At 40.0% G+C, this 144,179-nt stretch overlaps 8 protein-coding genes and 1 long non-coding RNA gene across 10 annotated transcripts in view; all 9 read right to left on the bottom strand.

The window, feature by feature from the left end:
• The window catches only part of LOC120565283 (proline-rich extensin-like protein EPR1), a 12,373-nt gene extending 9,940 nt beyond the window's left edge, over positions 1-2,433 (bottom strand). Inside the window, exon 1 of the mRNA XM_039810942.1 lies at positions 2,323-2,433. Within this exon, the coding sequence (XP_039666876.1) occupies positions 2,323-2,433 (111 nt within the window). The remainder of the gene's footprint in view (positions 1-2,322) is intronic.
• A 2,401-nt stretch (positions 2,434-4,834) lies between these two features.
• Positions 4,835-12,183, bottom strand: LOC120562006 (proline-rich extensin-like protein EPR1). Its single transcript, XM_039805410.1, has 5 exons — positions 12,033-12,183; positions 8,874-9,674; positions 7,301-7,364; positions 6,690-6,734; positions 4,835-4,997 (listed from the first exon to the last, which is right to left on the bottom strand). The coding sequence occupies exons 1-5, from the start codon at positions 12,181-12,183 to the stop codon at positions 4,931-4,933; spliced, it is 1,128 nt and encodes a 375-aa protein (XP_039661344.1). The 3' UTR covers positions 4,835-4,930.
• Positions 12,184-44,927: 32,744 nt separating this feature from the next.
• Positions 44,928-50,846, bottom strand: LOC120565228 (protein starmaker-like). Its single transcript, XM_039810834.1, has 7 exons — positions 50,687-50,846; positions 49,572-50,510; positions 49,428-49,488; positions 48,020-48,081; positions 47,481-47,542; positions 47,206-47,384; positions 44,928-45,129 (listed from the first exon to the last, which is right to left on the bottom strand). The coding sequence occupies exons 1-7, from the start codon at positions 50,844-50,846 to the stop codon at positions 44,928-44,930; spliced, it is 1,665 nt and encodes a 554-aa protein (XP_039666768.1).
• A 10,313-nt stretch (positions 50,847-61,159) lies between these two features.
• On the bottom strand, positions 61,160-67,661 carry LOC120563316 (transcription initiation factor TFIID subunit 11-like). Its single transcript, XM_039807413.1, has 5 exons — positions 67,575-67,661; positions 64,963-65,133; positions 63,956-64,639; positions 62,990-63,050; positions 61,160-62,294 (listed from the first exon to the last, which is right to left on the bottom strand). The coding sequence occupies exons 2-5, from the start codon at positions 65,120-65,122 to the stop codon at positions 62,225-62,227; spliced, it is 975 nt and encodes a 324-aa protein (XP_039663347.1). The 5' UTR covers positions 65,123-65,133; positions 67,575-67,661; the 3' UTR covers positions 61,160-62,224.
• A 6,827-nt stretch (positions 67,662-74,488) lies between these two features.
• On the bottom strand, positions 74,489-77,258 carry LOC120565219 (mucin-2-like). Its single transcript, XM_039810774.1, has 3 exons — positions 77,094-77,258; positions 74,646-75,845; positions 74,489-74,553 (listed from the first exon to the last, which is right to left on the bottom strand). Exons 1-3 carry the CDS (start codon positions 77,251-77,253, stop codon positions 74,489-74,491), a joined length of 1,425 nt encoding a protein of 474 aa, XP_039666708.1. The 5' UTR covers positions 77,254-77,258.
• Positions 77,259-94,181: 16,923 nt separating this feature from the next.
• Positions 94,182-100,573, bottom strand: LOC120563312. The gene is made up of 5 exons (XM_039807399.1): positions 100,509-100,573; positions 98,999-99,169; positions 96,174-96,707; positions 96,022-96,082; positions 94,182-94,421 (listed from the first exon to the last, which is right to left on the bottom strand). The coding sequence occupies exons 2-5, from the start codon at positions 99,156-99,158 to the stop codon at positions 94,355-94,357; spliced, it is 822 nt and encodes a 273-aa protein (XP_039663333.1). The 5' UTR covers positions 99,159-99,169; positions 100,509-100,573; the 3' UTR covers positions 94,182-94,354.
• A 2,935-nt stretch (positions 100,574-103,508) lies between these two features.
• LOC120563307 lies at positions 103,509-107,722 on the bottom strand. Its single transcript, XR_005639929.1, has 4 exons — positions 107,191-107,722; positions 106,973-107,057; positions 104,287-104,799; positions 103,509-103,722 (listed from the first exon to the last, which is right to left on the bottom strand). It is a non-coding gene; the product is annotated as an uncharacterized LOC120563307 (long non-coding RNA).
• Positions 107,723-113,043: 5,321 nt separating this feature from the next.
• Positions 113,044-120,749, bottom strand: LOC120563293 (cell wall protein DAN4-like). Its single transcript, XM_039807384.1, has 6 exons — positions 120,636-120,749; positions 118,210-118,380; positions 114,953-115,442; positions 114,487-114,803; positions 114,333-114,393; positions 113,044-113,434 (listed from the first exon to the last, which is right to left on the bottom strand). Exons 2-6 carry the CDS (start codon positions 118,367-118,369, stop codon positions 113,368-113,370), a joined length of 1,095 nt encoding a protein of 364 aa, XP_039663318.1. The 5' UTR covers positions 118,370-118,380; positions 120,636-120,749; the 3' UTR covers positions 113,044-113,367.
• A 13,691-nt stretch (positions 120,750-134,440) lies between these two features.
• Positions 134,441-144,179, bottom strand: part of LOC120563246 (salivary glue protein Sgs-3-like) — a 25,039-nt gene continuing 15,300 nt past the window's right edge. Inside the window, exons 1-3 of one of the 2 annotated variants that reach the window (XM_039807383.1) lie at positions 137,249-138,044; positions 137,104-137,164; positions 134,441-134,834 (exon numbers count right to left, since the gene is read on the bottom strand). In XM_039807383.1, the coding sequence (XP_039663317.1) occupies positions 134,768-134,834; positions 137,104-137,164; positions 137,249-138,011 (891 nt within the window). In that variant the 5' untranslated portion in view covers positions 138,012-138,044 and the 3' untranslated portion in view covers positions 134,441-134,767. Of the gene's footprint in view, positions 134,835-137,103; positions 137,165-137,248; positions 138,045-144,179 lie in introns of those variants that run through there. The other variant, XM_039807381.1, reaches the window with a different exon arrangement.

The following is a 144,179-nucleotide window of genomic DNA, read 5'->3' as shown; positions in this document are numbered from 1 at the left end:
TTGCCCAGCCCTAATTTTTAAACAACTCTTTTTAGTGTTGGCCTGTCCAACGTACGGAGATCATGAATCCCCGGCTAATATTTTCTTCTGCTGGGACCAGGTTCTGAAATTAACAACCGACCACACGCCAAATGCGGTTTTGTTTGTTTGGTATAACTTTCTATCTTCCTGCCACATTGGTGGGTAGCCAATGAAAATTTAGTGATTCATTAGTGTTTTTTTACCACTGTTCTTTCACATTTCAACCAAGTTCGCCATTTCCTTGGATTTGAGCTCAAAAATGTTTACTGGGGTGAAGAGGCTGGCTGAAAAAAGCAACCAACAAAAAGATGAGTATAGGCGACTATCTGAAAACAACAATTTTAGCTGGCAAGAAGCTCAGTGAGGAAACTAGTATATGTTAATGACTCACAGATCCAATGACTGTGTTTTGTAGATTTATTTGCAGGAGAAAAGGAGGTTGTGTATATCTAAGACATTGCATGGTAGTAATGGATGATAGAAACGATATGCAATATAAATGATACAAAATTGGCCTACAATAGAGATTTTAATTATATTGCATTATCGCGATAATGCATGTTGATGACGTAATCTACCTGCAAATTTTAGAGCCATGAGCTGCACATGGGGTCCCGTCAGGTTCGGGCAAAGATCTTCAGCTCTAGTGTGTACAAGTGTGTACAATTGTGCTATGTCACTGTTTTGCACTTTTTAGTGTCTATGGCATGGCACTACTGTAAAGAAACTTTTATACTTGAAACATTTTCTTTAGTTGACATATGTGTGCCTTATACTGGGAGTATTTTCTTTATTCAAAAAAATCATTGTGCTTTCATTTTGTACTTTATTATGTTTTCATTTGAAGTATCTGTGCACTACACTTGGAAGAATTTTCTTTATTTAAAATAGCCATTCCTAATACTGGAAGTATTTCCCTAATTCACAGTATCCATTTCTTTATTAACAAGACACCAGTTTTCATTTCATTAAGAAAACAAAATGTTTAAAACCAAATGTGTTACATTAGGCTGCAGGTAAGAAACTTTGTTAGAAATATGTTTTTATTTAAAGTATCTGTGCATCTTAGTATAGTGTCTGTTCCTTAACTAAAAAGACACAATTTTTTTCTGTTCTCTGCATCTTGGGTGGGATTTAAGAACCAAGGACTTAATCTAACTAAGTGTAGGGCCTTTTAGAATGGTTTGCACTAATGGAAAGAAACCCAATACTTTACAGTAAGCTTATAATTTATATATCGTGATATATATCATTATCGCAGGCGGCTGCAATGTATATCGCATTATGGATTTTAGGCCATATTGCCCATCCCTATTCAATGGTGTACAAAAAGGTGTCCAAAATCATATGATAAACGGCGATAAACAGCGGCCAGCAAAAAAAAGACTTCCTCCATCACCCCTCTCTCTCTCATTCACAAAAATTATACAGGTAAACAGATGATATCCCTCTTGCTTCCTCTGCCAACACCCGGTGCCCTAAGTACCGTAGGTGACCAAAAAAAGGTGTTCAACAATAATAGACTATCCCTGGCTCTTACAATGAGGATGATTCAAAGAAAATTGAAAGTAAAAAGACGTTTTTAAACCAAGCGAACGGCAAGCAGCACTTAAATATGAATTTTTAACAAGTTCAAGAACGATGCTCGTGCTTTTCCTGTATTTCACCTTTATCAGGCAAATAATAATTGGCTGGTTAAAAGCCACTGTGGCTATTGAATTGTAAAATCCACCTGCCAGAGTGGCTGGTGGCCAAAAAAGTTAACTGACTGGGACACTTTGTTTTAGGTTAAGGTAAAGCCACTTAAAGAGAACTATTTAAAAAAAACATTGTTCAGTTATTGAAAAGGAATAAGTGTTTAAAAAGAAATTAAAAGACCCACTGAACAGGACGGACAGTGGGAGGTACATTACTTAAGTTCTCCCCCATAAACCTCAATCTCCCCTTTATTTATATATATAATATATATATATATATATATATATATATATATATATATATATATATATATATGTATATGTATGCATGTACAAAAATTACACATACCCAAAAGGTTAGTGAAACAAGTGCTTGGATAAAAGTGCTAAAAACAATATATAACAACATATAAATTAATTTAAACAATTCATGTGATAAAAACACTGTTAATCATGCATAAAAGGGGGGTGGGGGTCTATGTATTTATATATGCCTAGGCAAGCAATTCAATATATAAAATAATTTGTTTCTGGGTTATGTGAAAGTCACGACCGGTACTTAACTCTTAGCCACTAAGTCCATAGTCAGTCCTTGCTGCTTTACGTCCTCCGTCAGGTCCTGAAACGCCTTCATTAGGTCACATTTGGACACAAGCTGTCCTCCAGCGAGACCGCAGCCCAACGCTGACAAGAGAAACGCCACATGCAGACTCATCTTGACTGCAACTCTCTGAAAAACATACGTGGCATGATGTATATGTATAGTGTGCAGAGAACCTGAGTCTTTTGTTCTCCTCAGATTAAGGTTGCTCCCTTGGTGCTTAGAAACATGACATAGGAAATGCACAATGTTGTGCTAAATCTCATAGTTAGCTTTGGGTTTCTGAGCTCTAAAGATATCAGGGGAGGGAGGGACGGACAAACGTAAATAATACTTGTACCTGAAAACATCTTTTCTCATGTACAGGTTACGCCTTCGTCCTGTTGAATAGACCAGACCATGAGACGGTTTATCTTCTCACGTCACCATACGGTCATTTATAATTTCAAAGGATCAGGTATCATCCCCGGCAGTGAAACCACAGTGATATGAGCACATTGAGTCTCCTGAGAACAGATATTATGTTGAGCCCAACAAAGGAAACAACAATACCAAGAGCAGCAAAACAGGAACATGAAAGGTGACCAGGATAATACTCACATGTTTCATTATTACATTACATGTCATTTAGAAGACGCTTTTATCCAAAGCGACTTACAATTGCTATGTAAGAGGTCGCACGCCTCTGGAGCAACTAGGTGTTAAGTGTCTTGCTTAGGGACACATTGGTTGATGTATCGCAGTGGGAATCAAACCCAGTTCTCCCACACTAAAGGCATGTGTTATATCCACTGCGCCATCACCACCCCGTTTCAGGTTCAGTGAATAAGTTTGCCATAAAGGTTACTATTACTAAAACTGTGTTTTAAAATCCACACCCATCTAAAGTAGTGCTTCAGGCTGCTTGTAAAGGACAGAATGTATTGCATAGAAAGTAAAAGAAAGTGATGTCCAGGGAAACTCCTGCTGATATTCAATACACCTATAGTTATGAATAAGGGTGGGACAAAATAGCGATATGGCAATATATCATTGTTCTTCGTGCGATACGAGAATCGACGTGCTGGTGCCAAAAATCCATATTTTAATTAATAAAATACGGTGCTTTAAATAGATTTCCCTGCTCCCAGCATGGCTATTTTAGTTTTACACATAGACTGTTAACATTAATGGACAATGTATGCGGTTCGGCGAAGTGCTGCAAATGTGGAAGTGCCTTAAACCTGCATTCTATCTGAATTCCAGCAGAGGGCGACACATGCGGTTGCAAATGGAGTTCGGTTTCTGTAGAGGTCTATGAGAAAGTGACCCACTTCTCACTTGATTTATGACCTCAGTAAACATTTTCATAATGACTTTATGGTCTCAATCGCTAGTTTTAAGTCTTCTGCAACACAGAATGATGTTAATTTTTTGAATTATGGTCTCGTTGATTTTAAAATCGGCAATAAAGCAGGGGGTGTTTTAGGGCATGGCTATGATGTGATTGACAGTGAAAGTGTGTAACGTAACATTGTGTAATGTAACATGGCTTCCCTCTCGTCTAAAATCGTCACATCCGCTACCAGGATGGCTGCGCCTGTAACGGCAAACTCGACGACTCATAGCAGATCTCCACAAACCAATGGGTGACGTCACACAGTTGGCACCTGGTTTTACACTAAATCACTAGGATTTGCATTTTTATGTGCCTTTTAGAAAATGAAAATGAAATGTTTTTTTATAATCATATCAGTAGTTAGTTGTTCTATTGTGCTGTTTTCTAACAGTTTGGACTTGCAGTGAATAAAGAGAAAAAACCTGCACTTAAACTATTCACGGGCGTTTTGTATTCATAGTTAGACCAATATTGTGATGTGTCATTATGAGATTGTCTAGCAATATATTGATTATCGCAGAATTGCTGTATCGTGCTATTATCGGTATCGGACCCATGGATCGTGTATCGTCATGAAGGCGGGGTAATGACCAATAGAACTAAATCGTGGGTACAAACGTCAGAAATGGGTTTCCTCAGGAGGGTGGCTGTTGTCTCCCTTAGAGATAGGGTGAGAAGCTCAGTCATCCGTGAGGAGCTCAGAGTAGAGCCGCTGCTCCTTTGCGTTGAAAAGAGTCAGTTGAGGTGGTTTGGGCGTCTGGTAAGGATGCCCCCTGGGCGCCTCTGTACGTCAGGCAAAATAGTTTTAAGATATGGAGGGGAGAGGGTTGCAGTTTTGTTTTGCTTTAACTTAGAGGGGAAGATCCAAAGAGAATATAAATAATGCTGTTGTTTTTTTTTAGGAAAATTAAATATTCAGCCCCCTCCCCTTCCTGTTCATTTCCATTTCCGTCCCTTACATCTGTGAGTCTTCTTTACATGTATAGCAGGTAATAGTAAAAGTAGTCATTTCTTAAATTTAAAAGTATAGTTAATAGTAATTTAAAGTCTTTCAATTATCATTATCAACGTTTTCAAATTATTATCAAAATCATCAATTTTATTTTTAGGTCATAGACACAAAAACACAACAACAAGTGCAACATGCTTGACTTTATTTATGTCATAAATCACCACTCATAGATGGCCAATCACCACTCGTATAGGGTAATCCTTCCAGTGATAGTTACGGCACTACATGCATTCAGCGAAGTAGTCGGAGGCTTTATTGCTGCACTCCGGCTGGAAGATGAGCCTGACCCTGCAAAGAAACAGAAAACAGAAACAGATCAACAATTCATTCACATTTTTAATTGAATATTGATTTCATGATAAATAGTAAATTAATTAGAAGCAGGGTTGTGGCCGGGATGGCTCAGTTGGTAGAGCGGGTGCACATGTGTGGAGGTTTGCTCCGCAAAGCATATGCTGCAGGTTCGACTTCCCTTGGCTGCATGTTGTTCCCCCTCTCTCTCTCTCCCCTTTCATGTCTTCAAAAATAAAGGCCTCAAGATAATCTCAAAAATGTAAAGCAGGTTTGGCGTTATTTGATAGGAAAGCTTGACATGAAAGGGAACGACATGCAGCAAAGGGCCTCAGGTCAGAACCGAACCCGCTGCGGCGAGGACTGAGCCTCTTTAGCCTACATGGTGCCCCAAAAATAGTTTGAAATGATCTTTACACCCCGACAGCAATAAATAACTTAAGGGATCTGAAAAAGATGCAAAAAGATGTGTCATCTGTAGCTGCTGTAATCCTGTAAAAATGCCCACCAATCACTGCCTCGCGGCTGCCTGGAAATAGCCAATAACATGCCTGCTTGCCTCGCTGCGCCTACTCTACCCGTCCCGTAAACGAGCCTGAGATCAAAGCGCGTCGATGCCACCAGAGTTTTACTGCAAGTCTACCGGAGAATGGAGGATAAAACTCAGCAAAAGTTTCCACTGCCGCCATGGTTACCATCTTTCTGTTGAACGGGTACGGTTTTTGTTTTGTTTATTGTTTCCAAGAAATGTCTCGTGCATGTCTGTGTGTTGGTCGGTGCCTGTCAGTACCCGATCCGTTCCACCTGCACAATCCGTTCTGCGCATGTGCAAGATGACACGTATGCCATGACGTAGGCGCAGATGATAATGCTGCGTTCATGCCACCTCGAAATAACAGGCACCGCCCCACTGGTTACGTTGTTTCTGCAGCTAGATTCAGTCTAAAATAACGTTAAGTTAAACTTAATGGGAAAAGCAAGCTACAGCTAAATTAAGACATTACAGTAATAAAAATAAAGACAAGTATTGAGTGATTGTATTTTAAATGAGCACAAGTAAAGTAGAACTGACGTAACAGCTGTTATATATGTTAACGTTTATTTTCAAGTTTTATTTTGAGGGTCTTTTAAAGTTTACATGCTGTCTCAGCTAGCGGTTAGCCGAATTAGCTGTTAGCTAAACTAACGTTAGCTTAACTGTGGAGGCTAACGGCAGACCGCTGCAATCAGCTAGCGGTTAGCCAAATTAACCGTTAGCTAAACTAACGTTAGCTTCCCGGTGGAGGCTAACGGCAGACCGCTATAATCACCTAGCGGTCCGCCGAATTAGCTATTAGCTAACTAACGTTAGCTGGAGGCTAGCGTGTGAACATCTTGCGCATGCGCAGAACGGATCGTGCAGGTGGAAGCGGTGCAGTTATTCCAAGGTGGTGGTGGAATGAACGCAGCATTATCAACTGCGCCTACGTCATGGCATACGTGTCATCTTGCACATGCGCAGAACGGATTGTGCAGGTGGAACGGATCGGGTACTGACAGTGCCCTGAGAAGGAGATGCTACTTTCAAATCTTGCTAGCTTTTCAACATTACCAACTGTGCCTGCGTTTAATTCCTTGCATTTAGAAGGCAGATTACCAAAAGTTGTAATGTTACATGCAACACAGAGACTACATGAAGATATAACTTACATTCTTATTAACTCGTCACGGTTGGCCGCCCCAAAACCATTTTCACTGTGGAAATATTCACAATAGAAATAAATTCATATTAAGAAAGATAGGTAGGGAATGAACCAAGGCACTGCAAAACAGATTAAACAAAATACAGCAGAGTCTACAAAAAATAACGTACAATAGCCTACATTTTCAAAAATATGTTACTGTCCAAAGGGTTTCTGTAGGGTTGTAACTCTACCGTTTTAAGTTCACGATACGATTTTCTCAGGATTATTTTTTAACAGTATGAGCTGCAGACAAATGACTGACTTTTATGTCTATAAACTGTGCAAAACAACAGATGTGTCCTCTTATCAAAAGTGCAACTGAAATAAAATGTTATCCTAAAAAATAATAATAATAATAATAATAATAATTAGATTTTTAAAACACATCCCACATTAAAATAACTAAATGAATAGAAAACAAATCTCTTCAAATAAACAAACTAAGAAGACGTAGTGATGTCTGAAGTCAAACAAATGAAATCAAAAGTAGATTGTGCCCTAGGCTATTTAAAAATTGCATTTTTCTAGTTTTCGGACATTTGATGCACACTAAAGTTATTTAAAAAATGAACTTACATAAGTTGGCTGATGACCTCCAACACGCAGCTGATGTCGTTGTGTATGTCTCCATCAACAAGGTCTGAAAAGAAAACAAGTTCACTGGTTTAAGGCAAAGATGAAAAATGATTTGACTTGAGTAAAAATTGTTAGACTTGTCCTTAGTGAGCTGTTGTTAATTGTCTGAGCGGTCACATAAACGCATCTGACACACACACACACACACACACACACACACACACACACACACACACACACACACACACACACACACACACACACACACACACAATTTGTGAGTACAACACCTGTTTCTAGAGCAGTAAGTAATTAAGCACATTTGCTCAAGTACTTAAAGGGATACTTCACTGATTAGCATTAAGCTTTGTATCAGTAGAAACCCGGTAGTATTTTCGAATGAGCGTGCTTCCCTCCCTCATGTCCCCCTGACACTAGATTTATCTGTATTGTGGGTCTGGAAAAAAGCCTCTGATGACACAAAAATCGTCATTTAGCGTCATCGGAGGCATTTCAGCCATGTTTCCACAACAACAAAAACACAGTAGTCTCTGAACTCGCGTTGGGAGTTTCGTTGAAGTTGGATGTAGTCCAGTTTGTTGTCTAATGAGCGGACACTTGCAAGCAGGATTGATGGGACAGGTGGCCGGCTAGCGTTAGCTTTCCAACTAGCAAGCTATGTCACCTGCCCTCGTTCCGCGTGTCATCGCTGAGGATGTCCCCTCGCGTAGCTCGCGGAGTGTGTCGAGTATTCCATCTGTAATAAAGTTTCCTGCATATTCTTCGATCTGTACCAATGTATACCATGTGGTACACATGTGCGGTAGTTTGAATGCACATATTTGTTGTAAAAGTTTGCTGCTGAAAGGACAGAGCCTGTTTAGCGAAGCTTCAAGACGGCTGACACTCGGCTTACTTCGGCAAGCTTCGTGTAAAGACGACAGTCCAACCCCCTATGGGGCGGGTTGAAAACATGCAGAACTAGCTGGCTGTAGTCCACAGACTCTGGGCAAATAATGCCTCAGATGATGCTAAATGACAATTTTTTCGTCATCGGAGGCTTTTTTCCAGACCCACAATACAGAGAAAGCCAGTCTCAGGGGGACATGAGGGAGGGAAGCACGGTCATTCGAAAATACTACCGGGTTTCTACTGATACAAAGCTTAATGCTAATCGGTGAAGTATCCCTTTAAGTACAAATTTGAGATACTTGTACTTAACTGAGTCTTTTCTTTCCACACCAATTTCTACTTCTACTTATCTGACAGCTTTTGTTATTTTACAAACTAAATGTTTGCACACAAAACATACGCAGTTTATAAATTAGATATTTCTTTGCATATTCGTCGCCGCAATGACGCTCACTTTTTGTCAGCTAAAGTTAGCTGTAACGGCAGTCACCTTGCAGTGCTCTGTACCTGCCTCCCAGTCATCTTCTGTCGGCTAAATGTAACTGTAAAGTCCGCTAAACTTAACCATCATGTGACCAGCCTGGCGGTCGCCTAATTTATATCAAACGAACAGGTTCATGAGAATGTGTTAAGATACAAAACAAACAGAAAGTGAACTCACTGTTGCAGTCCATCTCACAGATGTTGGGTGACGGAGTCGTGCCGTCGCTGCAGACCAGGTAATTGCTGAGTTGGAAAAGGCCGTAGAGCGTCCAGACCGGCTCATCCTCAGTCTCGTTGCTTACCACGTGTGGAGGTCTGGAAGGCGATGGAGTGCGGGCAAGCCGCCGCACCCGGATGGGGTGTGTTGTAAGGTCATTGCTTACCACTTCTGGAAGCCTTGTGATCGGTGAAGGTTTGGTTGCTGGTGGAGGCTTGGTTGCCGGTGGAGCCTTGGTTGCCGGGGGAGCCTTAGTGGCCAGTGGAGGTTTGGTGGCTGGTGGAGCCTTGGTGGCTGGTGGAGGTTTGGTTGTCGGTGGAAGTTTGGTGGCCGGTGGAGGTTTGGTTGCCGGTGGAAGTTTGGTGGCCGGTGGAGGTTTGGTTGCCGGTGGAGACTTGGTGGCTGGTGGAGGTTTGGTGGCTGTTGGAGGATGCCCCTGGCCAGGGGATGTTATAAGATTTCCAAAATCAGGGCCGGCGAGCCGTCGCACCCGGCTGGGGCGTGTTGTATGGTCAATGCTTACCACGTGTGGAAGCCTTGTGTGCGGTGGATGTTCAGTGGCTGGTTGAGGCTTGGTTGCTGGTGGAGGTTTGGTGGCTGGTGGAGGATGCCCATGGCCAGGGGGTGTTGTAAGATCCCCAAACTTTGCCAGTTCGAACATGCCCGCATTCCTCTTCCCCCTACTGTGATGTCCGCCCCTGGGAGTCGACTCAGTCACTGCGCTGGTGTTAAAACCCGACGCAAGCTCCGCATGACACACAACTGAAAGCAGGGGAGAGAAGAGAGAGACAAAAACTTTCAAAAAACTCCTTTACAGACTATTACATTTTCTCTGAATATTCATGACCCCCAGAGGATGGTTCCTAAAGACTTCCTGACTCAACATCAGTCCAAAATGTCTACTCGTATACAAGAAATCAAAATGAGCTGTCAAAATGAACGCGGTAATAACAAGTCAACGCAAATTCCTTTTTACTCAAGTAATTACTTTCAGGCATGCGCGTTCTGAGATTTTGGCCTTGGGCCGCTCTGTAGTTTGGGCAATGAGGAAGCAATGCAGCAGTAATGATGTGGATTGCTAGCAGAAACAAACCTTCTTGAGTAGAAATCAATAAAGAAAAAGATCTTTTGAACAGCAAGTTAAGTTTCAAAGCCCTTCCAGATTCTACTTTCGACAAGATTAAAGTTATTTGCATTTACTGTCCATGTGAACTGAACGTCAAGTCTTAAATATCATTTTAACATTAAAATCTTGAAGAATATCTGCTAGATGCTCCACTTTCTTCACCAGTGTCTAACTTTGTCCGTCAGCTAATAGTACATTTAGAACACACAGAAAAGGTGTGATTAATTTGAGATTAATTACAAGTTTACTATGGACAATCATGCGATTAATCACGATTAAATATTTTAATCAATTAACAGCCCTCATTCAAAATCTAACAGGCAGATAACCACCCACAAAGTTTTACTGATGCATCATCCCCAGATGATTATTAATTTCATTTTTTATCAGGCAAATAATAATTGGCTGGTTAAAAGCCACTGTGGCTATTGAATTTTAAAATCCACCGGCCAGAGTGGCTGGTGGCCAAAAAAGTTAACTTCTGGGACACTTTGTTTTTGGTTTAGGTTAAGGTAAAGCCACTTAAAAAAACTCTTTAAAAACATTTTTCAGTTATTTAAAAGGAATAAAAGTGTTTAAAAAGAGATTAAAAGACCCAATGGACAGGATAGAGACAGTATACAGGGATGTATATTACTTAAGTTCTCCCCCATCTACCCCAATCTCCCCTTTATTTATATATATATATATATATATATATATATATATACAAAAAATACACATACCCAAAAGGTTAGTGAAACAAGTGCTTGGATAAAAGTGCTAAAAAACAATAAATAACAACATATAAATTAATTTAAAGAATTCATGTGATAAAACTCTGTTAATCATGCATAAAAGTGGGGTGGGGGTCTATGTATTCATATATGACTAAGAAAGCAATTCAATATATAATAATAATTTGTTTTTGATAGTGCTGTCAGTTAAACACATTATTAACGGCGTTAACGCAAACCTATTTTAACGGCATACATTTTTTTATCGCAAGATTAACGTTCTTTTTGGCCTAGCAAACTTTGTAGTTTTTTTCACATGCTGTTGCAACAACTAGTAACGTTAGAAAAACTACAACACCACACTGGATCTAGCTGGACCGGAAACACAACAACAGGCACGCAGACACACTTGTTTGGGCTTGCGAGCCGGCCAAGAGTACTGGTAAATACCTGCAAAGTAGTTGCTTTTCGGTGAAAATTGCCGTTTTGAATGGGCAAATGTCATCCACGTGAATCGTGTAGATCCGAAGAGTTTTTATTTTGGGGCGGGGGGGCCCGGAGCTAATACGGCACCAGTGCCTTAACGACCGTTATCTACCGTACCGAATAGCAACGTGGATTTCAGTGCCACTTAAATGCCTGCGCTTCTCTCTGATGCTCCGAAAGCGGATGTTACAGGGAACTGAAACATCGCCGCATGGGACGCTAGTCAACGCTACACTTAGCAGCAGGTCATGTTAGCCTACCGTTAGATAACAGCTGGAGTTAACAGTTAAAATGCTGACAGCTAAACGGTTTAAAAGTGTGACTGTATTTCACTGGAGAGGATTCTAACACCAGACTGTAGCTGCCATTGTCTGAAAAACACAGACAAAGCCTCGCCTTGCCAGCCTTGTGGTGCATTCAAAGTTATTATAAAATACCATTTCACCATCCAGTGGTTGTTTTGGCTGTTTTGTGCTCTGTTTTTTTTTAGATCAACATTTAATTTTTTTATATTTTTGAACATACAGAACAGACAAATACAATTGAACAAGGTACTCCTGTTATATATATATATATATATATATATATAATATAAATCTTTCTATTCATTAGCATTAAAATGAGAAAAAATAATGGGACAAAAAGAAATCAAGGGACATTTAGAATAGATAAAAATTTGCAATTAATTGCGAGGTTAACTATGATATTAATGCGATTAATCGCGATAAAACATTTTAATCATTTGACTGCACTAGTTTTTGTGTTATGTGAAAGTTGCAACCGGTACTTAACTCTTAGCCACTAAGTCCATAGTCAGTCCTTGCTGCTTTACGTCCTCCGTCAGGTCCTGAAACGCCTTCATTAGGTCACATTTGGACACAAGCTGTCCTCCAGCGAGACCGCAGCCCAACGCTGAGAAGAGAAATGCCACAAGTAGCCTCATCTTGACTGCAACTCTCTGAAAAACATACGTGGCATGATGCATATATATAGTCTGCAGATCCTCCAGTGGCGAATCACAGAGAACCTGAGTCTTTTGTTCTCCTCAGATAAATGTCACTCCCTTGGTGCTTAGAAACATGACTTAGGAAATGCACAATGTTGTGCCAAATCTCATAGTTAGCTTTGGGTTTCTGAGCTCTAAAGAGGTCAGGGGAAGGAGGGACGGACAAATGTAAATAATACTTGAAAACATCTTTTCTCCTTCGTCCTTTTGAATAGACCAGACCCTGAAACCAAAACCCAGACTCACGTCATCAAACGGTCATTTATAATTTCAAAGGATCGGGTGTCATCCCCGGCAGTGAAACCACAGTGATATGAGCACATTGAGTCTCCTGAGAACAGATATTATGTTGAGCCCAACAAAGGAAACAACAATACCAAGAGCAGCAAAACAGGAACATGAAAGGTGAGCGTGACAACACTCAGTTTCAGCGAATACAGAATGTATTGCATATAAGGCAGGGGCGGAGTGGGACCAAAAAAATCTACCGGGAAATTTCGTAGACCACTGGCCCTTGGGCAGGGGCATTTCCAGGACTTGAGGAGTTTCGGAGCTTAGCCCGGACCCATTTAAATAAACTTAATGCAATGTAAAACAGCGACTTTCCCAGCTTGTTAATAGTCAGTGTATGTTCATTTTAGCTTCCATTTTGTAGATGTTAGTTAGATGGTGCCAACATTTGGCCTAATCATTACTGGCATGGCAACCCAAAGGACAGGGTTTTGTTTCTAGATTTGTGTGGTGACTTATGATGCGGGGAGTCTGAGGGTCCATCCCCCAAACATTTTTAGCCTTAAACACTTCATTTCCTGCATTCTGGTGGTTCATGCACCTATTTCTATCTTTTTCTGAATCAGTTAATGCTTGACATATCTGTATGTTAAGGGAATCTTATGCTGCGTTCCAGACACAATTTTTAGTTACGACTTCAAGTCACGACTCACGACTTGGTAGCGTTCGAGGCAAAGTCACGACAAACCCTTCTAGCTAGCGTTAGGGTTAGCTAGCGGCTACCTACCGTTGACGTTAGCTCGCGCTAGCTGATACTAGTGATTTCTAGTTGGCAACATATTTTGGGCTTCATTTAATAAACATAACCTGTAGTAGTACACAATCGTATGTGTATTATTTTGATTACAATGTGTGGAATTACATTGCCTATTTATGTCTATTTATTTCTATTTCTCACTGTTAATCACCGGCGTATGTACAGCATTAACAAGGGTCGACATTGTTGTTTATGTGTGTGTGTGACGTCAAAACTGTAACTGGGAGTACAACGATCTAGTACAAGTTCACGAGTAGTAAGTTACGGGTTTGACCCCCGTTACGGGTTTGACTGCCGTTCCAGGACGCTTTCACGGCTAGAAGGTTGTGAAAACACGAGTTACGGGTTGCCTGGAACGCAGCAATAGATTACAATCCAAATATAAAAACATAATGGAATATATTACAATAAGGCTCTCAGGCATTCTGTATTGCTTTCAACTATTTAATTCTCCTTTGGATCGACTTTTCTAATTTCATCTGAGTCAGCACACATGTAGCCTATGCGCCCCAGAAAGTACAGCGGACTTATACCTCCACAGACAGTAAAGTAGGGAATGAACTTGCGCTCCCGGGGGCGGTTCAGCAAAAAGAGGAGGCGTGTTCTGGCACAAACATTCCCTGGTGCTAATTTGCAGTTTCAGATAACAATTCCGCCAAAGACCAGGAAAAACCTGGTCTAAAGTCAGTGGTGCGTTATTCAGATGCTATTTTAAGGGCGCATGCTTGGCCGTAATGTAGCGTGTGCACAACACGCATACACTTTTCTTCTCTCATCTCACGGACCCACCAGTTCCCATTTTTGCAAACCATACATACAAACAAAAAATATGACCTTGTTTTACACATTTCCATGAATCATGGATGTGTTGATGACATAAATGAGGAAATATTAGAGTAATTAAGGAGATGTGATGTTGAACTGCATGTGCCAATGCCACTTAACCCAAATGCCCCAGCAGCAGCACGGGAGAGGAGAGACAGAAGAGCTGCATCGTAATATCAATATATTGATTATTGTGATAGAATTGCTGTATCGTGATATTATCGGTATCGGACCCATGGATCCTGTATTGTGATGAAGGCGGAGTAATGACCAATAGAACTAAATCATGGGTACAAACGTCAGAAATGGGTTTCCTCAGGAGGGTGGCTGTCGTCTCCCTAAGAGATAGGGTGAGAAGCTCAGTCATCTGTGAGGAACTCGGAGTAGAGCCGCTGCTCCTTTACGTTGAAAGGAGCCAGTTGAGGTGGTACGGGCATCTGGTAAGGATGCCCCCTGGGCACCTCTGTACGTCAGGCACGTCCAGCTGGGAGGAGGCCACGGGGAAGACCCAGGACTAGATGGAGGGACTATATCTCCACCCTGGCCTTTGAGAAAGGCTCCGGATTGTCCAGTCAGAGTTGGTTAAAGCTTGATTTATGGTTCTGCATTGATTCTACTCCGTTGGTACGTACGTAGGTATGCTTGGATGTATGTCGTAGCCTGACGTGCACGCCCCAGAAATGTAACTACAACTGATCCAATTTGTCATGGAAACGTTCTCTTCGAAGCAATCAAACATTCTTGTCTGAACAGACTTACTGCAATAGAGGTTTACTAAAGAGGTTATATGAAAACCTGTGTAGCATTAGCTAGCATGTTAGCATTTTTGCCAAGCCAGTATGAAAAGTCTATTTATCTCACACTGAATATACCTGTATTCAGTCTCTGTCTGAGGCGCTCCAGTTTCCCCACCTGTCTCACTCCTGAAAAAGCCCAGTCTGCTGTGATTGGTCCGCCTTTCCATGTGTTCTGCATCTGCGCTCTCAGAGACACCGTCACTGCAGCTGGAGAATGACTGTAAAGGCACTGTAGCAACTATTTCTACCTATATATATATATATATATACAGTATATATATAGTATATTTGTGACATCACAACCGTACAGAAGTGCTGACGGCTCGATTAAAGGCACAGTTTCTGAATATGGCTGTGTGCATTTCTCTGTGGATTGAGCGTTTTCATACTTTTACAGTATTTATAAAGCACCCTCGACCTGCTTTTATAATTAAAAAAAAGACATTGAAATCTCACTTTTTACAATGTGGGACCTGTTGGAGTCATTTCATTGGTGTGACGCTGTGGGTAGCCAAAGTTTACTTAGGTGTGGACTAACTGCAACAGATACGTTGCGCACAAGGTCAACAGATTTTGGCCCGGGGAAATGTGAAAACATGAGATGGTGTTTGAGTTATTTTCTTGAGTTATTTTGTTTTGATTAGAGTTTTGTTATATTGTTAAAATAAACAGATTGACAAATCCAACTTAAAGTTACGAAGTTTGGACAATTATTTGGGCAAAAAAATAGGAGGATAGGCTACATTACCGGCCAAAACAAATGTGCATCAATCAGGACCTTTTAAAGAAATTAATTTAATAGAATTTGCAATTGCATGCAAGCATAAAGTGATCCTCAAGTTTAAGTAAGAGAGTGGTTAGTATGAAAGACGGCTCTAAATTAGCCATTTGTACGTTTAGCTTCTCACAGTAATATCTTTAAGCTACAGTGCGTGGTTTCTGCCTCCCCCATGAGGAATTCTAAGTAATGACAACAAAACTGTCGGAGTGTGAAAATGATATATTAAATAAATTACCTTGTTGCTGAAATGTGTCATTTGAATAAAGTTATTAGTCTGATCAGAAAAAGATTTAGTCAGGGTTATTATTCAAAAACATGTTCTCAAACACAAACCATGAGTTGCAAAATATGTTTATTGGAAAGTTACAGATAGCAGAAGATGCGAAAATCATTTTTAGATTTTCCCATTGAAATAATCACTTTAAAGTAGATTAAAGTGGTAAAACAATATCATCGAAACTATTCAAATTACTGAGATACATTTGTCAGTTCAACTTCAAGTTCTGGTGATTTTTTGGGGGCAAATTCGCCCACAAAGGAACTGAAACAAAATAACTTTATTATAGAAATCTCACAGGTTGATTAAAATGAAAAACTGTGACATGCTCCACAATGTTTGAGATCAAACCATGAGGATCAGAGGTCACATTGAAGGAAGAAGAAATGATTGTTGGTGTGAGCTTCAGCAGCAGGTGGAAAACGTGTCAGCTGCTCATTTACACTCGTCAAAGTAGTTCTTGGTGTGATAATGGTGGCACTCGCCAGAGGAGGACTTCAAAAACAACCTGTTGTGACGAAGAAAAAGTGAAACAGTTTGTTAAAACAGCAGTTATTAATTTGTCAGTAAGCAGCACATGGTTCCATAACTGTAATGTTTCTTTACTCTTCATTGTTTGAAGTTAAATTCCTGCACTTATATTTTGTTTGTTAGTATCTTTCCAGGCTGGTTAAAGTGATATCATGACTTGAGCGCCGTTTACGGGACGGGTTGGGTTTAGGAAAAGAAGAACGGGGTTGGGTTTAGGAAAAGACGAAAGTGACGGTTGAGTTTAGGAAACGAAACAAAAGACAACGTGACGTGCAGCACACGATCCCCGGTCTCCTGGGTGAAAGTCTTGTGTTTGACCCATCCACCAGCCCGACCAACCTCCATTTTCGGCCTTTCATACTACTCGCTGCAGCATAAATTCAAGGCAAGGCAATTTTATTTATATAGCACATTTCAGCACTAGGCAACTCAAAGTGCTTTACACAAATCATCAATCATTAAAGAACAAATAGCAAAATAGGGAGTAAAATAAGAATAAAAATAGTAATGAATACAAATTTAAAACCATTTAAGATACATAAATAAAAATATAGTTCACACACAATCGCAAGGTAATGTAAGTCAATGGAGGCCAAACGGCGTTGATAAACACGCTAAAAAGTCACTATGCGTCTTGATAACACGCCAATAATGGCATACAAATTGGCGTGTCATACATACGCCAGTTCTTGAGATCAGTCTGGAATTTCGGTACAATATAATCTTCATTGTGACTTCACTTGATCTGTATATAAATACTGTATTCAGCAATAAAGTTAACTCTGATTTCATGTATTTTTATTACCCATCTTAAATCCTTATTGTTAAGATAATGTTTCTATGTGAATTTAATTTGACAGGCTGAACACCACGTGTGCCACTCCACTTTGTTTAAGTTTTTACTGACCAACTATAACTTTGGTGGCAATTGTGCAAGTCATGGCTACTAAATGCTACCAGAGATGGCTGGTTTAATATCTGCATAGCAAAGAATTCAACTTTGACACATAAACACAAATGTTACATACCAAAGAAGGGTGTATATATACGTAAGTGTATGTATGTATATGCTGTAAATACACCTCCCATTGCTTATAAAATAACTTATTACACTATCCATCTATAGCAGTATCATTTTAACTTTGCTGTACAGAAACTTACCTCCACTGATCAGTCTTCACAAAGCAAGCGATGTCATCCATAATGTTGTCATCAGTGAAGGCTTCAGGAAGAAAAAGAACAGATTTTTTTAAATAAAAAAATATCTCATTTAAATAATCATCATGTCTGTATGTGTCGGGTTCAAAGACTCACCATCGCAGGTTGTGTTGCATTTGTTATTGGAGGAGCGATAACCAGAATTACAGAAGGTCTCGTCAGACAGCTGGAAGAGCCCGTAAAGGCCGAGAGACGACTGCTCGCTCTCTTCACTGGATTGGTCCTCGATGGATCGCGTGTTGCGTTCCCCACCTTCCTCCGCCTCGTCTTCATCCTTCTCATCACTGTCTTCATCCTCGTCTTCATCCTTCGCATCATTGTCTTCATCCTCATCAGATATGCTGCTCGCCGCCTTGCTGCTCTCCTCGCTGCTCTCCTCGCTGCTCTCCTCGCTGCTCTTCTTGCTGCTCTTCTTGCTGCTCTCCTCGCTGCTCTCCTCGCTGCTCTTCTTGCTGCTATCCCCGCTGCTCGCTGCCTTTCTGCTCTCCTCGCTGCTCTCCTTGCTACTCGCCGCCTTGCTGCTCTCCTCCCTGCTCTCCTCCCTGCTCTCTTTGCTGCTCTCCTCCCTGCTCTCCTTGCTGCTCTCCTCACCGACAGTCTCTTCAGACACCTTGAAGATCCCGTAAAGGCCGAGAGACAAACTACTGCTCTTCTTACTGGATCGCTCCTCACTGGGGTGCATCTCTGCCGCGTCAGACTCCTCGCTGATCACGTCACGCTTTCTTCTGTTCATGACTATGGTTGAATTTGTTGGGATTGGTTGGGTAGTTGTTGGCGTGGCTGTGGTTGTAGTTGTGCGTTTGCCGAACACCTTGACCAGGTTGCTGTTCAGAAGGGACCGGCGGTTCACCTCACAGATAACTGCAACAAACAAGCCATGCGCGCAGATGGAGGGAAGAAAAGAAGAAAAAGAAGAGAAGTTCACTAAAAAACCGATAGTCAATAAGTGGAATATGGTCTTTGTAGTTGTTTTGTGTCTCTTTGTGGTCGCTCTGTGTCTCTTTTTGGTAGTTTTGTGAATCTTTTATTCTCCTCACCTGTTGCCAGGTATTGCTCCTTGAACTTTTGAAGCTGTGGGGGCAGCGTGATCGCCTGCTCGAGCGCTGCTTTCAGCTCACATTTGGAGACGGTCCGGCCTTCGGACAGGCTGGGCACCAGAACGGCTACCGCCAATACCACCAGCAACCCAAACTTCATGTCAACGGTTTCTGAGGGGAAAAACATCATCAGGGTTAGAGGAGGATGGGGGTTAAGGTAGATGAGTCACCCTGTGTACAGTGTACCTCAACCAATGCAAGCAAGTGTTTTTTTGCAGGGGTGAAGCCAGACATTGTAAATATTTAGAGCTCAGCCAAAACCTAGCACTATTTTTCAAGGCATTTGATTACAGAATGCCTAAAAGTCTGTGCATTATTTGTGAAAAATACTATATTTGCCAAGAAATAAAATCATCCAGAGCCTACATCCTGTTTTGTATCTAACTGTTCTCCAACTGTCTTCATTATTCTCAAACCAGAACACAACTAATGTTGAGGATTTTCCCTCCTGCCACCTAAAAAGTGTAAACGTTATTTGTGTCTATTACAAAGTTTCCACTAATTGCAACGAATAGCTATCCAAATAATGTTAGATGCTTTAAAAATAACTATTAACAAGGTTATTATAATTATCAGTTGCAACTTTATAAAAGCTATCCAAATAATGCATAGTTTATTCAACGGTTTACAAATGTATTATAATAGATCAAATGTTATGATGTTTTCAACAACAAACTGTTAAAATATCAAATGATAACATTACTAATAATTAGTTTAGCCCATGTTACGACATGACATTTATTTGGAGTGAGAAAGCTATATTATCGCCTTGATAATATTGCTGTTGCTATGTTTCTTATTCCATAGCTGATAGATGTGCAGATTGTTTCATATCACTTGTGCATGTTCATATTCAGGTTGTGTTAGGGCAATTTGCCAGCAACATGCAATCGCCAAGAAAGAAAATCATCATCAAATAAAACTTTTCATAAAATATAACAAAAACAGCACTGACAGTATGGCAATTCTAACCAAAAAAAGATGTTTCTTACGGTTCGAACGTTGTTCCAAGTAGAGTATAAACTTTCTTTGTTGATGGAAGTTTGCAGCTCTGTGTCTTCAGACAGAAAAATCTGAGTTTATATATCATGACTTCAAGCGGCCGACCGCCCTGTTTTATGAGTTATAATGGCTTGTTTACTCAAAAGCTCAGAAAAAAGTCACTGTGTGTCTCTGTGTCTCTGACACAGTTTCTGTGTCCATTGTGAAAACATGGGAACGCATTTTTTTTTGATCCCGCAGTGCCATCAGAGACTGTTCACCTGAACCGTGACATTTACAACTTTTGTTGTCTTCATATCGATTTACACGATAACAGAGATATAAACTGATCGCAGGGTTTCATTTACAGCTTTTGTTGTCTTCGTGATGATTTTCAGCCACGATGACGCTTCACCATCACAACCACACAGAAATGTAAACTGATCACAGGGTTTCATGTGTCTCGTCTCGTAGTGTCTTATCTTTAAATCCTTACATCGGTTACTGTCTGTCACAGAATTAATTTCATAAATCACAGAATAGCTTTGCCCCGTCCTATCTGTCGGACATGGTTGAGACATCCGTGCCTGCTCCGTCCCTCAGATCCTTTTAACTCCAACCTCCTGATTGTTCCTGAGGTCAGAACTCAAAGGCACGGAGAGATGTAGCGGGGGTTCACTTCTCTTCTTGACTATATTGTTAATAATGTCCCCATTAACACTTTTTATTGCCCTTGATGGTAGTCGTTGTGTGGTGTGATAGAAGTAGACTAACGTATGACAGTTAGACCCCAAGTGAAGAAGCACAGACAGCTCCGATGTCGCTGATGATTATTTTTATAGAGTACAATTTCAACAATGTGTCTCAGTTTTCAACTGTAGCCTAAACTGGTCAGGATGCAACAGGAAATGAGTCTGATACCAGCGTTGAATATTATATTCAAGGTGAACACACCAAGCACACTGTCTTTACAGTATCTCTGTGGAGAACTGGTCAATTCTTTCTTTTGAAAACATGACACTGTGTCCACTTGTCTTTTTTCTTTTTTTTTACAAAGACATTTTGCACCTGCAGCTCCTGCGTGAACAGTAGCCTACGCTTGACAGTGACTACGTTTACAAGCTGTCAATTTTTAGGTTATGGTCGGGTTAAGGTCACTATTCGGGTTTCTGAAACATTCGGAATAACCCGTTTACATGCGTGAGCAGAGAGAGTTACTCCTCTATACATGGAATTTGTAATCAAATGGCAATATCCCGACGTAAACGGCGACGCACGGTTAGCGTCTGGACGTAGCCTCACGGACAACCTTAAGACGCATAACTTTTGGGTCACCTTCTTATAAATCTCACTATCTCGGTACTTTCTGCCATCAGCACAAGACATTATATTCATGGTTTTCACCACACTAATAAAGAAATTGGTTTCCTCCTCGCTCCAAAAGTGTGGTCGCTTGCGCCTCGCCATGTTTAACTCTACTTCCTGTTTACTCCCGGTATACTGCTATCCGTGCATTGACGTATATATAACTATATTATTATAGTATATAATTATTATTATAACTATGTTTTCTGGCGCATACAAGAAGTTCCTCTACTCAAAAGCACCAAGACTCTTTAATAGAACATGCGCAGAACACAAATCAATGTTCCTTGTGATGGGGATATGCCGATACGCGGTTTACATGACCAAACTTTCGGGTTAGAAAAGGGTAACCCAGGTAGCATATTCGGGTTTTTGCCGGTGTTTACATGGCCGTGCGCGACCGGGTTATTGCTAATATTCCGGTTTTGAACGGGTTATTGGCTGCATGTAAACGTAGTCAGTGTGTAGCCTTACTGCAGAGACTGTCTATCAGTCGTCTTTTTGTCTGGTCAATGTAAAAACAACCACAGGTAAAGTATAAATGGTACACAACAAACATAGTGTTACAGTCACTAAATTGCTTGGATTCCTTTATATTCGCAATATGGTTGCAAAGGGCCACATTTGTAAGTACCCTTGAATGGTTGATGAAGCCAAGTTTTCTTTCTATTGGCTGGAAGATGGCTTGGCACTAAGCTATCCCATAGTGTAGCGGCCATCTTGAAACTGATGTTAGCAGGAGCACGAAAAACCTCCCTAAGAATAGGGTCACTTTTGATAAGATTCCAGTTAATAGTAAACAATTGTATGGCCAGAGGATATTCAACTTGAAGGTATCGGAGTAGACGTATCCCTTTCATCTTCAATGTCATTTACCATAATATGTGTATATCGTAAACCATCAGCAAAGTTGATTTCTATGCACATTTAAAAAATTCTCAAATATTGTGATCTAAACAAAGAAACAATCATTATTGGTGATTTTAACATAAATTGGAATGAAAAGAAGGTTAGAAAACATCTTAAAGAAACTACAGACCGCTATAATTTTACACAATTAATTCAACAGCCCACTCTGGATAACTTCACGTTCCAAAACATTAATAGATTTACTCTTTGTCAATCGACCTGAAAAGAATTATTAAAACATTTAACTTTATGACTGGTTTATCAGACCACAATGCTTTTTTCAAGAAAGCTTACAAAAACACGATTCAAAGTCTCACACAACCATACTGTGTATAAAGCGATTCCAAAAACAAATGCCAAATTTTGTGGCGGCTTTGCAAGAAATCAATTGGATTGAATTAAATCAAAGTGAACATAGAGAGTTGTAGTAATCTGTTTCAGTGTAAACGATCAAGTAATGTTAAACTTTACCAAAAGGGAGTCATAATAAGAGAAAAGGAAAGTTGTTACCTTGGTTAAATGATGAGTGTAGAAATTAATGAAGGAGAGGGATGTGCAACTTAAAAATCAATACAATCAAGTCTGACTATAGATAGGAAAATCACACCTTAAGAAATAAAGCACTAATTATATCACGAAAGGCAAAATTCTTCATGGATATTATCACTGATGCCAAAGGAAATGGTAAAAGATCTGGCAAAATCTTAATAAATTACTTGGTAGACAAAAAAGAATCCATTGAAACTTTGAACTCCAAATTAACAACACTGTAGTAAAAATCCTACTTCTTTATCAAATGAATTTAACCAATACTTTTCTAAATCTGTTAGGAGATAACTGAACTGTTTGAGCCATCACAGAAAATACTTGACCCATTGATCCTTCCAAGCCTGTGTTCAATTTGTGTGAAATAACAGAGCTGGAGGTAGATAAGATCATTGGATCACTTAAGAGCTCACAAATCGAAAGACGCAGTATGGGCTAGATTCACATTCTCTAAAATTATGTAAAAACTCCTTAATCTCAACAACATATATGATCAATTTATCATTCAAGCAGAGACTTGTTCCATCCTTTTGGAAAATGGCCGTGATCCCCAATTTTAAATCTGGTGATAAATTAAATGTATAACAACTACCGACCAATCAGTATCCTTCCAGTGGTCTCCAAGGTCGCTGAGAAGTGGGTTGCAAAATTATAAATGAACATCTAAATAAAGGCTATTCTCCCTTGCATTCTATGCAATTTGGGTTCCACACCAATCACTTCGACTGAATTTGCCAACAGTCTGTTTATAGAAAAGTAAAAAGTAAATTGGATAATAACGCTGTGGCGGTGCTGTATTCTTAGATTTAAAAGAGCATTTGACACTGTTAATCATGATATTTTATTGTCTAAACTGACATATTTCAACTTTTCTTTAAATGCCGTTCAATGGATTAAATCTTATCTGGACTCAAAAAACAGTGTGTTAACATTAACGGTGTCAAATCGTCTTTCCTGGACGTCCCGTTGGTGTGCCTCAAGGGTCAATACTTGGTCCCTTATTTTCTCTTATATATAAATGACCTACCAAATACTTGTGTTGAGGTTGAATTTCAAATGTATGCTGATGATGCAGTCATCTACACAAGTGCAAAAAAAAAGTGTTCAAGAGGCTTCTACTATCCTGACCTCCGCTTGGTTCCTGTAAATGAATGGCTTTTAAACCTGTCTGTTACTTAATACTAAAAACTGTTTGCAATGTTCACTAAGCAGTCCAGAGACATAAAACAATCTGGTGTATTTTAAGAGAATAGAACTAGAAGTTTTTCAGAATTTAAGCACCTTGGTGTGACTCTGGATTCCACATTAAGTTTTAAAAACATGTAAAAGAATATCGAGTACAGTGAAATTTAATTCTGAGAATTTTAAACAAATCCGTCCGTTTATACCATTTGGGGCTGCCAAACTGTTTTACATTGTATGATTTTATCACATATTGAATACTGTTGTACAAGTTGGACATTGACTGGTATGAACACTCTTAAATTAATAGAATCACTCTATAAAATGCCTTAAAAGTCTTTGATAAAAGCCAATGTCCTTTCATATTTGTAATATTTTACAAAAACATAACCTATTAAGTTTGGAGAATTTTAAACATTTCAAATATGCTTGCTTTGTGTACAAAGTGTTAAATGGTTTAGCCCCTCCTTCTATGTCGGACTTCTTTAAAACAAAAACTCATAGTGGGGCCAGGACAAGGGCCTCCTCTAGAGGTGACTGTGAGGTGCCTTTCAGAAGAACAGCCTTTGGGCAAAATGCTTTGTCTGTGAAGGCTGGTAAGTTCCTGGAACAGTATCCCCATCAGTGTTAGGGAATGTCCGACATTAATAACTATTACAAAAAACTTAAAGTGTGGCTTAAAGCAAGCCAGTCTTGTAATCATTAAGTGACTATTTTACTTTTGCCTGTACTTATTCATTTTGGTATTGTTTTTTTTTTCTTGGATTTGTATGTTGTAATGTATGTATCTCTGTAATTTGTCTAGGGACTGCGGATGTAAATTAGCCCTGCTACTATCCAGCGTGTTTACGTCTGTTTTGTTGTTTCAATGCAGATGTTCATTAATGTGCATTGTCCCTATCAAATAAAGGATTACTGACTGACTGACAGTTTGAGTGTATTACCCTTTTTTATGGGATTTGCTAGAGATTCTGTGATGAAATAAATGAGCTCTTGTCCTAAAGGGTTTCTTTCCTTTTTCTTAAACAGATCAGGGCCTGTATTTATCAAGCCTCTGAGAATTACTCACAAGAACAAGAATTGACTTAAGAGTAAAAAAAAAATCTTGGCTCAAAGCTGCTGTTTGGAAGTTTTCAGCTCTGTCCTGAACTTGGAAAGCAGTTACAAAGCAGTTGCCACGCCCCCTTTTCTTTGCCACTGATGCTGCGTTCCAGGCAACGCGTAACTTGTGTTTTCACATCCTTCTACCCGTAACTTACGACTCGTGAACTCGTACCAGATGGTTGTACTCCCAGTTACAGTTTTTGACGTCACACACACATAAACAACAATGGCGACCCCTGTTGATGCCGTACAGACGCCGGTGATTAACAGTGAGAAATAGAAATAAATAGACATAAATACGCAACGTAAAGTAATTCCGCACATTGTAATCAAAACAAGTATACGATTGTGTACTACTATAGGTTTATGAAATGAAGCCCAAAATATGTCGCAGACTAGAAATTGCTAGTATGAGCTAGCGCTAGCTAATGTCAATGTTAGGTAGCCGCTAGCTAACACTAGCTAGAAGGGTTTGTGGTGACTTTGCCTGGAACGCTACCAAGTCGTGAGTCGTAACTTGAAGTCGTAACTTGAAGTCGTAACTTACGCGCTAAAAATTGTGTCTGGAACGCAGCATCAGTTCCCCATGTAGTTCACCACAGACTTTATTAGACAGCACCTGTGCACGCGACCCCTTCTCTTTGTACAAGCCACATGGAGGAATCCTTGTGCGTTCCTGCTGGAAATGCCGTGTCTCCTGCATTGCATTATTGAGCTAAGTAAGTTTCATATGTTTTTACTGTGATGGAATGTTGTTAATTTAATTATGATAAGGTGAGTGCTAATCTTGCATTCCTTTTTCAGTTTGTCTGCTGTTTAAAGGTGCGGTTATATTGAACAGTTGAACTTGGTTGACATTGCTCATTTGAATCACTGGTGTAAGAATATGTGCATTTTATTATTTATATGCATTGTAAGTTTATTAATTACAGGGCAGAGAAAATTATGTATTGACTTTGTAGTCTACCTAGCTTATTTCCTGCATTCTAAATTCTTGTGTAAATGTTTGATTGTCATTCAAATTAATTGTGGCCTTGTATTGTGGCATTATGGAACTAATTGTATCCCATATCCTTTTCCCTCCTTTTCCCCTTAGAAACCACACATGCCTACTCCAATAATCAAAAAAGAAAGATATTGTGGAATTAGAAGTTACTGGACTGAACTGTTCTCACCGACACCTCCACTGGACCAATGAGTAGATTTCCTCATTTAAGAATATTCTCAGATAAATTCACATTGAATGGTGAAATTCCTAAGAGGAGTTTACATTTAACACATATTTGATAATAAATCATGATGAAGAGAATACATTTTGGTATACACATTGGAAATGAAAGATTAACACCACGTCCTAATTACAAATTTTAAACCGGTCTGCTGTTCACAGACCTGCTTATATATAGCCTAGAACTTATGATATTTTATGCCTGCTCTGTCCAAATGATACTGTTTGATTAACTGCTCGTCGTCAAACATTTCAAAAACATTCTTCTCCTGAAAGATTGGTGCATGTCTCTGTCTCCTCAGTGTCATCACCAGCCTCTACTGGCAACTCCTAACCACTGGAGAGAGCTCTGGAGCTGTCTTAAATAACTGGGAGAGTAAAGCATGGCCTGAAGTTTATACTTGTGCGTTGGTGTGTGCGTTGAGCTGGTGTGTGTGTTTGTGTGTGTGTGTGTGGAGTGTGTGATAGAGCGAGGGAGAAGTGAGAGAGTGACGGTGATTATCTTCGGAGTGAGTGGTGACTCTAGAGTCATAGTGAGAGAAACAAAGTGTCTCCCCTGTTCTTTCTGACCACGGTGGGAGATCTGGAGCAGGAGAAGTTAACACTCTCCTTGATATCATGTTGTTCATGGAGAAGGAGAACCAGGAAATGAGTCGGGGGAAATGCAACGCTGCCAAGCCATGGCCGAGCGACGTGCGTCGCCGCAACGTGTATTTACATTTTTCGAGAGGTGCACGTAAGGCTACGCTGTAGGGTCCGGCTTAGGTGCGTGTCTCAACGTACCTACGTACATAGCTACAGTGTAGATTTTACGCAGAAGTATAAATCAAGTTTAAAAGATATTCTTAACTTTAAAGAGCTCATATTATGCTCATTTTCAGGTTCATAATTGTTTTTAGAATATGTTTACACAGTTTAATTTTCAAAAAACACCAGTGAGACATCTCACTTCTCTTCCATCTTTGTTGGGAGTCGCACATGCGCAGTACCTAGGTAAGGACTACTAGCCAGTCAGTTGCAGAGTATGAGGACTAGCAGCTAGGGGAGCATTATAACGTGTGTTACAAAGTGACGCATGTTCGTCATGGAAGTAAAGGCTGGACTACAATAGAGCTGATTGGAGCAGTTGGTGAACAGTGTTTTCTGTTGGAGATGGTAAGTCCCTTTGGGGGGGGACTTTGGGCTTTTTCACTTTGTAAACCTATAACATGCACAAAAAAGGGGAAAAGCCAAAAAGCATAATATGAGCACTTTAAGACATTTAATAACTTGTTTCTATACTTATGTTTGGAAGTAGGAGTGACTTATCAGCACTTAAGACTAAAATGGCACTTTGGGAAGCTTGATAAATACGTCCTGGACAGTTTTTTGTTTTATAATCTCTATGCGCAAATTGGTCTGACAACATTTCGCCTGCTTTCCAAAACTCTTGGTCTGTGTCACAAATACATCAAAGACGTGTTTTTTTGTTGTTTTTAAGCCAATTAGGATTTTGCTTTTAGCACAGTGTTTTTGTCTGTCGCCTTTCTATATACTGTAGTGTGGATTTGGACTGTAGGGCTGGGCAAGTTAACGCGATAATAACGCATGGGGTACTTTCCATAAAGTCATCTCTCAATGCAAATCAAACAAGCTATTAGGCTAACTGAAATAAAACCATGCCAATCTCTAGGTATGGTGAAGGGTATGTGATGATGTGGGGGTATGGTGAAGGGTATGTGATGATGTGGGGGTATGGTGAAGGGTATGTGATGATGTGGGGGGGCTTTTTTAATTCCAAAGGCCAAAGGAACTTAATCAGGTTGCATAATATCTTGGATCCATGAAATAACTGGCCTTTTAAAATTAAAAATCTGCTTTGTTTATTGTTTTTGTTTAGACATTGATGGCTGTGTGTTGAGTTATTTTGAGGGGACTGCACATTTACACTGTTATAAAAGCTGTACACTTAATACTTTACATTGTAGCAAAGTGTAATTTCTTCAGTGTTGTCCCATTAAAAGATATAATGAAATATTTACTAAAATGTGAGGGATGTACTCACTTTACTATAGAGATACTATAAATATAATTTTTTCTAGGTTTTGGTGCTTGTGATATAGCAGTTTTTAATTCTATCTAAGTGGTTATCCTCCTGAGGTAGAATGTAGTCCCAACACTTCACTGTTGTCTACCACAGTTAGTAATTTAGTTCTTACTGACCTTATGTCTTTGCACAGACAAGAATGTTAGGAGTGCCAGTCCGGTTCTGGTGGTGAGGCCACCCAAATGTCATTTGTCATAAAGCAAAAGTGGACTGCCTGCTGGAGGTTAAAATTGGAAAGGTTAGAAGACTTTATTTGCGAAAAGATGGTTGAAGACTTACAATCAATAATTTGTAATAAGCGTTTCATCTCTCGCTTTTTAATTTTTTTATTTATAACCCAAATCATCAGTTATTGAAAATGTCTTATCTTACACATGCCAGACAACAGTAGAGAGCGAGGCCATCCCAGAATACAGGACATTCTATTCTTAAGGTGCCGACTATCGGCCGTTGGACAGTCTGGCGAGGTCAGTGACTCGAGTCTGTTCGGTGTGTCCCGTGCTGTCGTCAGTCTGGGGGGCTGTCGGCGTTCATTTTGGCCGATCTGACATGTTCAGTCGGCGGCAGGGCAGTCGGGACTCACCTGGGGAGCGGGATGAGGTGACTAGAGTCTCTCAAAATCTGATGAAAATCTTTTAAACTGACCTTTGTTGAGCTGAAATGAAGACAGATTCAGCAACTGCACGGCCTATTTCTCTCTTAAAATGTTTTCAGAAACATGTTTCAGTGAACTATTTTAGTACAATATGAGATCGTATTCTGAACGGCCGCCATGACAGTCTGGCTTTGAATTTCCGGAGAAAACAAACCCACGTGACGCGTTCGTCCAATCAGCTGCCGGTTTTCATTTCTTGGGCAACAATACAGATCAGCGCCGCCTGCTGTTATAGAGATGTATTACGTCTCGTCTCGTCTTTTTGGTGTGTTCTGTGGCACTTTTTGGACCAACACGGGGAGACTGATCATTTCGACTGGCTTTTCTGTCAACGGTCGGCCGTCTGGTAAGTATGTAAGCAGCTTTACACACTATTATTCAATAGTAATACTATTAACAATAGGCATCTTGCGATGACGCTAGAGCTGAGGTTTACAGGTGTTACCATGGTTACACGTTTCTAACAGGCAAAGGAGGCTCTCAGGAAGTGTTGTTTAACATTACAGCTCAGTCATCTGAAAAGTCACACACTACTGTTTATTTACCCAAAATGATGTTGAACAATGCGCTACGTACACTACATATTTTCCACACAGCCCGACTCTGTTTAAACGTTTTATGGAGGAATTTGAATTAAATGACTGTACCTTGTTGATGAAATGTGCTACATACTGTCAATAAAGTTGCCTTGCCTTACAGTACGTTATGAGAACTAGGGACCATTCGGTATTTATGGACTGGACCACCAGAGGAAAACAGGGGAGGGTCATGTCTTTTTATTCTTTGTTGAGGGGAGGGTCACCCTAAAAAATATTGTCTAGGGGGGAGGGTCACCCAACTTTTGTATTCATGAAAACAGCAACATTTTAAAGTGGCTTGTTTGGTGCATACTTTTCCATGTAGATCTCAGTATCGGTCGCCCATCGCTAGCAGATGGGTCTGACCCAGACTGTTCTGGCTCCACACCTGGCTGGAACCACTCTGCACTTCCCTGAGCATTCCCTGTGTCGACAACTTCAACTTGTTCTGGGAGATGCCCAACCTGCTGAAGCGTGATGGTCTCCACCCAAACCAACACGGAGCCAGGATGCTATCTGACAACATAACGACCACACTGAAAGGCAAGTATTGACATTATGTTGAAAATATCACAGATTCATGTCCCCCAGATATTGATCCTGATAGCACTATACAAGTGGATGAATCTGAAAATGTTTTCTGCAGGATAACATGTAGTACTAGTATTATTCCAGTAACGTGCAGTACTAGTACTATTCCAGTAACATGTAGTACTAGTACTATTCCAATTATAATCAACAACAGACCACACAAAGTGGTGAATAGAGGGGCAATACTTAACAACCTAATTGGAATTAAAACTACCACTGCAATGATAGAAAAGGATAGGAAAATTAGATGTGGATTACTAAATATCAGATCTCTGTCTTCTAAAGCAGTACTAGTAAATGAATTGATATCTGATAATCAAATTGATCTATTCTGTCTTACCGAAACCTGGCTGTGCCATGAAGAATATGTTAGTCTAAATGAAGCGACTCCTCCCAGTCATATTAATACTCAAATTCCTAGAGGCTCAGGCCGAGGAGGGGGAGTTGCAGCCATATTTGATTCAAGCCTGTTAATTAACCCTAAACCCAAACTAAATTATAACTCTTTTGAAAGTCTCATTCTTAATCTTCAACATCCAACACGGAAATCAGTACAGCCAATTATATTTGTTGTTGTCTACCGAGCTCCAGGTCCGTATTCTGAATTTTTATCTGAATTCTCAGAGTTTTTATCATGTGTAGTACTTAAATCAGACAAAGTACTTATTGTTGGTGATTTTAATATCCATGTGGATGTTGACAGCAATAGCCTTACTACTGCTTTCAACTCATTACTGGATTGAATCGGTTTCAGTCAGAGTGTGCACAAGGCGACGCACTGTTTTAACCACACCCTCGACCTTGTGCTGGCATATGGTATTGAAATTGAGGATTTAATAATATTTCCGCAGAATTTGGTATTATCAGATCATTTTTTAATTACTTTTGAATTCTTGCTACCTGACCATACTAAACTAGATAATAGCTTCTACACCAGATGCCTATCTGACAGTGCTATAGCTAAATTTAAGGAAGATATTCCAACATCATTACACTCTATGTCGTGCCTTAACATAACAGAGGACCTTTATGTTAACCTTAGTCCCTCTCAAATTTGTAGACGGTGCTACGACTTGCCTACGGACGACCTTAGACTCTGTCGCTCCTCTCAAAAAGAAGACGATAAAGCAAAGGAAAATAGCTCCTTGGTATAACTCCCAAACTCGCAAATTAAAACAAATCTCGCGAAACCTCGAAAGCAAGTGGCGCTCCACCAAAGTGGAAGAATCCCGTTTGGATTGGCAAGAAAGTCTCAAAACCTATAGGAAGGCACTAAGAAAAGCCAGAGTAGACTATTACTCTTCACTAATAGAAGAAAATAAGAACAACCCAAGGTTTCTTTTCAGCACTGTAGCCATGCTGACAAATAGTCACAGCTCTACTGAGCCATCTATTCCTCTAGCACTGAGTAGTGATGACTTCATGAGCTTCTTTAATGATAAAATTATAACAATTAGAGATAAAATTCATCACCTTTTGCACTTAACTTCTAACAGTTCATCTTTAAATCCAGGACCGTTAGAACGAACGACTAGTCCCGACATATACTTAGACTGTTTTTATCCTATAGACCTTCAACAATTAATGTTAAAGATATCCTCAGCTAAGCCATCTACCTGTCTCTTGGACCCCATCCCAACGAGGCTACTCAAAGAAGCGTTACCCGTGGTAAACACTTCACTACTAGATATGATCAATACAGTATGTCCTTATTAACAGGTCATGTACCGCAGTCATTTAAAATAGCTGTAATAAAACCTCTTCTGAAAAAAACCACCCTAGATCCTGAGGTCTTAGCAAACTATAGACTTATATCTAACCTTCCCTTTCTATCCAAGATCCTTGAGAAGGTGGTTGCTAATCAGTTATGTGATTTTCTACATAGCAACTTACTAGATCTTAGTGCTGCATTTCACACTATTGACCATACCATCCTGTTACAGAGACTGGAACACTTAGTTGGCATTAAAGGAATCGCACTAAGCTGGTTTAAGTCCTATTTCTCTGAGCGATCCCAAATTGTTAATGTTAATGATAAATCCTCCAAGCACGCTAAAGTTAGCCATGGCGTTCCTCAAGGCTCAGTGCTTGGACCAATTCTATTTTCCTTATATATGCTTCCTCTAGGTAATATTATTAGGAAACACTCAATTAACTATCACTGTTACGCAGACGATACCCAATTATATCTGTCAATTAAGCCAGATGAAAGTGGTCAGTTAGCAAGACTTCAAACGTGTATTGAGGATATAAAATCCTGGATGACCCACAATTTCCTGATGTTAAACTCAGACAAAACTGAAGTTATTGTGATAGGACCAACGCACCGCAGAACTCCTGTTTTTGAAACTTGATTGTTACGAAAATAAGTATTTCAATTTTCATAATTTCATCATTTAATTTTCTTGCATAAAAAATTCTCAGAAGTAAATTTAGTAATGAAATAGCAGACAAACAATATATATATATATATATATATATATATATATATATATATATATATATATATATATATATAAAGTTTCCAGTTGTAGTTCCAATGAGACAACCTGTAAGGGGACCGCATCGCAAGCGGGCCAGCTGTCAATATGGGTTATTACCCAGTGTGCTTTGTTGAATGGTCTAAATGTTCTATTGTTTTATTTCATGTGAATACTAGTTTACTAGAGGAGTAACTTAGTATTTGAAGTAATGCAGTACTGCAGGAAGTGTGCATTTAGTTTCCATGCTTACTGTGGTTCCACAACAGTGTTCTTGAGTAAATCTACTGAAATGTGTAAGAGTGTGATGTGTAAGATGAGAAAGGTTAAGTTATGTATGTCATGGTTGTAAAAAAAAGAAATAGTGGTTATCTATACATCTTTGCCAAGCGCAAACAAGTACAGAAGGCAGCAATAAATTGTTGTGAAGGGTCATGTCTTTTTTCCCAAATACTTTGGAGGATCATAGAAAAATTTATTACTGGGTAACACTTTATAATAACCATCATCAATAGATGGTAAATTGATAATTACTTAATCTTTAGTTAATTGTCATTTAACTGTCAGCAAACAGCCATTTTACTATTAACAAACCATGAAATTATAATCAATAATTATTATTATTAGTGCTGTAAATTAACAATTTATTGTTACACACATTATATCCCTCATATACTATATTAGGTATCAGGTAATGATTCAAAATTTTTTGTAAACCTTTAAGAAACCATTTTTAAAACATCTTTAAACATTCCATAGATAGATGGACCAGATATTCCTAACACTTTGTCAAGGGTTACTAGTTGGGTTGTAAACCATCTATAAACTTTATCTGGTGGTTGTAAAGTTGCGACTGATGTTTTTCATAGTTAGTTATTGGTTAGTAAATGCTTGGTAAAGCAATGATACATTTTTTGCCCTTCATTAAATTATATAAAATCATTATCTATATGCACTATCCGTCAAAAGTTTGGGGTCACTTATAAATTTCCATTCCTATCCATTATCGACAGAATACCAGCTGAGATCAGTTGCATTATTTTTTTAACCAGGGCAGCAGTTTTCAGATTACATTATGTGCTTACATAATTGCAAAAGGGTTCTCCAATGTTTTAGCCTTTTAAAATGATATCAGATTAGTTAACAGAATTTTCCTTTGGGACATTGGATGAATGGTTGCTGATAATGTAGATGTAGATGCATTAAAGATCAGCCACTTCTTTCTACAACAGTCGAGAACCCTTTTGCAATTATGTTAAGCACATAATGTAATCTTAAAACTGCTGCCCTGATTAAAAAAACAATGCAATTGATCTCAGCTGGTATTCTGTCTATAATGGAGTGGAATGGAAATTTATAAGTGACCCCAAACTTTATATACACTCACCTAAAGGATTATTAGGAACACCTGTTAAATTTCACGTTAATGAAATTATCTAATCAACCAATCATATGGCGGCTGCTTCAATGCATTTAGGGGTGTGGTCCAGGTCTAGACAATCTCCTGAACTCCAAACTGAATGTCAAAATGGGAAAGAAAGGGGATCTAAGCAACTTTGAGCGTGGCATGGTTGTTGGTGTCAGATGGGCTGTTTTTTTTTACAATTTTACAATCTGCTCAGTTACTGGGATTCTCACGCACAACCATTTCTAGGGTTTACAAAGAATGGTCTGAAAAAGGAAAAACATCCAGTATGCTGCAGTCCTGGGGGGCGAAAATGCCTTGTTGATGCTAGAGGTCAGAGGAAAATGAGCCGACTGATTCCAGCTGATAGAAGATCAACTTTGACTAAAATAACCACTCGTTACAACAGAGGTATGCAGCAAAGCATTTGTGAAGCCACAACACGAACAACCTTGAGGCGGATGGGCTACACCAGCAGAAGACCCCACCGGGTACCATTCATCTCCACTAAAAATAGGAAAATGAGGCTACAATTTACACAAGGTCACCAAAATTGGACAGTTTAAGACTGTAAAAATGTTGCCTGGTCTGATGAGTCTCGATTTCTGTTGAGACATTCAGATGGTAGAGTCAGAATTTGGCGTAAACAGAATGAGAACATGGATCCATCATGCCTTGTTACCACTGGGCAGGCTGGTGGAGGTGGGGTGTAATGGTGTGGGGGATCCCTTTCGCCTTCAGAACTGCCTTTATTCTTTGTGTCATTGATTCAACAAGGTGCTGGAAGCATTTTTTAGAAATGTTGGCCCATAGTGACAGGATAGGGTCAAACACGGTATTAGTATGGTGTTCCTAATAATCCTTTAGGTGAGTGTGTGTATATATATATATATATATATATATATATATATATATATATATATATATATATATATATATATATGTATGTGTGTGTGTAACAATAAACTGTTCATTTACAGCACTACTAATAATTAGTAAACATTATTAATTATAATTTAATTGTTTGTTAATAGTAAATTGGTTATTATAAAGTGTTACCTTGAATCAGTGTTTTTATAATAAACATGTTCTCAAACACAAATCTTAAATTGCTAAATATGTTTACTGAAAAGTTATAGATAGCAGAAGATGCAAAAATAAGATTGTCAGTAAGATTGTCAGTTCAACTTCAAGTTCTGGTGATTTTTTGTGGGCAAATCCACACACAAAGGGACTGAAACAAAATAACTTTATTATAGAAATCTCACAGGTTGATTAAAATTAAAAACTGTGACATGCTCAACAATGTTTGAGATGAAACCATGAGGGTCAAAGGTCACGTTGAAGGAAGAAGAAATGATTGTTGGTGTCAGCTTCAGCAGCAGGTGGAAAACGTGTCAGCTGCTCATTTACACTCGTCAAAGTAGTTCTTGGTGCCAATTTGGCACAGACGAGAGGCGGACTTCAAAAACAACCTATTGTGACAAAGAAAAAGTGAAACAATTTGTTAAAACAGCAGTTATTAATTTGTCAGTAAGCAGCACATGGTTCCATAACTGTAATGTTTCTTTACTCTTCATTGTTTGAAGTTAAATGCCTGCACTTATATTTTGTTTCTTAGTAACTTTCCTGGCTGGATACAGAATTTCCATACAATATAATCTTCATTGTGATTTCACTTGATCTGTATATAAACACTGTATTCAGCAATAAAGTTAACTCTGATTTCATGTATTTTTATGTACCATCTTAAACCCTTATTGTTAAGATAATGTTTATATGTGAATTTAGTACGACAGGCTGAACACCATGTGTGCCATTTCACTTTGTTTAACGTTTTCAACGGTATGAATTTGCAAAAAAATGCATTTTTGTGAGGATCTAAATTTGAGGATATAGCCTAACCCTGTATATACTGACTAGCTATAACTTTGGTTGCAATTGTGCAAGTCATGGCTGCTAAATGCTACCAGAGATGGCTGGTTTAATATCTGCATAGCAAAGAATTAAACTTTGACACATAAATACAAATATGACATACCTAAAAAGGGTGTAAAGATATATATGTGTGTGTGTGTGTATGTAAATGTATGTATGTATATGCTGTAAATACACCTCCCATTGCTTATAAAATAACATATTACACTATCCATCTATAGCAGTATCATTTTGAGGTACAGATACATACCTCCACTGATCAGTCTTCACAAAGCAATCAATGTCATCCATAATGGTGTCATCAGTGAAGGCTTCAGGAGGAAAAAGAACAGTTTTTAAAATGCAAAATATCTCATTTAAATGTATGTCTGTATGTGTCGGGTTCAAAGACTCACCATCGCAGGTTGTGTTGCACTTGTTTTTGGAGGAGTGATAACCAGAATTGCAGAAGGTCTCGCCAGCCAACTGGAAGAGCCCGTAAAGGCCGAGAGACGACTGCTCGCTCTCCTCACTGGATTGGTCCTTCTTATGTTCCCCACCTTCCACGTCCTCGTCTTTATTCTTCTCATCACTGTCTTCATCCTTGTCATCACTGTCTTCATCCTCATATTTATCCTTGTCATCACTGTCTTCATCCTTGTCATCACTGTCTTCATCCTTGTTATCACTGTCTTCATCCTCATTGGATTTGCTGCTCACTGCCTTGCTGCTCTCCTTGCTGTTCTCCTTGCTGCTCTCCTCGCTGCTCTCCTTGCTGCTCTCCTTGCTGCTCTCCTCGCTGCTCGCCGCCTTGCTGCTCTCCTTGCTGCTCTCCTTGCTGCTCGCCTTGGTGCTCTCCTTGCCATCAGTCTCTTCAGATATCTTGAAGATCCCGTAAAGGCTGAGAGAAAAACTGCTCTTCTTACCGGATGGTTCCTCACTGGAGTCCATCTCTGCTGAGTCAGACTCCTCATTGCTTGCGTCACGCTTTCTTCTGTTGATGCCAGCCCTGGTTCCGTTTGTGCCTAGGGTTGAATTTGTAGCACCTGTTGGGATTGGTGTGGTGGTAGTTGGTGCGGTGGTCGTTGTTCCGGTGGTATTCAGTTGGATAGTTGTTGGGATTGGTGTGGTGGTAGTTGGTGCAGTGGTCGTTGTTCCGGTGGTATTCAGTTGGATAGTTGTTGGGATTGGTGTGGTGGTAGTTGGTGCAGTGGTCGTTGTTCAGGTGGTATTCAGTTGGATAGTTGTTGGGATTGGTGTGGTGGTAGTTGGTGCAGTGGTCGTTGTTCCGGTGGTATTCAGTTGGATAGTTGTTGGGATTGGTGTGGTGGTAGTTGGTGCGGTGGTCGTTGTTCCGGTGGTATTCAGTTGGATAGTTGTTGGGATTGGTGTGGTGGTAGTTGGTGCGGTGGTCGTTGTTCCGGTGGTATTCAGTTGGATAGTTGTTGGGATTGGTGTGGTGGTAGTTGGTGCGGTGGTCGTTGTTCCGGTGGTATTCAGTTGGATAGTTGTTGGGATTGGTGTGGTGGTAGTTGGTGCGGTGGTCGTTGTTCCGGTGGTATTCAGTTGGATAGTTGTTGGGATTGGTGTGGTGGTAGTTGGTGCGGTGGTCGTTGTTCCGGTGGTATTCAGTTGGATAGTTGTTGGGATTGGTGTGGTGTTTGTTGCGGTGGTCGTTGTTCCGTGGTATTCAGTTGGATAGTTGTTGGGATTGGTGTGGTGTGTTGGTGCGGTGGTCGTTTTCGGGTGGTATTCAGTTGGATAGTTGTTGGGATTGGTGTGGTGGTAGTTGGTGCGGTGGTCGTTGTTCCGGTGGTATTCAGTTGGATAGTTGTTGGGATTGGTGTGGTGGTAGTTGGTGCGGTGGTCGTTGTTCCGGTGGTATTCAGTTGGATAGTTGTTGGGATTGGTGTGGTGGTAGTTGGTGCGGTGGTCGTTGTTCCGGTGGTATTCAGTTGTATAGTTGTTGGGATTGGTGTGGTGGTAGTTGATGCGGTGGTCGTTGTTCCGGTGGTATTCAGTTGGATAGTTGTTGGGATTGGTGTGGTGGTAGTTGGTGCGGTGGTCGTTGTTCCGGTGGTATTCAGTTGTATAGTTGTTGGGATTGGTGTGGTGGTAGTTGATGCGGTGGTTGTTCTTTTGGTGGTATTCAGTTGGGTAATTGTTGGGATTGGTGTGGTGGTAGTTGGTGCGGTGGTTGTTGTTCCGGTGGTATTCAGTTGGATAGTTGTTAGGATTGGTGTGGTGGTAGTTGGTGCGGTGGTCGTTGTTCCGGTGGTATTCAGTTGTATAGTTGTTGGGATTGGTGTGGTGGTAGTTGATGCGGTGGTCGTTCTTCTGGTGGTATTCAGTTGGGTAGTTGTTGGTGAAGCGGTCGTTTCATTTACTTGTGGTGCAAGAGTTTTGACCGGAGTTGTTAGCACGGCTGTGGTTGTAGTTGTGCCTTTGCCGAACACCTTGACCAGGTTGGTGTTCAGACGGGACCGGCTGTTCACCTCACAGATAACTGCAACAAACAAGCCATGCACACAGATGGAGGGAAACAAAGAAGAAAAAGAAGAGAAGTTCAATAAAAAAGTGATATATATAAGTGGAAATATTGTCTAATATGTGTCTCTTTTTGGTAGTTTTGTGACTCTTTTATTCTCCTCACCTATTGCCAGGTATTGCTCCTTGAACTGTTGAAGCTGTGTGGGCAGCGTGATCGCTTGCCCAAGCTTTTCTTTCAGCTCACATTTGGAGACGGTCCGGCCCTCGGACAGGCTGGGCACCAGAACAGCCACCGCCAATACCACCAGCAACCCGAACTTCATGTCATCGGTTTCTGTGGGAAAAATGTCATCAGGGTTAGAGGAGGATGATGTTAGGTGAGTCACCCTGTGTACAATGTACCTCAACCAATGCAAACAAGTGTTTTTTGCAGGGGCGAAGCCAGACGTAAATATTCAGAGCTTGGCCCAAACCTAGTGAGGGTCTGGGGCAATGCTCCATAAACGGCAGAGAGGTGCATTATTTTTCAAGTCATTTCATTACAGAATGCCTAAAAATCTGCGCATCATTTGCAAAAAACACAATAGTTGCCAAGAAATAAATCATCCAGAGCCTACATCCTGTTTTGTATCTAACTGTTCTCCAACTGTCTTCATTATTCTGAAACCAGAACACAACTAATGTTGAGGATTTTCCCTCCTGCCACCTAAAAAGTGTAAACATTATGTGTGTCTATTACAAAGTTTCCACTAATTGCAACGAATAGCTATCTAAATAATATTAGATTCTTTAAAAAGTTTTCAATAACCATTAACAAGGTCATTATAATTATCAGTTGCAACTTTATAATAGCTATCCAAATAATGCATGTTTTTGTCAACAGTTTACAAATTTATTATAATATATAAAATGTTATGATGTTTTTAACAATAAACTGTTAAAATAACAAATGATAACATTACTAATAATTAGTTAACATGATTGATTACCATTTCATTGTTTGTTAACAGTAGAATAACTCAATAATTCAATAATTCAATTAACTCTGAATTGGCGTGAACAGCATTACCAATCTTGAAAGCTATTTTTAGATATGAGACTATATAATCTTAGATTTTGGATCTCGTAATATCTTAAAGTGATGATTCAGAGTAATTTCACCCTAGAGTCCTTTGCACCGTGACCTCGAGCCAAACAACTCCCAAGGAAGCTTTTTTCACCTGGGTCTAACATAGGGAGAGTTAGCGTTATCAGCTGAATAGCTTAGTGCAGGCGCTAATGGATCCAACTGTGTATTTTGTAAGTTACCCCACTAATAATGCCCAAAATGCTACCAAACTTCTACAGCAGTACAAATAGGTTATGTTCTCATAAGATTATTGATTGGAAAGTTTGTAAGTACACCAGAAGTTTATTTAAATAACACTTGCCTGCTGGCTTCTGCTCTCTGCTGCTACCGGCAGTAAGATGAGTGCTTAGGGACGTTTACAAATTACAACACCAAAAAGAGATACAACTAAAATATTTATTAATTTAACTCATTTTTTAAAAGTAAGTGCTGTAGTACAACTAGCAGGATACAAGTTATAATTGAGGTAAGTTTGGAGACACTACCTTATTTAATAATTAAATTATTAAATATTTTTGTTGTATCTCTTTTCGGTGTTGTAATTTGTAGACGTCCCTAAGCACTCAGCAGCAGAGAGCACTGGTGTACATACAAACTTTCCAATCTATCGTTTTATGAGTACATAACCTATTTGTACTAGTGTCGAAGTTTGGTATCATTTTGGGCATTATTAGTGGGGTAACTTACGAAATACACAGTTGGATCCATTAGCGCCTGCACTAAGCTATTCAGCTGATAACGCTAACTCTCCCAATGTTCGATCCAGGTGAAAAAAGCTTCTGGGGGGTTGTTTGGCTCAAGGTCGTGGTGCAAAGGACCCTAGGGTGAAATTACTCTGAACCATCACTTTAATATGGTATAAGTGTTGTCTTTTAATGGTTTTAAAGGTAGCATTACAGTAAAGTGATGTCATTTTCTGAACTTACCAGACTGTACTTATTCTATTATTTGCCTTTACCCACTTAGTCATTATATCCACATTACTGATGATTATGTATCAAAAATCTCATTGTGTAAATATTTTGTGAAAGCACCAATAGTCAACACTACAATATCGTTGCGGTATCGATATCAAGGTATTCGGTCAAAAATATTGTGAAATTAGATTTTCTCCATAACGCCCAGGCCTAGATTACAGGAAGAGAAGGATGAAAGACTAGAGGGATGACGGAAAAGTGTTGTAATGGATCATCTGCACAGTCTCAACTATCAGGGATGAGTTTCTGTTTTTAAGGAGAGCACTGACAGCGGAGTTACCACAAATGCTTCACAAATTCTGTTTATGCTTTTATCTGCACAACTACTTTTACACACAACAGTATGTATGATTCATGGTTCTGTGTTAATTCTGAGAAAAAGATTTTCTTTATTTGGAACTATTTTCCACTTTTGCTTCAGTGATTTGCCAGTCCAATCAGAGAGACATTTTTTACATGATTTGCTGTCTTGCTTGAAGATATTGATCCTAATTTCAAAATGAACTGAGAAAAACATTTTAAGATTTTTATTAAGAATAAAAGTCAGAATTTAAATAAGTATATTTCTAGAAATTTATTTTAATGTTCTTAAAAGTATATTTGCAGAAGTGCTCTAAAAACAATTCATATTTAGAAAACATTTTAAAGTTTTTGTTGTCGTCCTTTATTCTACAAAATCAGATAACCAATCTGCAAATCATCATCAGGGGTAAAGTTAATAAGACACACTTTTAATTATATCTGTCATTAATGCACAAACAGTCATAAAGTGAATGTATGGCTGATTTTAATACGTCTTTATGAATAAATTAAAAGTCATTTTATAATCTTCCTGTGTTTTATTCAGCTTCAAACAGAGTGGTGAGGTAAACAACAAACATGCCAACAGAACAAGTGTTAAAATCATCATACAAAATAACAAAAACAGCACTGACAATATGGCAATACAAACAATTATAACAAAAAAAGATGTTTCTTACGGTTCGAACGTTGTTCCAAGTAGAGTATAAACTTTCTTTGTTGATGGAAGTTTGCAGCTCTGTGTCTTCAGACAGAAAAATCTGAGTTTATATATCATGACTTTTAGCAGCGGACCGCCCTGTTTTATGAGTTATAATGGCTCATACTCAAAAGCTAAAAAAAAAACCAGTCAAATTCATCGTGACTCAACACAGTTTCTGTGTCCATTGTGAAAACATAGGAGTACTTTTTTTTTTTATCCACAGTGCCATCAGAGACTGTTCACCTGACACGTGACATTTACAGCTTTTGTTGTCTTCATATCGATTTACAGCCACGATGACACATCATGATCACAATCACACAGAAATTTAAACTGATCACAGGGTTTCACCTGTGTCGTCTCCTAGTAACGGTTACCTGTCTGTCACAGAATGAATTTTATTTTCATTTGTTTAGAAATCACTGAATAGCTTTGTCCCGTCCTATCTGTCGGACATGGTTGAGACATCCGTGCCTGCTCCGTCCCTCAGATCCTTTTAACTCCAACCTCCTGATTGTTCCTGAGGTCAGAACTCTAAGCCACGGAGAGATGTAACGGGGGTTCACGTCTCTTCTTGACTATATCGTTAATAATGTCCCTTTTAACACTTTTTTGTATTGCCCTTGATGGTAGTCGTTGTGTTGTGTGATAGAAGTAGACTAACATGACAGTTAGACCTCAACTGAAGAAGCACAGACAGCTCTGATGTCGTTGATGATTTTTTTTTATAAAGTGCAACAATGTGTCTCAGTTTTCAACTGTACACAGCAAAATCTGTAGTGTTAATTTGAGTTAAATTCCCAGTGAATGGGTGTTGATTTGTGTTATTTTAACACTTGCAGTGCTGAAAAAGTTCTGTGGGGGCGTCATTTCAAGGAGTCAATGAGCGCGAAAAAATGTTAAGTTAAGTTAAAGAGTTTTCTCCTTTAGATCATTCAACACTATCTTCCCTCACAGATACCATATCACTTTCTTCAAGTGACGCTGACCTTAGAGAACTGGGTATTCCCACAGGCAGAAATAGATCCAGCATAGAAGACATGAGCAGTTCTGCAACAAAGGCTTCTGTGTCAGAGGCGGTAAAGGAGGTGAACTGAAAACGTCTTATTATTTTGATTATTGAATTATAAGGTGTCATGCTAAATAGAGATTATCACCAATCAAAGCATTTGGTTCCAAACTCACTTTTTATCAAGGAAAATATTATTAATTTTCCCCTTTCCTAGATTTGTACCTTTCACAACACTGCTGTTTTTTGACGTTCTTCTGAACTTTCACCCTTAATCTATACAGACATGTTGTGGTATGTGTTTTTTCAAATGTTTTTTCTAATAGACAGAATTGAACACTAAAACTATTTTTTCCTTTTCCTGTTATGCAAATAGATGGTAGAAAAGGCTTTGCTTAAGAAGCCTGGAGGAGAGGATATTCTTGAAGAGTACAAGTCAGAAAATTCACTAATGCACCGCACTCGGAGACAGCTTGTCAACATGTTGGCGAGTGATATGACTGAAAAAGGTTTTTATTACAAAGGAATGTAATAAAAGGCTGTAATCTTGTAACGATATAACTAATGTTTCTTATATTATATAAAGAAAAATTATTAAAGATTGACTTTCTTCTCTCTATACTTACAAACACTTTTCATGTTTAGAACATATTTTAAAGTTTTTGTCGTCAAAGGATTATTGGATAATTTCTCCAGGACACATTATTGCTAAAAAATATTATATTATTGTTATTATTATATTATATTTCTTTTTAAAAGTAGAATACCTGCCAGTGGGATGATATTCATTTACCTGATTCCAGAAGAAATCAAATCAACTATTTAAAAGTCAACTATTCAAATGATAAAATGCATTTTTTGCTGTCTTGCTTCAAGATATTGATCCTAATTTCAAAATGAACCGAGAAAAACATTTTCCTTAAGAATAAAAGTCATAATTTAAATAAGTATATTTATAGAAATTTATTTCAGTGTTCTTAAAAGTATATTTTCAGAAGCACTCTAAAAAACAATTCAGTTTTTGTTGTCGTCCTTTATTCTACAAAATCAGATCTGCAAATCTTCATCAGGGTAAAGTTAATAAGACACACTTTTAATTATATCCGATATATATAATAAATAAAGATTGACTTTCTTCTTTCTATAGCAGGAGTCCTTCCTGTCAGCAGAAGGAGAAGTATGCCCTGGGAATTATTACTCTTTTTCCCTCACTGAAAGATCCTTTTTCTCCAAAGGGCTATGTAAGTTTTACAACCTTATTAAGAAAACACAGCACCAGATTTACAGAAAAGGGCTTTGCCGTTGTAGTTTTCATTAAAATAACTACAGTTGCTTATAAAAGTGAAAAGATTTCAAAATTTAACAATAATACCAATGATAGTGCCCTGATTTGAAAGTACTTGGGTTATAAGGATATTGCACATTCATTTGAAAAAAGAAAATCTATTAAATAAGTAATTGTTCTTTTGTTTCACAATGCTGCAGCTACACTTTCTGTAAGATAATTTTGTGATTATTTGCGTTTATTCATTTAAATGTAAGCATTTCTATGATGGGGAAAAAGGCACTGGATATTTAGCGTGGCACCTCAAAACCATTTCCAGGACAGGAAAACGGCCCGCCAAGGAAGCCTCAGTGCATCAAGCACAAGGACCAAAGCGCTGAAGATCAGTAACCAAATGTCCATAGCATCCAATTGGGAAACATCTCCCTTGAACCATCAGTGTTTTTATAATAAACATGTTTTCAAAGACACACCATGAATTGCTAAATATGTTTATTGGAAAGTTACAGATAGCTGTAAATCATTTTCTTAGTTTTCACATCTTGAAATAATCACTTTAAAGTAGATTAAAGTGGTAAAACAATATCATCAAAACTATTCAAATTACTGAGATATATTTGTCAGTTCAACTTCATGTTCTGGTGATGTTTTATGGCACTCGCCAGAGGCGGACTTCAAAAACAACCTATTGTGACAAAGAAAAAGTGAAACAATTTGTTAAAACAGCAGTTATTAATTTGTCAGTAAGCACATGGTTTTAACTGTAACGTTTCTTTAATTTTCATTGTTTGAAGTTAAATGCCTGCACTTATATGTAGTTTCTTAGTATCTTTCCTGGCTGGATACAGAATTTCTATACAATATAATCTTCATTGTGACTTCACTTAATCTGTATAAAAACACCGTATTCAGAAACAAAGTTAACTCTGATTTCATGTATTTTTATGTACCATCTTAAATCCTTTCTGTTAAGATAATGTTTCTATGTGAATTTAATACACCAAGCTGAACACCACGTGTGCCACTCCACTTTGTTTAAGTTTTTTAAACTCTTTCAACGCTATCAATCACCCCCATCCTCAAGAAACCTGGTCTAAACCCGAACACCATGTCCAACTTCCGACCCATATCCAACTTCCCCTTCCTATCAAACATCCTGGTTTGAACCATTTCAATCTGGATTCCGCTCACAACACAGCACTGAAACGGCCCTCCTCAAAGTCACCAATGACCTCCTCCTCTCCTCTGACTCTGGCCACCTCTCCATTCTTATCATGCTCGACCTCACTGCAGCCTTCGACACCATCAACCACTCCATCCTCCTGTCCCGACTGGAAACCTAATGCAACATCAGTAGCACCGCACTCTCCTGGCTCTGTTCCTATCTCACTAACAGACAACAGTTCATACACATCAACAACTGCACCTCCTCCATTGCTTCTCTGTCACAAGGCGTCCCCCAAGGTTCGGTGCTTGGTCCTCTCCTTTTCATCCTTTACATCCTGCCACTCGGAAATATCATACGTAAAGATGGTCTTCACTTCCACTGCTACGCCGATAATGTCCAGATCTACATCTCTACCAAATCCATCACCACAGCTATATCCTCCACCCTGACCAACTGCCTCACCAATATTCAAACCTGGATGCAAACCAACTTCCTTCAACTCAACTACAATAAATCCAACTTGATGCTCATCAGCCAAAGTGGGCGTAGCCTATGGGACCCAAATCTAAATTTACTACTTACACTGATGTGAACAACTTTAAATTTACAGGGTAGATAGACAATGGGCCATGGACCACAAGTACCAAACATTACACATGTGGACCACTAGGTGGCGCTATAATGTTTTTTTGCCTTTAACTCCCACATTACACATTAGAACACATTAGAAAACCTTATATCCACGTCTTCCTTGAATAAAGCTGAATCTAATGATATAGGCCACACGCTCAAAAGTTTTTTCGCAATATCGCGCAATGCGCAAAACTAACTTTTTTGAACTCGTCCTAGGCCGTGCGACCGATCTGCATGAATCCTGGTATATAGCATCTCCAGATGGACCTCACCAAAAGTTACTCAAGGAATTTTGTTACGTTAAAGACAACCTAACAAATTTTCCTAGCTACTAAACACTAACTTTATCATATCTCTGCCAATTGAAATGTTATGACCAAAGGACTTGAGACCCTTGTTCAACATCCCACTACGATGCTCCATACCAAATTTGGCATATATCAACCTTTAGGGGGCGCTATAAACAACGTTTATTTGTTTTGGCCAATAACTCAATGCATTTCAATGGGAAATTTGCAATTGCATTATCTCTGCCACAGTAAATGCAATCCACATGAAACTTGTGGCGCTCGTTCGGCATGCTGCTCTGAGAATCTTTACCAAATTTGGCGAAGATCGGCCTTTAGGGGGCGCTATAATCAATGTATAAGTGTTTTGGCCCTCTTAATCAATGTTAAGGGAATATTTGCAATGGGAATGTATCACAGACCTTGCAGCTCACGCTTCTCAATATTTACTGATGTTTTCATCCTACCATTACGTTTTGGTTTTCGCTTTTGCGTGCTCCCTGGTGTTCTACAATAAACAAACTTCTTAACCCACCTGACAAAGTTTCTACAGCCTTCAGAGTGGACAAATGTAACTCTTTTCTCCCACTTTTTCAATCCAAAATCAACACCATTCATAGGCGCTGATACCATGCAATTAAAAATTGCAGTTGGTGCCGAGTGGAGCGTCTGTCATAGTGCGATTGGTTATGTTGGTGTCATTGAGTCTTAATTTCCCACGAAGCTGCTCGTGGTTACGTGCCAGTTAATCTTCTCATCTCCAGTCCTGTCTGTATTTGTGAGAAGTGGCCCTGTCCTGAGTTGAAAGCTTACTTTACGGCTAAATTATCGAGTTACTAGGCGTGTATGTTCACATTGGACGCTTGTAGTTATTATTATTATTATTATGGATTGTGGGTAACTCCATTTGGCATTTTTGCGACTTAAATGTGAGGATATAGACCCGTATACACTGTCCAGCTATAACTTGGTGGTAATTGTGCAAGTCATGGCTGCTAAATGCTACCAGAGATGGCTGGTTTAATATCTGCATAGAAAAGAATTAAACTTTGACACATAAACACAAATATGACACCTAAGAAGGGTGTATATATATATATATATATATATATATATATATATATATATATATATATATACATATATACATATATACATATACATACAGTATACTGTATGTAAATGTATGTATGTATATGCTGTAAATACACTTCCCATTGCTTATAAAATAACATATTACACTATCCATCAAAGCAATCAATGTTATCCATAATGTTGTCATCAGTGAAGGCTTCAGGAGGAAAAAGAACAAAATGCAAAATATCTCATTTAAATAATCATCATGTTTGTATGTGTCGGGTTCAAAGGCCGAGAGACGACTGCTCGCTCTCGTCACTGGATTGGTCCTCGATGGATCGCTTCATACGTTTCCCGCCTTCCTCAGCCTCGTCTTCATCCTTATCATCACTGTCTTCATCCTTCTCATCACTGTCTTCATCCTCATCGGATATGCTGCTCGGCGGCTTGCTGCTCTCCTTGCTGCTCGCCTTGCTGCTCTACAAGAGGCCAAGAGACTCAGCTCCGATGTCCTTGATGATTTTTTTATGAGTGCAATTTCAACAATGTGTCTCAGTTTTCAGCTGTAGCCTAACCTGGTCAGGATGCAACAGGAAATTAGTCTGATACCAGCATTGAATATTATGTTCCTTGAGCACTAAAAGGTGAACACACTAAGCACACTATCTTTGCAGTGGTAGGAATTAATAGTCTGATCAGAGAAGATTTAGTCAGGTTTTTTTTTAATAAACATTTATTCTCACTTATTGGAAAGTTACAGATAGCAGAAGATGCAAAAATCATTTTCTTAGTTTTCACATCTTGAAATAATCACTTTAAAGTAGATTAAAGTGGTAAAACAATATCATCAAAACTATTCAAATTACTGAGATACATTTGTCAGTTCAACTTCAAGTTCTGGTGATTTTTTGGGGGAAAGTTCACCCACAAAGGAACTGAAACAAAATAACTTTATTATAGAAATCTCACAGGTTGATTAAAATGAAAAACTGTGACATGCTCCACAATGTTTGAGATGAAACCATGAGGGTCAAAGGTCACGGTGAAGGAAGAAGAAATTATTGTTGGTGTGAGCTTCAGCAGCAGGTGGAAAACGTGTCAGCTGCTCATTTACACTCGTCAAAGTAGTTCTTGGTGCAATAATCGCACTCGCCAGAGGCGGACTTCAAAAACAACCTGTTGTGACGAAGAAAAAGTGAAACAATTTGTTAAAACAGCAGTTATTAATTTGTCAGTAAGCAGCACATGGTTCCATAACTGTAATGTTTCTTTACTCTTCATTGGTTGAAGTTAAATGCCTGCACTTATATTTAAGTTAGTATCTTTCCTGGCTGGATACAGAATTTCTATACAATATAATCTTCATTGTGACTTCACTTGATCTGTATATAAACACTGTATTCAGCAATTAAGTTAACTCTGATTTCATGTAATTTGATGTACCATCTTAAATCCTTTCTGTTAATAATAATAATGTTTTTATGTAAATTTAATACGCCAGGCTGAACATCACGTGTGCCACTCCACTTTAAGTTTTTTAAGCGCTTCCAACGCTATGAATAGTGGGTAACTCCATTTGGCATTTTTGCCCTCTAAATATGCGGATATAACCCTGTATATATTGACCAGCTATAACTTTGGTGGCAACTGTGCAAGTCGTGGCTGCTAAATGCTACCAAAGATGGCTGGTTTAATATCTGCATAGAAAAGAATTCAACTTTGACTCTGTAGAAATATATTGGGTTTAGAATAAGAATGTCCTGTAGCCTGGGATGGCCTCGCTGGCTACTCCTGTCTGGCATGTTTAAGATAAGACGGGTTCAAATTTAGTGGAGCAAAAGTGCTCCTGATTTGTTTAATAAACATTTGGAACAGAATGCACCTACTGAAATCTCTTAAAGGAAAAGACAATCTTTGGGCCATGAGAGAAGAGAATGAGAGCGATCCCAAGGCTAGCGCGCAACTTCTCTATCTTCTCGGAGACAGAAAGTCTGAGTGATATCCAACCAATTGGCGGCCCAGACGCAATGGCGGGAGGAGGAACCTGAAGATGAATAAAAGAATAGGGAAAAGGAAGGTCCGGTGTCAGACCCGGAGAGACTTTGTTGGTGGTTAGGGAGAGAAAGTCTCGAAGGAGCGGCTGATCCATATGCATGTGAAATATCTGTTTGCAATATCATTTTACTAAAGATTCTTATAGTTTAACTGAACGAATCCTAAGTATTCATTTCTTGGTCTGCCTTTCAACGAACACAATATTAAAGGGGAAACTTTGAGAAGTGACCGGTGGTTCTTAAACTACTCTGGCCTTTTGAGCCAGAGTAGAATCGGTCGCTTTTTTTCCTACAACACATAAACACAAATATGACATACCTAAGAAGGGTATATATATATAGTATATTTAAATGTATGTATGTATGTATGGATATGTATGTAAATACACCTCCCATTGCTTATAAAATAACTTATTACACTATCAATCTATAGCAGTATCATTTTAACTTTGCTGTACAGAACTTTACCTCCACTGATCAGTGTTCATCAAGCAAGCGATGTCATCCATAATGTTGTCATCAGTGAAGGCTTCAGGAGGAAAAAGAACAGATTTTTAAAATGCAAAATATCTCATTTGAATAATCATGTCCGTATGGGGTTCAAAGGCTCACCGTCGCAGGTTGTGTTGCATTTGTTATTGGAGGAGCGATAACCAGAATTACAGAAGGTCTCGTCAGACAGCTGGAAGATCCCGTAAAGGCCGAGAGACGACTGCCTGGTCTCCTCACTGGATTGGTTCTTATGTTTCTCACCTTCTTCAGCCTCATCTTCATCCTTCTCATCACTGTCTTCATCCTTGTCTTCATCCTTCTCATCACTGTCTTCATCAATGTCTTCATCCTTCTCATCACTGTCTTCATCCTCATCTTCATCCTTATCATCACTGTCTTCATCCTTGCTGCTCTCCTCGCTGCTCTTCTTGCTGCTCTCCTCGCTGCTCTTCTTGCTGCTCTCCTCGCTGCTCTTCTTGCTGCTCTCCTCGCTGCTCTCCTCGCTGCTCTCCTCACTGCGCTCCTTGTTGCTCTCCTTGCTGCTCTCCTTGCTGCTCCCTTTGCTGCTCGCCTTGCTTCTCTCCTCACCGTCAGACATCTTGAAGATCCCGTGAAGGCCGAGAGACAAATTCATGCTCTTCTTACCGGATCGCTTCTCACTAGATCTCTTCTTAGGTTTCCCACCTTCCTCAGCCTCTTCTCCATCCTCATTGGACATGCTATCGACACCCTGCAGCGTCACCTTGTTAATCACTTCCTCCCGGCTCAAGTACATTTCCGCTGAGTCAGACTCTTTGCTGCTTGCGTCCCGCTTTCTTCTGTTGATGCCAGCTCTGGTTCCGTTTGTGCCTAGGGTTGAATTTGTGGCACCTGTTGGTATTGGTCTGGTGGTATTCAGTTGGATAGTTGTTGGTGCAGCAGTCGTTTCATTGACTTGTGGTGCGAGAGTTTTGAAAGGAGTTGTAGTTGTTGGCGTGGCTGTGGTTGTAGTTGTGCGTTTGCCGAACACCTTGACCAGGTTGGTGTTCAGACGGGACCAGCTGTTCACCTCACAGATAACTGCAACAAACAAGCCATGCGCGCAGATGGAGGGAAGAAAAGAAGAAAAAGAAGAGAAGTTCAATAAAAAACCGATAGTCAATAAGTGGAATATTGTCTTTGTAGTTGTTTTGTGTCTCTTTGTGGTCGCTCTGTGTCTCTTTTTGGTAGTTTTGTGAATCTTTTATTCTCCTCACCTTTTGCCAGGTATTCCTCCTTGAACTTTTGAAGCTGTGGGGGCAGCGTCATTGCTTGCCCGAGCTTTTCTTTCAGCTCACATTTGGAGACGGTCCGGCCTTCGGACAGGCTGGGCACCAGAACGGCTACCGCCAATACCACCAGCAACCCAAACTTCATGTCAGCGGTTTCTGTGGGGAAAACCATCATCTGGGTTAGAGGAGGATGGGGGTTACTGTAGTTGAGTCACCCTGTGTACAGTGTACCTCAACCAATGCAAGCAAGTGTTTTTTGCAGGGCTGAAGCCAGACGTAAATATTCAGAGCTCAGCCCAAACCTAGCGAGGGTCCGCACTATAAGAAATAAATCATCCAGAGCCTGTTTTGTATCTAACTGTTCTCCAACTGTCTTCATTATTCTGAAACCAGAACACAACTAATGTTGAGGATTTTCCCTCTTGCCACCTGAACTGCGGTTGCGGATCACCACACACAGAATGATTATGGACTGCAACAACATGATTTTCACAGAAACTTGGCTTAAAGGGGTGATAGAATGCAAAACCGATTTTACCCTGTCATAGTTGAATAACGACATTTCGGTGGGTAAATAGGACATACATAGAAGCTCAAAATCCCATTGACACCCCTTTACTATGAAAATCTCATATTTTGAAACTGCCGCTGAAAACGGGCAAATCTCAACAAAGCAGGAAGTTGACGTCAACCTCCCAAAAACCGGAACCTTTGTCAGCCCATGGGTGTATTAAGAGAACAGTCACGGCCCAACATTTACACAACTGACCTGAGATCAGGTAGTCTTCTGAATCTAGCTAGGTCACGCAGATCTCTGCTATTCCATTACAAAATTCACTTCTGAAACTTTTTTATGCGAGAAATCAACCATATAAAGCTCAAATATGGGCCGCTTTACGAAAATGGATGGCTAATTGCAATTTTCTCTGACTGTGTGTCGGAGTTTAGTGCCGGTGTTGGTGCTGCCTGGGTTGCTACATCGCCGCACTGACCGCAGTTTCAGCGAGCTTGTTACGCCCGCAATCTTTTACCGCAGCCCGCAGGTTCCAGTTAATCTTATAATGGGTATGTGTGTTGGGTTATTTAAACAAACAATCGGGGAAATAAACGCCTCTTGTCCGCCAGTCTCATTGATAGAGCCGCGGTGAGATGGAGTCCATCAATGAGAGCTAGCTAGCCTCCTCCTAACTCTGACATTCACAAAAATACATTCAATTGAAATCGGAATCGGACAAGTGTTAGCTAAGCTTTGTAAGACCCGGGACGTGTAATATTCATGCCGTGATGAAATTCAAACTGTAAATATACTTTAGTTATGCTAAAGTGAGCGAGCTGCGATATTTCCCCATTGTAATGAATGAGACATATAGCAAGCAGCTGCTCGTCCTACAAAGACGCCGTTCATAAAAACCTTAAAATCAAATCGAACAACGGTTAGCTTTATAAGACCTTGTGGAATGATGTTGTATAAGTGGCGTACAAAATCTAACTGTAAATATAATTTAGTTATGGCGACAGTGTAGCTAGCTAGCGCGGTATTTCCCATTGTAATGAATGGGACATATAGCAAGCAGTGCCGCCTACAAAGACTTCGCGTTCATAAAAATGCCTTAAAAATCAAATCGGACACAACGGTTAGCTTTATAAGACATTGGGGAATGATGTAATATAAGTGGCGTGACGAATTCAAACTGTAAATATAATTTAGTTATGGCGACAGTGTAGCTAGCTAGCTGCGGTATTTCCCCATTGTAATGAATGGGACATATAGCAAGCAGCTGCCCGGTCTCTACAAAGACGCCTCCGCGTTCATAAAAATGCCTTAAAATCAAATCGGACAACGGTTAGCTTTGGGGAAATGATGTTATATAAGTGGCGTGACGAAATTCAAACTGTAAATATATTAGAGTTATGCCGGCAGCTGGCCGCGGGAGCCCCGTAGTGCAGTATCCACAAAGGGTGACTTTGCGCTGGGTATGGAGCCCAGCAGGCTGCCGCTTTCTCGTCAGACTGTGTGGAGCTCCTAAAGTCCGACACGTCTTACCAAATTTGCAATTAGCCATCAAATTTTGTAAAACGGACCATATTTCAGCTTTATATAGTTGATTTCTCGCTTAAAAAAATCTCAGAAGTGAATTTGGTAATGAAACATTGCAGTGTTTGGAATATGAGATTCTGTCGCTTCTCTAATGTATGTGTATTGGGGATTCGCTCAACCAATCAAGGCGTCTCTAATGTCCGCGTATGGCAAGTCGCTCAACCAATCAGCGCGCAGCTCATCTAAATATTCATGACCATACCATATTTGGAAGAAAAGCTCTTGTTACAAATAGGGCCAAAACACAGGGATGCATAAGGGCCAGTAAAATATCAACCAGGCCATTTTCAGCCCAACCAATGTTACATACCCCATTAGGAGACCATAAGGAACAGTGTGAAATACCCTATATAATCATTCTATCACCCCTTTAACAACGGAATAGCCAACAGCGCTATCGAGCTAGCTGGACGCTGCCTCCTCCGTGCAGACAGAACAGCTGTTGACTCCGGCAAAACCAGAGATGAGTGTTTGAGCATTTATATGACACCACCATCACCGAGAGTCACTGCTCAGCTAACCTTGAGTATCTCATGGTTAAGTGTAGACCTTTCTATCTGCCCAGAGAGTTTACATCAACTGTAATAACAGCAGTTTACATTCCTCCTGATGCTAACGCTAAGACTGCCATGAAAGAATTGCATTCTGCCAGTGGTGGAGGAAGTACTGAGATTCAGTAAAAGTACAAATAACCAGAGACATATTTACTTTAGTAAAAGTAGAAGTACCACAATGTCAACCCTACTTAAGTAAAAGTAAAAAGTACCTCCTTTAAAATGTACTTTAAGTATTAAAAGTAAAAGTACTTGCATAATGATTTATTCTCTTAATGTCTATATTCTAATAATTAAAAAAAGTATGGGTTAGTATGGGAGTATATTTAATTAAGTTAGTTTTAGGTTCATTTAATTGTGCTTACCATCTTGTGGTCAAGTTTACATTCTGACTTACAATTCTGGTTATCTATCAGGGTGATCTGCATGATGCTCGACTTTGCATTATTTCCCACGGGACAGTGAGTGCTGCACACATTTATCTAGCGACAAGTACGTGTCTTCACAGCTGAGGAGGACCGGGAGTGTTTTTAAGATAAATATACGGGTTGTATATTAAACCTATGTGAACAGATGCTTCACATATGACCAAGCAGAGTATCGGGAGCAGCGGGAGTAACGGGAGCAGCGGTAGTACCAGGAGCGGTACGCCCCTGGCCAATAAATGCTATTGAAGGGCGGGTCTTGGCGTGGCGGTGCAGGAGCCGCTGCTGAAGGCTTCCCTGCGGACTGCAAACATGTGACGGTCAGTAAGATGTTTTGGCAGGGGGGAAAACTGATCAGAAAAGGTAACGAAAATGTAAAGGAACGTTGTAGAAATGTAATGGAGTAGAAAGTATAGATAATTGCTACAAAATGTAACAAAGGAGAAGTCAAAAGTATGCACTATTGCTCCTACTTAAGTAAAGTACAGATACGTGAAAAATGTACCTAAGTACAGTAATTAAGTATTTGTACTTCGTTACATTCCACCACAGCCTTCTGCTATTAGTAAACAACAAACTCTGCACCCGAGGCAGCCTACATTGTCGTGGGTGACTTCAAACACTCGAATTTAAAGACTGTGCCACTAGGCCAACATCGCTGTTTATGCGCGCAGGAGGGTTTTTGAACCAGGTCCACCGGCGGCTGGGTGCGCTGAAACACTACCATCTCCAGACACTCCGGTCTTTTACACGAAATATTATTGCGCTATCGAAAATGTGGCGAAAGGCACCAGCGGCGGAACGATTAGAAGTTGCGGGCCGGAAACTCCATGGGCGGGTGCGGAAACGGTAGCTTAGGAGGTATTGCTGCGGCTTCAGAACACCCAGCGACTCCCACAGGCGTCGGTGCTGCTCTATAGTTCTGGACTGTATCTTCCCTTCGCTCTCACCCTTCGAAAACAGACGCACCGCTTTTCTGATATATGAAGCTTCACCGGTTGTTGCAGGACTGGAACTTCAACTTGAAACTCGCTGATTGGTCGAACGACAGGCGAAGCTACTGCTTTCATTCCGGTTGCTTCGGACGCAGGGAAAAATTTCAAAGCCCGGCTTTTGACCACGAGGTTGAGGGATTCGCTTTAAAGACTAACTCTGCACCGGGTGGCGCATGCCGGGGTATTCTGATTTACTGAAACTTACCGGCTTCACAACGCACGGGCGGCTCTTTTGGATGATGGACTTACTTCTTGCCTTTACGGAAAAACTTTGGAGTATGGGGACTGGCGGGTGGCCGCTCGAAAGGCTTCACCGAATTCACAACCCTCTCCACAGCAGCTTTTTAAAACGAGGATCGACTGCACCAGAACGCGTTTCCCTAATGCTTTTGCTCGATTTCTACCATTTCATTTTAAATTCCGGAATTTCTATCCAGAAACTTCAAACCGACTGAAACAGCTTTGGCAGGCAGCTATTACCAGCAGGATTATTCAGTGTCATGCTGCTTTAACGCAATCAACACTTCAGGAACGGTGCAGGAAGGCTGGCGATTCATGGTTTTGAAACTGGCATTGGCAACTTCCATTCGTATCGCTCATTCCCTTTAAGGCGAAAGGATACGCTTTGTTCCCCAACGGGTATTACGCTTAACCCGCTAACGGCGGTTTTCGGCTGCATAGGATCGGCATGGCTATTGCAGACGGTATTTTTTTTAAGAACCACCAGGCTTCTCAGGAAGTTGCTGGAAAAGTGGGCTCCAAGCACCTTGCTGTTGTGCTACTCTTCCCCTTCATGTTAATTGCTTACCGCCGGACCGGATTGCAGGAGAAATTGTTCACGGGTTTGAGCATAAAACCAGCCTTAAGTCCTCTAATATTTCCTCATTTATGTCATCAACACATCCATGATTCATGGAAATGTTGTGTAAAACACAACAAGCCACAAAATGCTGTGATTTTTTGAGGACTGTACTGTAAAGTGCCTCCTGATCCATCCCCACACCTGAAGTGCATTTTCAGTAATATTTTTCCTTGTAATTATGTATGGTTTGCAAAAATCGGAACTGCTGCGTCCGTGTAGATGAGAGAAGCAAAGTGTATGCGCGTTGTGCACACGCTACATTATGGCCAAGCATGCGCCTCCTAAAATAGCATCTGAATAACGCGTCACTGACTTTAGACCAGGTTTTTTCTGGTCAGTGGCAGAATTGTTTTCTGAAACTGCAAAATAGCACCAGGCAACGTTTGCGCCAGAACACGCCTCCTCTTTTCACTGAACCGCCCCCGGGAGCGCAAATAAATTTCCTAATTTACCAACGTGCATCTGTAGAGGGAAAAGTCCGCTGTGTGTCGGGTGCAAAATAGGAATGATACATGCGTCGGTGTAAAAAGGCTATTGCGCTGAGTGCAAGATAGGGCCATTAATCTGTCACTAGCCCAGGCAGCTGTCCCCATGTGCTTTAAAACCACCTCCATCGTGCCGGTGCCAAAACACTCCACTGCAGCAAGCCCTAACGACTTCCGTCCAGTTGCACTCACCCCCATCATCATGAAGTGCTTCGAGAGGCTGGTCCTGGCCCATCTCAAGACCTGCTTACCACCTTCACTGGACCCCTTCCAATTTGCATTCCATCAGAACAGGAGCACAGAGGATGTCATCTTTACGGCACTTCACTCTGCCCTGTCCCATCTTGACAATAGCAACACCTATGTGAGAATGCTGTTCATTGACTTTAGTTCAGCATTCAACATCATCCTCCCCTCCAAAGTGATCACCAAACTCACTGAACTGGGCATCAATACCTCCCTTTGTAACTGGATTCTGGACTTCCTACCGAACAGACCTGAGTCTGTTAGGCTAGATAATTCAATTCAATTTTATTTATAGTATCAAATCATAACAAGAGTTATCTCAAGACACTTTACAGATAGAGTAGCTCTAGACCACACTCTATAATATACAAACACCCAACAATTCCAGTAATTTCCCCAAGAGCAAGCATTTAGTGCGACAATGGCGAGGAAAAACTCCCTTTTAGGAGGAAACCTCGAACAGACCCAGGCTGTTAGTAGGCAGTGTCTGATGGTGCCAGTTGGGGGTGTGATGAAGAGTGGTAATAACAGTCACAATGAAGATAATGGAACAGTGACTAGAAATAGTAGTTGTAGTAGTTCATGGCATAGCAGGGCACTGCAGAGCGTTACAGGATGTAGCAAGGCACAGCAGAGCATAGCAGGGCGTAGCAGAACGTAGCAGGACGCAACCTCCTCAACAATCCCCCTGAACACTGGCGTACCACAGGGATGTGTGCTGAGCCCTCTCCTTTACTCCCTGTTCACCTACGACTGCACACCTGTACATGACTCCAACACCATTGTAAAGTTTGCAGATGACACTACGGTGATTGGTCTCATCAGCAACAACGATGAGATGGCCTACATGGAGGAGATCCAGCACCTATCATAGTGGTGCACTGACAACAACCTGGCTCTCAACACCAAGAAGACCAAAGAGCTCATTGTGGACTTTAGGAAGTCTAAAGCTAGCACACACACCCCATTCTCATCAACGGGACAGAGGTGCAAACTGCATTTTGCTGTCTTTGTACTTGTACTCTGCACAATGACAATAAAGTTGAATCTAAAAAAAATTTACTAGGAGGTTAATGCCTCGATGCAGAGGTTTCCTGCATGTCTTCCCCCTCTCTCTCCCATTTCTCACCCAGCTGTCCTGTCAAAATTAAAGGCAGAAAAGCCCCCAAAAATTATCTTTAATAAAGAAAAAAAGATTCAGGGCTTTTTAAGAAAACATTTGGTGCATTGGAACCAGTTCACAATGACAAATGGAAGAAGAAATCAAATCAGCTATTGAAAAGTCTACTTTTTAAATGATAAAATGCAATTTCTTTTCCGTCCTGGTTTGAGATAGTTATCCTCGTTTCTAGAAAATCTGTGACCAAGGGAAATGAACCGAGAATAAAAACAACCAAGCACACAAACCTTTTTCTTATGAGAAAAAAGTCTTAAAAGACAAATCTTTAAAGTATATATGTTTTTAAAACTCTATGTGCAAACATACTTAAAAAACTTTTCATGTTTAGAACATATTGTAAAGTTTTTGTCATCACTGGATTATTGGAAAATTTCTCCAAGACACATTAATGCTAAAATATAATAATAATAATAATAATAATAATAATAATAATAATATAATGTTATATTAGATTTCTTTTTAAAAGTAGAATACCTGCCAGTGGGATGATTTTAATTGACCTGATTCCAGAAGAAATCAACTATTTAAAAGTCAACTCTTCAAATGATGAAATGCTTTTTTTTCTGATATTGATCCTAATTTCAAAATTAACTGAAAAAAACATTTTCCTTAAGAATAAAAGTCTGAATTTAAAGAAGTAACACTAATGCTATGCACTGCTACAACACACACAAGTTCACCATAATCTACAAAAGAACTACTTACATGTGCTCCCTCATTTAGAAGTCTCCCAGCTAATCCTGCCTTGTAAGTGACTGAAGTTGGAGAAACAGCCTTTCTTTTACTTCTATGGAGCTAGCTGACATGATCTACATCTGAGCTACTGAGCATGTGCGAGTGCAATCAAAGATAGTACAGAAGAAGAAGATGAAAAGAGGTCTCACTCTGTAGCTAAAACAGAAACCAGGTGAAAAGAGGAGCTGCAGCAGTGAGAGAGAGCTGTGCAGTACAACAAAAATATGGTGTTTTTTGAAAATTAAACCATGTAAACCTATTCTGGTACAACCTTAAAATACAATTATGAACCTCAAAATTTGTATAATATGGGCGCTTTAAAAGTATATTTGCAGAAGCGCTCTAAAAACAATTCATATTTAGAAAACATTTTAAAGTTTCTTTAGGTGTCCTTTATTCTACAAAATCAGATAACCAATCTGAAAATCATCATCAGGGGTAAAGTTAATAAGACACACTTTTAATTATATCCGTCATTAATGCACAAACAGTCATAAAGTAAAAGTTGTACACAGCTTAAAGTAAGCAGAGACTGAATACGTCTTTATGAATAAATTAGAAGTTATTTCATAATCTTTCTGTGTTTTGTTCAGCATCGAATAGAGTGGTGAGGTAAACAAACATGGCAACAGAACAAGTGTTGAAATCATCATCAAATAGAACTTCATACAAAATAACAAAAACAGCACTGACAATATGGCAATACAAACAATTATAACAAGAAAAAGATGTTTCTTACGGTTCGAATGTTTTTCCAAGTTGAGTATAAAGTTTCTTTGTTGATGGAAGTTTGCAGCTCTGTGTCTTCGACAGAAAAAATCTGAGATTATATATCATGACTTCAAGCTGTGGACCGCCCTGTTTTATGAGTTATAATGGCTCATTTACTCAAAAGCTAAAAAAAACAGCCAAAGTCATTGTAACTCAACACAGTTTTTGTGTCCATTGTGAAAACATAGGAGAACTGTTTTTTTTAACCCTCAGTGCCATCAGAGACTGTTCACCTGATCCGTGACGTTTACAGCTTTTGTTGTCTTCGTATCGATTTACAGCCACAATGATGATGACAATTCATGTGTGTTGTCTCCTAGTGTCATATAGTGTATTAGACCATGGAAACTATAGACCTGTTTCTATTCTGTATAGTCTGTCAAAGATAATTGAAAAGATAATTTTTGAACAGATTGACAAGTATCTAGCATCACACAATCTACTCTATGAGTTTCAGTCTGGCTGTCGTAAATCACATTCCACTGACACCTGTTTACTGTATCTAACTGACTACATCAGGAGGGAGGTAAATAAAGGTCATTTTTTTGGTATGGTCACGTTAGACCTACAGAAGGCCTTTAACACCGTTGACCATGTCATTTTGGTACGTAAATTAGGTTTTAATGACTTAGCAGTCAGATGGGTGAGTTCTCATCTGAAGGATAGGAAGCAGGTGGTGGATATTGGGGGAACAATGTCTCAACCACAATGCATAGATTGTGGGGTCCCTCAAGGGAGTGTTTTGGGTCCACTTTTTTTCCTTCTATATATAAATGACCTTAAGTCTGTATGTTCATGTGAACTCTTTTTATATGCAGATGATTCTGCGTTATTGGTTTCACGTAAAGATAAGAACATAGTTGAAAGAACTCTCAGTGTACAACTATTGAATGTCAGCAGGTGGATGTCAGACAATAGGTTATTGCTTCACTTAGGGAAAACAGGGCAGCTATACTGATTTTGTACCTCCTAGAGTTAAGAGTAATTTAGGTAATGTAGCAACAAGCCTGTGGAACAGGTTGCCAGGAAATCTAAAGATGGTCAGAACAGAAGTTTAGGAGGTTTTAAGCAGGCACTGAAAAAATGGCTCAGATGCCAATCTTAGTATATTTTTGTTATTACTGTATTGTCTTGATGGCTCTATGTAATATATGTATGGATGTGATGATTGATGCTCGATCTGCTGCCATTTGCTCACAATGGACGTAATCCCCAGGGCTTTATTGTGTTATTGTGTTGTTTTATGCCCTCTTAAACATGTAAGATGTCCTTGTGTACCTAGAAAGGCGTCCATCAAATAAAATGTGTTATTATTATTGTTATTATTATTATTATTATTATTATTATTATTATTATACTGACTGTGTTTAGTTTTTTTAATGTATGGTGCAAAGCTGTATTGTATCTTATAACGAAAGGTTATATCTTTAAATCCTTACGTCGGTTATCTGTCTGTCACAGAATTAATTTAAAAATTCTTTCATTTGTTTAGAAATCACTGTTTAAACTGATCATAGGGTTTCACCTGTGTCGTCTCCTAGTGTCATATCGGTTACCTGTCTGTCACAGAATGAATTTTATTTTCATTTGTTTAGAAATCACTGAATAGCTTTGCCCCTCTTATCTGTCGGACATGGTTGAAACATCTGTGCCTGCTCCGTCCCTCAGATCCTTTTAACTCCAACCTCCTGATTGTTCCTGAGGTCAGAACTCAAAGCCACGGAGACATGTAACGGGGGTTCACATCTCTTCTTGACTATATCGTTAATAATGTCCCCATTAACACTTTTTATTGTTAGTCGTTGACTAACGTATGACAGTTAGACCCCAACTGAAGAAGCACAGACAGTTCCGATGTTGTCGATGATTTTTTTATGAAGTGCAATTTCAACAATGTGTCATTGTGTTTTCAGCTGTAGCCTAAACTGGTCAGGATGCAAAAGAAAATGAGTCTGATACCAGCGTTGAATGTTATATTCCTTATGCACTAAAAGGTGAACACACCAAGCACACTGTCTTTACAGTGGTAGGAATTAGTAGTCTGATCAAGGAAGAGTTAAGATTTAGTCAGTGTTTTTATAATAAACATGTTCTCAAACACAAACTATAAATTGCTAAATATGTTTATTGGAAAGTTACAGATAGCAGAAGAGACAAAAATCATTTTCTCAGTTTTCACATTTGAAATAATGGGGGTAAGTCATTGTAAGTCATAATGCTCTTACGACTTACAATGACTTACAAGTGTATGCACTATACAGGATTTACCCTATTCTACTTTATCGACAGGAATTGATAGGTCAAACAGCAAACATCCAGCCACAAATAGTCAATAAAAAAAGCATCAGGCTGTCTCTGAGATTTCACATGAACAACGGTTAAAGTTACTCAGGCTACCGAAGAATACCATAACTCCTCCATTCAATTAGGCCTAAGCGACGCACCCCAAGCTTCGATCCTTAACAAACAGCCATGTAGGCCTATATGGGCTCTTCCAGTCTCTCCACTGCTGGCTGTTCCAATTTAACGGGGGAGAGAGGAGCAAGAGGGGTTAGGATGGTGACCAGCTTCTGACGAGCTGTTACCACCTCCATCTTCAGCCAGAGAGGACATTATTTCTTCAGCTTCTTCTTGCGTTGTCTCCCCGACGGGAGGTGTGCCAACAGGGCTTGCAACAGGTGAATTGGTCGTGCTATTAACATCATCGCTATACAATTGCTTAGTAAAAATCTAAATGAATTAAACTGCCTTGTTTTCTTTTTGCCATGGCTATATGCTTACTGCAGAATGGATTTCAAAGACTTTGCGCGCCGATTAATGGCTCATATTTTTCCTACGACTCTTTGAGTCAACATGTACTAAACATGAGTTGAATTTGTACCGCAGCGCTGCCACGCCTTGATGCTTATGACACGAATAGCACGTATCGTTATCTTTATTGAAGTGAATTAGGTTTAAATCGCCGTCATGCATGAATGAGTGATATTTTTGCAATTTTACACATAATAATCCACAATGATCACATTACACAAAAGAGACACCCCCCCCAAAATTTCATATTCAGGGGAGCCGAGCACCCCCTAGCTCCCCCGTAGTTCACGCTCTGCATTGAAGGAAGAAGAAATGATTGCTGGTGTGAGCTTCAGCAGCAGGTGGAAAACGTGTCAGCTGCTCATTTACACTCGTCAAAGTAGTTCTTGGTGCCAGTTTGGCACAGACGAGAGGCGGACTTCAAAAACAACCTGTTGTGACAAAGAAAAGTGAAACAGTTTGTTAAAACAGCAGTTATTAATTTGTCCATAAGCAGCACATGGTTCCATAACTGTAATGTTTCTTTACTCTTCATTGGTTGAAGTTAAATGCCTGCACTTATATTTTGTTTGTTAGTATCTTTCCTGCCTGGATACAGAATATAATCTTCATTGTGACTTCACTTTTTTTTATTTAAACTGTGCAAAACAACAGATGTGTCCTCTTATCAAAAGTGCAACTGAAATTGTATTTTATCTTAAAGAAGAAAAATTAACAAATTAACAATTAGATTTCTAGAACAAATCCCACATCAAAATAACTCAATAAATAAAAAACAAATCTCTTCAAATAAATAAACTAAAAAGACGTATTGACGTCTGAAGTCAAACAAGTGAAATCTAAAGTAAATTATGCCCTAGGCCATTTTAAAGTTATATTTTCTTTCTTTTTTATCTCTTAACCGATTCACGATGCATCGTTACATCCCTAATACTGACTAAAACATTCTATTTTAAACCTTTTATTTAACATCTCTTTTGCAACAACATTTGAACATCGTCCAGGCTCCTTGCAGAGTTTAATCAATTCACAAATAAGCTAAATTAAAAGAAATGGTTGATGAGTAAACCAGGTGTACTTGCATTTTGTAACAGTACCACTTTAACTTAGCTGTACAGAAACTTACCCCCACTGATCAGTCTTCACAAAGCAAGCGATGTCGTCCGAAATGTCGTCATCAGTGAAGGCTTCAGGGGAGACAAAGAATGTTTTTTAATATGCAAAATAGCTCAATAAAAGTAACTTATATGTAACTTCTAAATGTTTCTGAAACAGCGAAATTTCTCAAATGACCTTTACCAACAAACAAGAAGAACAAACTTGTGCGTTGGTGTGTGCGTCGATCTCTTGAAGAGAATAGCAGGTGTGTGTGTGTGTGTGTGTGTGTGTTGTTGAGCGATGATGATTAGCTTCGGAGCGATTACCGACTCTGGAGTCATATGGCGCTTACCCACCGCAAATACCAGCTCTACTTGGCTCGGCTCGACCGCGGTGCCCCGTCCTACATTTTCCATTGCAGATTTAGCACTGCCTCGTGTGTGAGGCGAGCGTGGCTGGTTGTCATAGCTACGCCGCAGGAAACTGCCGTGACCTAACGCGACACACACACACAGAACGTCGAAGGCGTGTTGTTTTGGATTCTCGGCATGTGGCTGGCTAAACTATTTAAAAATATGGAGTTTGTTCAGGAAACCCCCTGTCTGTCGCTAGCAATGATGACGCAGTGATTAGTGACGATTCTCTCCGACCAATCAGTTGTCTGCAGGTTTTCACGTCACAGAAAAGAAGGAAATTAAACGAAGAACAACTAAAAGCTAAAAGGGAAAGTGACAGACGACAGTCGGGCTTTCAACACATGGAGATAATTACGGGATTGTAAATTATTCAAAACTGACCCCAAAGAATGATTTTCTGTTTGAGCAAAACATTCAACGCAAGTATATGACCTCCTGGTTAGATAACTGTTGATTCTAGCGGCCGCTTTGGACAAAAGAGGTAGTGTTTTTACCACACCTGCTGTCATAAAGCAGTCTCTTTTCTTTAAGAAACAAACACAAACTGAAAATTATCATCATGTCTGTATGTGACTCACCATCACAGGTTGTGTTGCACTTGTTTTTGGAGGAGCGATAGCCAGAATTACAGAAGGTCTTGTCAGACAGCTGGAAGATCCCGTAAAGGCCGAGAGAAGAAAGCTTGGTCTCCTCACTGGATCGGTCCTCGCTGGATCGGTCCTCGCTAGATCGGTCCTCGCTGGATCGCTTCTCGCTGGATCGCTTCTTACGTTTCCCACCTTCCTCAGCTTCGTCCTCATCCCTCTCATCGCTGTCTTCATCCTCGTCTTCATCCCTCTTATCACTGCCTTTAGCCTTGTCTCCATCCTCATCGACCGTGCCGTTGACACCCTGCGTTGTCATCTCGTCGCTCTCGTTCAGCAGTTCCCCCTGGCTAGAGTGCATCTCTGCAGAGTCAGACTCCTCGCTGCTCACCCCGCGCTTTCTTCTGTTTGGAGGTGGTGGGGTGATAGGCGTTTGGGTGGTAGGCGTTTGGGTGGTAGTTGGTGCGGTGATCGTTGTTTGGGTGGTAGTTGGTGCGGTGATCGTTGTTCCGGTGGTATTCAGTTGGATAGTTGTTGGTTCAGCGGTCGTTTCATTTACTTGTGGTGCAAGAGTTATGACCGGAGTTGTTGCCGCGGCTGTGGTTGTAGTTGTGCGTTTGCCGAACACCTTGACCAGGTTGGTGTTCAGACGGGACCTGCTGTTCACCTCACAGATAACTGCAACAAACAAGTCATGCACGCAGATGGAGGGAAGCAAAGAAGAAAAAGAAGAGAAATCATTTATAAATGATCAACGAAATCAATGAAAATACTTGTTGCAGAGGTAGGATACCCAGAAATTTATTTTTTGTCTTTTCTACCAACTGAGCTATCCGGGAGCCCGTGGACAATTTTTTTCTCCAGAGTTTCCTGTTTGCAGGAACAAACTCTTACTCTTATCTGTCTTCCTGCTCTATATTATCTCAGAGAGTGATTGATGCTGGTCACTCTGGAGGTGATGATGTGACTTATGTAACTCTCAGGAGTTTTATTAACCTCACCTGTTGCCAGGTATTGTTGCTTGAACTTTTGAAGACGTGGGGGCAGCGTGATCGCCTGCCCGAGCTTTTCTCTCAGTTCGCATCTAGAGACGATCCGGCCCTCGGACAGGCTGGGCACCAGAACAGCCACCGCCAATACCACCAGCAACCCAAACTTCATGTCAACAGTTTCTGTGGAGACAACATCATCAGGGTTAGAGGAGGATGGGCGTTAGGTGAGTCACCCTGTGTACAGTGTACCTCAACCCTGCAAAGTGTTTCCATTTGCAGGGGCAAAGCCAGACGTTGGAAACAATTGGAGCTGAGCCCAAAACCTAGGGAGTTTCCGGGCATGCTCCATATAGGGCAGTATTTGTACACTTCTTTTCCAAGCAATTTGCTAATTAGGGGCTACCACTGTGGCTCGGTGGTAGAGAGGTCGCCTGCCAATCGGAAGGTTGGTGGTTCGATCCCTGGCCCTGCAGTTCCATGCCGAAGTGTCCTTGGGCAAGACACTGAACCCCGAGTTGCCCCCGATGCTGCGCCATCGGAGTGTAAATGTGTGTGAGTGTTTACCTGATGAGCAGGTAGCACCTTGTACAGCAGCCTCAGCCACAGTGTATGAATGTGTGTGAATGGTTCCTGTACTATGTTAAAGCGCTTTGAGTAGTCGTTAAGACTAGAAAAGTGCTATATAAAAACAGTCCATTTAATAGAATGCCTGAAAATCTTTACATCATTTGGTCATCAAAACATGATGCCATGAAAAACAATCTTCTATATATCAACCATGGGTAGCTGTACCCCAGGGGGTACTTCTGCAGTTCCCAGAGGGTACGTAGAACGATAGTGAAAGGGAGCTCTACTGATAAATTATGATCTAAATGAAAGAATAGATCATCTGTAACACCTGAACACAACATGTTGCAGTTATCTGAAACTGTATAAAAATCTAGTTAAAGCGAGAACAGAATGTTTGCTAAAAGAAATTACTAAATGGTGTAAATAAATAGCTAAAAAACATTTAAAATAGATAAAAGTTGAAATAATTAGCTAAAAGTAATGGATAAAAAGGTTGAAACATTCAGCTTCACTCCAAGTCAGTAGGATTGCTGACCACGGAAGGCTTGTATCATGTGGACACGCCTACAGTTTTGTTGTCATTACTTCGAATTCCTCATGGGGGAGACAGAAACTACGAATATAGCTTTTAGCCTGATTCATGGTTCTGTGGTAATTCTGAGAAAATATTCGGTGCATTTGGAACCAGTTTCCACAGACAAACAGCAGAACTTATTAAAGGTGTAGACTCAGTTGAGTTTACAGTAAACGGGGTCGCCTGGTGGTGAGAAGAGTTTAAAACTAAAGAAAAGTCAGGAGTACATGGTGAGAAAAAGCTCACGAACTGTCGGTGATTCAGATTAAATACTGCAGAATGGTGTGCTGAAAAGAAACATTTAATTCACAGGATCGTTGAGAAATGTCTTCATAAATAACACATTGTTGCTTAAAATAAAGTTAAAAGTGAAATATTGGCCAGTGGGATGAGATCATTTTGCCTGATTTCAGAACCAGTCAAATCAACTATTTAAAAGTCAACTACTCAACTACTCAAATGATAAAATGCAAGTCCTGGTTTGACATATTTATCCTCCTTTGTAGAAAATCTGTGAGACAAGTGCAATAAACCGAGGAAGGCAAGCATACAAAAATTCTTCAAAAAAGTTTTAAACGCCGAATCAGACACATTATTGCATTTATTATATTAAATAACTATGAGAACCTGAGATTATTTTACCTGATTCCAGAGTCAAAACAAATCAACTGTTTAAAGGACAGCTTGTCAATGATAAAGTGTGGGTCCCTGAGTGGTCTAGTAGTAGAGATGTAGCCCATATATAGAGGCTCAGTCCTCGACATATGGGCCACGGGTTCGAAACCAACCTGCTGCCCTCTCCTGCATGTTATTCCCCCTCTCTCCCTCTCTCCTTTCATGTTTCAGCTGTCACAATAAAAAAATAAATAAAGTAATAAAATAATAATAATAAAGTGTAATTTTTTCTGTCTTGTTTCAAGATTTATTTATAACGATATTTATAACGGGGGAAAGTGAACCGAAAACAACAAGCATACAAACATTTAACAAAAAACAACTCTTAAAGTCTGAATTTAAAGAAGTATATTAACAGAAATGTAGTTTCATGTTCTTAAAAGTGTATTTGCATGTAGAAAACATTTTTTGTGTCCTCCTTTATTCTACAAAATCAGATAACCAATCCGCACATCATCACCAGGACGAGTAAAGTTATTAAAACACACCATCATACCTTTCAATTGTATCCGTCATTAATGCACAAACAGTTGTAAAGTAAAAGTTGTTCACAGCTTAAAGTAAGCAGAGACCAAAAACTGGCCCTAGGTGAATATATTGCTGATTTTATGAGTAAATTAAAAGTTATTTTATAATCTTTCTGTGTTTTGTTTAGCTTCAAACAGAGTGGTGAGGTAAACAAACATGGCAACAGAACAAGTTTTGAAATCATCATCAAATAAAACTTTTCATACAATATAACAAAAACAGCACAGACAATATGGCAATCCAAACAATTAGAACAAAAAAAGATGTTTCTTACGGTTCGAATGTTGTTCCAAGTAGAGTATGAACTTTCTTTATTGATGGAAGTTTGCAGCTCTGTGTCTTCAGACAGAAAAATCTGAGTTTATATACCATGACTTCAAGCGGTGTACCGACCTGTTTTACGAGTCATCATGGCTCGTTTCCTTGAAGAGCCTATTAAATATTCAGTCACCATGACTCAACACAGTTTCTGTGACCATTGTTTAAACATGAAGTACGTTTAAAACAGTTACATCAGAGACTGTTCACCCAACACAAGACCTTCCTCCACAGCACTGTGGAGGAGGGTCTGGCTAGTCCACACAGCATTCCGGGATGGGGAAAAAACGTGCTCTGGTTTATTGGCATTAAACCAATCACAAGCGCCGTACGGAGCCACGGTACCTCTGCAAAATAGCCTCAGGAAGGAACTTGTTTTGGTGGAACATGTGGACGTTCAGAAGTTGTTTTTAGTCGTGCGACAGAAAACTCAGATTGGACAGATAGTCTAGCTAGCTGTCTGGATTTACCCTGCAGAGATCTGAGGAGCAGTTAACCATAGTCCTCACAAATCCACCGGAGGTTAGAACGCCAACACAAAGAAAGAGGAAGGGGACGGATATCGGCGAAGATACATGCATCCGGCGAAATATCCTGCGGCTCCGAAGCAATTCCGGAAATGGAACGTCGAGGAGGTCAAGGTTAGGAGCACTTGTTGGTTGGAAAGGTTGTTTCTGCTTCTAAATGATTCAAATTAATGAATGAGGCTTATATTTGACAGATTATAGCCCGCACAGAACTTTGTACCTTTTGAAATACCTTTTTACCTTTTTAATGCAACAATAAGTACCCTGGAATTTGCCTTTGTGAAGGTGAATACATAAACAAATAAAAAGCAGGCTACCACACAACCGACTCACAGCAACCTGTTTCACAGCCTGAATATTAAAACTCTCTGCTTCTATCATTTCCAGCCAAATTGATTAGACCATTAAATATAGAACTGTATCTGGATCGTTTCCAGTTTCTAAAATGTGAGGATTTTTCTGCATTGAGCACATTTACTACTACAGTACATTTTCCCAATGATACTAACATATTTTTACTGAAGTAACATTTTCAATGCAGTACTTTGACTTGTAACAGAGTATTTTTACAGTGTGGTGTTAGTACTTTTACTGAAGTAAAGGATCTGAATACTTCTTCCACCACTGATCAGGTCATATCTTTAAAACATTAAGAAGGTGATATAGTGCACGTTGCTGCACTGGTTTCCTGCAGATGATGAATGATCAGAAACAGCTGTCAGACTGGTTAGCTGTCACATTCTGCAAACTCATGATGTTAATCACGCAAAGTCCCAAACACCTGAGCTCTTTGTTCACTGTGAGGTGAGCCCAGTTAGAGTCAAACAGGTGCTTTTCATGTCACAACTCAACAGGTAACCATTGTTTCTTCGCACAGACACAGTCTCATCTTACACACCCACACAGGCAGTGGTATAGTCTAATGTATTGTAGTGGGGTATACTGTATTGTATATGTATGGGCCTGTATATATGAGCCTGGGGGGGGGGGGCATATCATAGTTGTAGGTCTGGGATCCTCCCCCAGGGAAATTGTGAGCATCAAATACTTTATTTCCTGCATTCTGATACACTTTTATGCACCAATTAACGGTGAAAATACCTTTATTTAGCCTATGCGAAGAAAAAAAACATGGATGACAATTCAAAATATATCAAAAATATAATGTTAAGTATGTTGTTTACCAGCTGCTGTCAAACAACAACCACATGCATCAGGTCCAGTTCTATAATGTAACTAAGTACATCCACTCAAGTATAGTACTAAATTTAAAAAATATAATTATAATGGAAAGTATGTTGTTACGTGACAGTGCGCATTTTTAAGTGGGAATATGGAAATCCTGGAGCTTTCTTAGTGGGTATACTGCGTATACCTGAGTATCACGTAGACCACTGCACACAGGTTTCAGCTCATTACTCCTCATTTCAGAATCAATGTGGTGCCTTCAAGGTGCTTGTTTCCTCCTCCAACTACGCAACAGTCCAAAACCAAAATATATTTAGCGTACTATCATATGACCAGTGGTGGAAGAAGTATTCAGATATTTTACTTTAGTTTATGAACATCAAACATTAAAGGTCCCATATCATGCTCATTTTCAGATTCTTACGTATTTTGGGTTTTTCCTAGAATGTGTTTACATGCTTTAATTTCATAATGTCTGTCTGAATATACCTGTATGGACCTTTTTCACAGCAGACTTGTCATAGTAGGCAAAGCACAGCTGAAATTGATAATGATGGCTCAATTCCATCAAGTGTCCCAGTAAGCTATTTCAGTGAGCCAGCATGCACAACACCAGGACCTCTCCTAAGTGGAATGCAGCCATCATTAATGGTTTAATACCAGGACCTCTCCTAAGTGGAATGCAGCCATCATTAATGGTTTAATACCAGGGTCTCTCCTAAGTGTAATGCAGCCATCAGTAATGGTTTAATACCAGGACCTCTCCTAAGTGGAATGCAGCCATCATTAATGGTTTAATACCAGGACCTCTCCTAAGTGGAATGCAGCCATCAGTAATGGTTTAATACGAGGACCTCTCCTAAGTGGGATGCAGCCATCATTAATGGTTTAATACCAGGGTCTCTCCTAAGTGGAATGCAGCCATCATTAATGGTTTAATACCAGGGTCTCTCCTAAGTGGAATGCAGCCATCATTAATGGTTTTGAATACACCTGTGCTTTTCCTACTATGACATGTCAACGTCACTGCACTGTCAATGCAGCCGGGGAATGACTAACTCCTCCGAAAAACGCTTCCATTGGTCGTTTCATCAAGCAGCAATTACGACATATATTTACATTTATAGTGACAGTGACCATGGGTCAAACAAACACAGGACTTTCACCCAGGATACCGGGGTTCATTTTCGTTTGAACATGAAGTAAACGGTGAGGTTTACTCTACGAAGCAGCGTTCAGCGTCACGTGCGCAACTGAAAGTGAAGTAACTAACGTCTGATTTTAACACAAACCACAATGTTTTAATTAAGTAGTTTTGGGGCCTAAATGTAGTCAAACTGCGACCTTTTCACTCTGTTAATGACCATAACGTTCTCTGGTTTAGATATTAGAACGGAAAATACTGCTCTGGGTCGCATTACAAAGTAGGAACAAACAACACGATTTTATGACCACCTTACACCAAACGACTGGGACGACGGGAGCGCGCCCCAACTCTAGCTGACTCTTGATTTCATTCCGATAATGTAAATGTGTCTGAAACAGTGGAATCGTTTGAAAAGTCGTTTGGTGTAAGGTCAGCATTAGCTGTCTTTATATTCTTTATATTCTCTTCAACAGATGCCTTGTTGCTAAAATATGCTTTACAAATAAAGCTGCCTTGCCTTGCCTTGAAACAGGACTGTAGTAGGGGAGACTGGGGATGGTTGTAACATTTTTGACATTTCTGTCTGTATCTTGGAGCTCTTTTATGCCAGTGTGTTCAAAATGTGATTCAAACTAGTTCCACGTGTCTGCTATAAAATGGTGTAGCTGTTATCTCTGCAACCCAAACAGTAAAATGCATGGTTTGTTAACCCGTCAACAGTAGCAAACATAGCATGTGAATTATTGTTTCTGGCGACAATGTCAGAGAAGAAGGACCACCATGCATTCCTCAGTTCCACATTATTGCGCCAAGTCATTCCCATATGGTCCATTCACTTCCACGTTTACTTCCATTAACCTGTGAATTTTGGTTTCCAGAACTGCAATCTTCAGTAGAAGTTTGTGATAATCATCCATGGAGAAGGGAGGCATCTTACTGCTAATTAGCTTTAGCTAAGTACCAAGTTTCCTTGCGTAAATATCATTTTATCAGCCGTGGAATGTAACTATGCCGTACTTCATTACAACTGTAAGGTACTTTTAATTGAGTATTTTCATTTTCTCCTACTTGCCTATTGTACGTTTTTACTTCTCTATTTTTTATAGCTTTAATTACTTTGCATATTCATATTAATTATGCAAAATATTATGAATACTCTTAAGAGGAGACTTTATTGATCCGGTGGTAAGAATTCACAAGCTAGCTGCCAAGTCAAATTTCCGCTGTTATTTTGGTGAAAGTAACTCAAAAGATCTGAATAAAGCTGCATCTAATCTGAAGACATCTAAATCGGTCATCTGTGAAGTCTCCTCAATCCATTTCCAGATATCACTGCTAAAAAGGGAATTTGAATAGATGACTGTACCTTGTCGCAGAAATGTGCTATATACAGTAAATAAAGTTGCCTTGCCTTACTGTAAGTTATCAGAATAAGTAATCTGATCAGAAAAGATTTAAGATCAGTCTGTGTTTTTATAAAAACTCAAATACAAACCATATATTGCAGATATAAATTTATTGTAAAATCACAGATAGCAGAAGTAGGTAAAACAATATCATCAAAACTATTCAAATTACTGAGATACATTTGTCAGTTCAACTTCAAGTTCTGGTGATTTTTGGGGGCAAATTCACCCACAAAGGAACTGAAACAAAATAACTTTATTAAAGAAATCTCACTGGTTAATTAAAATGAAAAACTGTGACATGCTCCACAATGTTTGAGATTAAACCATGCGGGTCGGAGGTCACATTAAAGGTAGAAGAAATGATTGTTGGCATGAGCTTCAGCAGCAGGTGGAGAACGTGTCAGCTTCTTTTTAACTTTCGTCGAAGAAGTGCGTGGTGTTATATTTGCACTCGCGAGAGTCTAAAAACAACCTATTGCGACAAAGAAAAAAGTAAAAAAATGTTAGTACAGCCGTTATCAATTTGTCAGTAAACAGCATATTCTTTTATCATTTTATTGTTTCATTATTCTTTACTGTTTGAATTCAATTCATTTTCTTTTAAAACATCCTAGCTCATGGTCTGTCTACCTTGGATGGTTTAGACATTATTGCTAATAATCAAAATCCTTGAGGACAAAATTGCTTTCTGTGGGAGTGTGTGCAGCCCGTTAAAAACTCCGTTGGAAAATGTACTGGTTGTAGTGTCCCTTTTAAAAAGGTATTTCAAAAGGTACAAAGTTCTGGGTGGCTATAATCTGTCAAATATAAGCCTCATTCATTAATTTGAATCATTTTGAGGCAGAAACCACCTTTCCAACCAACAAGTCCTCCTAACCATACAACGCTATGAGTTGTTAAGTCTATATACTCAACGTTCCACTTCCGGGATTGCTTCGGTGCCGCAGGAAATTCCGCCGGATGCATATTTTTTCGCCGGTGTTTGTTTTTTCGTGTTGTAATTTTGAGGACTATGGTTAACTGCTCCTCAGATCTCTGCAGGGTAAATCCAGACAGCTAGCTAGACTATCTGTCCAATCTGAGTTTTCTGTTGCACGACTAAAACAACTTTTGAACGTACACGTTCCACCAAAACAAGTTCCCTCCTGAGGCTATTTTGCAGAGGCACCATTGCTTCGCCCTGCGCTCACCACCGCCCAAGATGATTGTGATTGGTTTCAAGAAATACCAATAAAGCAGAGCACGTTTTTCTCCCATCCAGGAATGCTGTGTGGACTAGCCAGACCATGGTCTGGTAATGAGAGACTATGAGTTATTTATCCCCACCCTCTAATACGACCCACAGGAGCTTTTCATAAAATAGCGCCCCTAGCAGTGGCAGGAAATAATGGCTCATAACTAAACGCATTTTTTTAATGTAAAGCTCCCAATTTAAACATGTTCTTAACGTTTTCTGTGTCGCAGTTTGGTTATGTTTTGGAACCAAAACTACTTAATTTAAGTTAAAAAAAGATAATGTTTTGAGTTAAAGGATTTACCCATGTGACACCGAACATGACTTTGGTAACGTAAAAGAAAAAATAACTAAATATTTTTTATTATCAAACAGGCACCGCCACTATAAATGACTATAAAGCGATCACATAATTCAATGCATAATCAGCAAAGTCCGCATATTCATGCGGGGGCCGCATTTTTTCAAATATGCCGGACTTTCACCGCATAAATTGCCGATTTCTGCGCAAAATATGCAGTGCTTGCATGATTTCATAATCCCCATTCGGGAAAAGTCACATATACAAATTACAAGCAGCCATTCGCCTGGGAATAATTATGTAATATTGTAAAGAGGGTTAGTAAATATTTGAGCTCTTAAGTTGGTATCCAAAAAGAAACCTATCTTAATATCTGATATTATCTGTTTAAGGTCCTGCTGCTATATTATTAACGATTTTTGAAAGTCTGTCTCTTTTGTATCTTTTATTTCCCTGTTTAGACTATTACTTTTATTTTTACTTTGATATTATATTATTTGTATATATTGTTGTATCTTATTTGTTTACTTATTGCAATGACTGAATATCTGTAAACTATTTTTGGAAATTAAGTTTAAAAAAAGCAGGGTGTTGGGGAAATCACTTTTTCTTCACTTTTTCATTAAACCGCAGTTTTTGCAAGTTTCCCGCAATTTTTGCAAGTTCCCGAATTTTTTGCAAGTTCCCGCAATTTCATTGCATAAAATTGCATAAATATCCCGCATATTCCATCGCATTTTTTAAGAAAACGTTCCGCATAATCAAGGATTTTTGCCCGCAACAATCACAAAAAAACTCTGCGTTTTCTGGAAGGACTGATATAGGTTGTATGTTGCTGCTTAAACAAACGAGCTCTGGGAGCAAGTGGAAAAAAAAGGACTTAAGGCACAGGGTGCTCCTACAGACAGCAACTACTTCTTGTCAGACGCTCACTTTTTGGCACCTGTCCAAAAAGTCACATTTTTTTTTAGTTTTATTACATATACATTACTTTTACACTATCTATATGCAATATTCATTCTAACTTAAACAATTCCAATACAATAAGAGATAAATTTCGAAACTTACCCCCACTGATCAGTCTTCACAAAGCAATCAATGTCGTCCGTAATGTTGTCATCAGTGAAGGCTTCAGGGGGAGAAAAAAGAACAGTTTTTAATGTGCAAAATATGTCATTTAAATATTCATCATGTCTGTATGTGTCTGGTTGAAAGACTCACAATCGCAGGTTGTGTTGCACCTGTTTTTGGAGGAGCGATAACCAGAACTACAGAAGGTCTCGTCAGACAGCTGGAAGATCCCGTAAAGGCCGAGAGACGACTCGGTTTCCTCACTGGGTTGCTTCTCATGTTCCCCATCTTCCTCAGCCTCGTCTTCCTCAGCCTCGTCTTCATCCGCCGTCTCGTTGCGCCAGTTCAGCAGTTCCTCCAGCCCCGAGTCCATCTCTGCCGAGTCAGACTCCTCGCTGCTTGCCTCGCGCTTTCTTCTGTTGTTGCCAGCTCCGGTTCCGTTTGTGCCTAGGGTTGACTTTGTGGCACCTGTTGGGATTGGTTGAGTGGTCGTTGGAGCAGTGGTAGTTGTGTGGGTGGTCCGTTGTGTTTTGACCGGAGTTGTTGGCTTGGTAGTTCTTTGGATGTTAGTCTGTCGTGTTTTGACCGGAGTTTTTGGCTTGGTAGTTCTTTGGGTGGTAGTCTGTCGTGTTTTGACCGGAGTTTTTGGCTTGGTAGTTCTTTGGATGGTAGTCTGTCGTGTTTTGACCGGAGTTTTTGGCTTGGTAGTTCTTTGGATGGTAGTCTGTCGTGTTTTGACCGGAGTTTTTGGCTTGGTAGTTCTTTGGATGGTAGTCTGTCGTGTTTTGACCGGAGTTTTTGGCTTGGTAGTTCTTTGGATGGTAGTCCGTCGTGTTTTGACCGGAGTTTTTGGCTTGGTAGTTCTTTGGATGGTAGTCTGTCGTGTTTTGACCGGAGTTTTTGGCTTGGTAGTTCTTTGGATGGTAGTCCGTCGTGTTTTGACCGGAGTTTTTGGCTTGGTAGTTCTTTGGATGGTAGTCCGTCGTGTTTTGACCGGAGTTTTTGGCTTGGTAGTTCTTTGGATGGTAGTCCGTCGTGTTTTGACTGGAGTTTTTGGTTTGGTAGTTCTTTGGATGGTAGTCTGTCGTGTTTTGACCGGAGTTGTTGGCTTGGCTGTGGTTGTAGTAGCAGAGTCAGACACCACGCTGCCTGCCTCGCTGCTCGCCGCACGCTTTCTTCTGTTTATGACTAGGGGTGAATTTGTGGCATCTGTTGGGATTGGTTGGGCGGTATTTAGTTGGATAGTAGTTTCATTGACCATAGTTGTTGGCGTGGCTGTGGTTGTGCGTTTGCCGAACACCTTGACCAGGCCGGTGTTGAGATGGGACCAGCTGTTCACCTCACAGATAACTGCAACAAACAAGCCATGCATGCAGATGAGAGGGAGAGGCCAATGGAGAATGCTTTTTTACAGGGCCCAGAATGTTTCTCTATGCCCCTGCAGGTGGGACACAGCCTTTATGGTGCTGGTCTGTGAATTGGTCATGTTGCGTTGGATCGATTGATAGGTATGCTGGTCTATTAATGTCAATGACATAGAATGGGTTTGTATAGATCTGTATCCATAAAAAGTCTGTGGCCTTCATGTTGTTGTGCTCAATACTATTCATGTATGTTGGGCACATTTCTTCTGGTTTGTGTCACCTTAAATATTTCATTACCAATTTAGGTTAGTGACAGAGGTAATTTTGAGGCTGTGTGTGTGTGTGTGTGTGTGTGTGTGTGTGTGTGTGTGTGTGTGTGTGTGTGTGTGTGTGTGTGTGTGTGTGTGTGTGTGTAGTGTAGTGTTTTATGGAGCTGTTTGCTGTTTGTTGACATGTTAACAGAGAGCAATACAGAGTATTGCAGTTTTACTAGTATGTAAACCTATCTTTTGAAATGGTTGGTGCCCCACCAATTAGTTTTTTACATAAAACGCTACTGAAAACTCCTGGATTATTGGAGAAAATCATTGACGGATTAATCATCAATGAAAACAATTGTTAGTTGCAGGCAGGGCTGGGCAATATATTGATGTTATAGCAGCATAGATACATGAGGCTAGATATCGTGTCAAATTTTGGATATCGTAATATCGTAATATAAGTGTTGTCTTTTCATGGTTTTACAGGCTGCATTACAGTAAAGTGATGTCATTTTCTGATCTTACCAGACTGTTCTGTTTTATTATTTGCCTTTACTCACTTAGTCAACATATCAACATTATTGATGATTATTTATCACAAATCGCATTGTGTAAATGTTTTGTGAAAGCACCAAAAGTCAACCCGACAATATCGCCGCAATATCGACATCGATGAATTTGGTCAAAAATATCATATTTGATTTTATCCATATCACCCAGCTGTAGTTGCAGCCCTATACGTTTTTTATCTTACATGTCAAGTCACTGCTGTGTTGTCAATCAATTAATTAATTAATGTATCTTTTGCATGTGGACATCTCTTTCTGCAGAGTTTTTCTTCCTGTCTGCAGGAACAAACTCTCTTACTCTTATCTGTCTACCTGCTCTGTATTATCTCAGAGAGTGATTGATGCTGGTCACTCTGGAGGTGATGATGTGACTTATTTAACTCTCAGGAGTTTTATTAACCTCACCTCTTGCCAGGTATTGTTGCTTGAACTGTTGAAGACGTGGGGGCAGCGTGATCGCCTGCCCGAGCTTTTCTCTCAGTTCGCATCTAGAGACGATCCGGCCCTCGGACAGGCTGGGCACCAGAACAGCCACCGCCAATACCACCAGCAACCCAAACTTCATGTCAACGGTTTCTGTGGAGAAAACATCATCAGGGTTAGAGGAGGATGATGTTGGTGAGTCAAATTGTTTTCATTTGCAGGGGTGAAGCCATTTTGGGCTCAGCCCACACCTAAGAAGAGTATGCTCCATTTACAGCAGCAGCCAGAGCCCTACGCATAAGTAAACTAAGCAGCTGCTTGGCTTCCAGGAGGCCCCAAGAATGATTGAAATGTCCCACAAGAGAGCTTGAAACAGAGCCATGCGCTAACTACCCAACAACTCAACAAATAATAACCATAAGTAATCAGCCAACCTCAGGTGTTCATGATTAACATCATGAGTTTGCAGAATGTGACAGCTAACCAGTCTGACAGCCGTCGCTGATTGTTCATCATCACTGCAAGAACAGCAACGTGCACTTTATTAACTTTATTATTTATTGTTTTAAAGGTCCAATGTGTGGGAATTTCTCCCATCTAGCTTTGAGATCATATATCGCAATCAACTCTCTCGCGCCACACAGTTCAAAGTACGTATTTACAGCTACTGTAGCCGTTCGCTGTCTCTTTCGATCCCCTTTTCCTTCATCAGGTCTTTCCATCTTTGGAAGGCAGCTCCAATGTTCATTCTTTTTTGTGTGACAGTGAAAATGCGAAAGGCACAGCAGCATGTCCTGTATGTCCCTTACCGGCTAACGTATTTCAAGATGGAGCATGAATATGGAGTGTCTACCCCAGTTCATGCAAATGCAAATGTAAAATTTCAAGCCAAAAGGAATACTTGGAATTGGTGGTGGTGTTAAATATTCATGAAATGGGACAAGTTTGTGAATGGGCAACACAAAAACGTTACACACTGGACCTTCAAAGATGTAACCTGATCAGTGATGGGAGAAGTATTCAGATCCTTTACTTAAGTAAAAGTACTAATACCACAATGTAAAGATACTCCGTTACAAGTAAAAGTCCTACATTGAAAATGTTTCTTAAGTAAAAGTATGTAGGTATCTTCAACAAAAGGGCAGTGGTGGCCTAAAGGTTAAAGAAGCGAGCTTGTGACCGGGAGGTCATCGGTTCAATCCATAGACCAAGAGGAAAAAATCTGGGTGGGGAAAGGGAAAGATCAGCTCTTGTCCCTCCCTCATTGCCATCACTGAGGTGCCCTTGAGAAAATCCCTTAACCCCAACCGCTCCAGTGGAGCTTCTCAGTGGCCAGCGTATCAGACTGTGGTTGTACTGGGCAGCTTCCTGTTATGAATCTGTAACTGTGTGAATGTGATCAGGGCGTTCCTGCAAAAGAGAAGCTGCCTCTCAGTGAATCTTCCCTGAATAAATAAAGGCAAAAAAGGTAAAAGTACACTTTAGAAACTGGAAATGAGTTCTGTCAAAAACCTAAAAGTTTCAGGGCTTTTGAGAAAAACATTCGTTTTCATTTGTCAAATAACAGAACTTTTTAAAGGTGTAGACTCAGCTGAGTTTACAGTAAACAGGGTCGTCTGGTGGTGAGAAGAGTTTAAAACATGTTTCTGCTAAAGAAAAGTCAGGAGCACATGGTGAGAAAAAGCAGAACTATCAGTGATGATTCTGATTATTAATAATTATTGCAGAACACTGTGCTGAAGAACTTCATCTACTGTTGTTTTACCTGATTCCACAACAAATGAGATCATCTATTCAAAAAAGCAGTGTTAGTAGTTAAAGTCTTAATTTAAAGAAGTATAGTTACAGACATATATGTTCATGTCCCTAAAAGTATATTTGCAGAAGCATCCGAAAATAAATTCATACTTAAAATAAAGTTTTTATTGTCAATGACACACAAATAAATCCTGCACTGTATGTTCATTATTTCTTTGTAGTATGAGATTATTTGACCTGACTACAGAACAAATCAAATCATCTATTGAAAAGTCAACTACCGGTATTCAAATGATAAAATGCAAGTTTTTTTATGTCTTGTTTTAAGATATTTATCCTCATTTCGAGAAAATCTGTGATTGAAATGAACCGAGGAAAACAAGCATACAAACATTATTCTTAAGTGGAAAAAAGTTTTAAAGGCTGAATTTAAAGATTTATATTTACAGAAATGTATGTCTGTGTTTTTTGTCATCCTTTTATCAGATAAACAATCTGCACAACATCACGGCAAATAAAGTTAATAATTTTAATTATATCCAATATTAATGCACAAACAGTCAGAAAGTACAAGTTGTATCCAGAAGACACGTAGCAGGCAAAGACCAATAACTGGTCCTTCAAAGAGTAAAACAAACATGGCAACAAAACAAGTGATGAAATCTTCATCAAATATAACAAATACAATATACCAAAAACAGCACTGACAAAATGGCAATACAAACAATGATAACAGAAAAAAGATGTTTCTTACGGTTCAAACGTTGTTCCAAGTGGAGGATAAACTTTCGTAGTTGATGGAAGTTTGCAGCTCTGTGTCTTCAGACAGAAAAATCTGAGTTTATATATCATGACTTCAAGCGGCAGACCACCCTGTTATCATGGCTTGTTTACTCAAAGCAACGGGAACAATAGTCAAAAGTCATCATGATTCAACACAGTTTCTGTGTCAATTGTGAAAACGTGAAGTACATTTAAAAAGAACAACCAACAATGACATCAGAGACTGTTCACCCAACAGCTGAACATGACATTGACAGCTTGTGTTGTCTTTCGTATCAAATTACAGCGATAAAGCATCATAGTCAAAATCACACAGAGTGACCACAGGTTGCGTGGGTGTACTTTTGTATGTTGAAATCTCAACATTGGTTATCTGTCACAGAATGATATATTTTATTGTTTTATAAATCACTGAATGGCTTTGTCCCGTCCTGTCGGACATGGTTTAGACATGTGTGCCTGATCGGTAACTCAAGGGTGTCACACTCAAGGGCCTCACACCAGAAAATGAGCATTTGAGCCCGGTCGCAACGCACACACTACGCACTGCGTCCAGCAAAGTGCGGGTCGATGAAATATGAGAAAAGTCTGTCTGCATGTTCTGCAGTGTTTGTTTAGTTTGCTGTCACATTACTCAGCCCCGTATTTGTGAATACAAATATCTGAACTGAAAGGTTTGTCACAAAAATATGTTGTTGCGTATCATAGCACATTTTTGGGTGGGTATATGGAGATCCTGGAGATTTCTTAGTGGGTATACTGTGTATACCTGCCTATCACGTGGACTACACCACTGAGTCCAAACCCCAAAGCTATTCAGGTTTCAGTTGTTTAATCTTTTGATTATTGTGGATCAGTGTTTCCCAAAAAGACTAAGATAACATCCTCAAATATCTTGTTTTGTCCATAACTCAAAGATATTCAGTTTACTGTCACAGAGGAGAGAAGAAACTAGAACATATTCACATTTACAGTTTTTCTCAATCGCTTCTGCACAATCCTCAAATGACTATTAAACTTTGTCATACTATATATGACGATTTATATGAACATCAAGTCAGTTGTTCACATGACTATAGTCATTTATTATTGCTTTGGCACAAAATGCACCGAGTGAGCCCTGCAGATCTAAATAGTTTGCAATTATTTGCTATTGAATCATATAACTCCCAAATGCAACTATACACATGTTCATTGTGTAAATCCATACATGCAAAATAGAGCAACCAACAATCACAATAACCCGTCACATATATATTAGATACATAATAGTAATGTGGTTAAAGGGAAACTTCACCGATTAGCATTAAGCTTTGTATCAGTAGAAACCTGTTAGTATTTTTGAATGACCGTGCTTCCCTCCCTCATGTCCCCCTGAGAGGGGAGATCTCTGTATTGTGGGTCTGGAAAAAAGCCTCAGATGACGCAAAATGACGATTTTTGCGTCATCTGAGGTTTTTTTGCCCAGAGGCAAAAGACTACAGCCTGTATTAGGAGCCACTTCCGCATAGCCCAAAGGGGGTTGGACTGTCGGCTTTTTCCGGAGATTGCCGAGGAAAAAACGAGTGTCAGCCATCTTGAATCCTCGCTTAGCTTCTCAGCAGGAGCAGAAACTGTTCATCCCGACGGAAATTTTAGAACAACAATTATGTGCATTCAAACTACCACACACGTGTACCACCGGGATACATTTGAACACATCGGAGAATATGCAGACCACTTTATTACAGACGCAATACTCAACACACTACGCAAGCTTTGCCTGCACGGAGACCAGCGGTGGTGCTCGATACCTGTGGCCGGTAAAGTGACCTCATCAGCGGGGAGCGTTGAACGAGTGTGCCGGTGGAAAGCTAACGCTAGCCAGACACCTGTTCACCAATCCTGCTTGCAAGTGTCCGCTCATTAAACAAACTGGACTACATTCAAACTTTAACGAAACTCCCAACGTGAGTTCAGAGACTGCTGTGCTGTGTTTTTGTTGTTGTGGAAATATTGCTGTGGACTATATATCTATGGCTGTGGACAATCCAGCCTGCTGCTCTGTCACCGGGTAAGACTACTAGTGGAGGTGGGCTGTGTTACCCCGGACTGCCTGTTGCAGAAATGGGGTGATTTGTATCCAACTAACTGCTAACTGCTGGTGGAGTTTGTGACTGTAAAATGCCGACAATTCTAGCTACATCCCACGCAAATTTACGCTGTGTTTATACTCAATGTTTATACCACAGCCCACCAAGAGCTAATGCTAGTAGCTATGTGTTAGCCTTATTTTATGGCTTGGTTGAATTCTAATGTAGAATGCAGTCTGTTATGTAAGGGATAATGTAGAGCGAGGCGGTTGTTATAGCGAATACAACCCCGACAGGGTGATCAGGACCCCGACGCAACCGGAGGGGTCTTGATCACCCTGTCGGGGCCTGTCCATTCGCTTAAAACTACCCTACTCTTATCCCGCTATTACATGGCTACTTACCAAATAAATCAATAATTTGACTAATAACTTGATAAAATATAGATTTAAATGGGAGTTTATTGATTTAAATACGATTGTATTGCTTCCACTAGAGAAAATAGTCTGTTCCGTCTCTACTGTTGGAATCCTGCGTCCATAGCAACGTAAAAACTCTGTAATGCAATCCTTCGTCTATTAGCTACTCAACACCACCTTACGGGCTGTGGTAGTAGCCGTATATTTTATGAGGTGCTGCCGTGGTGGACAAATGACCCAGCTGCTGTTTTAATCACTGCAGGAATTGACACAACATTAGCTGAAGCGTTGTAGTGAGCTAGCGGGCTATCGGCTGCTCTAATTTACAGTAAACTGAACATTTATGTTGACGGTGAAGTGAGACACGGTGAATGGCTTCTTTGGGAATATTTATGTGGACGTTTATGTCCTCATTCATCTCGTTTCCTTTTTGCAAAGCCGCTGCATGTTGAAACACCTGTAAGTTAACGTTAAACAAGTTGCAATGTAAGCTAACTAATTAGCGTTGTTGTCCCTACGGCTGTTGCTGCGTAGCTAGCGATCATAGACGGTTTAGAAAGATACTAGCGATAGACGCTCATCAGATCTGCTGTCATTGCTTGAATTGGAGGACAGAAGTTGCTCCACGTTTCCCCACTTTTTGCCACAGCAGATAGGCTAAATTATCCGGACTTCTTTCAGCGGATTGATTGATAGCTGTCCTCCAGAGTGAACAGAACGGCGTCCATGGCAATGCTCTGCTTTTGCATGGCAACGGTGTGTTATCCTTAGCAGCGGTCTGTTATCAAGAAAATAACAGACCGCATTCTACATTAGAATTCAAGCAAGCCATGTAATAATTCTTGATAACAGACCGCTGCTAAGGATAACACACCGTTGCCATGGAAAAGCAGAGCGTTGCCATGGACGCAGTTTTGTTCACTCTGGAGGACAGCTATCAATCAATCCACTGAAAGAAGTCCGGATAATGTATCAGCTGTGGCAACAAAAAAAAGCATGTTTTAAATGTGTAACACCACTTGAGCCACGGTGAAACGTTTTTTCGTGTATATGGTTGAAATGACAATAAAACACACTTGTTGAGTTGATCGTCTCACTGTCTGTCTGTAAAGGGTAGGCGTGGCTTGGGAGTGGCCTCATACAGCAGCAAAGCAAGTGCATTCTGGGATTTGGTGTCTTTCATCCATATGAGTCAAAAACACATTTTCTGGCTTATCTCGGCCTAGAAGGCCCCAATTTCAATTTTCTTTTCACATTTCTACTACATTAGTGACCCAATTTAAAGATATATTCAGCTTTCCAGCAGTGAAATTTCCCTTTAAGCTCTCCGACTTGAAAGCGCTCTGTTTTATGTTGACACCACATTGTGCTCTTTCATTCTGAGATTATTTTCCATTGGATATTTAAGTGCATTAGCGTTTTGTCATGGCTAGCCAAGTGGCACTATACCCATGGAATTGAAAGGGGGATTTAATTGTTGCATGTTTTGTTGTGCATGATCCAAAAAAAAACAACTCTGCTTTCTTCACAAATCGCAACCTGTAACTAACTAACTAAATAAACAACTCGTGCATGAAAACTAGCAGACAGACCAGGTCAGAGTGTTTAACCAAAACTGAGCCAAGACTAACCGGTTTGTATAGTTTGGTTATTTTTTTGCTGTAACATGATTCAAACAAATGCATGGAAAGTGAACACACATGCATCTTCCCAGGACGTCTGATGCACAAAGGTCAAATACATTAAAGCAAGTTATAGTGTTATAACAATGAGGTGTTAAGGTCAGTATCGGTAAGTGCATGGATGCAGAGGTTAATGTGACGCGTGTTGTCGGTGTCAAACAAAAGAAGGCAACGTAGCAAAGAAACCAATCAGTGCTCGCGGAGCGACGGGACCCACCCACTGGTGTCTCGGCAGGAACTCAGGTACACCGGCCAGCGTATCTCTAAAACGTTTTTAATCTTTTCATGGTGTCAGAAAAACAGCCATTTTCAGCTTTGTGCATTTTCCAGCTGATCCTAGATACTTTTTAAAGACTTTATTTAGCTTAAGGAGGAGGAGAATTTTCTCAAAACATAAAGGAACCCTTCATGCTTCAGTTTATCACAAACATTCAACATGAACACATTGGTTGACCAGTTTTGAAATAAAATCCAGATTCCTCTTTATCTGAGATGGAGACGAGATTTCGAGAGCGAGACTTTCAAAAAGTGGACTGGATACCAAGATGGATCTCAAGTACTACAACACTGGCATCTTTTACCAGCTCAAACAACAACCACATGCATCAGGTCCAGTGGCGGACTGGCCATCAGGAGAGTTGGGACTTTTCCCGGTGGGCCGTAGTGTTTCGAGGCTGCAAGGGCTGGTCTCATAGTTACACATTGCAAGTTCTTGGCATGGCAAGGCAGCTTTATTTGTATAGCACATTTCAGCAACAGGGCAATTCAAAGTGCTTTACATAAAATGTTAAAGAGCAGTTGGAAAACGATTAAAAACTAATTAAAACATTAAAAGACAAGAATAAAATTGATAGTTTAAGAATTTAAAGAACTGAGAGATAAAATACGCGAATAAAAGTTACAGTACAGTATAAAAAATTAAACATTAAAGAGCAGTTATTGAGTGTCATACAGTGTCATCAATGCAACTTCAGTATAACAAATGAACAGTTATTTAAAGAAAGGCAACATCAAAAAGACAGGTCTTTAGCTTTGTTTTAAAAGAACTGAGAGTTGCTGCAGACCTGCAGTTTTCTGGGAGTTTGTTCCAGATATGTGGAGCATAAAAACTGAACACTGCTTCCCCCTGTTTATTTCGGACTCAGGGGACAACAAGTCGACCTGTCCCAGACCACCTGAGAGGTCTGGGTGGGTCATAGTGTAGCAGCAGATCAGAAATGTATTTTGGCCCTAAACCGTTTAGTGATTTATAAACCAGCAAGAGTATTTTGAAATCAATTCTTTGAGGCACTGGAAGCCAGTGTAGAGAGACTTCAGTACTGGAGTGATGTGATCCACTTTCTTGGTCTTAGTGAGGACTCGAGCAGCAGCGTTCTGAATCAGCTGCAGCTGTCTGATTGATTTTTTAGGTAGACCTGTAAAGACACCGTTGCAGTAGTCCAGTCTACTGTAGATAAAAATATGGACAATCCTGCTGAGACATAAGTCCTTTAACCCTGGATATATTCTTAAAATGGTAATAGGCTGATTTTGTAATTGTCTTAATGTGATCCTCCTGAGACCCAGCCCATTGACTTATGTCCACTGTAGTGGACATTTGAGTTTCATTTCTCTCCTTGGAATCTTTTGTGCAAGTCTCTTAATTCCTGCTGTACTGTACAGAGGACATCCTGGGCTTTTCAGTGATGTGTTATTTGATTGGCTGGGAGGCCGGGAACCGCTTCTATCTTTCAATCCAAAATGGACAGCATAGGAACAAGCACATTTTATGGAAAGATAAGAGATGAGTCAAATATGGTTTTGTTACTATGATAATCATATATTTTCTTGTTCATTAAGGTGTTAGGAATCATATATTGAGTTCGGATAGCAACTACATTATGTATCTTTTGAAAAATTTGCCATTTTATGAATGTCAATTATAGTGGACATCAGGACTATCTTCATGTAAATAATGACTCTACATCTACCAAATTTGTCTGTTTTCGTAATCAAATGATCCTATTGTCCACTCTAGTGGACATCCTGTAAATAAATAAAAATTAAAAAAATTTAATTGTAAGATGTTTTTTTTAACCTTAAACAGGTATGGAATCACGAAAAATATGATTAGGAAAAACAAAATTTTCCTCGGTTCTCAGGAGGTTGTGGCTGTTAAAATTCAGGTCTGAGTCCATGACTACACCACGATTTCTGGCTTTGTCTGTTGTTTTTAACATTGTCGTTTGAAGCTGAGTGCTGACTTTTAATCGTTCCTCTTTTGCTCCAAAAACAACCACCTCAGTTTTTTCGTCATTTAATTTAAGAAAATTCTGGCACATCCAGTCGTTAATTTGTTCAATGCACTTAGTCAGTTGTTGTATTGGACTATAGTCCCCTGGCGATAAGAATATAATATAGATATAAATTTGTGTGTCATCCGCATGACTATGGTAACTTATTTTATTGTTTTCCATAATCTGAGCCAGTGGAAGCATGTAGATGTTGAACAGAAGAGGGCCCAGAACTGAGCCTTGGGGAACTCCGCGCATCATATTTGTTTGCTCAGATGCATAATTCCCTATAGACACAAAGTAGTTCCTATTCTTTAAATAAGACTCAAACCACTTTAGTACTGAGCCAGAAATGCCAACCCAGTTTTCCAATCGGTCTAGTAATATGTCATGGTCGACCGTATCAAATGCGGCAAAGGGATCAAGTAATACAAAGACTGAAATTTTGCGCCCCCCCAGTCTCACATTGCCAGATCTCCACAGCGCTAGAGCAGCAATTTATGTTCATTTTAGTTTCTAGCTTCCATGTAAGTTAGATGGCACCAACATTTGGTATAATCATAACTGGTCTGGCAACCCAAAGGCCAGTTTTTTGTTTCCAGATTTGTGTGCATGGTGACTTATGATGGAGGGGTCTGGGGGTCCACCCCCTGAAAATTTTGAGCATTAAATACTTCATTTCCTGCATTCTGGTGAATTTTTATGCACTTATTTTTGTTTACCTTTTTCTGAATCAATTTATACTGGAAATATCTTTATCTAAAGGGAATAATAGATTACAATCCAAACATAAAAACATAATGGAATATATTACAATAAGGCTCTCATGCATTCTGTATTGCTTTCATCTATTTATTCTCCTGTAGATCGACTTTGCTAATTATATCTGAGTCACAACACATGTAGCCTAGGCAACATTTACTTTTCCCACTTTTGCTTCTTTTGTTGAGGAAGTAACCTCCTTGAATGTGCATATTAAAATTATTCACCTGAATGATACATGAATTCATTTAAATGAATTAATAAAGCCCTGGACTGTAATATTTCAGATCTGTTTGACCAAGATTTCTGCTCATGTTCAAAACTTGTGCACATTCAAAATACAGTATATCTCATCTGTGTTCTCTGAGGTTTGGAGGAGTTGTGATATTTTGAGAAAAATAAAGTGATAATGAAATAGACTATTACAAGAATAAAGTCACTATATTTCAGAAAATAATCCACCTGCACCATAGTCTGCTGTGCATTACGTGATATCTCTGCTGATACTGTAGATCTCACCTCCTGACAGACACACGCTCGTCTCTGAATGAGACAGTTTAGGGAAGTGGCTGTACGCTGCTCTACATCGGAGGTGGAAACACAAAACTACGCAGAAATAGGGACACATCTACCGCAGCATGCCCACAGCAGAGCGCGTCCACGGAAGGCGCGCTGCAGCAGCTCCGTGTCTGTGCCGCTGCTCATCTCTATTTCTACAGAGAGAGTGGACATAAGCGACGCACAGGTCTGCTTCAGAGCTCCGTGTGTTTGAGTCTGACCCATAGACTAGAAACGTCGTGGCTGAAGGGGCGCCCTAGGATGATCATGTTTAATAAAAATAAATTAATAATTTTGATATCGGCCTATAGTTACTCATTAGTGACGTGTCTAGATTGTTCTTTTTTAAGAGTGGCTTGATGACTGCAGTTTTCAGGGCCTGTGGGAAGATACCTGAAAGAAGAGACGTGTTTACAATCTGTAGAAGATCTGTAGCCAAACAATTCGAAACATTTTTGAAAAGGCCCGTTGGCAGAATATCAAGGCAACAGGAGGAGGTTTTCAGATGTTGTATAATGTCCTCCAGGTTTTTACGATTAATCATATGGAATTTGGTCATATTGGAATTTGTTTTGCCTGGACACTGTGACAACACATACTCTGTACTCGATATGGAAGCAATGACTGTCTGAATTTTGTCTCTGAAGAAAGTGGCAAAATCATTGCAGGCCTTGGTGGATAAAAGTTCAGATGCTACTGGTACTGGAGGGTTTGTTAATCTATCGACAGTAGCAAACAAAGCACGTGAATTATTATTGTTTCTGGCAATAATGTCCGAGAAGAAGGACCGCCTAGCATTCCTCAGTTCCAAATTATAAATGCAAAGTCTCTCTTTATAGGTGTCATAATGGACCTGGAGAGTCGTTTTTCACCACCTGTATTCTGCTTTTCGACACTCTCTTTTTTCTGTTCTTACTAGTATTACATTGCTCCATGGAGATCTTTTCTTACCAGAGACAGCTTTGACTTTAGTGGGAGCAATGGCATCAATAATATTTGTAATTTTACAATTGAAATTGTCTACAAGCTCAGTGACTGAGACCCCTGAGAGGGTGGGTGTGGAGGAGAAAAGCTGAATGAATGATTCACTGGTGTTTTCAGTGATATACCATTTTCTGATTACCTTTGTTTGGACACTTTTGTGCATAGAGATAGTGACATTAAAGAAAACACAGGAATAATCAGAGAGAGCAGCATCAGTCACCACAACCTTGGAGATGTTCAAACCCTTTGAGATAATCAAGTCCAGTGTGTGCCCCTTGTTGTGTGTGGGCTCCGTCACATGCTGAGTCAGTCCATAGTTCTCAAAAATACAACACAGTTATTTGGTCCCTCTATCCTGGGGGTTGTAATAATAAAATCATTGATTAAAAATGGTTTACCTGCCAAAGACCTGACATTTAGTAAGGCTAGTGTTAGTATGTTAAAATCATTTTTTGGGACAGGCTGTTGCTAATGAGGAATGGATGCTAAATTTGCTAAGTTGGCAGCTATGTGCTTCTTTTTCTTACTTAGCGGATTCACCATTCTTTTTCTATTACCTATCACAACATAGATTGAAGAAGAATTTCATACACAGGGCCCAGGCTTGTCCTGGAAAGAGTCATGAGTGCCACTAGGCGTGCAGCCTGGACCCAGCACATATCAGTTGATGCTTGTTGCATTTTGTACACAAGCATCCTTATCAATCTGGGGAGAATGAGTTCGCTGCAGTCCTTGAGGGGGCAGAGGTGCCTGGCGTTTTACTTTCAGTGATTGAGTTAAAACAGGGTCAGTTTGATGTTGGGGGCGAATTATGGGTGAAGGCATTGGGGCAAACTTGATTCCAGCATCTACCAGCTGCTCCATCCAGTCAGTGAACCCCAACATGTGGCAGGGGGAAACAAGGGAAATGGTGAATGGGGAGAGCGATTGGTCCTCAAAGGCATCGTGGTTGGTAAGGGGGTTTGAGGAGTGTTGGACGGGTGAAAAGGGGGGTTGAGATTTCTCGTCTCCGCTCTGTGGTCTCCCATGGTCAAATCTTTGTTCATGTGGGGGCTGTGGTGGATCACTTTGTTGTGTCTTCCTCTTGTTTTGATTCATCTCGTCTTGTGTCCTTGGCCGAGGGAGCAGATGTGTGGCGCAGAAAGTAAAGTAGGCTAGAGGTGAACAGCTTTACTCCTGGCTTGTTAAGGAATAGTCCATCTGCTTTAAAAAGATTTCTGTGGTTCCAGAAAATGTTAAAATTGTCAATGAACTGCAGAGAATGGACGGTACATGCAGTTGAAAGCCATCTGTTCAGTGCCAACAGTCTGCCGAATCTCTCAGCTCCTCTTCTGACTGGCGGTATAGGGCCACTGATAAACACCTCCGCGTTTAGTGAGCTGAGTGTGTTCAGCAGCTTCATAAAGTCACGATTCAGCACTTCAGACTCTTGCTTTGCAACATCATTTGACCCTATGTGCAGTATAATGTTCTTCACAGTTGGGTGTGCTGCTACGATATCCGGGATTCTTTGGGCCAAGTCAGACACCATGTCTTTGGGAAAACAGAGTATTTTGGTGTTTTTACTGCTTTTTATATATTTTTATATAATCAGAGTTTGAGGCCCAGTCGTTAGCTTTCCCTGTAGCTTTTTACTTTTAGAATTGCTCTCAGTCCTTATCCTGCTGTGTAACGATGAGATGCAATCCAGGTTATGTCCAGGGTCCTGCAGCAGAGGACCAAATCTGTTCTCTACCTGCACACTCAGTTGTTGGGGAGACATTTTGTTGCTAATTTTCCCTTTTGCAGCTGTCCACGGCTGTGTCCTACTAAGTACAGGTTGTTGAAGAGGCACTCTGCCTGGATAATAATGCAGGCCAGCCGGTCGTATCACAAATCTCAGGGCGCTGTGCCCTGCCCGTTAGTCGTCCTCCCATTTCCCAGGAAAATGATTTACTCTTAGGCTTTGCACCAAAAGAGTTCCAGGGAGGACTACCACTTGTTGATTTATCACCCATTCTACAGCCCTCCTGTTTGTTTGTAGTCTTGCTGGTGCTAGTTAGCCATGGGTTATGTTAGGTTGTAAAAAGTTAAAGCCATTGCTTATGTTTTGAAAATAATGTACTTTTGGTCTTATTTACCCTACAGCTAAATCTAATCAAATAACCACACCTAATCAGCATTGGTCTGGCTCACACCTACTCAAACTTCTAAAGAATCATCAGGTCATATCAGTCATTTAACATACAGGAGAAAGCTCCTTGTCTCCACACATGGAGATGTATTGTTTCTGCTTTTGGGGAGCCACTCCCTGCTAGGCCAGACGGGATTAGAACAAATAATGTGTATTCCTATAGTTTGGATTGATTGGGAAAGTACACCTTTTCTTTTGAGAGACATCTGACCAATAGGGGAAGATTTCATTTGAGGAACCACCCAGGTGTAGGGAATATATGTTTGACCCTGAGAATGTCTCAGGGCTGCAACTGTGACCCCTGTTAGGTTGTAAAAAGATAAAACTATGCTTATGTATTATGTTTTAAATAATAAATTGTATGCTGCAGTCAGGTTATGAAAATAGGAATGGAATCTAGAATGACTAGCCTACTAAGGTAAAAACAGCTGGTTATTTCTCTCCCCCTCTCTTCCTGTCTTTGGTTAAATTGATTAGGTTAAAACCAACTATTAACATATGAAGAGGAACGTCTCTTTGAGTCTCCAACCTCCTGGTGCCAAGTCTGGGTTAGAACAAAGGAAATGCAAACTCTGTAAACTTGAATATAATCAACACTTCCATGATAATCAACCATGGTCTGTGACCTGGAGTAAACCTAAATTAAGAGGTGTGTCCTTATCCTGAGAAATAGGAATAAATGTGGGAGCAGGAGAAGAATTCGAGGCCACAAGCCTGGGCCCCAACAAGGGAACAGGTTCTGTGGTCCGCTGGTTGCAGTGTATTGTTTTGTCATGTCGCATGGCTGCAATCTGTGTCCCGACAAGGGGAAGCATGTTTGCAGTCTGCTGCTGACAGTGTTTTCATGTTTTATGTTTGATTGTGATTTGACTATCATTTTCATGTTGTTTTATTAAACCATCTTGCTTAATCTTTCAATTCGACCCCAGCCTCTCCTTCGTCCTCAGAAATCTAAGAACACGTCTTTTAGAGATTTCTTAACACCCCGCAAGGGGAAGCATGTTCGCAGACCGCTGTTTTACAGTGTAATTGTTTGTCATGTCACATGGCTGTTTTTATGTGATTTCACAAGGAGAAGCATGGATTCAGACCGCTGTTTTACAGTGTATTTGTTTTGTCATGTCTCAGGACTGATTGATGTAATTCCTGAAGAGGAGGCATGTCATTTCAGTCCGCTGTCAGCTGCAGTGTACCATTTGTTTTTGTCATGTCGTTTTCATCGTGTTGTTAATTAAACCTTTTGCTTAACTTTCAATTCGACCCCAGCCTCTCCTTCCTCCTCAGAAATCAAACGAACACGTCTTTTAGATTTTTCTAACAGTTATCATGCTTTTGTCCATTGTTTTGGGTCAATGGTAAAGTGGTGTCATTTCCACATGATCCGTTCACTTCCATGTTTACTTCTAACCGGTAAATTTTGGTTTCCAGAACTGCAATCTTCTGAATGAGTTTGTAGTAGTCTTCCATGGAGAAGGGAGGCATCTTGCTGCTAATTAGCTTTAGCTACAGTCACTTTAGGACAGGCTTGAGCTATTGGTAGGCCACGCTCACGCAGAAAAATGTTGAAATGTGGCAATAGCTTACTATGTCTACAACAAATGTATAGTCCAGTGATTTGTAAGTATCCAAGAGCCGCTGCTCATAGTTTCTCTCAGAGGAAAAGCAAGATTATAAGCAGAAATATGCAAGCAGAGGCAGGAGCAAGCAGCAAAGCGTCTGCACTGTAAGAAGCAGGAACACACACACCAAAGCTAGTCATAGCCCTGGTCGGCCTACGACGTAAAGCCATCGAACACCTCTTTTTTTCTTCGTCACGTTTGGAAGTCTATCGGTAACGTTAACAGACAGTGTGTGAGTCTAATGATGGAAAACCAAAAAAGAAAAGGGAAAGGTGGTTGCTGTGCTGTGTGTTGTTCATTTATTCACCATCCGAACATTCATCAAATGACTATTAAACTTTGTCAAACTATATATGATTATTTATATGAACATCAGGTCAGTTGTTCACATGAACAACTGACAATAGTCATTTATTATTGCTTTGGTACAAAATGCACCGAGTAAGCCCTGCAGATCAAAATTTGCAATTATTTGCTATTGACTCATATAACTCTCAAATGCAACAATATACACACGTTACGCGCTCTCCGCCCTGCTCTCTTTTTCTTCTGGGCCATATATTTCTACATATTAAACATCTGTGATTTTGTTACCTGCGAATGTTGGACAAGTTGCTTACCTTTTTCAGTAATTTAGGCATTATCTGGCGACGCTGCTATAGCTGAGTTTGGTAGGGATTACCATGGTTACGCATCATCCAACCAGCAAAGTAGGCTCTCAGGAAGTGATGTTGAAAAGTATAGCTCAGTGCGTCACAAAAGTATGTTGAACAATAGAATACATGTTGAGTATGTTGCGTACGATTTCAGACACAGCCTGACTTTGATAGGTTGTGTCCGATCTGTGTATGCGACACTCGAGTGTGTGTTATAGATCTGAATAAAGCTGCATTTAATCTGAAGACATCTGAATAGGTCATCTGTGAAGTCTCCTCAATCCATTTCCGGATATCACTGTTAAAAAGGGAATTTGAAAATGACGCTGAAAGGTCAAGGTCAAGGTAACTTTATTTATACCCGAAGGTAGATTTGGTTTACAGTGGGAAGTTGGGTGGGTCAGCGTCTTTTTTACAGACACACATACACATGCATACATACACACAATCGGCAGCAGACTGTTAGGACATAAAACGTAACAAAGGAGACATCATTGTTCATAAAATACATTAAGTCAATGGTTCCGCAGGCACAATATAATAATAGTAAAAATAAACAAAATGCAGCAGATCTGAATTGCTACTACTTATTTAATATACGTATAGCTGCTGGGACAAAGCTGTTTCTGTATCGCTTAGTTTTTAGGCTGGTACTTTATACCTGCATCCCGACGGTAGAAGCTGAAAGTCACCATATAACGGGTGGAAATGGTCTTTCAAAGTAGTTCCAGCTATCCTCTGTAACTGGGTTGAGCAGTGGCTTTCCTATCAGCTTACTGGACCACTTCACAATTTGATTCAGACGATTTCTATTTTTAAGAGACAAGTTCCCAAACCACAACACAAGGCAAAAAGACAAAACGGATTCAATAAAAGCATGATAAAATAGAGTCATCAAGGTTCTATCAATGTGGAAGGAGGAACGTTTTCTCAGACAAAACAATCGCTGGTTTACCTTTTTATAAAAATGTGCTATATACAGTAGATAAAGTTGCCTTGCCTTACTGTAAGTTATCAGAATAAGTAGTCTGATCAGAAAAGATTTAGGATCAGTGTGTGTTTTTATAAAAACTCAAATACAAACCATATATTGCAGATATACGTTTATTGGAAAATCACAGATAGCAGAAGATGCAAAAAATATTTATTTATTATTATTATTATTATTAATATTATTATTTTTAGTTTGTTCTCATCTTGAAATAATCACTTTAAAGTAGATTAAAGTGGTAAAACAATATCATCAAAACTATTCAAATTACTGAGATACATTTGTCAGTTCAACTTCAAGTTCTGGTGATTTTTGGGGGCAAATTCACCCACAAAGGAACTGAAACAAAATAACTTTATTAAAGAAATCTCACTGGTTAATTAAAATGAAAAACTGTGACATGCTCCACAATGTTTGAGATGAAACCATGAGGGTCAAAGGTCACATTGAAGGTAGAAGAAATGATTGTTGGTGTGAGCTTCAGTAGCAGGTGGAGAACGTGTCAGCTTCTTTTTAACATTTGTCGAAGAAGTGCTTGGTGTTATATTTGCACTCGCTCGAGGCGGAAGACAAACTATACCTATAAGAAAAAAGTAAAACAATTTGTTAGTACAGCCCAGAGACTCGGTCTCGAGTCGCACTTAAGTCGCACAAACAGCTCATTTCAGACTCTCTCATCTCATCTCGCATCTCAAATTGCACCCAGACAGGTCAGTCACTTGCTAATGTAAAAGAGACGTTACATTTAGCATATATTTTCACAGGTAACAAGCTAACCATCGCAAAGTGTTTCGCTAGTGCTGGGAACAAGCAAATTTTATCTTTATTGTTGTATCCATATGATGTTAATATTTCACCAGGTCCGAAGGCTAGAGGAATGTGATAAGTAGACCCCATAAAGTTATCCCACAACTGATTTTAATACTGTACTGTATGGATGGTAGCTACAGGACATGCTTTGAATTCATAACATTAGGGACAGATCAGATGGCCAGAGACTTGAGACTTGAGACTTGACTTGGACTCGTGGCAAGACTTGAGACTTGACTTGTACTTGACCCTCAAAGACTTGAGACTTGACTTGGACTCGTGCTCAAAGACTTGAGACTCGACTTGGACATCCAAAAAATGACTTGTGAACATCTCTGGTACAGCCATTATCAATTTGTCAGTAAGCAGCAAATTGTATCATTTCATTTTTTCATTATTATTTAAGTTTGAATTCAATTCATTTTCTTTTACATCTCCTAGCTCATTGTCAGTCTACCTTGGACGGTTTAGACATTATAGCTAATAATCAAAATCCTTAAAGGAGAAAATTGCTTTCTGTGGGAGTGTGTGCTGCCCGTTAAAATGTTCATTGGAAGATTGTGTTACTGGTTGTAGTGTCCCTTTTAAAAAGGTATTTCAAAAGGTACAAAGTTCTGGGTGGGCTATAATCTGTCAAATATAAGCCTCATTCATTGATTTGAATCATTTTGAGGCAGAAACAACCTTTCCAATCAACAAGTCCTCCTAACTATACAACGCTAGCTAGCTAGACTATCTGTCCAATCTGAGTTTTCTGTTGCACGACTAAAACAACTTTTGAACGTATACGTTCCACCAAAACAAGTTCCTTCCGAGGCTAATTTGCAGAGGCACCGCCCAAGATGATTGTGATTGGTTTAAAGAAATGCCAATAAACCAGAGCACGTTTTTCTCCCATCCAGGAATGCTGTGTGGACTCGCCAGACCTTCCTCCACAGCGCTGTGGAGGATGGTCTGGCAATGAGAGACTATGAGTTATTTATCCCCACCCTCTAATACGACCCACAGGAGCTTTTCATAAAATAGCGCCCCTAGCAGTGGCAGGAACTAATGCCTCATATCTAAACCAGAGAACGTCGGTCTCACTTTTTTAAATTTTTATTATCAAACAGGCCTCGAACCCTAGTCTGGCTATCACCAGACCAAGCTAAATCTTATCGCCGGCAGATCGGGCTGGGATCGGGCAACTACTTTTTGTCAGATGCTCACTTTTTGGCAACCGTCCAAAAAGTCCCCTTTACAAAAAGGGGCTGTCTTTTGAGGTCCATTACATATACATTACTTTTAAACTATCTATATGCAATATTCATTCTAACTTAAACAATTCCAATACAATAAGAGTGTCTCCAAAGGTCAATTTCAAAACTTACCTCCACTGATCAGTCTTCACAAAGCAATTAATGTCGTCCGTAATTTTGTCATCAATGAAGGCTTCAGGGGGAGAAAAAAGAACAGTTTTTAATGTGCAAAATATCTCATTAAATATTCATCATGTCTGTATGTGTCTGGTTCAAAGACTCACCATTGCAGGATGTGTTGCACTTGTTTTTGGAGGAGCGATAACCGGAATTACAGAAGGTCTCATCAGACAGCTGGAAGATCCCGTAAAGGCCGAGAGACGACTGCTTGGTCTCCTCACTGGATCGCTTCTTACGTTCCCCAGCTTCCTCAGCCTCGTCTTCCTCAGACTCGTCTTCATCTGCCGTCTCGTTGCGCCAGTTCAGCAGTTCCTCCAGCCCCGAGTCCATCTCTGCCGAGTCAGACTCCTCGCTGATTGCCTCGCGCTTTCTTCTGTGGATGCAAGCTCTGGTTCCGTTTGTGCCTAGGGTTGCTTTTGTGGCACCTGTTGGGATTGGTTGAGTGGTCGTTGGAGCAGTGGTAGTCGGTTGGGTGGTTGTCGGTTTTCTAGTTGTTGATTGGGTGGTAGTTGTTTGGGTGGTATTTGGTTGTGTTGTGACCGGAGTCGTTGGCGTGGCTGTGGTTGTAGTTCTGCGTTTGCCGAACACCTTGACCAGGCCGGTGTTGAGATGGGACCGGCTGTTCACCTCACAGATAACTGCAACAAACAAGCCATGCATGCAGATGAGAGGGAAGCAAAGAAGGACAAAATGGAGAAGTTAAATTTTAAAATAAAGTTGAAGCAAAAAACAAAAACGGTGATAGTCAATAAGTGAATTTTCTTGTGAAAATTCTATTTGTACTGTAGTTTTGTGTCTATTTGTAGTTAGATTGTTTTTCTTTCTTTATAGTCATTTTGCACATTTGTGGTCATTTTGTGACTTTTTGTTGTTCAGTATATCTTTGTGGTCATAATATGTTTCTCTCTATACACCAAACAACCAGTGGGTGTCGGACTTGGGGAGCAAAAGGGGACTGAGTACCCAGGGCCCCCATGTGGGGGGGGATGCGGGGAGAGGCCCATAGACAATGCTTTTCTACAGGGCCCAGAATTTTGTGCTTCGCCCCTGCAGGTGGGACACAGCCTTTGTGGTGCTGGTCTGTGAATTGATCATGTTGCGTTGGATCGATTGATAGGTATGCTGGTCTATTAATGTCAATGTCATAGAATGGGTTTGTATTAGTGCTGTCAAATGATTAAAATATTTAATCGCGATTAATCGCATTAATTGCGAGTTAACTATGACATTAATGCGATTAATCTCACATTTTTATCTATTCTCAATGTCCCTTGATTTTTTTTTATCCCATTATTTATTTATAGACACATACCTGCAATAATACAGAGAAGCACTTTAGTGGGGAACTAGTTAGGCCTACTGTAATTGACACAGAGTTCTCTCATTCACTCACTCACTCACTCACTCACTGACTGACTCACTCACTCACTCACTCACTGACTGACTCACTCACTCACTCACTCACTGACTCGCTCACTCACCACACTCACACACACGCACACACACTCCAATCTTTCACACATGCATAGCCTACCTGTACGCACATAAACACACACCCAATCATTAACGTTACTGTTCTGACACAGACCTACTTTGATTATTAAACACGACATGAATACACAATAAATTACCTGCAGTGCTCCAGCACAGCCTCGAGCTTCTTCGTCGCTATCCACTCGAAACGTAACGTTAGCCTACTACTCTTTGGCCGGCTCGCAAGCACAAACAAGTGTGTGCGGCGTGCCTGTTGTTTTGTTTCCGGTCTAGGTAGATCCGATGTGGTGTTGTAGTTTTTCTAACGTTACTAGTTGTTGCAACAGCATGTGAAAAAAACGACAAAGTTTGCTAGACCAAAAAGAATGTTAATCTCGCGATAAAAAAATTGACGCCGTTAAAATGGGTTTGCGTTAACGGCGTTAATGACGCGTTTAACTGACAGCACTAGTTTGTATAGACCTGTAGACCATGTTGGGCGCATTTGTTCTGGTTGTGTCACCTTCAATATTTCATTACCAATTTAGGTTAGTGACAGTGGTAATTTTGAGGCTGTGTGTGTGTTTTTTTTTGTGTGTGTGTGTGTGTGTGTGTGTGTGTGTGTGTGTGTGTGTGTGTGTGTGTGTGTGTGTGTAGTGTTTTGTGGAGCTGTTTGCTGTTTGTTGACATGTTAACAGAGAGAGATACAGAGTATTGCAGTTTTACTAGTATGTAAACCTATCTTTTGAAATGGTTGGTGCCCCACCAATTTTCTTTTTACATATAAAACGCTACTGAAAACAACTCCTGGATTATTGGAGAAAATCATTGACAGATTAATCGTCAATGAAAACAATTGGCAGCTAGGGCTGGGCAATATATTAATATTATATCAGCAACGATGCATGAGTTGTGTTAAATTTTGGATATCGTAATATCGTAATATAAGTGTTGTCTTTTCATGGTTTTACAGGCTGCATTACAGTAAAGTGATGTCATTTTCTGAGCTTACCAGACTGTTCTGTTTTATTATTTGCCTTTACTCATTTAGTCAACATATAAACATTATTGATGATTATTTATCACAAATGTCATTGTGTAAATGTTTTGTGAAAGCACCAAAAGTCAACCCGACAATATTGCCGCAATATCGTAATCGATGAATTTGGTCAAAAATATCGAGATATTTGATTTTCTCCATATCACCCAGCTCTAGTTGCAGCCCTATACTTTTATTATCTTGCCTGTCATGTCACTGCTGTTGTCAATCAATTAATTAATTTATCTGTGCATGTGGACATCTCTTTCTGCAGTTTGTTTTCTTCCTGTTTGCAGGAACAAACTCTTACTCTTATCTGTCGTCCTGCTCTGTATTATCTCAGAGAGTGATTGATGCTGGTCACTCTGGAGGTGATGATGTGACTTATTTAACTCTCAGGAGTTTTATTAACCTCACCTATTGCCAGGTATTGTTGCTTGAACTTTTTAAGACGTGGGGGCAGCGTGATCGCGTGCCCGAGCTTTTCTCTCAGCTCGCATCTGGAGACGATCCGGCCCTCGGACAGGCTGGGCACCAGAACGGCCACCGCCAATACCACCAGCAACCCAAACTTCATGTCAACGGTTTCTGTGGAGAAAAACATCATCAGGGTTAGAGGAGGATGATGTTATGTGAGTCAAATTGTTTTAATTTGCAGGGGTGAAACCATTTTGAGCTCAGCCCACACCTAAGAAGAGTTCGTGGGCATGCTCCATTTACAGCAGCAGCCAGAGCCGGCCCGACGTATAAGTAAAGTAAGCAGCTGCTTAGGGCCCCGTGGCTTCCAGGAGGCCCCAATAACGCTTGAAATGTCCCACAAGAGAACTTGAAACAGAGCCGGTCGGCCCATGCACTCACTACCCAACAACTCAGCAAATAATAATAACCATAACTAAACAATCCAAACAGTTCTGTCAAAAGCCCTAAAAGATTCAGGGCTTTTGAGAAAATCATTTGGTGCATTTGGAACCAATTTCCATTGACAAATCAGCTGAGTTTACAGTTAACAATTGTCGTCTGGTGGTGAGAAGCGTTTAAAACATGTTTCTGGTCAGGAGCACATGGTGAGAAAAAGCAGAACTATCGGTGATGATTCTGATTATTAATAATTATTGCAGAACACTGTGCTGAAGAACTTCTGATTCCACAACAAATTAGATCATCTATTCAAAAAGCAAAGTGTAGTTAAAGTCTTAATTTAAAGAAGTATAGTTACAGAAAGATATGTTCATGTCCCTAAAAGCATATATGCAGAAGCACTCTAAAAACAATTCATACTTAAAATAAAGTTTTTATTGTCACTGGATCAATGCAAAATGACACACAAAGAAGTCCTGTACTGTATGTTCATTATTTCTTTTTTAAAAGTGAAATATCTGTCAGTAGGATGAGATTATTTTACCTGACTACAGAACAAATCAAATCATCTATTGAAAACTCAACTATTCAAATGATATTTAAAAAACATTCCGTCTTGTTTCGAGAAATTTATCCTCATTTCATCATCTGTGAAACGAGGGAAATGAATCTAGGAAAACAAGCATACAAACATTATTCTTAAGGGGAAAAGTCTTAAAGGCTGAATTTAAAGATTTATATTTAAAGAAATATATGTTTTTGTTGTCGTCCTTTTATCAGATAAACAATCTGCACAACATCACGACAAATAAAGTTAATAAGACACACCATGTGCCTTTTAATTATATCCAACATTAATACACAAACAGTCATAAAGTACAAGTTGTACCCAGAAGATACGTAGCAGGCAAAAACCAATAACTGGTCCTACAAAGTTCTGAGTAAAACAAACATGGCAACAAAACAAGTGATGAAATTTTCATCAAATAAAACTTTTCATACAATATACCAAAAACAGCACTGACAATATGGCAAAAAACAATGATAACAGAAAAAAGATGTTTCTTACGGTTCAAACGTTGTTCCAAGTAGAGGATAACCTTTCGTAGTTGATGGAAGTTTGCAGCTCTGTGTCTTCAGACAGAAAAATCTGAGTTTATATATCAAGACTTTAAGAGGCGGTTTTATGATTTATCATGGCTTGTTTACTCAAAATAATGAGAACAATAGTCAAAGTCATCATGATTCAACACAGTTTCTGTGTACATTAACAAAGAACAACCAACAATGACATCAGAGACTGTTTACCCAACAGCTGACCATGACAGCTTGTTGTCTTTCGTATCAAATTACATACACGATAAAGCATCATTGTCAAAATCACACAGAGTGACCACAGGTTGAGTACTCTTGTATGTTGAAATCTCAAAGTTGGTTATCTGTCACAGAATTTTTTTTTTTATTGGTTTATAAATCACTGAATGGCTTTGTCCCGTCCTGTCGGACATGGGCCAGACGTGTAGTTTACTTAATTGCTTTTATTTCATTATCATGACTCTAATATAGCCTTCTCCCTTAGTTTGGTCCACATAAAGCCATAAAAAAGTTCCTTAGCCATCATAGACTTTAGCAAATCAAAAGCAGGCGAACACACAGCCGACTTACAGCAACCTAGCCTGACGTCGTTATACTCAGATTCTAGTCAGAATCTGAGTCTGATGCTGCTCCATTCGGCTGGGATTATGGGGTGTGTGTCAACCGAACCAGGAAAGAAAATGCCTCTGCACTCAATTGGATAGACCTACAACCAATCAGAGCAACGGAGTATGTGACGTATGTTGAGCGCCTCATAGTTTAATGCCCTGCCCCTGTCGCTGTGTGTGGCCGATTCTGTTGTATCTTTTAAAAAACAGCCTATTCAGACAAGCTTTCAGTTGACTGAGCTATCATGTTTTTATGTTTTGTATGATGTTTTTAAATTGTTATATTTGTTGCTTGTAAAGCACTTTGTGATTCTATCTGTGATAGGTGCTATATAAATAAAGCTTACTTACTTACTTACTTACTTAGTTGTCAACAGAACTCAACTGCAAGCTACCGCTGACGTTAGTTACTAGCCGATAGCCCCGGCAGTTTGGAAAACGCTAATGACTTTACATCCACGTTACAGGCTTTACAGCATCCATACATCCCTTGGATGTATCATAAGATAATACCATGGATGTATTATTAGAACACATGGTGAATTACAACCATTAGCTATATCCATTACTACAGCTACAGGACCTCGGGAGAACCGTCATATGAGCATGCAGGGCGATGTGAGCGGTCTGCTCGCGTCCATTATGCACGTTCATCATGCCTAGTTTAATAACTCTGGATTCGGCTACTAGTGAATGTTACATTTTTTTTAAATGTGACATTTTAAACAAGGACACTTTAAGTGTTCGGGCTGGTAAATTGATGTACCCCCAAAAAAGTATCCGCTGTAATATAGAAGTTTCTTTTGCCATGCAAAGTCTTTGGGAAAAGTTTTTCTGGGCCAGAGGGGTGCAGTTCCACCGTTGGCCCCTAAGCCCATGGTTGCTTTAAGACATGGCGCTGTTCCTGGGGGCTTGATCTCAATTCTCCAGCGGCAGCCGTCTTTGTTGAAAACAAATTCAACCCAAGCGCTCTTTGGTGACGTGGTTTATTATGTTACTGTTGATCATCTGTCCATCATTGTATGAAGTCCGCCCTGACAATTTGATTGGTCCGAACAGCTCTTGTTCGAGCTTAGTTGCTCCACAACGGATCAAGTCCAGACCGTACTTCCCGACCTCAAATGTTGTGGGCGGGGCTAAGTTCGGCTGGCATCCAGGCTAGACATAGCACATTTTTAGGTGGGTATATGGAAATCCTGGAGATTTCTTAGTGGGTATACTGTGTATACCTGTGTATAACGTAGACTACACCACTGAGTCCAAACCCCAAAGCTATTCAGGTTTCAGTCGTTTAATCTTTTGATTATTGTAGATGAGTGTTTCCCAAAGGTATCAAAACGACTCCTTAAGTTTAGGAAAAAGATGGTAGTTTGGATTACACTGCAGAGGACAAACAAGCATTTTCTTGGTGAAAGTATTTTGTTTTGGCCACATTTTGAATTCTGTTACCCGGCTTGAAAGCATTGTGTTTTATGTTGACACTACGTTGTGCTTTTTCATTCTGAAATTATTTTCCATTGGATATTTAATTGCATTAGTGTTTTGTCATGGCCGGTGAAGTGGCACGATATATTGAAAGGGGAATTTAATTCTTGCATGTTTTTTTGTGCATGATCCAAAAAACATGCTTGACCCATCAGAAACCGTGACCACAGAGGGCGCTGCTGCACATCGTCTGCCGGTGCGTGGTAGACAATGGAGGGCGAAGAAGAGCGTCTACGCAAACGGCGTAAACATTAATACATTACATCCATGAGTGCAAGCTGTATGATTATTCGCGGTTTGTTATTGCTTCCTAAGGAGAAACAGTAAACCATATTAACCACCTCAGGCATATGTTTATCTGAAAATAAATAAAATACAGTATATTAAGGTACATTTTCTCTGAAATGTTTCTAAACATGTGTTTCTTTGTGAATGCATGCACAAGTTACATTTGTAATAACCTACCTAAAAACTTACACTAAAATAATGATATTCTACTGTAAAGAAAAGAGAGAACTAAATATTTAATGGACCAGCACATTGGGTAAGTTGTCAGTATTTGTGACCCCACTGCAACTACTTAATAAAGGAGTTAAACTTCAAAATATTGTTTGGGGTAGTTATGTCATCCCTTCACACTAAACTGGACACATGTTTTCTTATTTATAGTCATCACAGAGCCAGTACAACAGAGGTCACCACGTATTATAAGTACAGTATCAGCTGTCAGAATATGTGACCCCACTGTAACTGCTTAATTAATGAGTCAAACTTCAAAATATTGTTTTCTGGAGCTTTAAATACAATAAAATTAAGCACTTTACAATTGTAAAACTAATTATTCACAAAATAAAAATAAACACTTTACACTTTTAAAAATTAAACTATTTACAATAACTTAAAATTACTCTCTGTATTAATCAAAATGTGACTATTTACAATAACTCAAAACGACATTTTTGGCTGGCAATGCTGTTTACAGATGTATTTCCATTATTGGTCAGGGCTGCATGCCGGACAGCTGTATATTGCACCACCATCTTGGAATCCAACGCAGCTGTTGTGGTACCAGCACTCACACCAGTCACCCTGGATCTGAAACAAGGTCATATTGAATGGGACAAAGGTTCTATATATCTGTTTTCTTCAAAACCTGATAAGATTTAAAGGGCTTAAGATAGAATATATTTAAACATAACATTATGTTAAAGGGATATGCCACCGTTTATTGAAATAGGGCTTATCACGGTCTCCCCTAGCTGTAGATAGGTGGGCCAACGCATTTTTTGTGCATGCATTGTTTTAGTCCGGTGCAACACCGGCAGCGCCGCCGCTAGTTAGCTTAGCGTAGTGAATGTAATCCTATGTTGCCGGTTAGCATGTTGTGAGTAAAAGTGAGCCAACAAAAGACAAAAAAACAACCTGATTACTTGCACTGAGACAAAAAATGCGTTAGCCCACCTATCTACAGCCAGGGTAGACCGTAATAAGCCCTATTTCAACAAACGGTGGCGTATTCCTTTAAATCTGATGAAGTGTGGTTCATTACAATGTCAGATTAAGTAAGAAAAAGTGTTGTAATGATTGTGATTTATATTTTGGATGACTTTTTAAATGGACAAATAAAATACAATATCATTGTTTGCCTTTTGCTGTTACATTTTTCAGGATTGGATGAGGTGGCAGCAAGTCCAGAAGAGGTGGCAGGAGGTGGCGTGGTGCTTGAAGCTGGTTTTGCGGTTGAATCTGTTGATGAGGTGGTGGGTGTTGTGGTGATGTTTTTGGGGAAGCAGGTGAGGAGGAGCTGATGTCAGACACATCCACTCAATTTATGTGGGATGCTTGGGTTCTCCGTTTGATATCTTTTAAGTTGATCAATGTTGACCTTGCTGAAAGTTTTCCCTGTACTATCAACAAGGTCAATACTTTTTCCCTCAACTTTTTAAATGGTGTATGGTCCAAGGAAGTCTGGGTCCAGCTTTCCCCCTTTCCTTGGCTGGCTTCTTGGCTGTCTCCCACCTGAAGGATTTGACTATGGGTTTGCATTCACGCCTTTGTTCTTTTCGGAACTTTCTCCTGGTTTCCCTGGATAATGTTTAGGATGTCCTCCTGTCGCTATATGTCCACGGCCACCTGTTCCTCTGAAAAAGCCACTTCAAAGGCCCCATCAACCTTTAAAAATAATATAACAAATAACAGGAAAAATTAAACTTTCTTACAACAAGTTGTTTTTCAAGTTCGAAAGTTAAAAAGGTAAAAAGTTCAGTTAACCTTGTAGTTTTCCATGGGGTGCCGTTTGTAAAGCGGCTCATGCTGAAAATAACAGTAACATTTTGTCACATTTAGCTTCAAACAATGTTTAAAAAACTGGTATGAATTTTTGAGGGTCACTTTTTTGAACATTTACAACAATATTTGTCAACTTAGAGATATTTTAATGCAAATGCTAAATCTAAATGTTAAATCTAAATCTAAATTGAAGTATTAAATCTAAATCTACATGTTAAATCTAAATGTTAAATCTAAATGTAAATGTTGAATCTAAATGTAAATGTTGAATCTACATGTTAAATCTAAATGTTAAATCTAAATGTAAATGTTGAATCTAAATGTAAATGTTGAATCTAAATGTTAAATCTAAATGTTTCGGGTGAAACTAAATATTTTATAATATATCTAATATGCAAATTTAAAATGCATCCCGAAACATTTGGATTTAACTTTTAACATTTAGATTTAGGTTTAACATTTAGATTTAACATTTAAATTTAGATTTAGATTTAACATTTAGATTTACATTTAGATTTAACATTTAGATTTAGCATTTAGATTTAGATTTAGATTTAACATTTAGATTTAGATTTAACATTTAGATTTAATATTTAGATTTAAAATTTTGATTTAACATTTAGATTTAAATTTAACATTTAGATTTAGATTTAGATTTAGATTTAGATTTAGCATTTAGATTTAACATTTAACATTTAGGTGTAAAATTTAATATTTGGATTTAACTATTTAAATACTTTACTTAGAGATATTCTCTAAGTTGACAAATATTGCTGGAAATGTGCAACAAAGTGACCCTTAAAAATTCAGTTTTTTAAACATTGTTTGAAGCTAAACATGACAAAATGTTGCTGTTATTTTCAGGTGTGAGCCACTTTACAAATGGCACCCCATAGTTTTCAGCCAACTCGGATGGATAACGTGCTTCTCTGCCAAACATCAGGTAATAAGGAGAGAAGCGTGTTGTCAGCTGCTTTTTTGTTCGCAGACTGACCATCACTGGATAAAGATATAGATCCCAGTTGTTGGCTTTATCTCTCACCAGTAGGGTTGGGTACCAAAATGCGGTGCCAATAGCTTGTTGAGACCGAATAAGAAAGAAAATTTTGCCGCTTTTTTACCGCCCCATGGTGTTCCGTCGTCAACTTGCGTGATGTCAGTGCCGCTTCTCAGCACACTTGTTGATCCAAACTGATACTGAGAGGATCAATGAAGATGCCTAAGGCAAAACGCTCCAAGGTTTGGCTGTATTTCACGTCTAAGGATGCAGACTCTGCGACATGATGCCTTAAACCAATGTCATGCAAGGGAGGTAACACATTGAATTTGATGAAACATCTGGCGACACATGGAGTTTATTTAAAAGCCGAACAATGCACTGTGTTTGATAACCTAATAGATGCAAGGCCAAGCACTTCAACAGCAGCAGCCAGTGTCGGCCTCGCAAATTGAAGAGAGTCCCAGACCCTGCCAGTGTGGTGGTGGACATCACAGATGATGGTGATGATGATGATGATGATGATAGCAGCCGTTCCTCTTCGAGTAAGTCTAGTAATTTAATGCCGACCGCAAATCTTGCATATCAAGTGGGCTAGCAAACACCGTTGCCATTCAACAGCGTGTGTGACGTGTGCTATGTCCTATACTTCCACTCAGTGTCCGCTGACTTTCTGCTTAATGTGAAACTCATAACAAGTCGTGTGTGTATGCAAAATGTTTTAACAAAGTTTCAACACTAGATTTTGAAACTTGGAAATGAAATGGTATTGGTTTTTGACAAAGTGTGTGAGGTTTCGTTTTTTTAAGTACCGTTTAAGAACCTGAACCATTTACCGAGTAGGCACCGGTATCGGATAAAACCCAACCGATACCCAACCCTACTCACCAGTTTTGCCAGAGCTCTAAACATAAATTTGAAAAACACATGTTCATATAGCAAAAAAATTATGATAGATTTTACTTTCTCACAATTTGGCTAGGCTTTAACCTTAACCAACATGCCAAACTAAATTATAAAAAGCTATTAGTTGTTTTAATCACTTAGACATTTTTGAACCTCTGTATTCAGCCTCTCCACCAAACCGTTCATCTGGGGATGGTGAGGGGCACATAGACTCCTCTTGACACACTTCAGTGTTTATCTGTAAGAAAATAGTTAAGATAAGTCTTAAATGACCCCATCTTGAAAATCTTTGTAACTATATATGGCATAAAATAACATTCAATAATTATTATTTTGAAGTTTTTTTAAACAACACAAGTGGAAATACATACGTTGTTTACAAACTCTCTTCCCTAGTCTGTGAGTATCCTTTGGGGAATCTCAATCAATGGCAACCTTTATTTCAGCTCTGTTCTGCTGGAAACAGTGCATTCTGATACCTATGGATAGACAAAGGCCTTTATTTATGGTGAACTGTAAACAGGCATGATGGAGCCCCCCCCCCTCCCCTTACAACTATCTGCTGTGATATCCTCAACTGTCACCTGCTTGTGTTTGGTTGGTCTATATTTTAAGGAAATTGTATTGTTCCCAATACAGCCTACGTCTATCCATCTGACAACTTTTAAAACAACACCACATAACTATTATGTATCTAACATATATGTGACAGGTTATTGTGATTGTTGGTTGCTCTATTTTGCATGTCTGGATTTACACAATGAACATGTGTATAGTTACATTTGAGAGTTATATGATTCAATAGCAAATAATTGCAAACTATTTTGATCTGCAGGGCTCACTCGGTGCATTTAGTACCAAAGCAATAATACATGACTAAAGTCATGTGAACAACTGACCTAATGTTCATATAAATAGTCATATATAGTTTGACAAAGTTTAATAGTCATTTGAGGATTGGGCCAAAGCAACTGAGAAAAACAGTGTAATAAAACATCAGAGTTTATATTGCCTTCTTTTTTTTGACACCAACAACACGCGTCACATTAACCTCTGCATCCATGCACTCTCACCGATACTGACCATAACACCTCATTGTTATAACACTGTAACTTGCTTTAATACATTTCAGTTTTTTGATCACTGAGTTTGCCATGCATCTCCCACCTGTGTTGTGGCCGGTCGTAACATCTATTTGATACACGACAAAACAAGCATTTTCATTTATAAAAAAGTTAACTTACTCATCAAACTTAAAAAGTGAGTTTCAGTCAAGAAATAAATGAAATAACTGAATCAAGTAAACATGTCTTAGGAAAAATATCAAAAATATACTTAAGCCCCTCTGCGTCTGCTTTTCAACACTTTATGCAAAGCCTGTCAGATCTGCCCCCTTTGGAGAATTTACTAAAGGATTGTCATGTTAAAAGATTCCTTTTGAAACATGAGACCATTTTCATTGTCAGCGTCAGACCTCATGGGAAGATGCAACTAGACAAACCAGTTAGCCTTCTCCTGCCATCTATCTCAGTGTTGGGCAAACACTCTGACCGGATCAGGAACAATCAGGAGGTTGGAGAAAGAGCACAGGTGTCAAACTCAAGGCCCGCAGGCCAATCCCAAATTTGAATCTGTCCCGTATATCAATTTAGGTTTACAAGAAATTTTGGCCCGCCTAGTTGTGCGCCAAAACAAAAAGACCAGAAACTGTTTTTCAAACTGCAATTATACAACACTTGGAGCAGAATTTGCCGACTTTAAAGTGCCCATATTATGAAAAAAATCACTTTTTCTGGGATTTGGGGTGTTATTTTGTGTCTCTGGTGCTTCCACACGTATACAAACTTGAAAAAAACAAACATCCATGCTGTTTTGAGTGAGATACGAGTTTCTGAATGTATCCTGCCTTCAGTCTCTGGGTGAGCTGGTCAAAATCGGCAGGGCTTTCTACGTCAGCAGCCGAGACTAGGTGGCTAACCGTAGCATGCTAGCTCGTTCTCAATGGCAAAACACTGCCACTACAATGAGCAACTGACTAGTCATGTGAACAACTGACCTAATGTTCATATAAATAGTCACATATAGATAAAGAAATAGAGAAAAACAGTGTAATAAAACATCAGATTTTGTGTTTTGTGTGCAAAAATCCTAATGTGTAAAGTAACTAAAGCTGTCCAATTAATGTAGTGGAGTAAAAAGTACAATATTTCTCTCTGAAATGTAGCAGAGTAGAAGTAGAAAGTGGCATGAAACACAAAGACTCAAATAAAGTACAAGTACCAACATTTGTACTTTAGTACTGTACTTGAGCGGATGTACTTAGTTAGATGTACTTCGTTACTACCAACTTCTACTAATGAGAAATATACCAATATATTTAAAAACTACAACTCCCACTATAGACGCAGCCCAGAACCTGTTACAAACATAGACAGTACACTACATGGACCAACAGATCCTGTTAGACTTCCACTGAGACCAGTGAAATGTTAGAAGCTCTTTTCCGGTGCTGGCTGAGCGTTACTGAGCAGCCTCCAACTGAGAGAGACGACATAAATGTGACATGAGCAACCTGTCTGAAAGTGTGAAGTCTTCTGGTAGCTGTGCCAAGAGAAATCTCAATCATTCCCAATCTTACAGAGACGGAGAGCGTAGGTATATGTAAGGAGATAACATAGGCACAGGCTAATTATTGCTAACTAAAATGCTAGTTAACATTAGTAATTACACTTAAACAGCTAATGTGAGTCAAAACTGCCTGCCAGCTTCTCCTGTACTATACGGTAATTTGTCTACTATGCGACAGTAAGTCGCGTGGTTATGACACAATCGTTAGCCTATTTTTTACAAAAACGTCTGCTACGGAGAACGTGAGATACAAGGCGGCCTCTAGCTCACCCAGTAAGAGCGTTCGCCCCATGTTGGTTGAGTGGCGCAGGGTTCGAATCCGACCTGCTGCCCTTTGCTGTGTGTCATCCCCCATCTCTCTCTCTCCCCCTTTCATGTCTATCCACTTTCAAAATAAAGGGAAAAGCCCCAAAAAAAATTATCTTAAAATAAAAAAATTATTCACTGTCAAAGTGATACCAAAATGAATGGCAGTCAATGGGATGCTAATGGCGGGTGATTGCTTGTTAGCATCAAAATGGCGCCATAGGAGCTACGCTCTGTGGAGGCAGGCTTACCCCCTTGGTTACAAAGCTGGTGCACTTGTAGTTCTTCCGGGGTGGGTGGCTGGATTTGTTCGGCTCCTGTTTTTCTGCTGTCTGCCATGAAGGGGCTTCGTTCCATTTCAGATTGCTGCCGCCCGCCGGCCGACCGAACAAACAGTACATGAGACAAATACTGTATTTTATTATTATTGTTATCTTTATTGTCCTCAAATACAACGTTAGACAAAAACATCAATATTACGAATATTATGTATTTGTATCTTTCCTATCCGCCGAGCGGTAATTACTACGTCACTTCCGGTGCATAACTTACTGGAAGAAAATCCCGCATTGCATTGTGGGATATCGGCTTTGAATGCGCCCAGCTCGGCTCATATCGTAGCCTACTGTTCTGTCTTATTTACTGTAATATTTCACCGGTAATAAGACCGAAATAATATTATTTAAATAAAGAAATGAATACCATGATAACATCTAAATAAATGTTGATAGATGTAGCGTTATAGTTTTTAAAAATATCAATAAACAACAAAGCAATCCAGCTTCCCTGGCCGAAATAGACGCAAATAATAACATTAAAAGAAATACATATAAACCGTGATAAGATCTGGTGAATAAATGTTGATTAAAACAGCGATTATTGGGCTACAAATACCAATAATATCAAAGCTGTAAACAGCTTCTCTGTTGCAGCCCAACTGGCAGAAAGATTCGTGCTGTGAACACGAAGGATGCTTCCCATTGAAATACATTAGTTTAAAAAACGTGACCCCACCACGTAAATCTTCACAATATCGTGATGGTATCACGATCTAATAGATTTCTTTTCGTGATGCCATCGTGAAGTGACGTGACACTGGGTTGTAGTTTCTCACAGACGAAAAGCAAGGTTCTCAGCAGAAAAATGCAAGCAGACGCAGGAGCTAGCAGCAAAGGGTCTGCACTGTAAGAAATCAGGATCAAGTGTCTATTCTTCAGAAAGATTGCTGTGTCATCTACTTATTGGCTAGGGGTCTGGGACCCCTAGGGGTCCTCAGAGTCAATGCATGGTGGCCTCCAAATTTTTGTCTATTTTATTTCAAAAATGTAAAAGTCTTAACATGAATCCAACATATTTTTAGCAAATATAAATCCCTACTGAGGACAGGCTTACCGGCCTATAGGTAAAGTAGTCACTAAGGTAGCCATCCACCAATACAGTTCATTCTGAGGATTTACTGTACCACATGTATGTTTTAAAATGAAAAGATGATTCATAAATGGTAACAATTATAAGGCTATTTTAATAGCTTAATATTCTATGCAAAAAAGGTATGTAAAGGCTTTACAGGCAATCCGTTCACTCCTGGACCACAACCAGCAGTTAATTAATCAAGTGGCAAATTTGTCTGCTCTTAGCTCTCCATCTACCTCTTTTTCTTTGCCCCCCCTCTACTCAAGCTTCTTCTCTGCAACACAGCAGCGGCTGTAAAGCCAACCATCAGACAATGGTAGACGAAGAGCCGATGCAACTGGGCCGTGAACATCTCTTACCAGGCAGGTGAGTGCTTGTACTGTGGGGACGCCACCCACTTCATTGCCAAATGCGTTAAGTGGCCAAAAGACATGGATCGTCAGTAAATGTGGGAGTACTGGCGAGCCCATAGCCCTCCATCTCCAATTTCCTGCTGCATTGCTGTACAATAATCTGTCTCTGCCACTCTCAGCTCTTATTGATTTGGGTGCCAAAGATAACTTTCTCGATCATAAAGTCAAAGTTAAAGTACTCAGATCTAGAGGTAACTTGGGCTTTTTTTGTAGGCATTTTGGACAGTTTTTGTTTTAACCTCTATGTGCAATATGGTCTGACAACATTTTGACCTGCTTTCCAAACTCTTGGTCTGTGTTGCAAATACATCAAAGACTGGACTGTTGGAATTGGCCAAAAAGTATGGTTTTTTTTTAGCTAATTAGGATGAAGCAGTCTGCTTTTAGCACAGAGTTTTGTCTGTCGCCTTTCTTTTTTTTTAACATATATTATTTTAATTTAGGCCTTTATTGTGACATACAGGAAAGTGCCAAGGGTCAGAATCAAACCTGCGGCCTCTGCGTCGAGGACTGAGCCTCTATATATGGGTGTGCGCTCAACCACTAGGGCACCCAGGCACCCTATCTGTAATATCTGTGATTTTGTTACCTGCGACTGTCAGACAAGTTGCTTACCTTTTTCAGTAATTAAGGCATTATCTGGTGATGCCGCTAGAGCTGAGATTGGCAGGGGTTACCATGGTTACGCATCATCCAACCGCCAAAGTAGGCTCTCAGGAAGTGTTGTTGAAAATTATAGCTCAGTGCGTCACAAAAGTATGTTGAACAATAGAATACATGTTGAGTATGTAATGTGCGATTTCAGACACAGCCTGACTCTGTTTGATAGGTTGAATATTAAGTCTGCATGCTTTCAAAGATATCGTATACAATATATTACATAGGGTTAATATGTGAGTGAACCTCACGTGCCAACTGATGACTGTTGATTTGAGGGAACTGTGTGGTGAAAGTCATGGGATACATCTGGGTATGACACCATGACAGGAGGCCATGAGAACTAGTATTCTCCAGGTGTAATTATGTTTCGTGCTAAGTGTGGGACCCTAACTTGTTGATGATTATGTGATTGACAACTGGTTCTTCAGATGTGAGGCCAAACAGTATAAAGGAGTCTGTTCACTTAGTGTTCAGGGAGAAACTGGTCTGTGCCCAATCTGTGTATGCAACTGTTTCTCCCACTCGAGTGTGTATGTTATAGATCTGAATAAAGCTGATCTAAATCTAATCTGAAGACATCTGAATCGGTCATCTGTGAAGTCCCCTCAATCCATTTCCAGATATCACTGCTAAAAAGGAATTTGAATAGATGACTGTACCTTGTCGCTGAAATGTGCTATATACAGTAAATAAAGTTGCTGTAAATTATTAGAATAAGTAATCTGATCAGAAAGGATTTAACGTCAGTTTGTGTTTTTATAAAAACTCAAATACAAACCATATATTGCAGATATATGTTTATTGGAAAATCACAGATAGCAGAATATGCAAAAAATATTTATTTATTATTATTATTTTTAGTTTGTAAACTAAACTTACTTTAACGTAGATTAAAGTGGTAAAACAATATCATCAAAGCTATTAAAATTACTAAAATACATTTGTCAGTTCAACTTCAAGTTCTGGTGATTTTTGGGGGCAAATTCACCCACAAAGGAACTGAAACAAAATAACTTTATTAAAGAAATCTCATTGGTTAATTAAAATGAAGAAATAATAAAATGCTCCACAATGTTTGAGATGAAACCATGAGGATCAAAGGCAGGTGGAAATCGTGTCAGCTTCTTTTTAACATTGGTCGAAGAAGTTCTTGGCGCCATATTGGCACTCGCGAGAGGCGGAATTTAAAAACAACCTATTGTGACGAAGAAAAAAGTAAAACAATTTCTTAGTACAGCTGTTAATTTGTCACTAAGAAGCATATTCTTTTATAATTTTATTGTTTCTTTGTGTTGTAAATGTTGTTGTAAATTGGTTTAAAGACATGCCAATAAACCAGAGCACATTTTTCTCCCATCCCAGAATGCTGTATGGACTAGCCCAACCTTCCTCCACAGCGCTGTGGAGGATGGTCTGGCAATGAGACACTATGAGTTGTTTATCCCCACCCTCTAATACGACCCACAGGAGCTTTTCATAAAATAGCGCCCCTAGCGGAGGCAGGAAGTAATGGCTCATATCTAAACCAGAGAACGTCGGTCGCATTTTATTTAATGTAAAGGTCGCAATTTTAAACATGTTTTTAACATTTTGTGTGTCGCAGTTTGTTAAAGAAAGTAAAGAAAAAGATCATGTTTTGGGTCAAAGGTTTTACGCATGTGACACCGAACATAACTTTGATTACGTAAAAAAAAAAAACTATAATATAATAATATATTCTTTTTATTATCAAACAGGCCTCAAACCCCACTCTCCCTGGTGAAAGTCATTTTGTCACCTAACTTCGTCCTTTGCTCCTGTCATAATTACTACGGTCACTAGATGGCACCGCCATTATAAATGTTAATATAGGTCGTATGTTGCTGCTTAAACAAACAAACTCTGGGAGCAAGTGTAAGTGTAAAGTGTCAAAAGGACATAAGGCACAGTGTGCTCCTGCAGATGGCAGCTATGTTTTGTCAGACGCTAACTTTTTTGCACCCGTCCAAAAAGTCTTTTGAGCTCTATTACATATACATTACTTTTACACTATCTATATGCAATATTCAAATATTCATTCTAACTTAAACAATTCCAATACAATTCAAGCTTACCTCCACTGATCAGTCTTCACAAAGCAATCAATGTCGTCCGTAATGTTGTCATCAGTGAAGGCTTCAGGGGGAGAAAAAAAGAACAGTTTTTAACGTGTAAAATTTCTCATTTAATTATCCATCATGTCTGTATGTGTCTGGTTGAAAGACTCACCATCGCAGGTTGTGTTGCACTTGTTTTTGGAGGAGCGATAACCAGAATTACAGAAGGTCTCGTCAGACAGCTGGAAGAGCCCGTAAAGGCCGAAAGACGACTCCTCGCTCTCCTCACTGGATTGGTCCTCACTGGATCGCTCATCTTCATTCAGCAGTTCCTCGCTGCTTGCCTCGCGCTTTCTTCTGTTGTTGACAGCTCTGGTTTCATTTGTGCCTAGGGTTGATTTCGTGGCACCTGTTGGGATTGGTCTGGTGGTCGTTGGAGCAGTGGTATTCAGTTTTCTAGTTGTTGATTGGGTGGTAGATGTGTGGGTGGTAGTCTGTCGTGTTTTGACTGGAGTTGTTGGCTTCTTAGTTGTGTGGGTGGTAGTCTGTCGTGTTTTGACCGGCGTTGTTGGCTTCTTAGTTGTGTGGGTGGTAGTCTGTCGTGTTTTGACCGGCGTTGTTGGCTTGTTGTGTGGGTGGTAGTCTGTCGTGTTTTGACTGGAGTTGTTGGCTTCTTAGTTGTGTGGGTGGTAGTCTGTCGTGTTTTGACCGGCGTTGTTGGCTTCTTAGTTGTGTGGGTGGTAGTCTGTCGTGTTTTGACCGGCGTTGTTGGCTTCTTAGTTGTGTGGGTGGTAGTCTGTCGTGTTTTGACCGGCGTTGTTGGCTTCTTAGTTGTGTGGGTGGTAGTCTGTCGTGTTTTGACCGGAGTTGTTGGCTTGGCTGTGGTTGTAGTAGCAGAGTCAGGCGCCCGGCGCTTTCTTCTGTTTATGACTAGGGTTGAATTTGTGGCATCTGTTGGGATTGGTTGGGTGGTAGTCGTTTGGGTGGTATTCAGTTGGATAGTTGTTGGTTCAGTGGTCGTTTCATTGACCATAGTAGTTGGCGTGGCTGTGGTTGCAGTTCTGCGTTTGCCGAACACCTTGACCAGGCCGGTGTTGAGACGGGACTGGCTGTTCACCTCACAGATAACTGCAACAAACAAGCCATGCACGCAGATGGAGGGAAGCAAAGAAGGACAAAATGGAGAAGTTAAATTTTAATATAAATTTTAAGTAAAAAAACAAAAAAGGTGATAGTCAATAAGTGACTATTTGTACTGTAGTTGTTTTGTGTCTTTTTGTACTCCTTTTTTATTTCTTTAGTAGTTTAGTCATATGTTTCTCTCTATATACCAAACAACTAGTGGCAACTGGTCACTAGGGGCAGGTGGGCAGGGGTGTCGGACTGGGGGTGCAAAAGGGGACTGAGTACCCAGGGCCCTCATGTGAGGGGGATGCGGGGAGAGGCCCATAGACAATGCTTTTCTACAGGGCCCAGAATTTTGTGCTACGCCCCTGCAAGTCGACACAGCCTTTGTGGTGCTGGTCTGTGAATTGGTCATGTTGCGTTGGATCGAATGATAGGTATGCTGGTCTATTAATGTCAATGACATTGAATGGTTTGTATAGATCTGTATCCCTAAAAAGTTGTCTGTGGCCTTCATGGTGTTGAGCTCAATGCTAATCGTGTATGTTGGGTGCATTTGTTCTGGTTGTGTCACCTTAAGTATTTCATTACCAATTTAGGTAAGGGACAGTGGGAATTTTGAGGCTGTGTGTGTGTGTGTGTGTGTGTGTGTGTGTGTGTGTGTGTGTGTGGGGGTCTTGTTTTCCAAAAACAGGGAGTCCAGTATACTTGTGGGGTCACGACAGCTTTGTGGGGCCAAAATGCTGGACCCCACAAGTTTAAAGGGCTGTTTGAGGGTTAAAACTTGGTTTTAGGATTAGGGTTAGAATTAGGTGATGGTTAGGGTGAGGGTAAGGGTTAAGGTTAGGCATTTAGTTGTGATGGTTAAGGTTAGGGTAAGAGGCTAGGGAATGCACTATGTCAATGATGGGTCCCCACAAAGATAGTGCCACAAATCTCTGTGTGTGTGTTTTTTTTTTTTTTTTTTTGTGTGTGTGTGTGTGTGTGTGTGTGTGTGTGTGTGTGTGTGTGTGTGTGTGGGTGTGGGTGTAGTGTTTTGTGGAGCTGTTTGCTATTTGTTGACATGTTAACAAAGAGAGATAGAGTATTGTAGTTTTACTGTTATGTTAACCTATCTTTTGAAATGGTTGGTGCCTCACCAATTTTTTTTTTTTTACATATAAAATGCGACTGAAAACAACTCTGGATTAGCGTAACTCTCGCCAAAATGCATCCTATGGTATTTTTGTGAATCTACGTGAGTCAAACTTTAGTTTAAAAGCATATTTAGGACCGAATCGCCACTTTTAAGATTGACCGTATTCTCGTTTTTGGGTCAAATGGCTTTTTGAATGGGAGTGCTAGGGGCACTTTTATGCTAGTCTCAAAATAACTATTTTCGAAATACTAAGAAGGCTCGACACAACATGAAACTATGCTCGAAGTATCGCCAGGATCTCTACACATGAACGAAAGCATTGACAACATTCTTTGTGTACACAGATTTACTAAAAAGAAAGTTTTTGAGCAGCTCACCGCAGCTGTTGTTGTTTCCGGCCGCAGCCATTTTGTCAGTCAAAAACAATCGATTTCCGAATGCAACATAACAGGGAGGAGAGTAAAGACGGAAAGCTCCTAAAGCTTAGTTCCATATAAATGCACGGATAAGTCGTTTTGTCGTAATTGAAAAACAATATTGACCTTGTAGTTGAAAAAGGAGCCTCATATTGAGTCCGTTCATTCGCATTCGGATATCGACTCGTTTTGACTGCCGAGGTGGTAGTGGCCGGAAACAACAACAGCTGTGGTGAGCTGCTCAAAAACTTTCTTTTTAGTAAATCTGTGTACACAAAGAATGTTGTCGATGCTTTCGTTCATGTGTAGAGATCCTGGTGATACTTCGAGCATAGTTTCATGTTGTGTCGAGCCTTCTTAGTATTTCGAAAATAGTTATTTTGAGACTAGCATAGAAGTGCCCCTAGCACTCCCATTCAAAAAGCCATTTGACCCAAAAGCCATTTGAGAAATCTGGTAAAAGTAACAATTTAGATTCCTAAATATGCTTTTAAACTAAAGTTTGACTCACGTACATTCACAAAAATACCCTAGAATGCATTTTGGCGAGAGTTACGCTTTAATGGAGAAAATCATTGACGGATTAATTGTCAATGAAAACAATTGTTAGTTGCAGCTAGGTCTGGGCAATATATTGATATTATATCGGCATCGATACTTGAGGCTAGATATCGTGTTCAATTTTGGATAGCTTAACATAAATGTTGTCTTTTCATGGTTTTAAAGGCTGCATTACAGTAAAGTGATGTCATTTTCTGAACTTACCAGACTGTTCTAACTGTTTTATTATTTGCCTTTACTCACTTAGTCAACATATCAACATTATTGATGATTATTTATTACAAATCTCATTGTGTAAATGTTTTGTGAAAGCACCAAAAGTCAACCCGACAATACCGCCGCAATATCAACATCAATGTATTTGGTCAAAAATATTGTGATATTTGATTTTCTCTATATCACCCAGCTGTAGTTGCAGCCCTATACTTTTATTATCTTGCATGTCATGTGCCTGCTGTTGTCAATCAATTAATTAATGTATCTTTTGCATGTGGACATCTCTTTCTGCAGAGTTTGTTTTCTTCCTGTTTGCAGGAACAAACTCTTACTCTTATCTGTCTTCCTGCTCTTTATTTTCTCAGAGAGTGATTGATGCTGGTGACTCTGGAGGTGATGATGTGACTTATTTAACTCTCAGGAGTTTTATTAACCTCACCTCTTGCCAGGTATTGTTGCTTGAACTTTTGAAGCTGTGGGGGCAGCGTGATTGCCTGCCCGAGCTTTTCTCTCAGCTCACATCTGGAGATGGTCCGGCCCTCGGACAGGCTGGGCACCAGAACGGCCACCGCCAATACTACCAGCAACCCAAACTTCATGTCAACGGTTTCTGTGGGGAAAACATCATCAGGGTTAGAGGAGGATGATGTTAGGTGAGTCAAATTGTTTTCATTTGCAGAGGTGAAGCCATTTTGGGCTCAGCCCACACCTAAGAAGAGTTCGGGGGCATGCTCCATTTACAGCAGCAGCCAGAGCCGGCCCGACGTATAAGGAAAGTAAGCGGCTGCTTAGGGCCCCGTGGTTCCAGGAGGCCCCAATAACGCTTGAAATGTCCCACAAGACAGCTTGAAACAGAGCCGTGTTCATGATTAACATCATGAGTTTGGAGAATGTGATAGCTAACCAGTCTGACAGCCATCGCTGATTGTTCATCATCACTGCAGGAACAGCAACGTGCACTTTATTAACCGCTTATTGTTTTAAAGATGTGACCTGATCAGTGGTGGAAGATCAGATCCTTTACTTAAGTAAAAGTACTAATACCGCAATGTAAAGATACTCCGTTACAAGTAAAAGTCCTGCATTGAAAATTTAAAAGTATGTAGGTATCTTCAGTAAAATATACTCAAAGTCCATCCATCTTCGTCCACTTATCAGGTGTTGGGTCGCGGGGGGAGCAGCTCCTGCAAGTCAAAGTATCAAAGGTAAAAGTACTCAATGCAGAAAAATCGTCACACTTTAGAAACTGGAAACGATCCAAACAGTTCTGTCAAAAAACCCTAAAAGATTCAGGGCTTTTGAGAAAAACATTCGGTGCATTTGGAACCAGGTTACTTTCAGACTGATCTCATGAAGTGGCGTATGTATGACATGCCAATTCGTATGCCATTATTGGCGTGTTATAAAGACGCATTCTCGCTTTTTAGCGTGTTTATCAACACTGTTTGGCTTCCATTGACTTCCATTACCTTGCGATTGCGTGTGAATTTACGCCGTAGCGAGTAGTACGAAAGGGCGAAAATCTGCATAGGGAGATTGGTTCGGGTGGAGAATGGGTAAAACCCAGGACTTTAACCCAGGAGACCGGGGATGGCGTTCTGCGTGTGGCGTTTCCTGGCTCCCTTTTTTGTGTAGCGCCAACCCCATTGTTCTTTTCCTAAAGTCAACTGTCACTTTCTTCTTTTACTAAAGCCAACCCCGTTCTTCTTTTCCTAAACTCAACCGTAGCTTTCTTCTCGCGATAACACTTTCTTCTCACGATAACACGTTCTCGCGATAAGTGGCGTGTATGTTTACGGCTGCTGTATACAGCGTAGAAGGACAGCTGAAAATGCATACAGATAACGCGTCACTTGCTTAAGAAAGTTGGCGTGTATGTTTAAGTCATGATGCCATGTTGTTCCATTGACAAATTACAGAACTTTTTAAATGTGTAGACTCAGCTGAGTTTACAGTAAACAGGGTCGTCTGGTGGTGAGAAGAGTTTAAAACATGTTTCTGCTAAAGAGAAGTCAGGAGCACATGGTGAGAAAAAGCAGAACTATTGGTGATGATTCTGATTATTAATAATTATTGCAGAACACTGTCCTGAAGAATTTCATCTACTGTTGTTTTACCTGATTCCACAACAAATTAGATCATCTATTCAAAAAGCAAAGTGTGGTTAAAGTCTTAATTTAAAGTATAGTTACAGAAAGATATGTTCATGTCCCTAAAAGTATATTTGCAGAAGCATTGTAAAAACAATTCATACTTAAAATAAAGTTTTTATTGTCATTGGATCATTGCAAAATTACACAAATAAGTCCTGTACTGTATGTTCATTATTTCTTTGTAGGATGAGATTATTTGACCTGACTACAGAACAAATCAAATCATCTATTGAAAAGTCAACTATTCAAATGATATTTAAAAGTTTTTTTCCATCTTGTTTCGAGATATTTATCCTTATTTCTAGAAAATCTGCGAAACAAGGGAAATGAACCAAGGAAAACAAGCATGAAAACATTATTCTTAAGGGGAAAAAGTCTTAAAGGCTGAATTTAAAGATTTATATTTACAAAAATGTATGTCCATGTTTTTGTTGTCGTCCTTTTATCAGATAAACAATCTGCACAACATCACAACAAATAAAGTTAATAAGACACACCATGTGCCTTTTAATTATATCCAACATTAATGCACAAACAGTCATAAAGTACAAGTTGTACACAGAAGACACGTAGCAGGCAAAGACCAATAACTGGTCCTACAAAGAGTAAAACAAACATGGCAACAAAACAAGTGATGAAATCTTCATCAAATATAACAAATACAATATACCAAAAACAGCACTGACAATATAGCGATACAAACGATTCTTACGGTTCAAATGTTGTTCCAAGTAGAGGATAACCTTTCTTTGTTGATGGACGTTTGCAGCTCTGTGTCTTCAAACTGAAAAATCTGAGTTTATATATCATGACTTCAAGCGGCGGACCGCCCTGTTTGATGAGTTAACATGGCTTGTTCACTCAAAAGCAACAGGATCAATAGTCAAAGTCATCATGACTCAACAAAACTTCTGTGTCCATTGTGAAAACATGAAGTAAATATAGGAAGAACAACCAACAATGACATCAGAGACTTTTCACCCAACAGCTGACCGGGACATTGACAGCTTGTGTTGTCTTTCGTATCAAATTACAGCGATAAAGCATCATAGTCAAAATCACACAGAGTGACCACAGCTTGTGTACTGTTGTATGTTGAAATCTCAACGTTGGTTATCTGTGACAGAATGATTTTTTTTATTGGTTTATAAATCACTGAATGGCTTTGTCCCGTCCTGTCGGACATCGTTGAGACATGTGTGCCTGCTCGGTAACTCAAGGGTGTCAAACTCCAGGGCCTCACACCGGAAAATGAAAATTGCATTAAGGGCCAGACGTGTAGATGTGAAATGCTTTTATTTTGTTATCATGACTCTCATAAAGCCTTCTCCTTTAGTTTGGTCCACATAAAGCCATAAAAAAGTTCCTTAGCCATCATAGGCTTTGGCAAATCAAAAGCAGGCGAATATTTGCATAACTTTGCATAAAGTGTTGAAAAGCAGACGCAGAGGGGCTTAAGTATATTTTTTAGAGAGAAAACCTCCACTTGGAGTCAATGAGTAGGCCTGTAACCCCGCCTCTACCAGTAGGTCTGGGTGTGTGGGTGAAAGAGTAGGCGGAAGAGAGAGCAGCAGGGGTGGATGTGTTGGTCGGTGTAATCCAGGTCTCAGTGAGGGCAAGGAAGTCAAGGGATTTTAGGCTGGCAAGGCCAGAGATGAACTCAGTCTTGCGAGTGGCAGACTGGCAGTTCCATAGGCCACCTGTGACAAGGTGTTGAGTGTGTGTGGAACAGGTGGGATAGGTAAGAGAGGTGGGGTTGCGAACTTATGCTAGGTTTGTAGTATCTCCGAGAGGATACACGGACAGGAATGGAGAATCAGCACATTTCCACATAAAGACACTGAGCAGCGTAGGTAAGATATTAGATATCAAGCCCACTTAACTTCCCACGAAGACTCCTTTGTCTTTGTCCTCTGAGTCTTTGTCCGCTGAAGCTGCCGCTTCACGCAAATGCCAATATTAAATACAAGGTAGTGATTGGTGTTGGCTACAGGTGCGGAGGCCACACCCTGGCTAATCCCTCAAAGCACCTGACAGTCGTTAAGCTCCACTCCCCAACTTCACACTTCACACTAAGCTAGTTTCAGTGAGTCACTTTAAGTAAAACCACTAAATGTTTGCCAAAGAACACAACACATCCAGCAAAAACACACAGCAGAAGTAGAAAAAATAGAAGAAGCAGAAGAACCCAAATAAAGTAAGTACTTATCTTAATATCTAGCTGTCCAGTAGTGAGTTTCCTCAGAAGTCAAATGATCAAATTATTTAAACAATATGATAATCTCATTAGAGACTTTCTCTGGGCAGGGAGGAAGCCCAGATTCAAGATGAGTAAAATGTGTGCGCCAAAGATAAAGTAGGGTTATGCCTGCCTGATGTTAGACTGTATAGTCAGTCATTTGAAATGGCTAAGATTGCCAACCATTGGAGAGGAACAGTGTCTGGCTTAGAGTGGGCCACTACAGAGAAGACTATTGCTACACCATTTCATTCTATAAATGTGATATCCCAACATTGGAATGACAAAAGGAAGGAGATTAATTGTTAAGCACTCGTCTGAGGTCTGGGCAAAGGTTTATGAAATGCACAAACTCCCACTTTGCAAACAGCCTTTCGTGCCTCACTTTGGCTCAATCCGGAAGTACAAATAGAGAAGCAGAAGTGTTTTGACAATGGTGGCTAGACAATGGAATAAATACAATTAGTGGCCTTTATAAAGATGGTATATTTATGTCATTCACTGAATTAGTCCATAAGTACAAATTGGAAGAGGAAGGAGACTTTTGGAAATGCTTACAAATCAGACACTGTGTGATGAAAAGTTTCAGGCAGGTGAAGTAGGTATCCCAATTGTAGACTATCTTGACAACCCGTTTAACCATAAGGCGTCAACATTTTACAAAAACTTAATTTATTTAACTAGTAGCATATGTGACAATTTGAGATTAATTTGGCAGAAAGACCTTGATTGTGCAATTGACATGGATAGCCTGGGACACTGGGGATTTGGGATTATTTTATGGTCCACCTGACCTGTACCTAGTAGCTTGAGTAGGAGATTGTAACCAGATTTATTTAATTTACTGATATTTTGTTTGATTGTTTTATTTAACTAATACTACTGTACTTTTTGTCTGCTCAGCTTGTACATTTTTAATTTTTCACATTCCTTGTGACCAGGATAACATATGCTTTGACTGAAATGTTATTTCACTATCCGACCTTCTCATCTTATTTATCTTCTGTACGCTGTACCATATGAGCTGTTAAGAAGAAGATTTATTTATATTAGGACAATGCACATTAATGAACATTTCTGTAAATGCGCCAGTGTTAGCCAGTCGGCTAATTTTCAACTGTAGTCCTAGTTGCATGCATGTCTTTATGGTGGGAAGAAACCGGAGAACCCGGAGGAAACCCACGCAAGCACAGGGAGAACATGCAAACTCCACACAGAAAGGCCCGGGACGACCTGGGTTCGAACCCAGAACGTGCTAACCACTGAGCCACCGTGCTGTCTGTTGTTGTTTTTCATATTTGCAAATAACAATAAAGATTTTCAAAAAAATAAATGACTATAGTCATGTGAACAACTGACCTATTGTTCGTATAAATAGTCATAAATAGTTTGTTTAAATTTAACAGTTATTTGAGGATTGTGCTAAAGTGATTGAGAAAAACAGTGATAAAGTGCACGTTGCTGTTCTTGCAGCGATGATGAAAGATCAGCGAGGCTGTCTGACAGGTGCTTTTCATGTCACAACTCAATATATGAGTATTGTTTCTTCCCACAGACACAGACTCATCTTACAAACCCACACAGGTTTGTTTTTTCACCTTTTCTCCCTTGACTTTTTTGGACTTGATTAAGTCGGTCTTGACTACATACCTTTATTTAGCCTATGAGAAGGAAAAGACAGATGACATTGAAAATATATCAAAAACATAATGGAATATAAAGCAGTAAGGGGGGTATTTGGTCGGGCATGAAAACCTGCAGACAGACTGGGTCAGAGTGTTTGCCCCACACTGAGCCAGATGGCAGGAGAAGACTAACTGGTTTGTATAGTTTGGTTATTTTCTTTGCTGTAACATGATTCAAACAAATGCATGGGAAGTGAACACACATCATGCATCTTCCCAGGACATCTGACGCTGACAATGAAAATGGTCTCATATTTCAAAAGGAATCTTTTAACATGACAATACTGTCCCTACGTAACTGAGGAAATTCTCCAAAGGGGGCGGATCTGACAGGCTTTGCATAAAGTGTTGAAAAGCAGACGCAGAGGGGCTTAAGTATATTTTTTCCTAAGACATGTTTACTTGATTCAGTTATTTTGGCTACCTCTCTGTTAGAATGCACCAGACTACTCATTACAAAATATATGATTACAATACATTAATTTCATTTATTTCTTGACTGAAACCCACTTTCTAAGTTTGATGTGTACGTTAACTTTTTTATAAATGAAAATGCTTGTTTTGTCGTGTATCAGAAAGATGTTACGGCCGGCCACAACACAGGTGGGAGATGCATGCCAAACTTTTATTAAAGCAATACAGTGTTATAACAATGAGGTGTTAAGGTCAGTATCGGTGAGAGTGCATGGATGCAGAGGTTAATGTGACGCGTGTTGTCGGTGATACAAGATACTTTTTAAAGACTTTATTTAGTTTTAGAAGGAGGAGAATTTTCTCAAAACATAAAGGAACCCTTCATCCTTTAGTTTATCACAAACATTCAACATCAACACATTGGTTGACCGGTCTTGAAATAAAATCCAGATTCCTCTTTATCTGAGATGGAGATGAGATTTCGAGACCGAGACTTTCAAAAAGTGGTCTGGAGACCAAGATGGAGACTCAAGTACTACAACACTGGCATCTTTTACCAGCTGCTGTCAAACAACAACCACATGCATCAGGTCCAGTTCTATAATGTAACTAAGTACATCCACTCAAGTACAGTACTAAATTTTAAAAATATAATTATAATGGAAAGTATGTTGTTACATGCCATTGCACATTTTAAAGTGGGAATATGGAAATCCTGGATCTTTCTTAGTGGGTATACTGTGTATACCTGCGTATCACGTAGACCACTGCACACAGGTTTCAGCTCATTACTCCTCATTTCAGAAACCAATGTGGTGCCTTCAAGGTGCTTGTTTCCTCCTCCAACTACGCAACAGTCCAAAACCAAAATATATTTAGCGTACTATCATATGACCAGTGGTGGAAGAAGTATTCAGATATTTTACTACTAATATTTTTTACTAGAATTTGTTTACATGCTTTGATGTCATACTGTCTGTCTGAATATACCTGTTTTTCAGAGCAGACATTTTGACTTTTCATAGTAGGAAAAGCACAGCTGAAATTTATAACCTTAACGATGGCTTAATTCCATAAAGTGTCCCAGTAAGCTATTTCAGTGAGTCAGCATGCACAATACCAGGGTCTCTCCTAAGTGGAATGCAGCCATCATTAATGGTTTAATACCAGGACCTCTCCTAAGTGGAATGCAGCCATCAGTAATGGTTTAATACCAGGACCTCTCCTAAGTGGAATGCAGCTATCAGTAATGGTTTAATACCAGGACCTCTCCTAAGTGGAATGCAGCCATCAGTAATGGTTTAATACCAGGGTCTCTCCTAAGTGGAATGCAGCCATCATTAATGGTTTAATACCAGGGTCTCTCCTAAGTGGAATGCAGCTATCAGTAATGGTTTAATACCAGGGTCTCTCCTAAGTGGAATGCAGCCATCAGTAATGGTTTAATACCAGGACCTCTCCTAAGTGGAATGCAGCCATCAGTAATGGTGTTGAATACACCTGTGCTTTTCCTACGATGACATGTCAACGTGTCTGCCGTGAAAACGTCTATTCACCCTCTGTCTGAATATCTCTATTTTGGTGCCTGTCTGTTTAAGCCCCCCCTCCCGGAAAAAACCCCAGTCTGCTCTGATTGGTCAGAGTTTCTGGGTCTTATTCTGCGCTCTCTGAGTCACTGCACTGTCAGTGTAGCCGGGGAATGACTAACTCCCCCGAAAAACGCTTCCATGGGTTGTTTCATCAAGCAGCAATTACGACATATATTTACATTTATAGTGACAGTGACCATGGGTGAAACAAACACAGGACTTTCACCCAGGATACCGGGGTTCATTTTCGTTTGAACATGAAGTAAACGGTGAGGTTTACTCTACGAAGCAGCGTTCAGTGTCCCGTGCGCAACTGGAAGTGAAGTAACTAACGTCTGATTTTAACGCAAACCACAATGTTTTAACTAACGTATTTTCCGGACTATAAGTCGCTCCGGAGTATAAGTCGCATCAGTCAAAAAATGGGTCATGAAGAGGAATAAAACATATATACTATAAGTCGCATTTATTTAGAATTTTTTATTTTTTTTTCATCTGTCAACTACACAATATCACACAGAACAACAGGCTGAATACGGTAGGTGTCCGGTTTGTTAACGTAACACATTAACAGAACAACTAGCTAGGGTGAATAGACGTTTTTCAGGAGCTTTTTGAGGAGGCGGTGAGGAAAACAGGGTCTCAAAGTCATCAACGACCCAAATCATGTCCTGTATAGTCAGTTGATGCCTTCAGGCAGAAGGTACAGGTTACCAAACTGTAAGCTTAACAGGTACAAATTTTAATTTGTGCCGCTTGCAATCAAATTAATGAATAATAACAGATAGAGTGTGTATGTCTGTGTTGTGCGTGTGTCTGCGTCTGTTGGCTGCAGTGATTTATGTATGACTATTACTATATAAGACTTTGGTACTGAACATCGAGGTTATAGGATGTGCAATGATAGGGTACTGTTGCATAATTTCCTGTTATATTTGACATGGTATTATGCAATGGGGCAGTGTGCAATATAGAAGTTATTCACCACAGCATGAGTTAACTAGAAATGTGCAATCATTATCTAAACATTTGTGTAATTCAAGGGGGAGGCTGTGTTGTTGGGGGGGGGGGGTTGTTTGTTCGTGTGTTATTCGTTGTTTATTGAAGCATGAGGAAATGTGTGACTATGTTGTAAGTTGGTTAACTGTATGTTTATTGTGTGTTATGCGTGATGTGTCGCCATCTTGTTCTCTCAAGTGCCCAAGACAAATTTCTCCTATGGGAGACAATAAAGGCTTATCTTATCTTATCTTATCTTACCAGGGCGTGGAGCTGGATGTATTAAAAGGCGTGGAGACGTAGCTGCACCGTTGACGAGCCCCTCCCGACTCCTTCCTCCAGCTCTGGCCATCTCGCTTTCAGCCCGCGATTAGCCGATTAGCTTTCTTTGTTTTCTTCACTGCAGTAAGAGTCACCTTTTCGCCAGTCCCTCATGAGTTTCTCCCTCATTTCAAACTTTCTTTCTGCTGCTCGATTACCGTTTTCGGCTGCATATTTTACTACCTGCAGTTTGTTATCTCTTTTCTTTCTCAGTTGTCTTTAGGAGCAGCATTCTAGTTGTCCCAAGCCTAGAGCGCCCTCTCGCAGCTGTAGACGGTGATGTTTTCAGTATGAATTAACATGTAAAAACATGTTAAATTATATATATTTTGATATATAAGTCGCACCTGACTATAAGTCACAGGACCAGCCAAAGTAGGAAAAAAAGTGCGACTTATAGTCCGGAAAATACGGTAAGTAGTTTTGGGGCTTAAACATAGTCAAACTGCGACCGTTTCACTCTGTTAACGACGTGTTTAAAACTGCGACCGTAACGTTCTCTGGTTTAGATATGAGAACGGAAAATACTGCTCTGGGTCGCATTACAAAGTAGGAACAAACAACACATGATTTTATGACCACCTTACACCAAACGACTGGGACGATGGGAGCGCGCCCAAACTCTAGCCGACTCTTATGATTTCCTTCTGATATTGTAAATATGTCTGCAACACTGGAATCGTTTGAAAAGTCGTTTGGTGTAAGGTCAGCATTAGCTGTTTTTATATTCTCTTCAACAGATTTTCTTTTTTTTTTTTCAACTTTTTTTATTTAAATTTAAAAATTTTACAACCCGTGATATACAACACAATCCTTAATGAACAAATCTTAGTGAAAACAGTGTGTCACTTCCCTTCAATTCTCCCACCCACCCCCAAACCATCCCGGTTCAGGTCCAAAGCGGACGGGGACACACATAACAGAACATCACATAGCCATCGGTCAAATCTGGGCCCGCTGACCTGAAATCCCTGATAATTAACCGTATCTTCAGTGTCCATTGCACGGCGATGTGCCTTCCGCAAAAAAGAAAAAGTAAACAGAGGTACTGTACTGTTATATGGGCAGTCATGAAAATAAAAGTAAAGACACTGTGAAAAAGCCAAAAGACAGGATCACAGTCCTGACAAGGTGTGGTCTGAGGCAGCAGGGCATATAGAAAATAAAAAAAATAAATAAAAAGGGGTCAGCTAGCGTGGAAGAATTACATGAGATATCACCAGCGACTTAAGAATACCGATTCACAAAAAGGGTTTCATGTGTTTAAACAGGAGAAGCATAGTTGAACTCTAGTCAAGCAGAAAGATAGGTGAAATATGTTGCCACATCACAGCCTCGATAATGTGAGGTCCACGGCGGTCCCGTCCGGGTCAGGCAAAGAGTCAATAGGCTCGTTTGAGATGAACTGCGCCTCGCCTTTAAAGTGGACGAGAGCAGGCGGTAGCAGCGGGGGGCGGTGACAAAAATCCGCTATCAAGTCGGACAGTTTCCAGCCGTTTCCAGCAGCCTTCAGGCTGACCAGGAAGTGACAGAAACACTGTGGTCCGATTCCGATTTAATAAAATGTTATCAGACCCATATATCAGCTCCTACACAGTCTCCAGATGTTTTTATCATGACAGAGTAGCCGTTGGTTGATCGGCTTGTAGCCTAGCGTTCACTTCAGACACCGCAGCTAGCTTAGCCTCCACAGTTTTCATGTCCTGGCTCGTGGTGTTGGTAAATGTCTCCAATGACAAAAGACACTGTTGGTCATCCAATATAGTAGACTGGATATTATCTAGTCTTGCTTTGAGTTTGGAAAACGCCGTTTTCAATTCGGCTTGGAAGAAAGATTTGAACTCAGTCAAAAGCGAGGCCTTGTGCTCAGCTAACATGGCTGTTATGGTGCTCGGCAACGAATCATCCTTCTTTGGGACGTCTTTTTTCGACTTGTTGGACCGCCTCTCGTCGTGGTGAGGTGCTGCCGAATATAGTTGAGTATAAGAGGTTAGTTGCAGCGCTTTGGCTGGACTGTAAAGAAGTTGTAACATTTTAGAAATTTCTGTCTGTATCTTGGAGCTCTTTTAAGCCAGTGTGTTCAAAATGTGATACAAACTAGTTCCGCGTGTAGTTGTTATCTCTGCAAATGCGTGGTTTGTTAACCCATCGACAGTAGCAAACATAGCATGTGAATTATTATTGTTTCTGGCGACATTGTCAGAGAAGGACTGCCATGCATTCCTCAGTTCCAAATTATTGCACCAAGTCACTCCCATATGGTCCATTCACTTCCACGTTTACTTCTACCCAGTGAATTTTGGTTTCCAGAACTGCAATCTTCAGTAGAAGTTTGTGATAATCATCCACGGAGAAGGGAGGCATCTTGCTGCTAATTAGCTTTAGCTAAGTACCAAGTTTCCAGTCACTGTAGGACAGGCTTGTGCTATTGGTAGGGCACGCTCACGCAGTAGGAGGAGGTCATAAAAATATAAAAATAATGGCGGAAGACTACTATGTCTAAAAAAATTGATAGTAGCCCAGTGATTTATAAGTATCCATGAGCCGCTGCTCATAGTTTCTCACAGACAAAAAGCAAGATTATCAGCAAAAAAATGCAAGTGTAGCAGTATGAGTTTAACTCATAACTACCTGCCGTTCTTTTGGCCAATCACTGCCGCAGAGCCCCCCTATAAAAACAGGTAGTAGTCCTCCTGGCTGCTCTTTTTCTCATTGGTGACGGAAGTGCGTCATACTTCCGGGTCGTCCACTCCGTGTCTGTAGTTCTGCTGCGCTATAGGTGAGGTAGCGGCTTTACTGTCTCTGCACTTATTCCACTGTTATCAGCTGCCTTCATGTTTACTATGTATTGAACTCTCGTAGATCTCCAGTTGGCGGGCCAGTCTACCACCCCGCCATTCAATGCATTCAAATAGCCCATCTCACCGATAGTTGCTGTATGGTTTGCACGCTTTGAGCTGCCTCCTTCAGGTCGACGCAAACGCTGCTTGATTGGTATTTAGGCTAAATGGTGTAGGATTTATTCTTTATTATTATTTTGTGTTAACTACCATTTTCTATAAATAACAGGAGCTGGGCTGGTTCAGCTGGAGATCGTCTTCAGCCGCATAGCGTTTACCCACTGGTTGCTGTTTTGCCTGGGCTGTTGTTTTGCCTTAAAGTGCATGTTCTGAATATTTTACCACCAACTTCAAAAGATTGCTGCACGCCCGTCCTGCCTTCACGGCCGCTGGGCAACTACATCACGGTCATACAGTGAAACGTGTGAGCCACCTGTTTTATGTGGGCCAGTGTTTTATAACATTCAAATTCGTAGCGGAAGGCAAAATTACGAATCCCACTATGGCCATGCCAAGACCACCATGGCGTGGCCATAGTGGTCGATTGGTTAGGGTTAGGCATTTGACCTTGAGTGGTTAAGGTTAGGAAATCTGATTGGTCAGGGGATAGGACTTGTACAAATCAGGTTACTTTACCTTGCGTAAGCATGGACGCCTGACCAATAGTAGCTATTGAAGGGCGGGTCTTGGCGTGGCCATAGTGGGGAAAAAATATCGCTAGCGGAAAGGGTTACCTCCCTACATTATAATTTGATTAAGATTAAGATGATTAATTGATTAAGTTGTTTCTTTTCCCTTTTTTTTCATTTTAGTTAAAAGTTGCATTTACATTTCGTTTGGTTTTCTTTTCATTAGTGAGTTTAGTTTTCTACCTCAAAATTTGAGTTTCTTTGGTTAAGTTCTCATTGTGTTCCAAAAATTTTACTTTTTTTCAAAAATTAAGAAGTCATAACATGAATCCAACATATTTTTAGCAAATATAAATCTACACTGAGGACAGGATTACTGGCCTATAGGTAAAGTAGTCACTAAGTTAGTCATCCACCAATACAGTTCATTCTGAGGATTTACTGTACCACATGTATGTTTTAAAATGAAAAGATGATTCATAAATGGTAACAATTATAAGGCTATTTTAATAGCTTAATATTCTATGCAAAAAAGGTATGTAAAGGCTTTACAGGCAATCCGTTCACTCCTGGACCACAACCAGCAGTTAATTAATCAAGTGGCAAATTTGTCTGCTCTTAGCTCTCCATCTACCTCTTTTTCTTTGCCCCCCCTCTACTCAAGCTTCTTCTCTGCAACACAGCAGCGGCTGTCATCCACCAATACAGTTCATTCTGAGGATTTACTGTACCACATGTATGTTTTAAAATGAAAACATGATTTATAAAGGCCAACAATTATAAGGCTATTTTAATAGCTTAGTATTCTATGCACAATAAGGTATGTAAAGGCTTTAGGCCACCCTACATATTATTGTAGGCCCAGTTTAATATCCAACTTCATTTTATACAATATATGTAGTAGGGGGTCCCTGCTCCATCTCACTCTCAGTTAAAAAATGTTGAAGACCCCTGCTCTATTGTCATTGTAACCATATACCAATGACCATGTTCATCTGCAGTGTGGGGTACAATTTGGCCTTGGAAGTTTTTTAGAAGGATGGCGACCCCTGCTGATCCTGACATGCCATGACTGAAGTAAGCTTCATCTCCCCATTGTTAAGACCAAAACATAGTATCCCCAACCATAGAATGAGTTTCTTGTAGAAAAATAGTATTACCATTCTTCCCTTTACAAAACAGAAATAAGCTTTTTCTTTTGGTTATGTCGCTTAGACCCCTTGCATTTATAGAAATAAGAGAGATCTCATTTCTTAGGTGAAACATAGAACACAGAACACAAAAAGAATAAGAGAATTTTCTGAAATGTAATTGAATAGGAACAAATGTGTTACCTCATAGGTAGTGAGTAGCTAAACCTGAACATATCATTTTTTCTCAAACTCACTTTTTTGTTGGATTCAGTGTCAAGATAGATTTTGGTTAGCTTGCCTATGGTGTGACTCTGTCCATTAATGAAGGCAAAGGGTCCTCTGAACTTGGCCTTAGGTCCTGCCTTCCTGGTCTGCTCGACTTTAGGCCACACTGCCTAACGTGCATCTCTGTCTTTCTCGAAGAGAGCTTCTATCGGATGTTGAGATCTCTGCAGATGGGGACATGTTTGGTGGTTCGCCAGGGTTCATCCCTGAAATGCCTTCCAGTGAACTGCATGATAATCTGTCACAGGCAATAGCAGCTGTTCGGTCCCAGGCGGTGCACAGAGATCCATCTTCTCCCTCCAGTGTGGAGTGATCTTTCCCACAATGTCTGCGATGATTTGTCGAGTGTTTTCTTCTTTCTCTTCTTTTAGACCATTCAATCTTAAGTTTCATCTTCTTTTATAACCCTCCAGCTCTGCAGCTCTGTTTTCCATCTCTTTAGCTCTGTGTTCCGCTCTGTGTTATTTTCTTTGTTTTTTTACCTTACATTCCTAGTCCGGGAGCCCTTAGCCCTGTTTCCTCCATCCTGATACTCTGTAAGTACCGACTCTCATTAAAACTCTTCGTAAACCGCTACTCAGTGTCTTATTTGGAATCTCTGTGTTCTGGGTCAGAACTGCAACCTGAACAGAATAATCTGGCCATGGACCCTACAGAGACTTCTCACGAGATTGGTGAAGATGGGGTACAGCCATAGGCGTAATTTACAGGGGGATGGGGTTACAACCCCCGCAATAATCAAAACTGACCTGTTCAAATCACCCCAAAAGCTGTATATAATTTCCTTTTAGACATTTGCACCATAAATTGATGCAGAAAAGGCACAAGAATGCAGAAAATGAAGCTCAAAATTTCAATTTTGCTCAAAAATGGAGATCTAAATCTAGAGCCGATTCTACTGGGCCATGCACAGCTCTCCCCATGTGGGTGAGTGCTTGTACTGTGAGGACGCCACCCACTTTATTGCCAAATGCCCTAAGTGGCCAAAAGACATGGCTTGTCAGTAAATCTGGGCTTACTGGCGACTACCGCTGTCAGCTCTTATTGATTCGGGTGCCAGAGATAACTTTCTCGATCATGAAGTCGTTAAAGTACTCAGATCTAGAGGTAACTTGGGCTTTTTTGTAGTCATTCTGGACAGTTTTTGTTTCAACCTCTATGTGCAATATGGTCTGACAACATTTTGACCTCTTTGAACTCTTGGTCTGTGTCACAAATGCGTCAAAGATGTTGGAATTGGCCAACAAGTATGTTGTGTTTTAGCCAATTAGGATGAAGCAGTCTGCTTTTAGCACAGCATTTTGTCTGTCGCCTTTCTTTTTTAAAGATATTTTTATTTTTTCTTATTGTGACATATAGGAAAGTGCCAAGGGTCAGAATCAAACCTGCAGCCTCTGCAGCAAGGACTGAGCCTTTATATATGGGTGTGCGCTCCACCACTAGGCCACCCAGGCACCCTATCTGTTGCCATTCTGTAGTGTGGAGCTGGCCATATATTTCTACATATTAAATATCTGTGATTTTGTTACCTGCGACTGTCAGACAAGTTGCTTACCTTTTTCAGTAATTTTGGCATTATCTGGCGATGCCGCTAGAGCTTAGGTTGGCAGGGGTTACCATGGTTACATATAATCCAACCGGCAAAGTAGGCTCTCTGGAAGTGTTGTTGAAAATTATAGCTCAGTGCGTCACAAAAGTATGTTGAACAATAGAATACATGTTGAGTATTAATGTGGGATTTCAGACACAGCCTTACTCTGTTAGGTTGAATATTAAGTCTGCATGCTTTCAAAGATATACAATATATGACATAGGGTTAATATGTGAGTGAACCTCACATGCCAACTGATGACTGACTGTTGATTTGAGGGACCCGTGTGGTGAAAGTCATGGGATACATCTGGGTATGACACCATGACAAGATCGGAGGCCATGAGAACTAGTATTCTCCAGGTGTAATTATTATGTTTCGTGCTAAGTGTGGGACCCTAACTTGTTGATGATTATGTGATTGACAACTGGTTCTTCAGATGTGAGGCCAAACAGTAAAAAGGAGTCTGTTCACTTTTCTCCCACTCAAGTGTGTATGTTATAGATCTGAATAAAGCTGATCTAAATCTAATCTGAAGACATCTGAATCGGTCATCTGTGAAGTCTCCTCAATCCATTTCCAGATATCACTGTTAAAAAGGGAATTTGAATAGATGACTGTACCTTGTCGCTGAAATGTGCTATATACAGTAAATAAAGTTGCCTTGCCTTACTGTAAGTTATAGTAGTACTAGTAGTCTGATCAGAAAAGATTTAAGATCAGTCTGTGTTTTTATAATAACTCAAATATAAACCATATATTTCAGATATAAGTTTATTGAAAAATCACAGATAGCAGAAGATGCAAAAAATATTTTTATTTTTTGTCTTTCTCATCTTGAAATAATCACTTTAAAGTAGATTAAAGTGGTAAAACAATATCATCAAAGCTATTCAAATGACTAAAATACATTTGTCAGTTCAACTTGAAGTTGGGGGCAAATTCACCCACAAAGGAACTGAAACAAAATAATCTCATTGGTTAATTAAAATGAAGAAATTATAAAATGCTCCACAATGTTTGAGATGAAACCATGAGGATCAAAGGTCACATTGAAGGTAGAAGAAATGATTGTTGGTGTGAGCTTCAGCAGCAGGTGGAAAACATGTCAGCTTCTTTTTAACATTTGTCGAAAAAGTTGTTGTTGACATATTGGCACTCGCGAGAGGCAGAATTTAAAAACAACCTATTGTGACGAAGAAAAAAGGTGAAACAATTTGTCAGTAAACAGCATATTCTTTTATCATTTTATTGTTTCATTATTCTTCACTGTTTGAATTAAATTAATTTTCTTTTAAAACATCCTAGCTCATGGTCAGTCTACCTTGGATGGTTTAGACATTATTGCTAATAATCAAAATCCTTGAGGACAACATTGCTTTCTGTGGGAGAGTGTGCAGCCCGTTAAAAGCTCCCTTGGAAAATTGTGTGTTACTGGTTGTAGTGTCCCTTTTTAAAAGGGTATGTTCAAAAGGTACATAATCTGTCAAATATAAGCCTCATTCATTAATTTGAATCATTTTGAGGCAGAAACAACCTTTCCAACCAACAAGTACTCTTAACCATAACGCTATGAGTTGTTTTAGTTCTGCAACACTATGAGTTGTTTAGTCTATATCTTCGACGTTCCATTTCCGGGATTGCTTCGGTGCCGCAGGAAATTCCGCCGGATGCATGTATTTTCGCCGATATCCGTCACCTTCCTCTTTCTTTGTGTTGGCGTTCTAAACTTCAGTGGATTTCTGAGGACTATGGTTAACTGCTCCTCAGATCTCTGGAGGGTAAATCCAGAAAGCTAGCTAGACTATCTGTCCAATCTGAGTTTTCTGTTGCATGACTAAAACTACTTTTGAATGCACACATTCCACCAAAACAAGTTACTTCCCGAGGCTATTTTGCAGAGGCACCGTTGCACCATCTGGCACTTAGCACAGCCCGATTGTGATTGGTTTAAAGAAATGCCAATAAACCAGAGCATGTTTTTCTCCCATCCCAGAATGCTGAGTGGACTAGACAGACCTTCCTCCATAGCGCTGTGGAGGATGGTCTGACAATGAGACACTATGAGTTGTTTATCCCCATCCTCCAATACAACCCACAGGAGCTTTTCATAAAATAGCGCCCCTAGCGGTGGCAGGAAGTAATGGCTCATATCTAAACCAAAGAACGTCTGTCGCATTTTTTGAATGTAAAGGTCGCAATTTTAAACATGTTTTTAACATTTTGTGTGTCGCAGTTTGGTTATGTTTTGGAACCAAAACTACTTAAATCGTAACTCTTGCCAAAATGCAACCTAAGCTCTTTTTGTGAATGTACCCAGTCAAACTTTCATTTAAAAGCATATTTAGGATAGAAGCGCCACTTTTAAGATTTACTGTATTCTTGTTTTTCGGTCAAATGGCCTTTTGAATGGAAGTGGGAGGGGCACTTTTATGCTAGCCTCAAAATAGCTATTTTTAAAACATTAAAAAGGCTTGACACAACATGAGACTTTGCTCCAAGTATCACCAGGGGCTCTACACCTTAACGAACGCGTTGAGAACATTGTTTGTGTACCCAGAGTTTACTAAAAAGAAAGGTTTTGAACAACTCACCGTAGCTCTTGTTGTTTCCGGCCGCTACCACCTCGGCAGTCAAAACGAGCCGATATCAAAACAAGTACCCACAGATTTAGTATATCCCTTGTGCACCGGTGTAGTTAAGGTGTAGAGCCGCTGGTGATACTTGGAGCAAAGTTTTGTGTTGTGTGGAGCCTTCTTAGTGTTTTACAAATAGCTATTTTGAGGCTAGCATAAAAGTGCCCCTAGCACTCCCATTCAAAAGGCCATTTGACCGAAAAAAGAGAATACAGTACATCTTAAAAGTTGCAATTCTATCCTAAATATGCTTTTAAACGAAAGTTTGATTCGGGTACATTCACAAAAAGACCCTAGATTGCATTTTGGCGAGAGTTACGCTTTAATTTAAGTTAAGTTGTTTTGGGTTGAAGGCTTACGCAATGTGACACCGAACATGACTTTGGTAACGTAAAAGAAAAAATAACTCAAATGTTTTATTATTATTATCAAACAGGCCTTGAACCCCGCTCTCCATGGTCAAAGTCATTTTGTCACCTTACTTCCTGCTTTGCTCCTGTCATAATTACTACGGTCACTAGATGGCACCGCCACTATAAACGTTAATATAGGTCTTATGTTGCTGCTTAAACAAACGACCTCTGGGATCAAATGAAAAAACAAACTTAAGGCACAGGGCGCTCCTGCAGACAGCAACTACTTTTTGTCAGACGCTCACTTTTTGGCAACCGTCCAAAAAGTCACCTTTCCAAAAAGTGGCTGTCTTTTGAGCTCTATTACCTATATATTACTTTAACACTATCTATATGCAATATTCATTCTAACTTAATCAATTCCAACACAATAAGAGCGTCTCCAAAGGCAAATTTAGAAACATACCTCCACTGATCAGTCTTCACAAAGCAATTAATGTCGTCCATAATGTTGTCATCAGTGAAGGCTTCAGGGGGAGAAAAAAGAACAGTTTTTAATGTGCAAAATATCTCATTTAAATATTCACCATGTCTGTATGTGAAATACTCACCATTGCAGGCTGTGTTGCACTTGTTTTTGGAGGAGCCATAACCAGAATTACAGAAGGTCTTGTCAGACAGCTGGAAGATCCCGTAAAGGCCGAAAGACGACTGCTTGGTCTCCTCACTGGATCGGTCCTCACTGGATCTGTCCTTGCTGGATCGTTTCTTACGTTCCCCACCTTCCTCAGCCTCGTCTTCATCCGCCGTCTCGTTGCGCCGGTTCAGCAGTTCCTCCAGCCACAAGTCGATCTCTGCCGAGTCAGACTCCTCGCTGCTTGCCTCACGCTTTCTTCTGCCAGCTCCGGTTCCATTTGTGCTTAGGGTCAAATTTGTGGCACCTGTTGGGATTGGTTGGGTGGTTGTTGGAGCAGTGGTAGTCGGTTCGGTGGTTGTTGGAGCAGTGGTAGTCGGTTCGGTGGTAGTCGGTTCGGTGGTTGTTGGAGCAGTGGTAGTCGGTTCGGTGGTAGTCGGTTCGGTGGTTGTTGGAGCAGTGGTAGTCGGTTCGGTGGTTGTTGGAGCAGTGGTAGTCGGTTCGGTGGTTGTTGGAGCAGTGGTAGTTGGTTCGGTGGTTGTTGGAGCAGTGGTAGTCGGTTCAGTGGTAGTCGGTTCGGTGGTTGTTGGAGCAGTGGTAGTCGGTTCAGTGGTAGTCGGTTCGGTGGTTGTTGGAGCAGTGGTAGTCGGTTCGGTGGTTGTTGGAGCAGTGGTAGTCGGTTCAGTGGTAGTCGGTTCGGTGGTTGTTGGAGCAGTGGTTGTCGGTTGGGTGGTAGTCATTTGGGTGGTTGTTGGTTGGGTGGTAGTCGTTTGGGTGGTTGTCAGTTGGGTGGTTGTCGGTTGGGTGGTAGTTGTTTGGATGGTTGTCGGTTGGGTGGTAGTTGGTTGGGTGGTAGTTGGTTGGGTGGTTGTTGGTTGGCTGGTAGTTGTTTGGGTGGTAGTCATCTGGGTGGTTGTTGGTTGGCTGGTAGTTGTTTGGGTGGTAGTCATCTGGGTGGTTGTTGGTTGACTGGTAGTTCTTTGGGTGGTAGTCATCTGGGTGGTTGTTGGTTGGGTGGTAGTTCTTTGGGTGGTAGTCATCTGGGTGGTTGTTGGTTGGGTGGTAGTTCTTTGGGTGGTAGTCGGTCGTGTTGTGACCGTAGTTGTTGGCGTGGCTGTGGTTGTAGTTCTGCGTTTGCCGAACACCTTGACCAGGCCGGTGTTGAGACGGGACCGGCTGTTCACCTCACAGATAACTGCAACAAACAAGCCATGCATGCAAATGGAGGGAAGCAAAGGACGTCAAAAAAAGTTAAATTTTAAAATAAAGTTGAAGTAAAAAACAGAAAAGGTGACAGTCAGTTAGTGAGTTTTTTCAATTCTATTTGTACTATAGTTGTTTTGTGTCTATTTGTAGTTCTTTTTTTTTTCTTTATAGTCATACATAGTCGTTTTGTGACTTTTTGTAGTCTTTCTTTAGTCGTTTAGTATATCTTTGTCGTTGTAATATGTTTCTCTCTATACACCAATCAACCAGTGGCAACTGGTCACTTAGGGGCAGGTGGGCAAGGGTGTCGGACTAGGGGTGCAAAAGGGAACTGAGTACCCAGGGCCCTCATGTGAGGGGGATGCGGGGAGAGGCCCATAGACAATGCTTTTCTACAGGGCCCAGAATGTTGTGCTACGCCCCTGCAAGTCGACACAGCCTTTGTGGTGCTGGTCTGTGAATTGGTCATGTTGCGTTGGATCGAATGATAGGTATGCTGGTCTATTAATGTCAATGATGTAGGATTCTCGTAGGGTACAGATTTGATCATTGGAAAATTATCAAAGATGTTTTATCAATATTAATAAAGTTATGAATATGGTTATTAATAACTTTATCAAATCGACAAACAATCAAAACGGGGCACCACCCTGCTAGTCAGGGACCAATAATCAAATTGTGGAACAGTCTCATTTCTGTGGTAATCCTTTAAAAAGGAAATAAAGGAAGGGGTGAATCCAAGCACGGACCTGATCGACCAGCAATTATTACAACAAGTACACAAATAATCACAAGCAACTGCTAATTAAGTATAATAAGATTTATTAACTTCACAATTATCAGTAGCTAAACAATAATCCTTCAATAATAAACTCATATACCTTTTATAATATCACAACCAAAAACAAAGCAAAAACAAAGCAGCATGTGTCATGGACACGTCTGTGTGTGTGGAGTGTGTGTGAGAGAGAGTGAGTGACAAAGGAGGGGGCGGTGTCGGAGTGTAGTTCTAAACACCAAAACAACTCCAAAGATGGCTACTCCTGTGAGCTGCACAAAACTATTTAGCCTCGAGAGGGCGGTAGTGGTGCGGGGTGCACGAGGAGGGGGTGAAGAAGCCAAGGGGGTTGCTAGACAACGCACACGCTTAGCCGGTCTGGTAGCTAGTTCCTGTTTTAGCTCTGTACGAACGTAGGGAGATTCCACGTGTGAAGCTACAGCGTTAGCTCTGGAATTACGCGGCTAGCCTGTGTCGTGTGTGTGTGTGTGTGTGTGTGTGTGTGTGTGTGTGTGTGTGTGTGTGTGTGTGTGTGTGTGTGTGTGTGTGTGTGTGTTAGTAAAATAAGAAAGAGAAGGAGAGTAAAGAAAAGAGGCACTTCTGATCTTAAGATATTGATAACGGCCAGCTCAGTGGCTTAACAGCGGATTCATCGCGATTATCTCGCGGACAGTAACTAAAACTCCTGAAAGGAGTTAGCAGATAGCAATTATGGTTTTACCCCAGCTACTTTAACACAACATAAATCAACGAGTATAATGATCAATTTATACATTCACAGAACAGATTAATAACCAGATATGGCCCATACATGATTACAATCAGATCACAGTAATGGCACAGCGGTAGCGAACCCTTTGCTCATTAGTAACAAACCAAAACGCACTAGTTCTAATATCTGCCCAGAACTGTGTAAGCCTTCTTACTGTATGCGTTGTTTGTCAGTTAAGTCTCTTGCCAGAGCTTAACGATCCGTTTCGTCCGAAGCAGAGGGGACGAACGGAATCCATGTCGACCAAACAAGAACCAGAACGTAGTCCTTTTCTTTAATCCAGGCTGATTAAGCCCGCTGCAGATGAAGGAATACTTCGGCCAGTATTCCCTCGGATCCCTTTTGTATATCAGGCCGATATAAACTTTGTACCAGCTCGAAACTCGACCAGCGAGGGTGATGCTGGTTAGCTAGCTAGTCCGGACTAGTGCCTCCTTTCAGCAACCGGGGTTACCGTGGAAAGCGAAGAAAGCACAAACGCCGAAAGCTTTTATCGTTCCCCCGCCTCCTAGTGGCGGGGTGGTGCATTCAAAGACCCGACGGCCAATGGGAAAACTGTAACCTGGTCACAGGTGTGAAGCAGTTCTTTGTCTCACCACCAGTCTACCTTGTCCCACACGTGTTGAATGCACTTTCTCCATCTTGCGAAGTGGCGGCTTTTTAGGAGTTTCGTGAAACTGGCTTTGGAATTCACATGTAGGCCAAGATCCTTTGTCCTGCCTCCTCTGTGTCTCTGCAGTCAACTCAATCTGAACCAAATCACTGTTTAACAGCTTCTTGGTCCCCAACAATGACATAGAATGGGTTTGTATAGACCTGTGTCCCTAAAAATTTGTCTGTGGCTTTCATGGTGTTGAGCTCAATGCTATTCATGTATGTTGGGCGTATTTGTTCTGGTTGTGTCACCTTAAATATTTCCTTGACACCGCAGAGGGGTGGGGGGTGGGAGAGGGTTTTTGTTCTTGTTCAATCGTGTTTCTCTGTTCTGTATGTCTAATGATAAAAAACAATAAAAAATTGATCTTAAAAAAATATTGTGATATTTGATTTTCTCCGTATCGCCCAGCTCTAGTTGCAGCGCTATACTTTCATTATCTTGCATGTCATGTTACTGCTGTTGTCAATCAATTAATTAATTAATTAATGTATCTTTGCATGTGGACATCTCTTTCTGTAGAGTTTGTTTTCTTCCTGTTTGCAGGAACAAACTCTCTTACTCTTATCTGTCTTCCTGCTCTGTATTATCTCAGAGAGTGATTGATGCTGGTGACTCTGGAGGTGATGATGTAACTTATTTAACTCTCAGGAGTTTTATTAACCTCACCTCTTGCCAGGTATTGTTGCTTGAACTTTTGAAGACGTGGGGGCAGCGTGATCGCGTGCCCGAGCTTTTCTCTCAGCTCGCATCTGGAGACGATCCGGCCCTCAGACAGGCTGGGCACCAGAACGGCCACCGCCAATACCACCAGCAACCCAAACTTCATGTCAACGGTTTCTGTTGGGAAAAACATCACCAGGGTTAGAGGAGGATGATGTTAGGTGAGTCAAATTGTTTTCATTTGCAGGGGTGAAGCCATTTTGGGCTCAGCCCACACCTAAGAAGAGTTCGGGGGCATGCTCCATTTACAGCAGCAGCCAGAGCCGGCCCGACGTATAAGTAAACTAAGCGGCTGCTTAGGGCCCCGTGGCTTTCATGAGGCCCCAAGAACGCTTGAAATGTCCCACAAGAGAGCTTGAAACAGAGCCGGTCGGCCCTCACTGTGCTCACTACCCAACAACTCAGCAAATAATAATAACCATAAGTAATCAGCCAACCTTGTGAACAAAGAGCTCAGGTGTTCATGATTAACATCATGAGTTTGCAGAATGTGACAGCTAACCAGTCTGACAGCCGTCGCTGATTGTTCATCATCACTGCAAGAACAGCGATGTGCACTTTACTAACCGCTTATTGTTTTAAAGATGTAACCTGATCAGTGGTGGAAGAAGTATTCAGATCCTTTACTTAAGTAAAAGTAATAATACCACAATGTAAAGATACCGTTACTCCGTTACAAGTAAAAGTCCTGCATTGAAAATGTTACTTAAGTAAAATTATGTAGGTATCTTCAGGAAAATGTACTCAAAGTATCAAAGGTAAAAGTACTCAATGAAAAATCGTCACACTTTAGAAACTGGAAACGATCCAAACAGTTCTGTCAAAAAAAACTAAAAGATTCAGGGCTTTTGAGGAAAACATTTGGAACCAGTTTCCATTGATAAATAACAGAACTTTTTAAATGTGTAGACTCAGCTGAGTTTACAGTTAACAGGTCGTCTGGTGGTGAGAAGAGTTTAATACATGTTTCTGCTAAAGAAAAGTCAGGAGCACATGGTGAGAAAAAGCAGAACTATCGGTGATGATTCTGATTATTAATAATTATTGCAGAACACTGTCCTGAAGAACTTCATCTACTGTTGTTTTACCTGATTCAACAACAAATTAGATCATGTATTCAAAAAGCAAAGTGTAGTTAAAGTCTTAATTTAAAGAAGTATAGCTACATAAATATATGTTTATGTCCCTTAAAGTATATTTGCAGAAGCACTCTAAAATAAATTCATACTTAAAATAAAGTTTTATTGTCATTGGACCATTGCAAAATGACACACATAAGTCCTGTACTGTATGTTCATTATTTCTTTTTAAAAGTGAAATATCTGCCAGTAGGATGAGATTATTTGACCTGACTACAGAAAAAAATCAAATCATCTATTGAAAAGTCAACTATTCAAATGATACGTTTTTTTCTGTCTTGTTTCGAGATATTTATCCACATTTCTAGAAAATCTGTGAAACGAGGGAAATGAACCAAGGAAAACAAGCATACAAACATTATTCTTAAGGGGAAAAAAAGTCTTAAAGGCTGAATTTAAAGATTTATATTTACAGAAATATATGTCCATGTTTTTGTTGTCATCATTTTATCAGATAAATAATCTGCACAACATCATAACAAAACAAGTGATGGAATCTTCATCAAATATAACTTTTCATACAATATACCAAAAACAGCACTGACAATATGGCAATACAAACAAACAATGATAACAGAAAAAAAGATGTTTCTTACGGTTCGAATGTTCCAAGTAGAGTAAAACGTTTGTTTTTGTTGATGGAAGTTTGCAGCTCTGTGTCTTCAGACAGAAAAATCTGAGTTTATATATCAAGACTTTAAGTGGTGGACCAACCTGTTTTATCATGGATTGTTTCCTCAAAGCAACGCAAACAATAGTCAAGGTCATCATGACTCAACATAGTTTCTGTGTCCATTGTGAAAACGTTAAGTACATTTAGAAAGAACAACCCAGGGGCGGCCTCTAGCTCACCCAGTAAGAGCGTTCGCCCCATGTTGGCTGAGTCCTTTGCAGCGGCGTGGGTTCAAATCTGACCTGCTGCCCTTTGCTGCAAGTCATCCCCCATCTCTCTCCTACTTCCATGTCTAATCTTGTAATAATATTGTCTAATCTTGACTATTTTTCAGTAGTATGGTCTAATGCAACTCAAGAAAAGATAACTAAATTGCAAATGGTGCAAAATAGAGCTGCGTGTATAGCGCTTAGATGTGGATATAGGACAAATGTTACAATGTACAAATGTTTAGGTTGGTTATCTGTAATAAATAGATTACTCTATTCATTATGTGGTTTTTTTTTAGGAATATTATCGTTACAAAGAAAAGTATAATAATTTACCTTTCAGTTTAGATATACATGACTATGCGACTAGACATGCCACAAGAGGTTACTTTACTTTACCAAAAGCAAAGACAAATACTGCTAAACAAATGGTCATGTATCATCACAATCATTTATCACAGCAGATAGTTGTAGGGGAGGGGGGGGCTGAGTCATGCCAAAGTCCTTTCTCCGTTGCATTGCAAGGGAGGATATCAAGTGTGATGTGGATGAAATGTTGTGGCCAGACAGAGAGGAGAGATTGGATTTTCTTTTCTCTTGCACATCTTGTACAACAGTTCAGATTATTTTGCATATTTTTTTTCTGCACAAGCTTCCTTTGTGTACTTGTGGTTGGCTGGTGTGCACATACAATGAGGAAAAATGTTTTATTGCAAGTATAGTGTGTGCCTAGCCTGGCTCCGGCCTCCTACA

Source organism: Perca fluviatilis, chromosome 1 (assembly GCF_010015445.1).
Source record: "Perca fluviatilis chromosome 1, GENO_Pfluv_1.0, whole genome shotgun sequence".
Lineage (NCBI taxonomy): Eukaryota > Metazoa > Chordata > Actinopteri > Perciformes > Percidae > Perca > Perca fluviatilis.
Note: the sequence above shows the minus strand (reverse complement) of the source record. Positions and strands in the feature narration are given on the sequence as shown.

Bases quoted from the DNA above. Each gene is read 5' to 3' on its own strand.
- LOC120562006 (XM_039805410.1), bottom strand. From the start codon at position 12,183: ATGAGGCTACTTGTGGCATTTCTCTTCTCAGCGTTGGGCTGCGGTCTC. The intron at 7,365-8,873 runs GTGAGTTCACTT...TTTTCTTTTCAG, and splicing joins CTGTGAGATGGACTGCAACA to ACCTTGTTGATGGAGACATA. The intron at 4,998-6,689 runs GTAAGTTATATC...GTTTCTTTGCAG, and splicing joins CGTGACGAGTTAATAAGAAT to GGTCAGGCTCATCTTCCAGC.
- LOC120563316 (XM_039807413.1), bottom strand. From the start codon at position 65,122: ATGAAGTTTGGGTTGCTGGTGGTATTGGCGGTGGCTGTTCTGGTGCCC. The intron at 64,640-64,962 runs GTGAGGTTAATA...TGTTTGTTGCAG, and splicing joins GCAACAATACCTGGCAACAG to TTATCTGTGAGGTGAACAGC. The intron at 63,051-63,955 runs GTGAGTCACATA...TCTCCCCTGAAG, and splicing joins GTGCAACACAACCTGTGATG to CCTTCACTGATGACGACATT.
- LOC120563312 (XM_039807399.1), bottom strand. From the start codon at position 99,158: ATGAAGTTTGGGTTGCTGGTGGTATTGGCGGTGGCCGTTCTGGTGCCC. The intron at 96,083-96,173 runs GTGAGTCTTTGA...CTCCCCCTGAAG, and splicing joins GTGCAACACATCCTGCAATG to CCTTCATTGATGACAAAATT. The intron at 94,422-96,021 runs GTAAGTTTTGAA...TTTTTCTTATAG, and splicing joins GTGAAGACTGATCAGTGGAG to GTATAGTTTGTCTTCCGCCT.
- LOC120563293 (XM_039807384.1), bottom strand. From the start codon at position 118,369: ATGAAGTTTGGGTTGCTGGTAGTATTGGCGGTGGCCGTTCTGGTGCCC. The intron at 115,443-118,209 runs GTGAGGTTAATA...TGTTTGTTGCAG, and splicing joins GCAACAATACCTGGCAAGAG to TTATCTGTGAGGTGAACAGC. The intron at 114,394-114,486 runs GTGAGTCTTTCA...CTCCCCCTGAAG, and splicing joins GTGCAACACAACCTGCGATG to CCTTCACTGATGACAACATT.
- LOC120565228 (XM_039810834.1), bottom strand. From the start codon at position 50,846: ATGAAGTTTGGGTTGCTGGTGGTATTGGCGGTAGCCGTTCTGGTGCCC. The intron at 48,082-49,427 runs GTAAAGTTCTGT...TCGTCACAACAG, and splicing joins ATGAACACTGATCAGTGGAG to GTTGTTTTTGAAGTCCGCCT. The intron at 47,385-47,480 runs GTTAGGCTACAG...GGCCTCTTGTAG, and splicing joins TCCTGTTGCATCCTGACCAG to AGCAGCAAGGCGAGCAGCAA.
- LOC120565219 (XM_039810774.1), bottom strand. From the start codon at position 77,253: ATGAAGTTTGGGTTGCTGGTGGTATTGGCGGTGGCTGTTCTGGTGCCC. The intron at 75,846-77,093 runs GTGAGGTTAATA...TGTTTGTTGCAG, and splicing joins GCAACAATACCTGGCAAGAG to TTATCTGTGAGGTGAACAGC. The intron at 74,554-74,645 runs GTGAGTCTTTCA...CTCCCCCTGAAG, and splicing joins GTGCAACACAACCTGCGATT to CCTTCACTGATGACAACATT.